General features: G+C 39.4%; 1 protein-coding gene across 6 annotated transcripts; it reads left to right on the top strand.

Annotated features, from left to right (window-relative positions):
• The first annotated feature begins 55,842 nt into the window (after window positions 1-55,842).
• On the top strand, window positions 55,843-122,058 carry APC (APC regulator of Wnt signaling pathway). 6 transcript variants are annotated; one of them, XM_086478942.1, is made up of 16 exons: window positions 55,843-55,977; window positions 64,366-64,383; window positions 74,045-74,159; window positions 74,601-74,802; window positions 80,733-80,841; window positions 83,395-83,508; window positions 88,559-88,642; window positions 99,768-99,872; window positions 103,612-103,710; window positions 106,367-106,745; window positions 107,945-108,040; window positions 108,907-109,046; window positions 110,476-110,553; window positions 113,158-113,274; window positions 113,968-114,182; window positions 114,601-122,058. In XM_086478942.1, the coding sequence occupies exons 1-16, from the start codon at window positions 55,843-55,845 to the stop codon at window positions 121,163-121,165; spliced, it is 8,571 nt and encodes a 2,856-aa protein (XP_086335068.1). In that variant the 3' UTR covers window positions 121,166-122,058. The 6 variants fall into 6 exon arrangements, with proteins under 6 accessions (XP_086335068.1, XP_086335072.1, XP_086335070.1 ...); XM_086478946.1 differs by lacking the exon at window positions 64,366-64,383 and having other exon boundaries at window positions 74,075-74,159; window positions 106,670-106,745; XM_086478944.1 differs by lacking the exon at window positions 64,366-64,383 and having other exon boundaries at window positions 74,075-74,159.
• The last annotated feature ends 6,134 nt before the right edge of the window (window positions 122,059-128,192 follow it).

Raw genomic sequence — 128,192 nt, 5'->3', positions numbered from 1 at the left:
CTTAACTCTCCAGACTCATCTAGTCAAAGTCAAGAGGGTGACGCTGAGCACCTCACCTGATGTTGCAAAGCAGGTGTGTAAAACAAGTGGGTCTGAATACATTCCTTACAATTCTTTTCCAGTGCTCCTTCTTTGGAAGAGGAAAGTGGAAAAAGGGGGCTATAGATAAAACCAGAGGGGACTGGACTGACTAAACCAGTCCACTTCCATTCCTTTTTCGTTTCTATTTCCTTTATAAGCAAAGGTTGCTACACTATACTTGCTTAACACCACAAAGGGTTAAAGAAATTCCTTAGATTGCAGAGGCATTGCCAATTGTCATTATGAAGGATTCAAGACAAAGATCTTATGGCAGGTAATTCCATTCACAATCCTCTGCTTACTAATGCAAGGTGTGACGAGCAAAAGTTTCTGTACAATCACCCTCACTGCAGTTGTATAGTGATATTAGTTTGAATGCTTTCTGTTAATGCTAATATTTGAAAGTGATGCGGAGTTGCGTATTCATGCTTATTAGAGTCATGCAGCACGTTAGGAGGTGTTCAGAAACTTGAAAATGTAAGGGGCAATGCATAAGGCGATATTTTCTTTGTAAAACTTGTATAGATGGGGAGCCATTACAAAAGGACTGAATGGCAACACAGAATAAGCAGGAGGTGTGTACTTGAGGAAAAACTGTCAGGCAATATGCACATGTCCACGCTGTACGGGCACAGTAATCAGCAACATGCCAGAAAGTATCACTATGCTGCTGGTGATTCTCTCAAAACCGAGTCCCTCCCCTAAGGCAATGTAATATACTCGAAAACAAGATTGATGCAACCTACATGATGATCATGGGAAATTAAAGCACCAGTTCCCTTTGTTAGAAAAAAGCAACCTGCTTTTCAGAGGAATTGCCATATACCAAGCCCCCCCTTCATTATTTGCATATTATGTTGCCTAAACCCCACTGGTATTTGGGAACAAAACAGTAGTTGATACTGTAACTGGAATATGGCAGAAACACAATTCTCTGTGTTGTGCGGCCTCCACAGTCCTCTTGGTTTAGCTTAGCACTGTCAGCACCCCCATTTGTGTGTAAAATCCACCCTTTCTCATGACCTCCAGCTTGAACTGCCTCAGACTAGTGCTCAGACTGATGTGGTAAATTCATTGTAATATGTACTGGTAGGAATGTCGATGAAATTGCTTGTGAATAACTGATGACGATCTAATTGCAGCCCAAAAGGTTAAAAGAGACCAGTGACTATGTGACAACTACAATTTCTATTCTGTTTCACATTCTTTAGCAGCATTAGTTACTGCACAGAAGCACCTGGTGATGGCTATTTATAGAAGAGAAACAGATAATACATAGAAATGGAGTTGTTGTAGCCTGTTCCTTTCCATTTAATACAAAAAAAACCCAACCCAAAAACCACGAATAAACAGGAAAGAAGGAAAAATATGACACTCATATTCTCTACATTTTACCCATTATTTTGAGACAGCAACGAAATAATTAATTCCAAATAATTTTGAGATTCCAGATAGACAGGCCAAAATTGAAACTACTCATATGGGGAGAGCAGTCTTATGTTTTTATAGTTAAGCTTAGCCTTTTTTATTAGCTTAACTGACATTACCATTTCCTTCCTGTACAGAAACATTTCTAGCATTTTCGGTTTATATTTTAAAAATGCAATCAAAAATATTCTACATTGTTTATTACCAAAATATTTACTAAACTAAATTAACCTCCAGAAATTACTGTACAACGCCAGTGTGTAGGCGGTGGAGAGATGCAGCTGAAGGAGTGATTTCCAAAGTGTAGGTTTTTACGTTTGGAAACAGAGATACCTATTGTCATTAATGATTAGCTCCACCAGAAATCATGCTGATATGACAGTAAGACTGTACTTCAGACAGAAATCTGTGTGTTAACCCAGCCTCTGCTGTAAACTTAACGTCAATACAGAGATGTGTGTTGCTAATCTGTAAAAAGTGGAGCAAGCTGATATCACATGGACAGAGGAAAAGTTAACCTTGAATAAAAAAAATTAACACAAAGCAAATTAAAAAGAAATGTAATCATACATGTAAGCTTGGAGTTAGAAATCTTCACAAACATCTGAACCAAAGTCAACAGGGGCAACTGATGTTTCATTCCGATGATATACTATTCAATTTTACAAGGAGAGAAAATGAAGATAGGTTCTGTCTTTCTTTTTTTTTTTTCTTTAATCCACAAGAATATACAATACTAGATTAGACAATAGTATAAGGTGTGAGGTCTTGTGATAGTGTGCAGTGAAATATTGCATGTTATTCAAACCACAAGGAGCTGAAGAAAGGTGTGTGTATTGTACCTCTTAGCAGACAGGAGAAGCATCACTTTCTTCCAAATAGCGTCTCATTTCTGAAACAGAAAACATGCTTGTTAGAATATAAACACAGAAACACCTGTATTTTTTTTTATTTACTAGATGGCTCATCTATTGTTCTAAAATGACTTTACAGGGCATTAGTCAGTAAGTTTCCATTTGAAAATGTGTATTTATTTTCCACAACTTATCTGTTCCTCCTTTTTTTTCCTTACACAATACTGTGTGACACAACAGCCCCTCATTAGAGGTAGGCATACTTTTACAGCCTTAAAAACATCAGTTTATCTCTCAAAGTAAATATGAATGAACTGCTTTAGTATGAAGGGGGATTTGCTTACACTGAACTCAAAACAAAATATTACTATTCCTCTTAGGTAGCATATTGTTCCTGACTGGGAAAGCATTGCATGTTCAGGAGCTAGTGATCCACAAAACAGCTAACCCCAGTAGGCAGGGGGCTGTGTCGCACTGTGCTGCCCTAAGCTGCACATAGGGTTTGGCCTTCAGAGCTGTGTGCTGTACACACTCCCTGGCTGCAGGACAAACGCACCCATCTCACTGGAATGGAGGAGCCCACAGGCAGCCCACACTGGGTACTGGCGATTGCACCACCTGCCTGGCCTTGCCTGTATCTAACAGTGCATTACAGCATTCTTTAGGAACCGAGTTGTTTTCTTGTAAGGAAAATATAACAGCTCACAGTACCAAAAGAGAGAGCTTCTCTCCACAGACAGGATCTGCTCTGTGCAGTGTGCCATGGGAAAATCCATCCAGGCTCCATCCCATGCTGCACAAATGCAGGGTGCCCAGCAACTGAAGGGACATAAGATTTACTCACTACCTATATTACTCTTCTTATTCTGTCTAACTAAAGTAACTATCTTATTAAGCCATTCATTGTCAAGCCTTTCTTACTGATCTAGAAAAAGCCCTACACCATGTCTTTCTCACTTCGATCCTCATCTTCCACCTCAGTACAGAACAGGCAGGTACCTGGCACGAGGAGGCAGGTATGCTTGCACAGCTTATATTTGCATTTTATCTTTTTAAAATTCTTGTCTGTACAGGATACTTTGTACATATTTGCCATCTTCAGCAATAGTTTCAAGTTCAGGTCTCAGAAGAATGAAATAAATGAATCCTATTGATTCTTCTGTGCAAATTTCTAATCTATAATCCATAGGCTGCAATCATGGAAATGTTTATGTAAACCCATGATCCTGCACAGCATTATTCCTTCAATGAAAGAGACTTAAGTAAATGCTCAAATGTTTCCATGACTGAGGTCTGAATTTCTCACAGTACCGTGTATCTGATGGTCGAATTAAGGCAAACCTGTTAACCTCTCTTTCTTGTATCCCTGTTTTCTTACTTATAGTACCAGCTGAGCAGAGTAGATTTCTGTAAAGCATGGTAAGTAATCAGAGAAAATCAGAAAGACATTAGGGAATAACTGAGACAAAAGAAGGAGATGGTGGAGACATTAGTAACATGAATGTCTTTGTATGCAGGAACTACTTTAAACCCACACTTCTCTTAGCAAAAGAAAATGCTGTAAATATTTCTTCTTTAATATGATGAGAACATAAAGGTGTGATTATCGAACAGTTATTTATGAATCAACCTGATTTGCAAAAAGTAAGCTTGCAGCCAAATATTTTCAAGGTCTCAAAATAAGGTCTTCTCACAGACCTACTTCTAATTATTTATCATTATTTGTTAATGTTACTAATTTTTTGTTCATTGTTTTAATTTAATGTACTGTCTTGAGAATACAGGAATTTAGGCTGCTTTTAATGAAGTTGTATATTATGAGACAGTTTGAATAATATATGATAATGGATTCATTTCAGGAACTGGCGGAATTCCTAACATAATCATATTAAGCTTTATTGAATACTATTTCCAGAAATTATAAAAATTTTGAAAATTCTGAAAGTATAAAACATTAGATGTGAATTTCCAGACTGCTAGATGCACATTTTTTCATAACTGTTAAATTAAGTTACCAGATTAGGTTTCACTTATGTCACAAATGAGGCCATAATTACTTGCCCACTCTTCAAATAGGTAATATACAATCCATATATTCTGGTTATTTATTTTAGTGTCCTATAATAGCTACACACCTACAGGTAAGAAGATGGGCAAAATTGACCTCCTGTACAATTCTGTCCTTCCTTATTTTCTCTAGCTAATGAACTGCTTAAGAAGCAAAGCACAGTTTTTTTCATAGGGTATTTATAGTTCAGCCAGTTAGATTATTTCATGAAATGGCATCCAGGACAGAATGTGTATGGGAGACAACCTCTCTATTAAGATGCAGACTCTTCATTGAAAGTATTTAAGAATAATGTAGCAGCTGTGACAGTGCCAGAGGTAATTAAACTGAGGTTCTAAAAATAAAAAAAAAGTGCATGTTGATGCATCCCATATTTGATTTTTCTTCCAGCTGCTAATTATGCAAATTTATCCTGATAATTGTTACTTAGACTGGAATCTTCCTATTACATATTCATACCAATAACAAAGATTGTCAACCAACCTGTGTTTTGCTTCTGCCAAGGTTTTCATATACAGTTAAGCTTCTGACAACAAGAGCTTCAGCTTCTGTACTGGTTTTATAATGGTGTTGCAAACTAGATAATGCCAAGGATGTCAACAACCAGTAACTCAGGGAGGAGGAGAAGTCAGTTCTCCTGCTCATGTTACCTCTGTATGTTGATAGCCTCTTGATTTCTATTTTTTCATTTTTACATATTCGAAATCTTCATTTAAGATAGGGGACACTGTGCTTGCCCTGTAGTTTTTAGTTTGCAGGCAACCTGAACACACAGAGGTATAGGCATGTGTCAATACTTTGGAGCTACTTCTCATAGGATTTTTAAGCTATAATCACAGATAGCTGTAAAACTTTACCAAAATACTTTCACAGTGAATACACTTTATGCTTCACTTGTCAATAACATTCCTAATGTTGTTAATTCCAACTCCTTACATTTTCTCTTTCTTTGTTCTTCCTTAAAGATTTGTATATTATCTTCTGCATCTCAAAACACACATGCTTCATACTAGTCCAGTGGTGTTTTTACCTAACTTTACAGAAAACTTCAGAAAAATATTGAAACTATGATTACGCAGATTTTGTGCCTAATTAACTAAAATTGACCAGGAATAGAAATGTTAGATTAGTATTACCTAGAAAATTAGACTGTGATGTAAATATTAAGCCATGTTTATGCAAAGTTGTTTTAGGACTCTAAAAGTCACAAACATTTAAATTCAGCAGTTTCATACAAGGACATTCAACTTTGTCAAATGGACTTGATGTATATACCTACTAATTGTGTCCTATTGCACTACCAAATAAGTATGCAGAAGTGTAACTTTTACAATATTCCTTAACAGGAACTTACTAACATGCAATTATACTTGCTCTATCAAGTCCTGCAAGGTTTGGCACCATCACCTTCTTAGATTTCACAAACCTTTAGCATTTTTTTCTCTTCTGATGACAATATTCTTGGAAAGAAAATAAACAATCCTTTTTATATTTTCTGATGGAAGTTTCCCTATAATGTTATTTATTTTTAACATAATACAGTGGATATATGAAAGACAATGAATACTTTCAGAGAGGTAACCAATCCTTTTTCAAATTATCAGTGATTTTATCAGCTTAACCATATCTTTACTTCATCACAAGGGTATTGCTCAATACATTACATGATTCATTTGTACCTAACTTGCTAGAAACGTCAACATATGTTGAACTTGTCTGTAAGAATCAAGCTTTTTTAATTACAAAAGAGGACAAGGAGGACAGGAATGCAAACATTCCCGCGCAGGCAATGTGTCTGAGAACCTGCCTTAAATCCAAGTGTTAGTAGACCCCATTAAGGAGAAAAACAAATGGAACAGTATCAGATCACCAGGACACAATGACATTCACCCAATGGCTCTAAAGAAACTGAAGGGCTATTGCTGAGTGACTGATTGCACAACCTCTTTTCAATAGGCTCAAGCATCAGAGGACTGCAAAATGGTCAGTACGACACTGACTTTTAAAAAGCTTCCAAAGGAGATTTAGAAGAGGAACTACAGAGCAGTAAACCTGACTTCTGCATTGGGTAAGCTGGTGGAAGTTGTCCAAAAAAAAAAAAAATAATGTGAGTGTGGATAAATGCTTTCAACTGGGGAAGGATCAGTAGGGGTATTGTATTGCTTCTCTTTACACACGGATCCAATGGCATTCTTTGAAGGAACCAGTAATCATACGCGTTAGAAATCCTATATTCTTCTGACATAGTCTACTTCAATTTCCAAAGCATTTCACTGTGTACGCCTGCATTTGGAAGGTTAGGCACAGTCATAGTGCCTCTGTTTCAAAATGTAGAGTAAAACTCAAAGGGGTACACAGATGGGTGTAAAAGGCTTGGTACGCCTTTCAAGTCAGGACTGATTAGCACAAATAGGACTGTTCATTCTGGGAAAAAGGATGACTGAGAAGGCATTTCATATAAGAGAGGACTAATAGAGAAGAACTGCTTGCTATCTCTCTGAACACGTGAACTAAGGGGCTTCAAATAAAACTAGCACTACCCCCATTCAGAACAAACAGAACAGGGTGTTCTTCACAGAAAGCATAATTAAGCCACACCATATTCTTACATTTTTAGTAAACGTGGTTCACTGACTGATTCTTGATTCCTATGGAAAAGACACCGTGAATTTATGAGCAAGCATTGCTTCATAGTATACATATGCAAAAGAAACCAATGAAGATTGTACAGGCAATCTTCAGATTTCTTAACGTTTAAGTGCTTGTCTTTACAAATAATCCTTTTTAAGGTCATATGCACATTGTACCTAACAGCTCTACCACCCACTGACCCAGAAATTACTGCAAATGACAGCATTCTAATGCATAAGAAGCATACATCTATCTCCAATACTCCTGCAGCATGCCACTGCAGTTTGCATCAGTTTCAGAATCGATCTGCATTTGTGACTTTCATTCTGCATGAAAGCTTCTGTCAGCTGTGTTGCTGCTGGAATTTATGAGTTGATCAGCACTATTTGTGACCAAGCAGGGCCTCAAAAATATCTATATTGTAGTAACACCTTTGCATGTGGAAATACAGTCTCCACTTCATGATCTAGACTGTCAGAACAGCTTTGTTTTTCTGGTAACAAATAGAGTAGCTACTTAGTAGTATTTACTTCTGAATCATGACTAAAACTCCTGCAGTTTATCTTCCATAAAAACATGAAATACATGAGAGGAGGACACTAGAAATCTTAGTTGAGCTGAAATACCCTGCCTCTGGAGTATAAGAATATATATGGTTGTCCTGGTTTGATCAAGAACAGAACTAATTCTGTTCAGTGATTTTACTTTTCAGTTAAGTCTTTTCTAAGTAACTGCACTTTCTGAAATCAACAGCACATTTTTCCAGACAGTGTCCTCTTCTAGCAGTGATAAGACTTGATGTTTATAGTTAATGCTAAGGAATGGCGTGCAGAAAGGCTCTTGCTTATACTTGCTCCAGTAGCAATCAAGGTCACTGTCAAATCTTGTATCCCGTGTTGGGGTGCTGGGAGTGAAAAGGGTGGCAAGCACATAAAAAGGTTGCACCTGCAGGGAGGAACGAACCGGACAGGGGATCCAAAACCGACCAGCTGAGTATTCCATCTCATATATGTCATATTCAATACAAAGCCAAGGGACCACTCAGTCTGAGGAGGACTCTGTCTGTTCTTCCATCTTCTAACCCAATCCATGCAGCCCTGAATCCAGTGCCTGAGTCCAGCTCCTGCACCCAGTACCCATCTGCTGCCGAGTCCAGCCTGTGATTGCCCCAGTGCCAGCCCTGCAGCATCAGTGGTGACTTATCGTCATCAGGGGACATTTGGTTTGGTATTGGTTTTGTGTATCTTTGTATATAATCATTTTCTTATTAGTATTTTTGCCTTTTATTGTTACTGTTCCATTAAAGCTGTTTCAGTTTTCTTTTCCAACCCGTCAGTCTCTCTCCCTTATTCTCTCTCTCTTCCCCTCCTCGGGGGGCGAGGGGTTCATGCAGAGCTGCTGTCAGTCCGTAGTGGCCAGCCCAGCCCCAAACCCTGACACAGGTTTACTTCTAAAATAAGATTATGATGTATAGTTCTAGTAACACACCAGGAATTTTGAAAGTGGTCACAGATGTGACCTTTTGCAAGGTCTCTCCCATAATAATCAATTCAGTAATATCAGTATCTGTAGTCTACATCTAGCAAAAGTTATCTCTTATTTTTTTCTTAGGAAGTTGCTAAACTCAGATGGTTTCTATTGCACAAGAACTGTGATTAAGGTGTGGTTCACTACCTAGGTGTTGTCAGAATTGTTGGGGCACGGCCTAATGTAAAACTATTTTTTCCCCTCATTTTTTCCTAAATTCCTACCATTTCTCATTTCATAACACATGCCTGTAAGAACCCAGAGAGCTCCTGACCAGGGCTCCAAAGGAACATTGGATAATACATTCCAGCCAGTGACTTTGGGGTGAAGGTCTCAGGCAGGCCTGAACTCTGTCCTGTGGGAGCCGCTTTTGGCTGAGGCTCTGCTGCTCAGCCCCAGCTCCTGCCTGTGCCTGGCCACGTGCCACATTCACCTGGCCCTGGTCCCTGACCCCCAGCTGGCTTCTGGACGGATCTCAGCACTGCCTTGTCACTGCTAACCTGCCCACCAGTCACAGGGCTGTGACTGATGCTGGTTCCCCTCACGGTGCCTGATCCTGACCCCACCCCTAGGTTAATGTCCTAGCTCACCCTTGACCCACCCCTGTCCCTACAGATGTGCCTGATGCTCCAGGCTAGCCCCTTGGCCCACCCTGCTCCCTGCCTATGGGTGGTGGGATGGGCCTTGGCTGGTGATGCCCCAGCCCCACTGGTCCAGGGGACTCCTTCAACCCCCACGGGGTGGCTGACCCCACCAGTGCCCTGACTACATCAGGTGTTTCAGCTGCTATATGAACTGTAGCAGGTCAGCATTTCTCTTTCAGAATTTCAAACTGTACTGCGATACAATGATCAAACCAATGGTAATTTGATAGACTCTGCTTCCTAATACACTCCCCCATGATACATGTCCCCTGTAAATTACTGATTGGTATGAACTTCAGTAAATGAAACATGTAAATGAAGGAAGCTTTGATACTACACAAAATCAAGATTTCACGAAGCTTTCAAAGAAGAATCTTGACTTTCTAACCATTTTTTCTCAAAATTTGCCACTTGTATCAGTGATATAGTCATATTCATAAGCTTTTCATTTAGGCAGCCTTCAAGATTTTTCCAGATTACTGTGTGGACAGGGAGACTACGGTTATCTTGAACTTTACACAAGCATTACAAATACTGTTGCTATCAGTGAACTATGATTATAGACTTTCATAAAGAACAAATACTTAGTGTAGAGATGGTCATGAGTGTAGCCATTTGATCTCACTGATACTGACGTGTTAGTTTAAATTGAGTTATATTTGACCTAGATCTGATAATTCAGGCCCCAGAGGGTTTTTTTCAGAGAAACAGCAGCAGTATCTCAGATAAAGATCACATGCCTTAAGAATAGACTAATGACAGTAACAATCAGAAATGTCAGAACTTCAAATTTCAGAATTGACATCTGCTACGGAAAATAATATATGCGTGTTGATTCCTACATAGCTTGCTAAAAGAGCATTATTTGCATTAATTTATTGGATTATTGAATTGTATCTTGTTATGTACTGATATATGAGACAAGATTCATACGTTTTCATTTGAGAATGTAAGTGCTAGACATTTAAGTCTAAATTGGTCCCTCTAGACTCCATTTATAATCAGCAGACACAAACAGGTAACTCTGGCAGGTAATTTATCTTAAATGTCTAAAATAAGTTAGATTAATTGCCCCATATGGTCTCTTCAATGCAACTTCAGATGCCTGAGATGAATCTTACATATGGTGTCCAAAACCATGTCCTATCCAAACAGCACACTGTAGTATTTGCCATATTTACTCAAATTAAGGCTTAATATGGAAATAATTACTGTAGTATGTACTGGAGCACGAGCAGACTGAAACAAATCACAGAATCACAGAATCACAGAATCACAGAATCACAGAATGTTAGGCATCAGAAGGGACCTCTGGAGATCATTTAGTCCAACCCCCCTGCCAGAGCAGGTTCATCTAGAGCAGGTCACACAGGAATGCGTCCAGGTGTGTCCATCTCACCAGAGAAGGAGATTCCACAACCTCTCTGGGCAGCCTGTTCCAGTGCTCTGTGACCCTCAATGTAAAGAAGTTTTTCCTCATGTTGAGGCAGAACTTCCTGTGCTCCAGTTTGTGCCCATTGCCCCTTGCCCTGGCACTGAGCATCACTGAAAAGAGACTGGCCCCATCCTCTTGTCACCCACCATTTAGATATTTATTAAGCGTTGGTAAGGTCCCCTCTCAGTTTTCTCCAGGCTAAAGAGCCCCAGGTCTCTCAGCCTCTCCTTATAAGACAGATGCTCCACTTCCCTAAGCACCTTAGTAGCCCTCTGCTGGACTCCAGTAGTTCTCTGTCCCTCTTGAACTGGGAGGCCCAGAACTGGACACAGTACTCCAGATGTGGCCTCACTAGGGCAGAGTAGAGGGGGAGGAGAACCTCCCTCGACCTGCTGGCCACACTATTCTTAACGCACCTCAGGACACCATTGGCCTTCGTGGCCACAAGGCCACATGGCTGGCTCATGGGTAACTTGCTGCTCACCAGGACTCCCAGCTCCTTCTCTGCAGAGCTGCTCTCCAGCAGGTCAATCCCCAACCTGTACTGGTGCGTGGGGTTATTCCTCCCCAGGTGCAGGATCTTATACTTGCCCTGTTGAACTTCATCAGGTTCCTCTCTGCCCAGCTCTCCAGCCTGTCCAGGTCTCACTGAATGGCAGCACAGCCTTCTGGTCTATCAGCCACTCCTTCCAGTTTAGTATCATCAGCAAACTTGCTGAGGGTGCACTCTGTCCCTTCATCCAGATCGTCGATGAATATGTTGAATAGGACCAGACCCAGTACTGACCCCAGGGGAACACCACTAGTCACAGGCCTCCAACTAGACAGCACCACTGATCACAACTCTCTGAGCTCTGTCCTTCAGCCAGTCATTGATCCACCTCACTGTCCACTCATCTATCCCACACTTCCTAAGCTTTCCTATGAGGACGTGGTGGGAGACAGTGTCAAAAGCTTTGCTAAAGTTGCTGCTTTCCCCTCATCCACCCAGCCGGTCATGCCATCATAGGCGGCTATCAGGTTGGTCAGGCATGATTTCCCCTTGGTGAATCCATGCTGACTACTCCTGATAATCTTCTTTTTCTCCACCTGTTTAGAGACAACAGCCAGGATGAGCTGATCCATCACCTTTCCATCAATGGAGATGAGACTGGCTGGTCTGTAGTTCCCCAGATCCTCCCTTTTGCCCTTTTTGAAGACTGCAATGACATTGGCTTTCCTCCAGCCCTCGGGCACTTCTCCTTTCTATGGCATATTCTGGAGAACTCTGAAGTGTACTGCCCCATTCTCCTCCTACAATTTCTAACTTTTTTCCTCCAAGAAAACTGCAAATGCAGGTACCAGCAGTGTTAGTTCATTTACCCTACATAACAACCAATTGAGAAGAAAAGTATGTTGAGCCCACAGTTTTGCATAGTTGCTTCCCTGATAAAGAACTCTGTCAGAAGTTGTATCTGATCAAGAGAAAAATTGGAGGAAGAGAACAGAGATTTTCTTCATTTACAAGAATCCTCAAAAAATTGTCCAGTAACAATGCTAATTCTATTGCATTTAGGGCTCATTTGAAATCCATATTATTCTTGCTATTTGCAGCAATGTTACTCCTATACAGAGAAGAATAGAGACAGATTTTAACATGGCTATATTTTTTCCATTTTTGGAAATGACCACATCAGCAAATTCATACATTTTTATTTTATGAGTTCAGTTTTAGTGTCTTCATTGTGTAAATTGTTTACCATTACTATTTGTTCTGTGCTGAAGTGTTAGCATGCAGATGACTGCCTGTCTTTACAAAAATACAGTTTTTGTTAATATGCTTATAGTAGCTTGGGGTACCATGTGTAATTCTTCTGTTGATCAGGGGCAAAATTTTAGGTGTGATGTTCAGATTCTGACTTCCCCAAAGGTTCTATCATTTCTGTCCTGACCTTTGGTAGCTACGGCAGACTTTTAACTAAAACTCTCCTTGTGAGCTTCCTTTGCCCATCTGTTAGGTACCAGCCTCTATTCTCTTTTCAAGCCTTTTGAGTACTCCAAAAGGAAACCTCTAACTCTGTCTCCTTGCCAATTGACTCCTCTAATTGTAAAGCAAGAACCATTTCAAAATCTTCTAGGCTTAATAGACTTCGGTAGGTAAAGCACATGAATTGAATTTGGCCTTTAGGATCTCTCTGTCCCTTCTATCTGTCAAGGGATTTAAAGACGTAGGCATCCGACTTTCACAAAAAAAAACCACCCTAATTTTAGAGAGCTGAAGATTTAGGGTGCAAGCCCAGACCTCTTCTGATGCCTGGATTTGAGCATAACTCAAAATTCTCTGGACTAAACTCAAAGCCATTTTTCATGAATATTCAGGACACTCATATTTCGTTTTCTTTCCCACTTCAATTCCAGCACAGGGAACTGACACACCAGAAGGCTGTGCTGACATTCAGAGAGACCTGGACAGGCTGGAGAGCTGGGTGGGGAGAAATTTAATGAAATACAACAAAGGCCAGTGTAGAGTCTTGCATCTGGGAAAGAACAACCCCATGTACCAGTCTAGGTTGGGGACTGACCTGTTGGAGAGTAGCGTAGGGGAAAGGGACCTGGGGGTCCTGGTGGACAGCAGGATGACCAGGAGCCAGCAAGGTGCCCTTGTGGCCAAGAAGGCCAATGGCATCCTGGGGTGTATTAGAAGGGGTGTGGTCAGTAGGTCAAGAGAGATTCTCCTCCTCTGCCCTGGTGAGACCACATCTGGAATAATGTGTCCAGTTCTGGGCCCCTCAGTTCAAGAAGGACAGGGAACTGCTGGAAAGAGTCCAGTGCAGAGCCACAGAGATGATTAAGGGGGTGGAACATCTCCCTTACGATGAAAGGCTGAGAGAGCTGGGTCTGTTTAGCTTGGAGAAGAGGAGAATGAGGGGTGACCTCATTCATGTTTACAAATACGTAAAGGGCAAGTGCCAGGAGGATGGAGCCGGGCTCTTCTTGGTGATGGCTGATGACAGGACAAGAGGCAGTGGGTGCAAGCTGGAGCATAGGAGGTTCCACGTTAACATAAGGAAAAACTTTTTCACTGTGAGGGTGACAAAGCCCTGGAACAGGCTGCCCAGAGAGGTTGTGGAGTCTCCTTCTGTGGAGACATTCAAAACCCGCCTGGATGCATTCCTGTGTGACCTACTCTAGGTGGTCCTGCTCTGGCAGGGGAGTTGGACTTGATGATCTTTCGAGGTCCCTTCCAACCCCTAACATTCTGTGATTCTGTGATATTCCATGCAACTACCAGTTTCCTTTAGACTGACATGATAAAATTACCTAAAATTACATGGCTTCAAGAGCCATCTCTATTTTTAATCCTGTAACCCTGAGATGGGATTTCTTTTCTGGCACTAGTATCTAGCAGTTTTTTCCTTTGCTTTCCTTTAGAAATGTGAACCTTAATGTGAACCAGATAACCCATGAATGATTCATAACATGTTCCATTGCTCCGAGTTCTCTGATCTAATTAATTGATGGATTGATACTTAACTACATAGAAAAAATTAAAAAAAAAAAATTTAACAGGCTTTACAGTTCTAACTATACCTTTAGGATTCTGGGGTTAGAGAATATGCAAGTTTAGGACTATTTCTCCCGAAAAGCATCTTTTTTTTTTTCCTTTGTTACACTTTGGATCCTTAGGCATAAAGTTTTGTTGATTCTTGCTTTCCCATTTCTTTCTGATGATTGCAGCTACTCCTGTCTCCTGTTGTCTAGCACAAGAGAAAGTACATTACTGAGTGACATTTTAATATTAAACTATTAATTGCTCAAACCAAACATAAGAAAGGGAAGTCATTCTTGTTAAAGGTCATTTGTTTTTGTGACTGGCAAGCCTTAAACAGAGAAGGGTAGTCCCTCAACAGCAGACATCTGTAAAACTACTATCTAAATGGTTCTTTCTATAGTTTTACCGACTGAAGGTCCTTTGGATTGGCCTTTGTCCTGAAAGGAAAATGTTGCCAAAATGGCTCCTACAAAACACTATTTAAACCCACAATGCTGTAAACTGCCAATTGTGAGAAATGCTTTTCTCTTCAGTGTGCAGAAAATATGTTTCTACTTAGTAATACAGTTAACATCATTGACAAATAATTTATTTTCCATGTATTTACTTAAAACTTAGGCCAACAGAAAAGGTTTTCACAGTGAGCTGTAGAAGTGCTCCTGTGAAAGCTGTTCTGAAAATGGTCCACCTGAAGATGTGGACCAATAGCTACGGAACTTTTCTTGGTGGGCGAATCTCCCTTAGAACAGGCTACAACTCTTCAGAATATATATTCAGTATGATCATCTTGTTCATTTGTGGAACTACCCAGTTAGAGCTGCTGTCATTTTACCCTGCCCAGTAGGTTTTTGAGTCTTTCTGGCATATGGTCTTATGTTTACTGATTGAGGGCAGAAATTGACTTGTGTACATGTGTCAAACATATAGTGCAACGGAATATTAGTCCGATAATCACCTGAATGTGCTCTGAAAAACTAAACTATAAATATCTTCAGATGAGTGACTGGACAGCAGGCTGAAAAGACAAGCAAGCAGATTCTTTAAAAGGCTGTGTTAAGAAAACATATTCTAGTCTGCTACTCTAGTCTGCTGCTTTTATGCTACCACTGTATACTATTCACTCTTACTCAGTGAACTCCCCAGCAGGCGCACAGGCAAATCCTGTGTGTAAGTCCAAATCGGGTAGTCACAACAGCACAAGGCACAATGGGAGGGAAAGGAGAGGTCATAGCTAGGGCGCATTCCTCCTGGTTTCTAATAGCATATGCTTCCTTATGCCACAATTTAGAGCGGCTACAGTCAGGGCTCTTGAGAATCATAACAAGTTATTGTTTTTCCACCTCACTTGTATCTCCTTATTCTGTACGAGTCAGATTAGCTCCAGAGTCTGATGCAATGACTTGCTCTACCTTTCACGGAGGCGGATGGTGTACAAGCCAATTTCTTTCTTTGCTAGCAGTGCAGCAGGTGTTCAGCCACAGGGGCCAGGGAGGAGCTATAGCTGCAAAAGCACTGCAGCTGCTGCTTGAAATGCTCTCTGCATACTTCTGAGCTGGTCAGGCTCACAATGCTAGGGCAGAAACTCTTCCTACTTTTTTCCTGTGGAGATAGTCCATTGCACCACTTCAGTACAAAGGTGCAGCTCATAGTCAAATGGATGTATTCACTTTAATACCTCAAGGAACCAAGGGTCTGCAAATTGTATATGACTACTGCTGCTGTTTCATTTTCTTAAAGTTGTTTGGATTTGGCTCATGTATCATTTCTTCAACAAAGATGCTTTAAGAAATACTGAGTAAGAAAATATAAACAAAGATTTGCTACCTCATATCTTCTGTTTTCAGCCTTTGTCAGTGAGATGCACTGTAAGATTAATTAGTTTTCAGCATTAGTTGCTTTTATTGCTACAACTCTCCACCTGACACACAAATGGATCAGAGAATCACAGAATGCTTTGGGTTGGAAGGCACCTTTAAAGATCATGTAGTCCAACCCCCCTGCCATAGGCAAGGACATTTTTCACTAGATCATGTTGCTGAAAGCTCCATCCAACTTGACTTCGAACACATCCAGGGGCGGGGCATCCAGAGCTTCTCTGGGCAACCTGTTCCGGTATCTCACCACTCTCATAATAAAAAATGTCTTCTTTATGTCCAATCTAAACCTACCCTCTTTCCATTTAAAATCGTTACCCCTTGTCCTGTCTCTCCAGGCCTTGGTAGAAACCCTCTCTACATCTTTCTTATAAACAAGCCCCCTTTTAAGTACTGACAGGCTGCAATAAGGTCTTTGCAGAGCCTTTTCCACGCTGAACAACCCAAACTCTCTCAGGCTGTCCCCATCGGACAAGTGTACCAGCCCTCTGACCATTTTCATGGTCTGGACTCACTCCAACAGGTCCATCTCTTTCCTGTGCTGAGGACTCCGGAGCTGGACACAACACTCCAGATGGGGTCTCACCAGAGCAGAGTAGAGGGGGAAAAATCCCCTCCCTTGACCTGCTGGCCATGCTTCTTTTTATGCAGCCTGGGATGCAATTGGCTTTCTGGGCGACGGGTGCACATTGCCGGCTCATGCCCAATTTTTCATCCATTAGTATGCCCAAGTTCTTCTCTGCTCTCAACCCCTTCATCCCCCAGTCTGTATTGACACTGGGGATTGCCCTGGCCCTGGTGCAGGACCTTGCACTTGGCCTTGTTGAACTTCATGAGGTTCACATGGGCTCACTCCTCAAGCCTGTCAAGGTCCCTCTGGATGGCCTTCTATTGCTCTTACAGTATCAACCGTGCTGCTCAGCTTGGTGTCATATGCAAACTTGCTTAGCGTGCATTCAATTCCATGGCCTATGTCACTGATGAAGATAATAGATAGTATTAGTCCCAGTACAGACCCCTGAGGGACCCCACTTATCACAAATCTTCATTTAGTCATTGAACTGTTGACCACTACCCTCTAGATGCAACCATCCAACCAATTCCTCACCCATTGAACAGGCCACCCATCAAACCCATACCTCTCCAACTCAGAGAGAAGGATGTTGCGGGGGACCATGTCAGAGGCCTTACAGAAGTCAAGGTAGATGACATCCATAGCTCTTCCCTTGTCCACTGACGCAGTTACTCCTTTGTAGAAGGCCACTAGGTTAGTCAGGAGGAAATTTATTTGAAGACAGACTCTCACAAATAAGATTAAATAAATTTTGAAGGTTTCTTTCTCTTCATGAAGAGGAAGGTTACTGCATATACCACAGAGGCATTTAAAATTGTTTTATTTAGACTGTCACACAGCTGGACACGCTTTGATTTAATTCAAACTCCTTAGAATATTAAAATATTATGATTCTCATCCTGCAGCTTTTAGGCAGTACTCCAGGGAAACTGAAGGTGACTGAATTTACAAAAATATTACCAAGAACAGCTGTCTTTCAAAAAGCCATAATCAATGTGATACATCATATGATTATGTAAAATATACAATTTGGCACAGATAATATTGGTTCACCATGCCCATTTTCATCATTTTGGTCAAACTTGTATCAGCTTGTATTCAGCTATTCATGATCACAGTTTGTAGGATACAGTTTTATGGCCCTTGAAATGGAACAGGGGATAATCATGACACAGCAACGACTGAAATCACCACTAAAAATTATATTCAAATCCCAGGAAAAATTAATTACTAAAATAAGCAGTACAAACTATATCAAAACATAAAATGCATAGACTCAGTATACACCGGGTTTCCTAAATGTCTGTTTAACAGTCACAAAAACTTGATTTAACAGCAGCTTGTAGCAGACTCTAGTATGATTTCTGTCCAAGGAGAGTGTGAGAGGGCTTGGTAGGGCAATTCGTTGATACTAATGAGGGGACAGAGCTTGTCTAGGCCTAAATGAGAAGAACATAAAGCTGTGAAACACTGCAGGTCAAATCTAAGCAGGAAATGAAGACGATTAAAAAAGAAATTGAAGAGCACCTTCCAAAGGATGCTCACATTGGTAGAAAAAAGGCCTTTACGTACATCAAAAGAGAGAAGGTGGTTACAAAAGTGGCGAGATCATGTAATGACAAAAGTCTAAAAAGGGAGGGGGGGGGTGTCCAAGGATGGCAAAGCTAGTACAGAGAAGCTCAGAGTTGTCTGCCCTAGGCTGCCGTTGGGGGTGCTGGGGATTTATAACCCCACACCTGCTTCACAACTGGGGAGGCCAGAGGAACTGTGTCAACTTTAAGTAACTTTGTAGGAAATTTGAACCTGAACAGGGAAGCGAAACACTGGGTGTGTAAGCCTGTCACCTGGAAGTTGAGAAAGTCACCTCAACCAGGTGACGTTCAGCCAAAAAGCGATGAAGTACCTTGGCTATCAACTGCAGAACTACTGGCTGCAGTGTACAACCCATCCTTACGGCTGGGAGCTGGCCACCAAAGCACCTCTGCCAACCCAGGGCATGCCAGGGCCCACCTTGAGAAGGAGAGACTGAGATTGACCTTTCTCACTGTGAAGCTGAACCATTCAAGGTAAAGCTCACTGAGCGCACAAACACAGGCTGACAGGAAAGACTTATCTTCTGTGAAGGGAAACTGCCGGACTGCTGGATGAAGGCCCCAACAAACACATAAAAAGGAGACAGATCCCATGTTTTCCTTCAGTGTCCATACTGGACTGCACGTGGGCACACGGAGCTCTCTGCCAGGGCGAGCGGCATTTCTAACCTGCCTGTCCTACACCCGACAGCACATTACTCTCCACAGGCGAGCCGGCCACCCCCCAGGAAGGACCTCTGTCTGGCTGCAACCACTCGAGCGCTGCTTCGGGCTCTCGCCCCGCCGGCGCAACGCAGCCCCATCCCATGCCGTCCACCTCCAGGCCTCTGTGAGAGGAAAGGACGGCGCCAACCGCAGCCGAGGCCTCGGAAGCGGCAGGCGGCCTCGGAAGCGGCAGGCGGCCTCGGAGGCGGCGGCCGACGGCTCCCGGACGCGCTGCCCGGCCGCAGCCCGCCCCCGCGGCAGGTGTGCGCCACGGGCAGCTCAGCGGGCGCGCACCCGCCTTCGCGCATGCGCGGCGCCGCCGCTGCGGCCGCGATTTCCTGGGCTGCGCCTGCGTGCTCTCCTCTCCCCTCGGGCAAGATGGCGGACAGGAGATCAGCCCGAGGAAGCGAGTGAGGGGGGCGGCTGGGGAGCCCGGCTGGCGGGGAGAGGGCCCCGGCGCCGCGGCTGAGGCGCGCCTGAGGGAGGCGGCTGTCCGGCAGGGGCTGGGCCCGCGCAGGAGCTGGGGAGGAGGCCGGGGCTGCCCCGCAGCCTGCCGCGGGGATGAGGAGCGGGAGAGACGGGGCAGGAACCGGCCCTCGCCCGTGAGGAGGGGGAGCGGCTGTCCCCGTATGCGCGCCCGTCGGCTGCCCCTTCACGCCGCCGAGGGGAGGAGGTGCACTCTCGGCTCCGCGGATCCGCGCCGGTGGCGGCAGCGGCGGGAGGCGTCGGAGGAGTCACGGCGGCGCTGCCGGGCGGGGAGAGGAAAGCAGACAGGTGAGTGCCCGTCGGCCGGAGCGGCGGCCCCGGTGGACCCTGCCCGCCTCACCGGTCCCTTCGCCCCCACCGTCTCGGGCAGCAGCCGCTAGTGGCAACCCCGGGCAGGCTTGAACCAGTCGTCCGTCTGGCTAAGGCTTGTCTGCGCTTCTCTCTGAAGGCGCCTGTCCCTACCCTTCGTCCTTGGCGGCCCAGCCGCCTGGCATTGGGGTCGCCGTGCCAGGGCAGGGCTGGGTCCCGTAGGTACTGCCCCCCTTGCGGAAGGAGCCTGATCCAGTGCGTGTTACTCAAAGGCAGGAGTGGAGTTTTTCTAGTGGTAGTATAATGCGATCTGACTTCATTTGATGGTTTTGTTCGTCAGATTCTGCTTGGAAGTATTCAAATATTCCATAGCTAAAATAACGCTGGAATACGAAGGCAATAGGGTCAAGGTCCAGCGACTAGGGCTTAGGAGGAGCTCAGCTGCTGTTTTCTATGAAAAGATATTTAAAGTCCTTGACCTGCAGAAACCTTCTTCTAACTGTTAGATGAGTCTTTAGCTTAAAAACTCAGTATTGGCAGGGCCTGTTTCTTCTGTTATGTGTCCTCTCTGACCTCTTGTAATGAGGGGTGGATCTGTACAGGTATTTGTGACTACAGCCTCAATTTCTGAAGTCATTCTAGCTTCAGTGACCATTCATAGCTTCAGAAGTGTTTGAATGTAAAGTAAAATAGTTCAGGTGTCTGTAAATGACAGCTTCATTGTGCAAGTGCAGAGTAATGGAGAAGTGAAGATGGAAGTGTACTAAACTGTATAACTGACATGTTTGCTGTTGCCTCACCCTCCCTCATAATAAACAATATGGTGGTAGTGCCCTGTAAAACTGGGAAGACAAGCCTTTTGGTAAAGCTGTCATAGAAACTTCTAACTTTCTGAAAAATAAAATAAGTTTTTGCAGAAACTGTTTTCATGTACTTGCTTCTACCAACTACTGATTGAAAAAGGGGAGATTTTTCTATGTACCAGTGTGGATCCAGAAGCACAGATTTGAAAGCTTTGCTTCAGGAGTACTGCTAAAGTTTTGGTAAGTTAAGGTTACAACAAGAGTTAAGTAAAATTAGATCACTAATTGAAATGCGGAGAAACTGAATGTTTTTCTTATTCAAGTGCTGTAATCTTGTACTTTTAAACTGGGTTTGAAAAATATTGTGTGCCAGATGGGTTCATGCAATCTTAAGCACTTGGTCTTAAAGCAAGTGTCGTGAGATTGTTTTTATGCTTCAGCTTCAACTTACTGAATATGTGGGTTTTTTCCTTTAGTTATGGTGAAGACTATTTGTAGAATAGTCCTGCCCAGTGAGAAAGACCTTGCAAGTACTTGCTGTCCTTGGTTGCTTTAGGTTTCAAAAAAAAAAATATTGTTTGGTAAAGGTGTTAGTGGTATAACGGGAAAAAAAAAAAACAGAACTGTGGAAATCCGAATGGTGATATAGTTGATGATGTGGTTTGTTTTTTTTTATTTCTAAATAATGCAATAGGAAACACTGTTGAGCATGAGAACATGGCTTGCTATGTCTCTGATTTCCATGCAATGAAGTGCATGCTTAAGTATGTCAAATCTTGATACCTAGGTATCTGTTGCACAAACTGTTTGTCGAGCAGCTAACATCACAACTGCAGTTTCTTTAGAATGTACAATGAATACCATCAACCAAGTGCTGTGCCACAAAGTGCAGAAAGTTTCTGATACTCTGTTTTGGTCTGTATTGGTGCTAAACTAATAGCTGTTGGCCCCACTGAGCACCTGCATTTTGTATTTGGAGTACCTTGTGTAAGCTTTCAAAAGAATGTATGTATTTGTGTGTATATGTATATATTTGCTTTCAGTAAAGACTCCTAGATTATTTCTAGAATCTTCTTTTCTCTAGAGTAAGGGAGTTATATCTCTCTGTGATTGTATGTAAAACTAAATAGCATAGTTAACAAGAAAACTTCTCTAATCTTCTAATGAATGAGAAGGAAAACTTTGATTTGGCTACCTCTATTTTGGCTAGACTCTGAAAATTCTATCTTTGAGTAAAAGCAAAATAGTTTGGTTTGGTTTATAGTAGTTGACTTTTTGCTTGTTTCAAGCAGCTCAGTAACAATAAAAAGAACTTTCACACAGGTATTATATGGTTTTGGAAATATATTATGGTAACAAGTTATTCTGAGACATCTTGAGTGGCAAGTGAAAGCATAGCACTGATTTAGGATAGTGTGCATCTTGTTTCTGCTTTCAAATTATGCCATAGAAGTTGTTTCATCACATTATACAGTAGAAGTCGATTAATTCTGTGATCTTCTCTTACACTGAAACTCAGTGTAAGAATACTTTTTTTGTTGTGATTGTGCCACATATATTCTCCTATGAATTGTCTCTGCTTAACGGGCGGAGTAGAAGGTGATGCATCTTTTTCTTTTCTTTGTATCAAGTTACCATGTTTTCCCAGTATGGTTTTTAGTAACTTGTAGGATAGTGATGGAATAAGTAATCGTTTAATGGACTGAAATTATGTAGGTAACCAGCTTGGTGAATAAAACATACACTGCTAGCTTTTTATATTTTAGTGAAGGTATCAATATTACAACTGCTAAAAGAAAAAAAAAAAGTGTGTCAAGATTATTTTGTGAGCTTAGCTTTCAGTGAGGTTTCCATTGTAAGTTTAAAAGTGCATGTGACTGTGCTAAGTGAACATGTATGGACTCACCTGAGAAGAGCAATTCAGTAATTGTAACTGATCTCTAAATGGATCTTCTACTTGTTTGCTGTTCAAGTTCATATTATTTTTGTTATCCATTTATTACCAGTATTAGGGAAGCTAAACCAGTTTTACTATGTAGTCTTAGCTTTGACTCCTCCAGATTCACATACCCAGCTCCTAATGTTCTGATACTTAATACTCCACACTGGTGGGATTTTGATCCTAATTAACTTGAATTATAACTACAAGCATGACTTTGTTAAAATAATGTTAAATAACCCGTGATAGTGATTTCAATGGCAAGTCATACTTTGCTTTTGTAGAACTTGGGTATGTTAGATGATTGCCGTTCGGTTTTACTTGAAAATTTGCATCTTGTTGCATCAGTTATAGCTGGATGATAAAGCTACTAGGCAGTAAACAAAGTATTTGCTCAAAGTATTTGCTCAAAGTATTGGAGGTCTATATTCAGTGGGGATGGTATGTTTCAGTAAAGGTTATGGGAGGGGTAGGGAGTTGGCAAAAGGGTTGAAAAGAATAATACTTGTTTTTGTTATCTCTGTGCTACTGTAACTGTACCTCTGATACTGCTTGCTGGTCATGGTCACAGGGCTGGTATATGCTAATTTGATTTGACTGCCAAAGATTAATTTGCTTCCATGAGTATATTCACTTGTGTTTTTATTAGAGGATGATTACTTTAGTGTTAGTCATCAGTAGTGGAAATGAGAAATTTTAAAAGCATTAATACTTTTTGAGGTCAGAGATAATTCATTTTGCCATTATTTCCATCTGGATTTTCAGAAGGTGAGAAATAAAATTCAGTAGATGAGAATATCTTTCAAATTAGTAAATACAGTTGTATTAGAGCCCAAGTAGTTTGATTTATCTATGGAAATGATAAAATAAAGCATTGAATTTTGAGGATCAATAGCATTTTGAGGTGTCATTCATAAGCATAGTTTAGTCAGGGTTGTATTTTAACCACAAATTGATAGAATATGAATCTCTAATGGAAGAAAAGACCTTATGTAAACTTTATAGTTCAAAGTAAAAAGAACTTAGGCTTGTGTGAAATAGTATAATGATGCCTCTCTTAATGCTGAATTTTTCCAAGATAAGAATTTTTTATTCTTGTCCTGTAATAGAACTCTGGTGACACAGTAAGGCACGACTTAAGGCTAAGCTTTTCACACGAAGATTCATAGAATCATAGAAACATACAGTGGTTTGGGTTGGAAGGGACCTCAAAGATCATCTAGTTCCAAGCCCCCTTGGACGCTTCAGGGATGGAGCATCCACAGCTTCCTTAGGCAACCTGTTCCAGTGTCTCACCACCCTCAGGGTGAAGAACTTCTTCCTTGTATCTAGTCTAAACCTGCCCTCTCCCAGCTTCCAACCATTACCCCTTGTCCTATCGCTACATAACCTTGTAAAAAGTCCCTCCCCAGCCTTCTTGTAGGCCCCCTCCAGGTACTGGAAGGCTGCTATAAGGTCTCCCTGAAGCCTTCTCTTTTCCAGGCTTTTCCAAGCCCATCTCTCTCAGTCTGTCCTCGTAGGAAAGGTGTTCCAGCCCTCAGACCATCTTGGTAGCCCTCCTCTGGACTCGCTCCAACAGCTCCATATATTTCTTGTATATCCAGAGCTGGATGCAGTACTCCAGGTGGGGTCTCACAAGGGCAGAGGGGGAGAATCACCTCCCTCGACCTGCTAGCCACACTTCTTTTGATGCAGCCCAGGATATAGTTGGCTTTCTGGGCTGCAAGCGCACACTGTTGGCTCACGTTCATCCTATCATCCACCAGCACACCCAAGTCCTTCTCCCCAGGACTGCTCTCAGTCCACTCATTGCCCAGCCTGTATCTGTGCTTGGGATTGCCCTGACCCAGGTGCAGGACCTTGCACTTGGCCTTGTTGAACTTCATGAGGTTTGCACAGGCCCACGTCTCCAGCCTGTCAAGGTCCCTCTGGATGGCCTCCCTTCCCTCCAGTGTGTTGACCTCGCCACCCAACTTGGTGTCGTCAGCAGGCTTGCTGAGGGTGCACTCAATGCCGCTGTCCATGTTGCCAACAAAGATGTTAAACAGCAGTGGTCCCAGTACTCATCCCTGAGGAACACTGCTTGTCACTGTTTTCCACTCAGACATTGAGCCATTGGTCGCAGCTCTTTGAGTGTGACCTTCCAGCCAATGTGTTATCCACTGAGTGTTCCATCTGTCAAATCCGTGTCTTTCCAATTTGGAGACTGGGATGTTGTGCAGGACAGCGTTGAAGGCTTTGCACAAGTCCAGACAGATGACATCAGTTGCTCTTCCCTTGGCAATTGATGCTCTAACTGCTTCATAAAAGCCCACCAGGTTGGTCAGGCAGGATTTTCCCTTGGTGAAGCCATGTTGGTTGCCACCAGTCACCTCCACATTTTCCATGTGCCATAGCAGAGCCTTCAGGAGGATCTGCTCCATGATCTTGCCAGGCACAGAGGTGAGACTGACCGGCCTGTAGTTACCTGGGTCTTCCTTTTTTCCCTTTTTGAAAATGGAGGTGATATTTCCCCTTTTCCAGTGAGCGGGCGCTTCACCAGACTGCCATGACTTCTCAGATATGATGGAAAGTGGCCTAGCAACTTGGTCTACTAGTTCTCGCTGGACCCTTGGATGGATCTCATCAGGTCCCATGGACTTGTACACCTTCAGGTTCTTTAGATAGTCACGAACCTGCTCTTCACTTACAGTGGGTGGATCTTCCTTCTCCCAGTCCCTGCCTTCAGCTGCTGCAGCTTGGACAGTGCAGCTAGAGCCCTTGCCGGTGAAGACTGAGGTGAAGAAGTCATTGAGAACCTCAGCCTTCTCCACATCCCTCATGACCAGTTCTCCTGTTTCCTTCCGGAGAGGGCCCACAGCTTCCCTAGCCTTCCTTTTATCACTGACATACCTATAAAGGTTTTTCATGTTACCTTTGATGTCCCTGGCCATATTTAATTCCATCTGGGCTTTAGCTTTCCTTACCCAATCCCTGGCTGCTCAGACAACTTCTTTGTATTCTTCCCAGTCCACCTGTCCTTTCTTCCACTTTCTGTAACTTGTCTTTTCGTCTTTAAGTGTGTCCAGGAGTTCCTTGTTCATCTACGCAGGCCTCCTGGCATTCTTGTCCGCCTTCCTCTTGTTTGGGACGCATTGCTCCTGGACTTGGAGGACGTGGTCCTTGAATATCAACCAGCTTTCTTGGGCCCCTTTCCCCTTCAGGCTTCGTCCCAGGGTACTCCACTAAGCAGATACCTGAAGAGGTCAAAGTGTGCTCTCCTGAAGTCCAGTGAGCTTGCTGCGCACTCTCCTTGTTACCCTGAGGGTCTTGAATTCTAACATTTCATGGTCACTGCAGCCAAGGTTTCCCTTGAGCTTCATGTTAGCCACCAGCCCCTCCTTGTTGGTGAGAACAAGGTCCAACATGGCACCCCTTCTCTTTGGTTCCTCTACCACCTGGAGAAGGAAATTGTCATCAATGCATTCCAGGAACCTCCTGGATTAAATTCTGTGAGTAAAAATTGTGTATTTTTTCTGAAAATCAGATATCGATAAAAAGCTTTCTTATTTTTGCAGTTAATGGTATCAGTGTTTGGTGCTTAAATAGATTATGAAAGGTGCTGAGTTTCACAAAACTGAATTTGGCTGTTAGTACATTGTCCTTTTTGTAGTAATTGGCATGTGGAGGGAACTGGAAGGAAACTAGGACTTCTCATTGTTGTGTGACAAAAGTGCAAAGAAATCATGAAAGCATAAATTGTGTGAGTTGGCTCTCCCTTATTAATGGAAAAAGGTTCTCAGGATCACATGAGCTTTTTCTCCTCTCTGAAACCACTGCCATGGAGATCCCACATTGCTGCTGTTCTTCCATTTAAAGGGCTTCAGCTAAGAATCTCTTTAGAGCTAAGCAATAATTTTTCGTATATAATAGTGTTAAAAATTCCGATTTAACACACGGGTTTTGTTCAGGAATTTAGTTCTATTACTCAAACATGCCTGCTTTGTCTCATTCTCGTTTGTGTTTCACTTTAAGCTAGTTGAATCATATGTTGGGTTTTATGACTTGGTGCAGTTTCTTGGAGTAAGATTTCAGCTTCTTTTTACATAGTGTAAATTGAAATTCAGTTGATCAATGAGAAGCATTTGCCTCAAGCCCCCTCAGGCTTGTTTTTATTACAGGCTCTACTGGAGTTTGTGTTTGATTTGCAAACTCCCTGTTTAGATAGTGGGGTGACTTATCCCTAATAAAATTATTTGAATGCCTGAGTAAGCTTATCAGGATAGAGCTTACAGCTGTCACTGTATATGCTGAAGTGGATTCCTGCTCCTTATTTTGGTTTGTCTCCTGATGTGTGACTTGTTTGGAGTTTGGGTTTTGGTTTTGATTTTGGGTTTGTTTTTTTTTTTATTATACAGGAGTATTTTTCATAACTGATTTTTGGGAATACGGGAAGGTAAGTATTAGTGTGAATGAAAATATGATGTAGACTGAGGCTCTGATTATATAAACAAGAAATGAGATTCAAACATAGTGGTGAAATTGAGAAATACTTTAATATTAAATGTATCTCTGTAGCTTTAATGGAGACTACTCATCAGATTGTCTTTGCAAGATTTTTTTTGGCCAAAAATCCTCTGAACATCTTTGGTCACAGACATTGTATTCAGGAATATACATCAGAACAGATCTGAATCCATGTTGCGGCTTGTGTTGTCCTTGGAGAAACAGAACAATCTTCAGGGTGATAGAGCAAAGCGTTACTGTGTCAGAATTATTGCAAGGAATTTGTCCAACCTAGTATTATATAATGTGGCTTTGTGTGGTAATTATTTCCTAGCAATTGAGGGGCGTTAATAAAAACAAAGAAATATGGCATGTAGTGTGCAGAGATTTTTGTTGTTGCCAAGAGAGTTTCTTGTTTTGTGTTTTTTGTAGTTAAAAGTTTTTCATATCTAGTCTTTGTAATAAATTTGTGGCCTTCTCTGCTGGGATAGAGTTGATAGAGTTCGTTCTTCTCTACAGTTCAATCACTATAATGGTAGTACTTCTGTTTGTTACAGGTAGCTGTTACTGCACTGTGGGTGTAAAGTTCTTGCTTACAATGTATTATCTTACAGTTGATCTCTGTTCTCAGAAATGGTCGATCTGCCAAGCTTGTGGAGTTTGATGTGAGTAATACTACTTTTCATGCCAATTGCGCTTGGATTTGGAGGAGAGTGTAAGAAAAGGTGTTGATGGTAGAAGAGTAGTTATGTGTTGTAATTAAGAGAAACAAAGGAGTGTGCTGCAGAGCACGTTATAATTGAGGAGAGTATATAGCTGTATCTGTATTTCAGTGCTTTTGTTTGGGGGGAGGAGCAGGGAAGATTTAGTTATTCATTGCGACATAGACCTGAAGATCAAACTTACACTCCATTAAGAAGCAGTAGTAGATGCTATAATAAGAGGACTACATACTGAAATGGCTCTTTTCACATGTATGAAAGTTCTTTGTAAGGAATAACATGGTCTTTTTTCATGTATTATGTGTACAAAGTACTTGCGTGCTAAACGTGTGTTCTAGGAAGTCCTGCTGTGTAGTTAACATTAATGTACCTTTCTCTGGGTGTGTTTGAGATATGAAGAATGTTGTGGGAAATAAATTTACAATGTTGATACCTACTTAGTAACATTGGAATTTAGTAGTTCAAAGATTAGATTCTTTTGGTTCCTAATTTTTTTAAGAAGTATTATTTCAGACATAGCGACAGTGCTGTCCTGGAATGTAGTAGAATTAAGCTTTTCATGAGGCTTTGGTATAAGAATTTGAGCAGATATGTTCATGTTCTACAGGAAGCAGTAACGCTACTTGCTACCCTAATAGATGCTTTAATGGTCAAGTCTTCTTCTAATAGTGTGATACAACAACAACTTTTATTTTTATTTCAGTGGTAATGTAAACATTGAAAACTTCAGTTATTATTGATAATTTAAACACTTTAAATATTTCTATATTTTTAAAAAATCTAGAGTAAAAAAATGTGTAATTTATTTTAGTAATGCAATCCATTCTTTGCTGGCTTGAACCATTTGAAAAAAAAGGATGTTAGAAGGCGCAACAGTTTTTGTTGTTCTTTTTTTTTTTTTTAAGTGCAGCAGTGTTAGTTGTCACTTCGGTCAACTGTTACCTCCATTGCTTTGTGTATATATAACATCCTTTGGAAGAGGCTAAAATTTGTCAAACTGTGAAACAAGGCATTCATTTTGAAAATGGAACAAAATAATTTGATCAAATAAGTTCATAATCTTACTAAGTTGTATTTTGTGTGTACATATCTGAATAAAAATAGTGGGTTCCTCAACTGTTCCTCTTGGATGCAGGTCATAGTAGGGCTGTCATTATAGATCTAAATTTAGATGTCAGTCTTGCAAAGAACCTCCACTTTGCCTCAAGTTGCTGAAATCTATTTGGCTTGGTTTGTGCTACTCAGATTAAATATCTTTTTTCTGTTGTTTCTTGTTTTCAAAACACCATCCCAGTATCAGACGCATTTTGAAAATATAATTGAAAATACTTTTTCTTGTTGCACGGTCTTTTGGTGCTCATATTAGTCTTGATGGTTGGTCATGTTGGTGTTTACTGTTCAGTAAAAGTTAAATGCAGTTTAGTTAAACTCTGAAATTGTAGAAGCTTGGTCTTAAGATCAGCAATTTAACATGCCTTCGTTTGTGAACTTTTTTGTGCAATTAGATGCTGACTTCTAGTTCCCAGAGCTTTGAAACATTGTCAGAAGTCTGCTTAATGCCTTGTAAAGGCCTAAGAAAGTATGTGACCTTCACACTGCTCTTGCCTATTTAGTAAAAAATACGTTTCCTGTAGCTGATCTAGTGCCTGGTTTGAAATTTTAGTGTTGTGTTGCAATGTGTACTTGTTTTGGTGAAAATGCTGCCCACTTTATCATTTAAAGACTTCAAATAGATAGGTAGGCACTTCATTTTTGTCACGAAAAGAAGTTGGCTTCCATTCTGAAAGTTTGTATTTTATCAGTACTGCTCTAGTGCCCTGCTGGTGCCCATAATGCTTGTCCCAAGGAAGGAGTGTCTCTTTTCCTTGTGTTTAGGAGTTCTTTGAGTAGAAGATTCCCATTTATGATGTGCAAAGAATAGGTCATAAAGGGCTGAGTAGCTGTGGTTCTTTTACTATAGAAGGGATACAAGACTGAGTTGGTTTGAACCCAGAACTTCTTTTTTTTGGTGGGTTTTGGTTTTTGGTGATTTTGGTTTTTGGTCATCCCTTTGTCTCACTGAGATAGTTTGCAACTTCTGTATTTTCTGCTTAGAAAGGTCCACGTTTGAGATGTCTGCTCTATCTAAGCTGTTTCCTACAGAACTTGTGATTCAACAGCTCGTATGAAGTCTCCTTGATTACTCTGTATTAGTCATTAAATGCTTGGATATGGAATGAAGTTTGGGTAAAATTGCTGGCTGTCAACAGGTGATATACACCAGGATCTAGACCAATCAAAAAAAAATCTGCTGATTATGTTAGAATTTGCTTATTTACTTTTGGCATCAAAAGCCTCATTGTCAGCAGTTTTTGGAGTAAAAGCTTCAGTGCCAGTGACCTTGACACTATAATTGGTACCTATTGCTGCTGCAAAGACAGCATCAGCAGGCAGTGCTTAGATACGTGAGAATCCAAGGTTAGCAGAATCTAATATATGACCATATTCCTTCTACATAGTTGCTTTTTAACACAAAGCTGAATTGATTTTTTTTTTCATGACACAACATAACAAAAATTTTGTTTACCGACTTTATCAATACCAGGATTAAGCACAACTCTGAATACTTCCCAATTCCCTTAGATATCTATTTCTTCAGTCTTTCTTGTTTCCAGTCTTCCTGTTCCCCTCTATTTCAGCAGAATGACTCTATTGGGATTTTGTTTCCTGCTATTCAAATTGTTCAACTACAAGCCTTTCATTGTATAGGACTCTAATTTTAGCCCAGTCTAGTGGAGTGGTGACTCAAACTTCTGTAAAATGTCTATTTCCACAAGAGCAGGAGAAATCCCCACAGAGTTCCTGTCATTTGCTCTAGCATTTTTCTACATTTTGTATTTTTTTCTTACTTCAGTGGCAACTGTAGATCTAAATTAGAAATATAAGTTGAAAAAGGGCATTAGCTAATGCAATTTTTGTCTTTGGTTCCAGAAATAGTTTGCTTGTTTATAAGTACTATTACATATGTTGATGACTTTTTAAAATTCTGTATACTGAATATGACGCAGGGTAGAAATGCCAACATAGAATAATGGTGCTTAATTCACATGTGTAAGTCACTAAATATGGTTCAGAATGAGCTCCAGAAAGGTTTAACAGGAGGACTCAGCTTGGAATCATTGAAACAGTTTTAATTTGATCAGATCTTTTTTTTGCTTCACTTGGATGTCATTAGAGTTGCATCAAGGCTACCAGGAGACACAGAGTATGGCTGAGTACAAGTTCATACATGAATGTGGTTATTATATTTTTGTCTTAGAGTATCCTTGCTAGTTTAATGTGTGTACACTGTAAATCTATGTTCTTGCTTTCAGTTAAACTCACTCACTGTGTTAATGCATGCCAGTGCAATCAAGTAACCAGAATATTATGAGACTTCTTGTTAGTTAATATAAGACTAATGGGATGTTTGAACTGGCATGGAATTAGGCCTCTGACAAAAGGTTTAGATGCCAGTCCAAGTGATGGCTTGCTAATTAAATGTCTAAATGTCATTGTTAAGACCTTGAGAACTAGACTTGATTCATAAAGCTTTTTCCAAAAAATGTTTCGAGTGCTGGAAGTTGAAAAGAATGAATTGAATGGAGAAAGAGAGCTTGTCTTCCTCTAAAACCAGTGGATTTGTGTATTGCTTTATTTGCATGAAAAAGTAGTTGTCTGTACATGGCTGTCTTTATAGTGTCCCAAATCTCTCTCTCAATTTTACTAGTGAGCAAGTTGTCTAGGTCTTTATTTTTTGCAAGTGAAATAGTGCCTTGAATATTGTAAAGGTACTGAAGAGTCCGTGTTGACAGTCTAGTGTGCATGCAGCAAGGAAAACCTGAAGCTAGTTGTAACGATAAAGCCTGATTGTGATTCAGTGTGTTATATTTTAGAAGGCTCAGGTGTTCTAGAATGTTTTAACTTGTTCAGAGAATAATGAGAAAATACCTACCTTCAACCTACTGGAGTTATCATGGCTAAGTTTTACATTTGCTTTCGGACAATACATTAATTCTTGCCTTTAAAGTCAACTGCTGTGAATATAGGTAGTGTAAGAATGTACAAATTTGTTATTCGCTCAATCAGTGTTTATCGCTTGAAAATTTTCTGACTTGTGGCTTATATGTGATGGAGTTCTTTACAAAGCCAAATAATTGTTCGTGTGGTCAGTTGGTCACCTAGTTTGCTGTTTGAAGGAGAATTGTCTATTTTATTCAATTCATGTTCTTTTAAATTTATTGCACCACATGTAAACATGGATGGATAGTGCTTTTTGTCATTCTTGGCCCTGTTCTGCATTTCCCAAGTTATTCTGTAATTATATTGCAGGAGTCTCTAGAAGCCCTGTAAGCATCAGAATTGCTTTGTGTTGGGCAAACCTCAAATCCGTAAAAAGGCACAATTCCTGTCCTGTAGCAGTTACACTGCTCATAGGCTGTGGTGTAGAACGTTACCAGGTGTTCGTACTGGGGAAGAAAGGTTTTCATGAGGGTCGCTACTGGCACTTGCCAGCATTTACTCTTTGGGAAAGCAAAGGTAATAAACAGTAAATAAAAGAACATCAGGAAAGTATCAGCCAGGTGTAGACTAGAAAGCCCCTGCTCTTGTAGCCCACTTGTTTTCAGTGAAGTCATGCTATGCAGCCTTTCATGGAAGTGCTTGAACTTAATGGAGTGGCCATGCTCTGTCACATGACTGAAGCATGCATCTGGGCACACAAGAACAGTTCCAGTCAAATCACTCATCCAGATGACTTTAGTCATATACATGTTTGATCACTGATAAATGAGTGCCGTGACATGAATGTCACATGAAATTTCCAAGTGAGAAGATGTGTCTGGTCACAAGATAGGGCAAAAAATTCAGGGAAAGGGGAAAAACAAAGAAGCAAGCCTGCGGAACAGTTAATCCATAATCTTAAGTAAGAAAATTTCAGGCAGGGAACTGCTGGAGGGCTGTGAAGAAGATTAGGGGACTGGAGCATCTCTCTTACGAGGAAGAGCTGAGAGACCTGGGTCTGTTTAGCCTGGAGAAGAGAAGACTGAGAGAGGACCTTACCAATGCCTATGAATAAGGGTGGATGTGACAAGGATGGGGACAGTCTCTTTTCAGTGGTGCCCAGCAACCAGACAAGGGGCAACAGGCACAAACTGGAGCACAGGAAGTTCCACTTGAACTTGATGAAAAACAACTTTACTCCGAGGGTGGCAGAGCACTGGAACAGGCTGCCCAGGGAGCTTGTGGAGTCTCCTACCCTGGAGATATTCAAAACCTGCCTGGACATGATCCTGTGCGACCTGCTGTAGGGGAATCTGCTTTAGTAGGGGTGTTGGACTAGATGATCTCAGAAGGTCTCCAACCACCGGTTAGAGGTCAAGCATTGGAACAGGCTGCCCAGAGAAGTGGTGGAGTCAGCCTCCATGGACGTGTTCAAAAAACCTGTAGATGTGGCACTTTGGAACATGGTTTAGTGGGCATGGTGGTGTTGGGTTGATGGTTGGACTTGATGATCTTAGAGGTCTTTCCCCACCTTCTGATTCTATGATTCATTCTGTAGTTCTATGACTCCATGACTGCCAGTCGTGTTTCTGGATAAGGCCTTTGGTTTTCTGTTCATGTGACAGATGATATTTGATCTATTGTTTCTTGTCAGAGCCTGCTTCCTTGTCAATACCTACTGTGAAGACTTCTTTCCCTTGCCACTTAGGGTAATTAGATTGCAAGATTTACCCCTTCAATGTTTTGGGAAATGCTTAAAATTCTTGGGATCTCAGCTTAGCTTGATTTGCAGGCACTAAGTTTGCCTGCAAGACTACTTCATTTAGGATTTTTGTTTGTGCAGAAACAATGTCTGATATTTGCCAGAGTTTACTCATGATCGCTCAGTGCCAGGCAAACTTTAAACTTGAATAGTTTGAGTTTTAACATTAAAACAATACAAATGATTTCTAGTAAGGGATTCAGTACTTGATTAAAAATACAGAGTTATAAAAGAGTAATGGATCAGTAAGATGCAAATCTGTGCTGAGGAGGAAGATTTGTGTCAAATATGGTTTCCCCTAAATCTTGGCTAGTTGGGGCTGGTGCTTTAGCTGACTTACCTTGCGGGTCTTTGAAAATACATCTTTTCATTTAAGATTGAAGTATTGGGATCATGTGTTAGGAGAAGAGAAGGAAAGTGTTCTAATACACTTAGCAATGGAGAGCTTTTCTAAATACAGTTGTGATTATTTAGAATTTTCCCTTCCCATGTCTGTAGGGATTGGAATCTGAGATGCAAAATGTATCTGTAATCAGTAAGATATTTTTCCTGTTGGTGATAGCTTTTTTTAAATTGTACTTCTAGCCTGAATGTTTCAAGAGAGTTGCAATGTTACGCACTTTCATCATGCAATTGTATCATCATAAGGTTGTAAGATTTAATGCATGCAACTTAAGTATTTTGATTGTCTAAGTTGAACAGCTGGTGGTCCTGGATCCAAGCTGGGGAAGGGAAGCTGTAGCTCAAATGGACACTCTATCTAGATCAAGGAATTTAAAACCACTCCTGGCTTCTCAGTTTCTGACGAACTTGAGTACATTTTGCTGATCTGTTATTCCGCTGATGCTTTATTTGTTCTGGGCATGGCTATCAGCCCTTTTCTTCTTCATTTTTTTTTTACCAGTACTTTCTTGAAGTAACTTGGGTAGTAATAGACATCTCAGATGGTGGTTTTGTTATTTTGCAGTTATACGTTGATTTCCAAGATGAAGAGTGGCACAAAGAAAGGCCAGCTTTCTGTGACTACTGAAAGTGTGGATCATAGAGTGCTGTTGCTACATGTATAGAGCTTGGTGCTGGAAGCAGCTTTCCTAGAGATGCAATGAATATTTCAATTTTGCATTCCTTTTCTACTGAATGGGTTGATTAATTTCAAAAAGTATTCATGCTGCTTGAATACTGACAGGGCAGCTTGTACTTGGATTTTTGTTCCTTACTGACTATTCAGTAAGCTGAGCCTTCATTATTAGGAGAAAATATCCTAAGATATTACAGACTCCTCAGACTTTTATAAAAGCAATCCCCACCCCAATGGAAGCAAAAAGGTTTTTTCAGCCTCACTGGTGTTTCAGAAATTAAGATTTGAAGATGCTGTTCACTTCAAAACCCCAGAAGAAAAACATAACTCCTAGCACCTACCCCCCCAACGCCATAAAACCCTGTATTTTGAAATGAGGATGTGGATTTTTAATTTTCAGTAAACCCACTAAACTGTGTGCCAAAAGAGGAGAAAAAAAATTTAGTATGCCACCAGCACCTAGAGGCTTGTGTTAACAGCAAATTCCTTAAGGGAGTCAGACCCAGATCATCCAAGGAAGCATTTTTATGGTGAATAAATAAGCTGAAGAAAGCAAGAGCATTTCCAAAAGAAAAGCTAACCCAAAAATCTGACATGAATCATTACACTTGATGATTAAGATGTCTGTGAGCAGAAAACCTGTGTGCTGGCCAGGTGTCTGTGGGGGTTGTGCTACCTGGGAGCACAAGTCTGTTCTCCAGGAGTGCTGCCTCCCACAGCAGCTCATCTCTGCATATGCAGAAATCAATTAATGGCGAAGTTCTACACTGGTCCTGAGAAAAGAGCTGGAGGACTTTCTTTCCTAATCTTAACAAGCAATCACCTAAATCTCAGTAGTGTCAGACTTGATTATAATTGGTGCAGCACATTATGCATGCATGCACATTGCGAGGAATTAAATTCTTGCAGGATCAAATGAATTGTGAACTTTCATGCATTTCAAGCTCAGAATGGAACCCAGCACTGTTTAGTATGACCCTTATATTAGAAGCTGCAGAATACTAGAAGTCAGTATTTTGTAAAGAAATATCATGTCTCACCTTGTGGCCTCAGTTTCTGCTAAGTTTTGTGACTTGATTAACCACAACAGTGTTAGGAAATTGAGTTCCAGTTTGTCTAATTTCCAGCTGATGAATCTCTTTAAACTTGTGACAAACTTGGAAATGTTTTCGGTAAAAACCAGCGAACTTTTTGCTGAACCAGCTAAGTTGTACTCCTTAAACCAGACAATGTAAATCTTCCTTAAACTGAGCTGGTTTTGGGGGTCTTTCCTTGAACTCCTTAGTAATTACTGTTATATATTGAAATGTGGAAATTTTAAAGTTTTTTAAGGAAGATATATGTATGCTCAGATTACTTTTTAACACGTTATCTTGTAAAGGACAGTTTTTCTAGATTGATTCAACATGATTGTCATATTCTAGCTAAGGGCCTCTGAGGCTCAGGCCTTAATTTATGTGTTTAAAAGGTTATGGTTATGGTGAGAGAACTCTCAACCACGACTTAACAAGATGTTCATGTTTCTAAATGTTGTCACAGACTTCCTTAATGAAGTGGACTTTAAGAAACTTGCCTATAGCTGAAACTTTTTTTCCTTAGCAGACTTGGAGAATGGTGATGGTTAGCATACTTTTATGTGAAAGGTCTTTGCTTACAGGATTCCACAAAAATTGACCTTCCCTCCTTTTCAGTATCCTGGGCAAAAAGCATATTGATGACCTTTAGCTAAATAGATTTTTTTTTTAACTGCTTTGTTACTACTAAAATGTCAAAATGCTTACAAGAAATCAATTCTTGCATTAAGAACATCTGGTTCAAACCAAATAAAGGGAAGACTGAAAAGATTGTGAAGAAAAAGGTAAATAATCCACTGAAGTGATAGAGCTTCCATTTGTCAGGGTGGTGTGGAGTTCTAGGATGCCCCTGGGTTCACCATAAAGCTTATATAACCGTGCAGCATCCATTTTTTTTAGCAGTGACCTTCGTCAACCACAGTGTAACAAGAAATTGAATCTGATTTTCCATTTTCACGTACAGTCATCCATTTGTCGTGCAGATGTGAATATGCAACTTATGGCTGATGCTAAATATTAAGAAGCGGCAAAATAGGGCTTTGTCTTGCAACTCAGGCCACTGCAAGTATATACTAGGTTCTTGCTAGGTTAGTGCTCAGTTTCTTCTGCTGACTCTGACCCTTAATCAGTCTCTGAGCAGCTGATGAACGCGCAGCCCTGGGTAAAAAGGTACATCAGAGCCAAGAGCTGTGCAGCAGCTGAGGACAAAGTAGTCTAAGATGAAGCTTTGATTACAGAAGATGGCTCTGGTGGAGACCAGGCAGATCCAGAGCCTGGCACGCTCCAAAACACACTGGTAAACATCAAATTATTCATCTTTCTCTAAACATTTAGTATTTTTCTACTCTATGGTACAGATGGGGAAAAGAGGTGAAAACTGTGTTAATGAACAAAGTCCTCTAGGAAGAGCTTTTTCGCTGAAAAAATTTCCCCAGAGGATCCCTGAGGTGTACTAGACAAGGGCCTTTATATGGAAGATGTTCAGCACTACAGATGTTCAGCCTTCAATACCGTTAACAGATTACTGAAACAGAATTAGAGGTGTGTTAGAAGGTGCAATTACATGTTTCCGAAAGTGCTGAATAAGCCTTTAGTTTGCTGGAGGTTTGGAACGAATGGGTAGGCACAAGCATGAATCAGTGCAGTAAACTAAACTGCACTTGACAGTCAACTTTCTGTTTATCTGGTCAATGTGAACTCACCTTCTGCACATTACAGGTAGATAGTAAGTTTTCTAGCTTACATCTTTAAAATCAGCCTTCCAAATTTCTGTAGAAGTCCACACCTTTAATGGATTGAATGAGCACCATCCATTTCTGTTTTCTGCCTTTTTAGCTTTTTTTTTTATATCTTCCTTTTACATTTTTGCAACAGAGGTTTTTTGGATAGGATTGGTTTTCCACTCAAAAACCAGAAAACTATGTGAAAATGAATGTACAACATTAATACTGGGTAAGATGAAGATAGCTGCAATTAGTTGGGGAAGGCGATAGCTGATGTAGGTATGTATTGACCTTCTCTGTTGCCTTTCATGTGAGGTACTGCACAACATTGCTCTAACTTGCTACCTCCTGATGTCCTACAGGTGGGGCCCAGATTAAGTAAAAACTCTGTTGATATTTGAGCAGAAATATTTCTGGTAAAGATTTGTACTGTAAATTAAAGTCCATTAGAAATGAGGCCTAACAACTGTCATGCTTTGCCATAGTATTAAGAGGAGGTGGGAAAAAAAGTCAGTAAAAGGAAGACTGAAAATACAATATGCAGTTAGTTAGAAGGGAAAGAGAACACAAGGCATGGCTGAAGTAAGAAGTGAAAATTACAGTACACAGATACGGTAAGCTGCCAAACATGCCTGAAAGAGCTGCAGCAGAGGAAACAAAGTGATCCAGTACTGGGATACTGTGATGCTCTTCATTAGAGGATGAGGAAACCATAGGTAATGTGACACAAAGTTGTGTCGGGTGGGGTTTATTATGCAGCTGAAATGGAAGAATGGGTAAATGAATGGTGAAGTTTACTGGATTAACTGTTTATTGTGCAAACTGTTTTTGTTATTGTATTGTTTTTAGAATGTATGTGACCAATATTACAGATGGGGCCGTGGCTCTGTACTGGATCTAACAGATGTGAGGAAGGAAGGAGTCCTTCTCCTTGAGTCTCCATTTCTTTGAGTCACAGCAAGAATGGAAAGTTGCGTGCAGATGGAAGAACTTACTGAGAGGGAAGAAAGAATGAGTGGGAGATGGCCCAGAGAGCACAGTGCCTCTGGACAAAGCAAAGGAATTGGCAAACAATAGAAAGCATTAGATAGTAAAGGATTTAAAGAGCAGGTAATAGCTTTCTGTACCTCTGACTTACATAAAAATGGATGCTGTTTAATTATTTCACAAGTATTTCTTACTTAGCTTGTGTTACATGACTTTTGCAGTAGTTAATTGACCCCCATGAAAGACGGATACTCTCATTGCTTGTGGAAAGATCTTCTCAAGTTCAGGAACTTGTAGCACAGCCTTCTGGGGGAAGAAATAAGTGGAATTTTAGTACATTAGTATAAAAGAAATCTTAAAAATCCAGCTTGATTTCTGATTCTCTATTCTCAATACAGAAATTTCCTGTTTGTTTTTGTAGGACTAGTGTCAGAAGAGTTGAGTGCATGTGTTCTGGATGATGTATTAGGAACAGCAACAGAGTTCTTTTCTCCATTCTTTCTGCATCTGCATGGGAAAGATAGACTTTTAGTTTCTTGATTCTCAGGAACCCTCTTTTTCCATGTTCTTTCTAATGCTCGTAGTTGGAGATCATCTGTATGGGGAAATAGTACGCAACATTTCTAAGAGAATCCTGACGGACAAAGTAGGAATACAACTTTTCATGGTCAAAACGCTGATACTAATGCTGATAGGAGCAGGTTATGAGTATTCCCAATGTGTGCACATACAAACTATCACTGATCCTAGTCACATGGTGAGGACAAGGCTCTGAGCGAACAATACACAGTCTGTGTGTGGTAGTGAGAGAGGTGAAAGCAACTTCCCGATTTCCAAGGAGATTAGAAGCAGAGAGCGTGTTCAGCTTCACTGATTTTTAAAATAAAATTGAAAGGCAGGAGACAATCTTTCATTATAGCGGCTGCTAAAATATTCTGTCAAGTCCTGTGTAAGGTGAAATTTGCATCTATGTAAAGTGGATGTGAAATGTTTTCAGTTTATTTTGTTAAGAAAATCTGCATATACCACCTTTCTAAAAGATGCAGCCTGATGTAAGTCAGTCTGTAGAACTTAAATTAGTAAGTGAAGTTCTGAATGCAAGATGCCTTCAGGTTGGCAACACTACATTTCACGTTTGTGAGTAATACCAACCACAGTGCCTGGCAACAGAGGGAGCATTTAACTCATTATCCAACCCACTCACTGCCCAAAGTCTCTGAGGTAGGTAGTACTGTGCATGTACAGTGACTAATAATGAAATATCAATCACTTTGAATGAGTTAAATAGCAAAAAGCTGCGAGGGAGAAGGATACTGCGGCAGAGGATGAGGTTGTGAAGGCACAGAGAACTGTCCCATTTACGAGCCAGTTATCTAAAACCAGAAAATCTCTTGCATTTTCTGTTGTAATAGTCTTGATTTTATGAAGGAAATAAATATTTTGGGGAATGGCCTTTGTGTTTTTAAAAATGTGGATATTCCTTAATCTGCTCAGAGCTTCTATTTGCACTGCTTAGTAGTGGGGGGAAAAAGGGTTATGACAACTTTATTTGGTGTCAAACTGGGTTTTATAAATGCAACAAGGAATTGGGAAATAGTCTGCATGCATTACATCAAATATTCTATGAAAAAATTGGCAGTTCCTTTTCTGGACCCAAATTCCCATTTGGCTGTTTGAGAATGCTGTGCTGGGTAGACTGCAGGGATCTTGTCCAAAATAATAGAAGTAGTTGTATTCTGACTACTGAAACTGAGTTGATACTTTTCAATATTAAAGTCTTGTGTCCTTTGGATTCGAGGGCTTACATGCAGAGATTTCATTCTTTTAATAGCGTCGTCTTTTTTTTCATGTAATACAGAGCAGGTGTTGCTAGATCTGTCTTGGTAATGGTATCTTTCAAAGAATGAAAAAGCCATCTTGTTTCTTCTGCCAGATGGAAAATAAATAACCCAAAATAAACTTAGTCTAAGCAAGACTTTTCTCTGTACCATTCCTTTCTCTGTATTATTTTTTCCCGAGAGCCTGACCTTCTTTATTCAAATACTATTTCATTGGTATCAGTTCTGTTATCAGAATCCGGTACTGCACGTAGAAAGGAGTTTTGAAAGAAAGTAAGAGTGTGTGTCACAATACCATTCACCTGTTTGGCTGTATGTCAGTCTTTTAACACCAGTGGAAGATATGGTTTGAGAATGGTCATCTTATTACTAATAACATGCTGTTTATTAAACTGAATTTCACTTAATCCTGCATTTTGCTTCAGAGGCAAGTGCATGTGACACAGACAAAAAACATAAGCTACCAGTTTTATGAAATCATAACAGAATGGGCATTACTATGAGCAAGGAAGGGAAAGCTTTCTGCCTCCCACTCAGCTGTCATCTTGGCAGAATGTATTAGAGAATTTGTGCTGCTGCTTATGCTCTGCTTGTTCTGTGAATAAATACAGGACTTCAGGCTATAGAGCAGTGAATCTAACATTGCTCAGCACTGAATTTACTCAGACTTATGCAGCTTGTGACTACCTCAGTCAGAAAGGACTAATGAGTACCAGGACTAACAAGAATGTTTTCACAGAGTGAGAACCGAGAACCATAGTTAGCTTTTCATAGTTAGCTGTATGATGTGTGTAAATGAATGGAGTACATTATGTAGCCGTTGATCTTTGATATTCCCATTTTGCATTCTAGAAGATTAACTACTTGCCAAGCTTAGTTTTTCACTTAGAAGTACACAATTTAGCTTTGAAGTATGTAGATACAGGTTTTCAGTTTCTCTGGCATTTTCTTTTGCATTGGTTCTCTGGTATTGTAGTCATTCCAGACTGCATTGCTTTTGCAACTTCTGAACGTGGTTTAAACCCATTACTGGACCAACCTGATTGGTATATAAGCCACAACTCATATTGCAACAACTTGCCAACTGATAACGTAGGTGTTGAGCTACGTCTATACTTATTTGAGTATGCACTTATGCTAATGTAAATAATTTCAGGATGGAGAGAGCTGCACTGTAACAACTGGGAGAATTTTGGTTTGCTCCTCTGATGGGAGGAACAGTGGTGTATCAGTAGTGTATCAGTAAGATGTAAAGTAAGATAGGTTTAGATCTAATGCCTAGCTAGGTTCTAAACTTTAAACCTGTTAAAAGTAATGTGATAATTTATTACAGCTGAGGGAGTATGAACTCAGTTTCTGTGAAACAGGGTGGATGAGAAACCAGAGGGATGTCAACAATTGCTGTAATGAATAGAAGCTTTGTAGCAAAAAATCGTATAGCCTGAAACACTTGCCCTTGAATACTGGCCTGCTTAACTTTTGTTTAAAATGGTTTACCCTAAGTGCTTAAGTGACGGGATCTCTGTAGTTAGCCATACCGATGAAGGCAAAGAGGATTTTGTGTAATACTATGCTGAAGGTAGCAGATGACATAATGTTACACATCTCCTCAATCATGAAGACAGTTGATTGAGGGTCATATGATCCAGAGTGTCTTTCCTGAGTGTGGAGTATGGCCTGGAAAAAGGAACCAGGAGAAAACAGCTGAATTTAAAGAAGAAGCATTTAAATATCTGTGGTGCAGTTGCTCACATGCATATGCAGGCCTGTAGTGCCTTTTATTTTGTCTGGTCCCAACCACGAGGTATTGTGAGCCTGCCTGTTTCATACAAATCAAAGAAATGGTGATGGGAAAAATGAAACTTCCTCAGGTATGTAAGGATATATGTTTTTAGTGAGCTACCTATCCTTATGTCCACTTGTATAAACATAAACTATTGAGTTAGATGTGAAGTGTTGCAGGGAAGGGCATTCATTTGCTCTAGCTGAGAAAAGGTTGCACTTTTTCAGATGTCTACCAACCATCATGCACTAATCTATGGAGATGGACTGCACTGTCCATAGATTTTTTTTTTCTGAATACTTCTTCTAGAGGATTAAAGAGACTTAATATTTTGCTCTTTCTACAGAGCTGCCTTTTATATTAGAACTGGATTTTTTTTTAACATCCCCATAGTACCTGTTATCTATACAGCCTATTTTTTTTAAAAAAAAAGTGAAAATAGAGACTGCAAACTCCCAACAGCTGAAGTATGGCTTAATTCCTGCTGTCTCTTGTATTCAGTGGTGTGCCTTTATGGGGTTTTAAGTCTTCATGAATACTTTGTTACATCCTTATACTTGGAGAGAGATCAGGTCTGGAAAGAGATCCTAAATAGTTTAATGAATTGATTTGTTTGTACATCTGTCTTTTGCAGGTTTTTTTTTTTTTTCAGCCCATCACTAAACTAGTACTTTACTGTTCTAATTTGGTATAGGTTCAATGTATACTTCCTTGATCTGTTACTGATCTGCCACGTAGTAGTGACAACTTCATATCTGAAAAGCACATGAAAACAGTATTTCGCTGAACCGCAAATGGGTCTGAGATCCCCTTGAAGGATATGCTTATGGTTGCCTTTTTAATAAGCAGTGTCTCTGTGTGTTTCTTTGAAAGTCAGAACTGTATTAGCTTTAATTCTAGTACATGCAGAACCTCGTTTCATTTTTATATAAAAGCAGAGTATTTTCCTTTATGTACATGCAAAAGACTGTAGTCCCGGTGTACTTGTGTTGAAACGAGAACGAACGATGACCATCACAACCGAAGTGATGCAGGTGCTGTGAGCTAATTCCTGCAGCGCGGGTTCAGGCTCGTGCCCGTGGCTGTGGAGGGCGCTGGTGCTGGGGTGCAGGACGGGGCCCGCTCCTGCCTGGGAAGGAACGTCCTGCCCGCCTCCCCCCGCCGGCAGAGCCTCCCCGACCGCTGGCGTTCGCCTGCCTGCGCCAACAGAAGCCGCACACTGTGGTACGTCACGGTGAGCGCCGGTGGGGACGGCCGCAGCGCTGTGCTGGGGGGAGGACGGCGCCCTCGCGGCGAGCTGCCTCCTTCCCAGTAGCTTCCCGGCGGAGGCGTGCCCCTCTTCCCGGCGCCCGGCCCCGGGCCGCGCCCGCCGCACTTGGCAGCGGGAGGGCGCTCGGCCCCTCCGGGCGGCGGTGGGGCGCGGGGCACCCGCCGCAGTGGCAGCCCCCGCCCCACCCGTGCGGGGCCCGGCGTACCAAGCCGCAGCTCCCGGCCGGGCCGCCGGCGCGGCTCCGCCTGCGGCAGCGGGGCGGGGCGAGGGCGCAGCTGTTCCCCGCGGAGGGGGCGGGCTCGTCCTCCGGGGCGCGCCGTCCCATTGGCTGCGACGCTGCGCCGGGCGCACGTGACTGGCGGGGCAGTGTTGGCCGCGGCGCTGGCGCAGCCGGTGGGCGCGGGCGGGGCCGGCCGGGCCGGGCGCTGGCGGCGGGATGGAGGCACTGCGGCCATGGGGTGAGTGCGGCGGCGATGGCTCCCCGGGGCCGCCGCACCCGGGCGGCAGCGGCGGGCGGGGCGGGGCGGCTCCCTGCGCCTGTGACAGGGAGGCGGCGGCGGCAGTGCCGCCGGGGAGGGAGAAGAAAGCGGCTTTTGTGGCTAAAAAAAAAAAGGCAACCGGGCTGCGAGAAAGGGCTGTCGGCGCGGAGGGGAGGAGAGCCCCGCGCCCGGGGAGACGGGCGGCCGCTACGGGCGGGGTGCCGCTGCGGGCGGGACCGAGCGCCAGCCCGCCCCGCCGGCGAGAGGCACAAAGCCGCTGCGGAGCCCTGGCGCGGCCGTGTGCCCCGCAGCGCGGGCTCTGGGGCTGGGAGGAGCGGGGGCGCTGCGGGCGGCGGGCGGGCGGCGGTGCCCTTCGGGGGCGGCGAGGCGCTGCCCGCGGGTGGCACCAGCCCGGCTTTGTTAGCGCCGGGCGCGGCGGTGCCTCCGCTGCCGCAGCGCGTCCGCGTCGCCGCGGAGGACGAGCCGCGGGGGGACGGGCGGGCGGGCGGCGGCCGGCCGCGCCGAGCGGGCCTGGCGGGGAGCGCTGCGGGGGAAGCTCTCTGGGGCGAGCGCGGCGCGGTCAGGGCGCCCTGGGATCCGCTGACTTCTTGCGGATTTATTTAACATCACAAAGAGGTGCTTGGGTCCGCGACTTAACCTGAATGCTGTGGGAAATCTTAATAAATTATGTATGAAGCAGTGGGTCCTTTCTTTCCCTTTGTCAGATACGCAGCTCTTATTCTAGTAATTAGGTCATTGCCAGCAGAACGCTCCCCGCTTTTGCAAAACCGTGTAGCAATTTTTGGAAGACACATATGCTGCCAGATTATTTCATCCTATTCGTTGTTTGGGTCAAGATTTTAAATTCTTCCTGTTTACTTACGTGGAGGACTCTGGATATGAGCTGTAAGGAGCATTTTTAATTTGATAGGATTTTCTTCAAGGGGTCAGTGGAGACTGGTTTTGACTCGGTTTGGATAGTCATACACTGAAAGATGCCTTTTAAAGGCGTAGCAAAAAGCATACAGCTTCAGTCAGTGTAGAAGTTTTTTCACTAAATTACTGTCTGTACATGAATAATAAAATATAGATCAATTTCAGTTTTTAGTACTTCCCCCCTCTGCTGTTTGTTCCGTTGAAAGTGCTCCTTAATGTTCTTTCTACTCTGTTTTTGCTACCTAGTTAATTTTTCTGTTACTTTTAATGCAGTTAATAGATTTATGAATATTTTTTCAAAGTTACAGTTCTTTGAAAATATACGTAAACATACATACTGAAAGTAGTTTCCTGGAACCAGACTCTCCTGTATTTTTAAGAGGACTCGAAATAACTGATAAAATATTTTCTTCTTCTCAGTTTTGTTAAATGAAATGGTGCACAAAAAGGATTTAATGAAGATGGGTCTTAACTTCCTGAGTTTAAATTTCTGCTTCATAGTAAACATGCCCTCAAAATGCTTTTTATATATACCATTATTTTTAGAATTGTAGATTTCCGGTCTACGAGTAAGAGGGGCTTTGGATGATGTTAAATCAGTTAAGGTCTTGCCGCTTGGAATAATTGGTTTCAAAAGGTAAACTGGTGATAGTAGGTGTTTCTCCTGTAATGTTTTGAATGTTTGTTACAGTTGCCTAAGTATTAGAAGACACAATAGATGCAGACATGTTTTGACCACTTTCTTCTGAAAGGAAACAGTGACAAAAGCACAGTACTGGTTATGATTATTATGGTGATGCTTCTTCCTGAACCTTCTTAAGTCTTCAAAAGAAACTGTTATTTTGTGTAATAAGCAAGGCACTTTCTGCAAGAAACTGTCGTCACACTCTTAAAAATGGCAGCTTGAAGAAAACATCACTTTTAAGTACAATACTTAAATTATTTATGAGTTCAGACCTCCCTGAACATCATCCCTCAAATGCTATCATGATACTTGCCAGAACATTTGTATGAAGTATTCATTTATGATAAACATTCTGATACATGTTGTAGTATGTCATCAGCGTAAGCTGGAAATACATATGGCTGAAATCGGTTCCTTTGGTGTCTGAATTCATATGTTGTATTTAAGTATGTGTCTTAATTCAGTTGGTAAAATGTTTATGTTGATGAAACTTGATTGATTATTTTTTCAGCAATGTAACCAAATCCTATTTAAATTAGGCTATACTACTAATGATATGCTGTGACAGTAAGTGACTGTCAGTGAAGACCGAGTCTCCACTGGTGGTTTTCCAAAGTTCGTGCAGGACCTGTGTGAACAGATACTGATACATTTCCTGCAAGAAAAATGGTCTTCTGTTCTCTACAAGTGCTGAAGGGAACCCTGAAGATGACCCTGATAGGTCATCCAATATGGGGAAATATTTTATTAGAAAATAATAGTTTTTATTTTTTTTTTTTAAATAAAAGGGGATTTATTTCATGTTAATGGTTTTGGGTTTCATTTGTGTTTTCGGTTAAAATAGGAAAATAAAGATCTGTGTCAGATTTCGTAATAGCTTAAACTTTCTTGAATTCAGTCCTTAAAGGATTATGAGAAATATAAAAGTAAACAACAGCGAGTCATATGCAGTAAGGGCATACACAGTTAGCCACGAATAGCAAAGATGATCATCATGAAGAATGAGTGTTCAGGCTTCTGAATCATCCTTGCTCCAATATAAGTTATGATTCAAATGATGTCTGGGCTGCTTTGTGTTCAGTATAGTATTTAAATGCAAATCATGTTTCGTGTTTTCGCAGTCGTATTCTGAATGCAGCATGACTAACCAGCTAAGGAACTTCCCAACCCAGAATTATAAAGGAAGAAGTGAGGCTTTTTTCTTGGCAGTGTAATAAAAGCTGAACTAGACTGTTCGTAGCCTGAAATGTATGACGTCTTGATTTCAGTCTTTTTTTGTATTAATAGGATTTTTTTTGGATTTTTAGCATTCTTCAGTAAAATTACAAATGTGGAGTCATTTCTGTTTCTCACACACACACAACACTTGAGCCCTGTCACACTTGACCTGTAACGAGGAACGCAAGCCAAGAGTTCAGACCGTCATCTTCTTTCCATCTCCTCCTGCTCTTTTAAGGAACGCAGAGAACATGGATCACTTATTATTTCATCAGCCAAGTTATGTTTTGGTTAGGAAGAACAGATGATGTCTCTGCTTACAGTTGGTGAGTACAGGCCAAGTATTGAACTTAAGGAAGTATCCCAAAATATAACAATGGATTGACAGCTCTTGCCAAGTTACAAATTCATTTATGGAAGAACAAAACCAAAAAACCTCTCTAACCTGCCCCCCCCTGGTTGAAAGGATTTGGGAGCATCAGGTGTGGTAACACTTCAGTTGTTTAGACTGCTGTCCACGAAGATAACCTTCATGCAGAAGTAGATAGAAACCTAAGAAGAAAATCCTCTCAATGCAGCTGAGGTTTAGAGAAAATTGTGTGGCCTCCTTTTAAAGGGACTAACCCTTTCATACATTGTATTAGCATAACTGATAATAGTAATGGCTCTTCATCTGGCCCTTGTTTTTTCTACATGGCTGAAAACCCTAGGCATTCAAAGGGTACCTAATCTAGAGATTATCGTTTGATATAATTTGTCATTTTTTTTGATGTCAGCTTTTTCAAATGTATTAAAAGGAGTAGTGTTACGTAACTTGCAATTCACTTTCTGATATCAAAGCCCCTGTTGCTAAAACAAGCTGACGAAGAGCAGTTTTCTGTAATGGCTGTTTTCTATTCCTTCCTTCATCTCTGATGACCTAGGCATGGTAATACAGGGCGAATGAGAACATGAACAGAAGGTACCAGATCTGCTGTTCCACTCATGGGCGATTCTGACTCTGTATGGAGTATTTTCTTGATTCTCTTTAACCACACGCAAAGGCTTACAGCATTTTTGGACTCCTCATTGTATTTGCATGCCCACATAGCCCAGGTGAGGAAAACCCAAACAAAATAGCTTCCCTTCTAGCTGCTACTGACTTGGAGGTTTTGGGTTTTGTTCTTAAATGCAGGTGGGGATAGGAGGATTAAATATGCTGGCAACAAAAGCCATTTTAATAAAGCATAGGCTGTCACCAGGTGGAAATAACATAGTTGTCCAGTGTGATTCTGGAGAAGGCAGAAATACAATTTTTCTGCTCTGTCTGGAAAGAATCGGGGTTAATGGGCTTTTACAATCTGAGACTGATGGAGTATTTTTCAGTGGATAGGAAAGGAGAGTATTAAACAATACCAATGAAGGAGAAACATTTTTAAATCAGGAAGCCTGGAAAGCATGCATCAGACTGAAATGGATAAGACAGTCCCTGGCCCACTGATACTAATTTGTCATAAGTTCTCAAACACAGCACTTAGAGCACTGATGTTTTGCCAGAGTTGAAAAAGGACAAGTAGAGGGATATTCATATAAACCATTTAACCCAAAGACAAGCTTCAAACAAAATAATGGAAAATCTGATACAGGATTCTCACAATCCCAGAATGTTAGGGGTTGGTCATCTAGCCCAACCGCCCTGCCAGAGCACGACCACCTACAGTAGGTCACACAGAAATGCATCCAAGCAGGTTTTGAATGTCTCCAGAGAAGGAGACTCCACAACCTCTCTGGGCAGCCTGTTCCAGGGCTCTGTCACCCTCACAGTGAAAAAGATTTTCCTTACGTTAATGTGGAACCTCCTGTGCTCCAGCTTGCACTCGCGGCCCCTTGTCCTGTTATTGGACATCACCGAGAAGAGCCCGGCTCCATCCTCCTGGCACTTGCCCTTTACGTATTTGTAAACATGAATGAGGTCACCCCTCATTCTCCTCTTCTCCAAGCTAGAGAGACGCAGCTCCCTCAGTCTTTCATCATAAGGGAGATGTTCCACCCCCTTCATCATCTCTGTGGCTCTGCACTGGACTCTTTCAAGCAGCTCGCTGTCCTTCTTGAACTGAGGGGCCCAGAACTGGACACGATATTCCAGGTGTGGTATCACCAGGGCAGAGTAGAGGGGGAGGAGAACCTCTCTCGACCTACTGACCACACCCCTTCTAATACACCCCAGGATGCCATTGGCCTTCTTGGCCACAAGGGCACCTTGCTGGCTCCTGGTCATCCTGCTGTCCACCAGGACCCCCAGGTCCCTTTCCCTTACGCCACTCTCTTAACAGCTCAGTCCCCAGCCTATACTGGTATTTGGTCAACAGAGAAATTGAATTGATGCAAATTGGAATGGTTTGATATGTTCAGAATAAGAATGACCAAAACTCACTCACTTCTCTTGAATATGTCGGTAAAGGTAAGTGTATGAAAATGGTCCTTTTAAGGCTGAAGTTAGTAAGTGGGACTGGCTTACCTTAGAACAGCTGTGCTGGATTTTTTGCCCCAGTGTGTCAGCCTCACCCCTCTTTTGGAAATAGCTGTGTAACAGCTGCTGAACCACTGTGGTTAATGGCCCAGCATAGTAAATTAAACCAAGACGTATTTCAGATTACCTTGGTAGTCTGTATTACAGGCAGTAATCTGTAGTGTTTTAGGCAGCTGCCACTTAAGCAGCTGAGCCCTTCTCTCTTCCCTGGGTGAGAACCTTGTGAAGATGGGTCGGGCAGACAGCTGGGGGCAGGCACTGGTGCAGCCAACCCAGCATTAGCACTAACTGCTTCCAAGTCAGAACTCTTAGACCTAGTGCTTCAAAAAATCCGTTTTTAAATGTATTTAAGGTAAACTAATTGGAAAAATCTCATGGCAGTATGACTATTTTTCCCTGAATTCAGTGTGGTATGCCCTTAAAGAAACAAATCCCCATTAGTTGCATGGTATGAATAAAAAAAATTGACAGAATGGTAAAGAATAATAATGACAAGATACTGGGCTCAGAACTGAAGATTGGGTAAAATTTATGGGTGTAGAAAGAAATCAGTTTGTGATCCTTTCCAGCTTTTACTAAATTGCAATCTAGATCTTCATGAGTTTAGTTACGATGATTACAAGTGGTTATATTGAGAAGATAAACTAGATTGTGAACAATCTTCAGTTACAGAGCACAGGAGTATATCTGCTTAGTGGTGGTGGTAGTAGACTGCTAAACTCTGCTTGCTTATTAGAGAGTTGAACATCTGATTTTACTACTCTCAACAAAGTTTGTAACCCTAATTCAATTACATAAACAGGAGTATTTGTTGACATTGGTGTTTTTTGAATTGGGCCTTACTGAAGGAAGCAGTTTTGCTTTTTTTCACCAATGTTGTTATCTGAAGTACCCGTGCAACTTATTTTCTAACAAAAAAATCACCCTCAGGCCGTTACTGTGGGTGACAGAATAATTATGCCACTGAAGATTGATAAAATTGAAACAAATAGATTGTAGTTATCTAAAAATGTTGTCTAGCTAGATTATGTAGTGTAAGGTCTCTGTCTCTTGTTGAAAAAACACATGGTAGGATTTTATATCCTAGGTTATTCTTAGACTCTGTTCTGAAAAGACTAAGACTGATTTGTTCTACAAAAGTTGCTTTATAAAAGTAGGATCCTCTGGTAAAAATGATAGCTTTTATGGGTGAAAAAGTAATAATGGGAGTCTGAAATATTTCTATAAGATTTAAGTAATGTATTACAAATTGAGTTCTTAGTTAGAACCTCTTTAGGGTGTGTTTACTATATATGCTTATTGATTTCATAGAAGAAGGCTCTGATTAATCAAAAATTATAAGTTTTCGGAGAATATTGTATTTTTTTTCCTGTCTCTTGAGATTTGAGACTAAAAAAGAATGCATCTAAATTCCTGATTTCTGGGCAGTTGTTCTTGGTATAGTTTTCTTCATGTAGAACAGTACATATCTAAATCTTACTAGTATGTTTGCATAAATTTGGGTTCTCATTTTTATATTAGTGTGCAAAAGTTATATCCATCTTGGAATTCTTTGATGTATATATTAGTGCAAAGTGCTGATTCAGTAAAGCATTAAATTTCTTGACATAATTTGACCTTATTTTGATAGGAGATGGAGAAGAAACTTCCTAATGATGAGAAATATGGTTCAGGGAAGTAGGAGAACTAGATTTTATGTGCTTTGTACAGCGAGGGAATTAAATTTCCAAGTTTCTTTATCCAAAAGGCTTATTTCTTGGAGTAAATCTAGAGAAAGGGGTATCTCTGTTCCTCCCTTTGAATGATGACCACTCTGTGAAGAACAAACACAGAGTGCAAAAAGGAGCTTGACTGAAGCATAATAGTGAACTTTGCAAAGGTGGGTTGTGTAGCATGCGTCATGTTTTTTCCCTTGGGCTGGGCAAAATGTGAAATGGATATTGGAGGCCAAGAATTCTTCCTCTTCCCTTCCCATCCACTCCCCCCTGCTGTAGTGGTTTCATACGGGGAGGAAGAAGAGTCATTTATTCTTGATTCAATGATTCTGGCCCCAATAATCTTCAATATGTTTTTGTGTGTATGTGCAGTGGTCCAGCTTCAGACTAGTGGGTCATGTGTAAACTATTCCTTGCTTTCCTTTAGACTGCTTGCTGGTTACTTCTGTTGTGAATGAGGTGATATGTGGCTGTGAACCCTGTCTGGCTGAGAGTATCCAGAGTTTGACTCTTTCCCCCAGGCAAGTGTTTTGACCACTGAGAAATTACAAGAAGGGGATGCGGTGGTACAGTCAGTTTGTACTGATGCCACTGATTCTGTGTTTAAAAATGTTTTTAAGTCATTTTTTTGAACTCAAAATTATTTGGAGCATATATCCAAGGATTGGTTTTGAGACCTGAATTCTAATCTGAAGTGTCTAGTTTGAGGTTATTGCTAAAAAAAGTATTTCCAGAAGAGAGACAGATTTTGAGGGTATTAGCTCAATATACATGGAATAGCTTGTGTGTAATGGAGCCTTGTGATTTCACTCTATAGAATAAGTGCCTGAGAGGTGTTGCAGTGTTCAGTGTCTGAAAGCCTAAGCTGCTTTGTGGTCATGCATTACCTGTGTCTGTTTTCCCCATTTTAAAATTAAATAATGGAGTCTTTTGTGAAATGCTTTGGCATTTCATCATTTCAGGAGAAAAAGGTACAGGTATCTCAGAGATTTTAAAATACAAACAATATTCTTCTGTATTGAATACAGGAATACGAGATTGGATTTCTGAACTGCTAAGTCCGGTTCCTTCCTGTGCAGGGAGCTAGGCAAGGGTGTTGCTGAATTTACAACTTCTAATGGATGTTGCCAGCCTATGTTGATAAATGACCAACTGACACCCATTTGTTCTGTGTCAATGTTGTGTTTTAACATAAATACTTTTCTCCCTCCTAAGTGTTTTCCCCTTCTTAATAACAAAGTATAGCTATGTCGTTGCAGCCTTTGTTGTGCTGAGGCAGGGAAGGCTTGCTTGTCAAGTCTCTTCTCATATGAGAGACGCCCTAGTCCCCTGTCTTACTCTCCACCCACTTAAATTCACTTTTCTTACCCATGTCTTTGTAAAATGACGTGATAACTCCAGGAATCATGTTTGCTCTTCTTGTGCCAGTCTTGTGTTGGTGGTGCCCAGGTATCCTGCAGGCTGGCTGCTGAGAGGCTCAATTGCTTCTTCCCACTTACTGCTTCCAGGTGACGAGATTCCTACATGAGTGACCTTACATTGTTATGCTATTTAATTCCACCCTGTTTCTACTGCTCCATTTCTCCATTGAATTCCTTGTGTATTACATGTAGTCCTCTGATCTCGTGAAGCCTCTTGAACTTATGGAAACAAGTTTTGATGCCACTTCTTGTGCCAAGGTCAATAATGAAACATTTAAAAATATCTGTTGCAGGGTAGTTTTGGGGGAACCTTGTTAACAGCCTGCCTCCAGCCCAACAATTTGGCTTTCAGTACTGCCCAGTGTCGCCTTGTCTTTGAGCTACTCCTTGCCCGTGTACAGTTTTCTTGCTCATCTCATCTTACATGTTGTAACTGTGGCTGGTTTTACATGTGGCGCTGTGTCACATGCCTCGGTGCAGTTGGGGTAGGTGAGATCCATTATTTCTAAAAAGTAGTTTACTCTTCTCCTCAAATACGTGATAGTCCTTCCTGTACAGGCAGGAAAAAGGAGAATTGTCTTGGAGGGCCAGGGACGTAGGTACACATCTGCATGTCCCCAAGAAGTTCAGATGCCTCAGCTGGTGGGGTGGCAGACGTCACTGGAAGCAGATGCCTAGGTGGCTCACAGTGTATGGCTAACGTAAGACTGGCTGCCTTCGTTCCAGTTTTCGGTGTGGATGTACTGACTGCAGGCACGCTTTGCCTAAACCTCACCTTGCTCCCAAAAGATACGGTGTATGCTTCTGCCCCCCACCGCCCAGGAGGTTCTCTGAAATTCTTGCCATATCCCGAGGTGCCAGTGTAAATGTCCTGGTAGCAGAGAGCAGCTGCCAGGCGTTGCTGCGAATCCTGCTGGTGCAGGCGCCCTTCTGGCAAACGGCTCCATGGCCAGGAGAGCTGCAGTTGGGCAGTGTGGCTCCTGCCGGGTGCCAAATGGGCAGGAGTGAGTTTCTGCCCATGGCAGTGTCGCTTATTGCCCATTTGGGCATCTGTTTAATGAAAAAAATAAGTTGTTTTGGATTACCCAGCTTGTGGTAATCAGCTAACTTGATTTTTGTTACCTGAAAACCCACGGAGTGAAGTTTGAGATTTGAATAAATCAGGAAGTGACTCATAGGCTGAGGCAGAGTGCTGTATCTTAGTGGTGTCCTACTTCCATGTTACAAAAATAAAATACACAAAAGGAAGCTTAGGAACTTAGATTATGAGGGAGAGAAGACAAACCAAACCTCCTCTTCAGAAACTGGATCCTCACTCATTTAACAGAAGTACATTTAAGCTTATTTTGCATTTAAAATATCAGAGCTATGCAGTTGCTGTCTTCTGTAGCTCCTCCCCTCATTCAGTTTTTTCCATTTTCTTTGTTGTGTGTATGCCTCTTGTTAATATGTCTAATTGTTTTAAATTCCAAATTTATGAATGAGAATTCCTTGGTGTGGACAGAAAATGGAAAAACTTGACATTTTTTATCATTACTTGTCCTTTCATACTACTTGTGAATTAAAATAATGTGAGAAAAAGATACACTAGCCAGAATCAAAGTGCATGTGAAATACATGGCACACAGCAGCTTCTGTAAATTACATGTAAAAGAATAAATGTGATATACTTGAGTTAAACCCAACAGATTCTATCAATATTACGATACAGTACTAATTTATGACAACTAATGTGAAAATGTTTCCATTTCTATTTACCTTTTCTTGGGCTTGTGCAGAATTGTCCATGGAGTGCATGTTCTGAAAAGAAATGTGAACTACAGCTGTTAGTTTTATTAATGGATGGAAACTTACTTCTTAAGTAAAAACATACATGAAATCATGAAATAGAACAGAAGCAGTCTGCCCCTTTTGATTTTTTAAAAATATTTTTTCTTTTTTGTTGTTGTTACAATTCTTTTTGACAGCTCTCCACCTTTTAAGTGAAACAGCCTGATGGTAAAAGCATAGAATTCAGGGAACAGAGTAGATGTTTCAGATTGCCTTCATTTATCTAAAAATGAGTTCTCCAGTAAAGCACGACAAAATTTTGAAAAAGAAATTTGTTAAGGGTTTTTTATCTTCAGCTTATTGGTAGTGTCATGGATATCACAATTCCTAAGTGACTGGGTTCTTCCTTCCCCCGTCTTTGATGGTGACAGGTGCTTAGGGCATGAAGACTTGCTTCTTGAAAAGGAAAAAAACTAATCATATCAAGTGCAGTAGAGCTTTTGTTATTGTTCCTGTCTTCAATGGTATATATTACTCTTTACGTTTTGTTGAGCTTAAATTTAGAAAGATTAAACACAGTTTTCGAGATTAGTATTGGGGAATTAAAACCTTGTTGAATAATTTTACCTATTTTTTAGAAGGCTGGATGTTTCAATTAAGGTTTGCCTGGAAGAGCAGAGTTGATTACATGAGGAGGAACACAAGCAGTAAGGTCAAAGGCTTAGTGGGAGGATACACAGAAAATGCTAAATAAGAGGTTTTGGTAGTTTCATCTTTTCCAAAGTACGGCAGTAACAATGAAAGGCAATGTTGTCCCCTAAGCTTTTTATATTCTTTTCCTTTGAGTTACAGGCTGCATACTTAGGAAGTTCCTGCCATGACATTGAAAGGATAACTTGTATGTGTATGAAGTGCTAGGCTTCCTTTTATTTTTTTGAATGGCTGATGAGTAAGAAATTGATAGCTTCAGCTGTAAAGATCTTCAAATGTGGTTAGCCATGTTTTAGTTAACTTTCATTGTTAGATGAACAACTTGATTTTTCCTTTGGAAAGTGGGAAACTATTTGAATTTTATAATTTAAATCGGAGTATTTGTTCTTTCTCCTTTGTAATGGCTGAATAATTGTGATTGTGTTCCAGGATTGTGTTATAATATTACCCAAATATAATATGGGGTATCTTGATATCAAGAATAGCCTTTTGTGTTTTCATTCTACTGTGCAATATGAGCACTTACTGTGTTGGAGTTTTGTAAGTATATTTGTTTTAATCTTTAGGCCTTGGAGGGTATTTTTACAAAAACTTGATTACTACTACATTTGATGCCTTTTTTTTTTTTTTTTTGTTAAAATTCGTCAATATTTACTGTTTGTTTTTCATACAACGTCTCCTTTAGTGTATGCTATTCCTAGGAATTTTTAACATCTGTGACTATCTTTCGTTTCATAAAGTAAGTAGGCAGTCAGCATCATTTAGATATGGCTGACGGTGCTTCTTGTCTATCCAAAAATGTTGAAATATGATCTATTATGTGCATAGTTTCTCAGTGTTAGAACTGAAATGCGAAAAGTGTATGATGCTATGATTTTCTTGCATGTATTCTGGCATCCCCTAAGACCTAATGCAATTGTTAATGAACTTCTTTTATTTGCTTAATCATGTATATCAAATGGAAGCCCACTGAAAAAAGTCTTTGAACTGGCGTTAGTTGTAGGCATTAATAGTTTGGTATAATGGATTTAAATTAAATGTTCAGAAGGTTAAGTGGTAAATGGGAGAGAGAGGTAGATAATTTTATGGTTAGATAATTTTTTATTTTTTTTTTCCTAAAATGCTTAAATACAGTATTTTCTCTTACTTTCTTTAGGGCTGAGGGTAGCCCAGGATGGCCGCAGCTTCATATGATCAGTTGTTAAAGCAAGTTGAGGCATTAAAGATGGAGAACTCCAGCCTTCGGCAAGAACTAGAGGATAACTCAAATCACCTAACAAAACTGGAAACTGAGGCATCTAATATGAAGGTATTGCAACCTCTGTGCATGTGTGCATCAGTGTTTCTGTTACTACCTTTTGTGTCGTGGACTGATAGTTGCTCAAGAAGTTCTGTGTGCTTTTAGATTCCTACAGAAGTAATTTTCCAGGCTGTGTGAGGGAGAACAAACAAATCTACTCAGTGAAGAATTATATTTTTTTTTAAAACTGAAAATTCAAATATTTCAAAACATTTTTTTAGAAGCAGCTTCCAGTTTTCATAGCTTGTTTTCTGGTGTGTCATGATAGGCACTACCATTGTAGCACTGCTGTACTTACCAGCAGGAAGTCCAGTCTGGTGAGACAGTTTGACAAAGGAAGTATTGTTCAGCTCTTGAAAACATGGGACAGACTGGAGGTTCTCAGTGTTTTAAGGTAAGGTTAAAAATTGTGGGATTTGCTACAATTACAATATTTAACATCCACCAAAAGGAAAAGTTGGTTTTAAAATAAACCCACAAGTTCTCTAGCCTGTCCCAAAGCCTAAATTCATATTTAATTTCACATAGATATGTCCATCTATTCTTTATGGGCTTGGTGTAGGCCTTCAGAGCCACCTATCCAAGAGGAAACACTAGGCTCAGATGGAATTTAGATGGATTTTGATCAGTAGGAAGATACGTACACAGCTGCATCTGTGCGATCCATGACAATGAACAAGGCAAATTTCACAAGCATTATAGCTGCATTAATGTAGCGCTCTTCCTAAGCTGACAAATCCTGCTGCTTTTTGGTAACAGCCAGCAAAACCAGACTGCTTTTGTCACCTCAGTTAATATGGCTCAGAAATTGTTGGTACCTCTGCATATACTGCTGTATAGGGTAGTCATATTCTAAATATGAAACAACATTTGTATGTCCATCTCATTGCTTTCCAAAGTTCATATCACTGACTTGCTGTTCCTTTATAACTAATCTTTATTTTTTTAAATATGGTAATCTGACGAATATAGCAATTAAAAATACTTTGAACTGAACTTTCTTTTCCTCCAGTATGTAGGCTGTGACCTGTATATTCACTGTAAAACTAAAAATTTTCTTGTGTTCTGAAGTACTGTCACTAGTTACAACACTTGAAAGAAGCACAAATTTTTCAGATACGTTTAATCCTTGCATTGCAGTGTAAAATGAAAATGTCTCTGCTACCTAAATTGAAATGAATTTGTAGTCCTTTACACTTTTTCTTGAAACAGTGCTTGGCATGAATATCTGTGGAAAAAAAATTGTTTGTTGGCTCAGTTATGTATCTGAAAGCTAGTTCTGTTATTTATACTGTTTTTCTTAATATTATAGCAAATTTGTCAGTAACTCGCCTCCTCTCCCTGACATTGCAGTCTGAAATAGGAGAGGGAAGAACAGGGGAGATGATCTTCCTCGTAGTTTTCTGCCCTTCTTTTTCCCCATACAGTTCTTTTTTTTTTTTTTTTTTTTTTAAGCTTTTGTCCAGATAATTAAATTTCCGCTGACTTAGAGACAGACCAGCTGTATAAGCTGGTCTCTAGGGCATTAATTTGGGACGTGGAACAGCTTTCTGTCCTTACTTCAAACCTGGCAGACCACCAAACAAAAAAGTGGCTCTATCACACTCCACAGAGGCGTATTTATGAACATATTCAGAGTAGATGTCACATTTTTTCTCTCCTGAAATGCCATTCTAGATCTAAGGAATTTACCTGAAAAAACCTGTAAATCAAATACCAAACTCAGTGCGTTTCTTCTGATTTTAGAGGATGGGTGGGGAGGAGATTGTTCAGATTAGGTTTGTTTTTTTTTTTTTAAATCCATATTCTATTAATAAATCCCCAACTGTATTCCTTAGGAGGGCTTGCTTGTGCATCTGAACCAAGAAGCTGTTTCTTTCCCTTGTTTGTTTCATATGTGTTTAGAAGGGGTTGAAAGCTAGCTTTGACTTGACTTGAACCTGAAGGATGGTATGGGAATGATCTTGGAGTCTGATTGGAGTCTGTGGCTGAAGTTTGACGAGGATCATTGCAGGATTCTCTTTAGTCAGGAGATAATTTTAATTTTGCAAGCTTTTGGAGAAAGCATGCGGTGGCTTTCTTCCACTGAAAGAAGCTGCGTGATTTGTGTGGTTTCAGTGCCATAATTAGGGACAATTGCAAGAAAAGTAATCCGAAGAACGAGAGCAGTGGAGATTGAAAGCCCTTTGGCTACCATATAAGCAGTTAAAACTCCAAATATTTTGGAAAAAACAATTCTTTGGGAGTATGTAAGTGTCGCAGAGCCCTAGCAGCCTCTTCTACCAAGTAAAATTCCAAATATTAGTGGGAGAAGAGGAGCGGCAGTGGGGGAGAAAAGCTGTGGTTCTTTGGCATATATAACTGGTTTTTCACCATGAGCTTCGATCTCTGCACTAGTGCAGAAATATCTCACTGTGATTCTTTGGAGTATTAATGTGCTTGCTTGTGTCTCTTTTGCCTTGTATTCTTTAATTGATTGTCAAATACAGTAGTTAGGAAGGGCATTTTAAAGACAATATTATATCTTTGAAGAAATTTATTTTGGAAGTAGTAGTGTTAAAATGTTGTGTAAGCATGCCTCATCTTTATAATCGCTCCATTTCAGAAATGTAAGGTAATCATACTGGAATTAAAAGCTTAACATGAGCTCATCTTGCACATGTATTTATTATAAACTACTACTGACCTATATAAGAACAGTGTCTGAATGCTTGATGTTTAAAGCTCAGTTTTATTTGTAAAAGTGAAAACTGTTAATTTGCTGGTCGGAAAACAACATGATCGGTAAACACACACATCACATAAAGATAAATTTGATAGTGGGGGTAACAAAATGGTTAGTAAAACACTGTCCACTTTGGTTTTTTAATTTGTGGTGTCCTAGGGATTAACTGTTCAAACAAAAGAAATCCCTCAGAGTATTATGACTAACTTGGGAAATTCAGTTGTTCCTATTGGCTTATCATCAGATGAAGTACAGCAGTTTGGTATGATAAAATGTTCTCTCTAAATCAACAAATACACTGTTTGATGGTCAATGAAATAATGATGTTGGCCCTTAAATGAAGAGTAGTTTCAGTGTCTCAATGTAGATAGGAACTGCATAAAAAAATATTTTTAGGAAAAAATTAACATAGCTTTATTTGAATTCAAAACCTGTGAAATTCATGAAGAGACAAAAAGCAGTCCAACATTGTCTACAGTACTGTGTGCATGTAAATGTAGGTTTTGTCAGACTGTCCTGCCTGGTTCTTGTAAAAGACAAGTTTTTGTGTTAAGGATGGCATAGATATTTTTTTTATGTCAAAGCTAATTGATATCAGCATGTTTCTCCATATAAAATCTGTGCAGAAATAGGTATATGTAACTTAACTTCAAGTACTCAAGTAGCAAAAGAATAACATCATGCTTGATTTCCATGCTCACTATCTGACTGCTTGGATGTTTGAGTAAATGAGTAATGCGTATTGTGTAAGACAGCCATCTTTGTTATACATGATGATCTGTGGACGAAACATTCTCTCTTTCATCTTCATATAGTACACTTAAAATTATATTCTACATACGATTTCCCAGCTTGTTTGATGTCCTCTGTTTTGTGTCCACACGTATCAGTAATAAAATAGGAAGACTGTCAGTGGAACTGATTCAGATTTCTTGAATTTTTTAAGAAACATTCTAAACATCAAAACATACACTGTAAAGAAACAAGGCAATGATTAAACTCTTGTTCTCAGAAAATCATGAGCTGCTTATTTATGATTTTTTTTTTTTTACAGTTTTTGTTTTGTGGAGGGTGTTTTTTGGGCAGATCCTTGTCCTCGTATAAAGGTTTTAGTTTTATTAATTTTCTGTGGGGTTTTTTGATTGTTGGTTGGTTTGTTTATTTTAAGGAATTCAGGTTTAAAAGACTAAGTCCTAGAGAGCTGGTTGCTACCATGTCCACTGAAGGTCCAAAGAGTGGTTTATTTTTGGCAGGGATGGTGTTAGTGAGTTTCTTCCAAGTAGACAGCAGGGTAATAAACCTTGTGATGCTATTATTAAGCATTATTGTTAAGCTAAGGTACTTTAGTGTGATTGTGAAAGAAATTTTAAGCCTATAGAATATAACATCCCAGATTGAAGTGTTTTGCCTACTTTATGAGGTTGATTAAGTAATACTCAAATTAGCAGAATTAAAGGTAAAAAGTGTGTTAAGGAAGATGCTATGGTGCCTGTTTTTAGTTTTGTTTCTGTTGTGATGGATTTGTGAGACTAAGAGAAAGCTTATATCTTGTTAGAACTGAGCGTGATTTTATAATTAAATATGATTATGTTGCATTTTGTTTTGTCTGCAAATATGTTTTCCTATGATATCTTCTTATGACTGCTTAAAGGGATGGATACAAATCCTTAGCAGGAATAGAAGACTGACTAGCAAGTTAGGGACTTAACAGTTGCAGTAGCTTGTTTGTTTCATTAAAAAGAGGGAATCTGAAAAATGTACTGCTTCCAGCTTGGAGTTTTTTAGTGTATGTTTGTTTATAAAAACAGAAGATTGGTGTTCAGAATGTTCCAGGAGCTAACTGACTTTCAACATTTTGACACTCTTGTTACAGTTTTTGGACATGAACTCTTAGTCAGCCTTGTATGGATGTAGTATTTTGTGATCTTTAAGTCATAAGACTTAAAAAAAAAAAGAGTGCTGATCCTTTACATCAGGTATACCAGTGGCTGAATCACATCCTTTTTTAGAAGTTTGCACTTGTAGGGACATAAAATATCAGATACTATTGGTACCCATTACACCCCTTGCCTAAATTTTAAGATTTGCTTTAAAACGGCTGCTGAGGGATTCTCTCTTTTGGAGTAACTGCTTTTGTAGTGTGTGTCTCCTTGAATAGATAAGCAGGTGATCACATTTTCTTTGAACTCACCAAACCCCATTTTATGGTCATCCAATCTTCTTCGCCACCATTTCTTGATATTTAGCATTGAAAACATACTTTATTCTGAGCAGCTGTCTCTTATCGTCAGTGTTTAATGATCCTCATTGTAAAGCACAGAAGGTGCTAGTAGGTGTTTTTGTAACTGGCCCAAGAATTTTTAGTTCAATGTATCATGGTAAGCCGTGTGCTTGCAAGTTAGAATTGGAACCCCAACATGTTCACAGGGGCCTCTGATACATACAACTTTACAATTTTGTCATGCGCTATATACATATGTAGTGTGTATGTATCTATTTGAATATGAGGTTCCTCAAGTAGCAAGTAGATGATAGATAAATACATGTAATGGGTACCCATGTTTGCAATCCCATCTTCAGAAATCTAACAATAGTTTTTCTTCTAAGGTACCAGAAATTATACATTTTGCTGGGCATACTTACTGTGCCAAATAACAGCACTTTCCCATCTCTTTCCAAAGGGAGAGTGTTTTTAGCTTCATCTAGCCTTTTCCCTTTTTCCTTTTATCTTCAGAGAAGGTATTTTTAATTGGCATTGCACACGGTGTAACATTTCACCAAGGCATATAGAAATAAAAAAGTAACTGAAAAATCAGTTTAAGCTATGAAAGCAGAGCTTCAGTGCCCAGAAGAGCAATTTAAAATAGATGTATTTGATCTAGAATTGATATTCGTGAATAAGCTACATGTAGTAAGAAAACTGTGATATAATTTGAGAAGTTTGTATTTGACTGTTGAATTTAAGTATCGTAGGCATTTCTTGGTGCATCCTGTTACACATTAGCATATTAGCATCATTTCCAGAACTGTCACTGGAAATCCGATTTCCAGGTGATCTGAGTTATCTGGTATGCTCTTATTTCTGCAAAGAGGTCAAGTCAGATATAACATAGTGGATTGTAGTTGCTTCATGAACCAAAACCAATGGTGTGATACCTCCACAGTAATTGCTTATATGAAGCTTAAGGATATTTCCCTACTATGCAGAGAACATCTCAGTGGTCCTTTCTCAAATTAAGTGTCAGCAATAAAACTTTTAGAACAAAGGGCTAGAACAGGTATAGTGAAATATTGGAAATAAATTATGTTCACCCAAGTATTTGAAAGCAACATGAGAATGAAATTGCTGAACTGTCAACTGTAAGGTATAACCTGTTCCACCCAGTCCTCTTCAGAGTCGGTAAGGGTGTGGTATGACCCCTTTGGCTTTAAAGAAGGAGCACACTACAGCCTAAGGAAGAGAAGTCATTTACTGGAGTGACCATGAGATCTGGATACTTAAAGTTGTAGTGATGCAAATTTTTTCCCTTCTGTCAAAAGTCTTCATCAGTTTGTCAGACAGTAATTTCTTGTTTGTTCATAGATCCTGAAGTTCCTCTGTGGTAGGTTTCTTCCTTGCAGCAATTCAGCAAATATGGTGTCTCAGTCAAAGCTGCTGTTCTGTATAGTCCACACTATGTCAACCTTATGGCTTAAGAGAGATCTTCCGTTAGTTAGGTAGCCCTTAGCCCCCGAGATTTTGTGCCAGCATGTTTCCAATTGCTTCCTTATATATCTTCCTTTATTTGTTGCCTGTTAAATGAAAAGATACACTGTCAAACTATAGAATTCAAAATTAAGAAAGTTCGGTAATCTTTTTTTTTCTTCTTCCAGCAGACAGACATCTGCATTGCTTACCAAATTTGTGTGTATCTATGTAATTTTCCTGCAAGATCCCTTGCATGTTTAAGTCCTTCTGGTTGTAACAAGCACTGGTGATTGTCGGACAAAGATCAAGATCTGTGTTTAAAATGGCTTCAGCATGCAAGTTACAGAAGGTGGCAGGTGTGTTGCCACTTTTTAAGAAAAAAGTTTAGGAAAAGCTGATGATTTACAGACCTGCAAGCTTGAGTTTGTAATGGACATGTTGTCAGAAGCCATAGTAAAGAACAGACTATTGGTGGGCAGAGAGTTAACATTTCTTCTTAAGGAGAAGTATAGCTCACAAATATGAGTTCTTTGAAAGAATCGTTGAGTGGGAGGTAAGCAATATTGGCACTGGTGAGTCTTCCTGGTTTTCTAAAATTAGTTTAGTGATGTCCCTCATCAAAGACTCCTGAAGAACCTAAGTTGATGGAGGAAGGTTCTTTGATTACTATCCAACTTAAAGGTAGAAAATGAAGAGCGGAATAAATAGTCAGGGTTTGGAGTTTTTATTTTACCAGCAGTGTCCTAGTGAGATTTCTGCCATGACCTGTGTTTTTTCAACATACTCATAAATTATCTGGAAAAAAAATAATGATATGAAAAAATTTGATCATTTTCAGTGTGGTAAAAATGAACATGGAGTGTGAGGAGCTACAGAATAATCTTATGGTATTGAGTGACTGAACTGAATACACAGCAAATAAAATTCAGTGCTCCAAAGCATAAAGCAGTCATGACGGAAAACGGCCTTAACTTTCTGTATATAATGAGGCGTTCTGAATTAGCAACAATGTAGAAAGAGTGACAGAAATACTATAAATACCTGAAAATGTCAGGTTTTTTTCATAAGTTGTCAAGTTAGCGCTTAGTTTGGATCCAAAATGTTGGTCTGATATTGGGAGTTACTGGGTGTAGATAGGGAAATAAAAATGCTGTAATTATGTCAGGATGGACATATGCTGCTGCATCCACAAGTTGAGTAATATGTCCTGTTCTGATTAACCTCCTCAGGAAGTATCTACTAAAATTAGTATAGGTGCAAAAAAAATAAGTGTTAGGAAAATCTTCCTTAAGTGGCACCTCTCCTATGAGGGCAGACTGAGAGAGTTGGGGTCGTTCAGCTTGGAGAAGAGAAGGCTTCAGGAGACCTTATTGCAGCCTTCCAGCACTTCAAGGGGGCCTACAGGAAAGATATGGAGGGAATCTTTATCAGGGACTGTAGTGATAGGACGAGGGGTAATGGCTTTAAACTGAAAGAGGGTAGATTTAGATTAGATATTAGGAAGAAATTCTTTTCTGTGAGGGTGGTGAGACACTGGAACAGGCTGCCTAGAGAGGTTGTGAGTGCCCCATCCCTGGCATGGGAGTTCAAGGCCAGGTTGGACAGGGCTTTGAGGAACGTGGTCTAGTGGAAGGTGTCCCTGCCTATGGTGGGGGGGTTGGAACTAGATGGTCTTTAAGGTCCCTTCCAACCCAAACGATTCTATGATTTCAGGTGGAGAGAGCAGGAAGACAGAGAGTGACAGAATGGGAAGAAGGTTGTTGAGGTCTGAAAGATCATAGCATAAGGAAGGTTAAAAGTGAATTATTAGTTTCCCTTAGTACCAGATCTAAGGGTCATTGAATAACATCAGATAGCAAGTGGAAAACAAACAAAACAAGATTCGATTTTCATTGTAAGTCTTTGCCGTGAGAACTTTTGAGTGCCAAAATAATTGGATCAGGAGGTAGTATCCCTGGAAAAGTGGTTTCAGGAAGTCTGCAAGTCCATGCTGGGATTCAGGGCTGGAAGCTGGGAAGAGGACATACAAGAGAAATAAACAGTAGGTTTGAGTTTGTTCATGTGTCCTCACTAGGTTCCTGCTGTTGGAAGTGGGATGTTGAGGTGGGCATTTGGTCTGTCTCAATGTGAAGGACAGCATTTGCTCTTGGTGCTGTTAGTTTTTTTCCCAGCTAGGTTATGCTCCCTTAAGGAGGGAGGAGGATGAGGAGGAATTGCATTCCTTTCTAGAGTTCCTGAGCATTGTGAAGGAGAGGGGCCTTCAGAGGTTGGGCATGGGGGGCTGGAGTGCGGCGAGGAGGGCAGGTGATAGCAGCAACCTGGGAGCCATGGCTGAAGAAGAAAACAAAAGAGCCTGTGGTAGAGTAGGAAATGGAGACCTCTGCCTAGGCAGTGATGGAGAGCCCTTTCTCGGATGGACCAGGTGGCACAGGAGGGGTGGTCGGGTTGTACTGAGACTCAAGGATAGCAATGGAAGTGACACTTCAAGTAACTTTTTTTTTTCATTCAAATGGTTAGTGTTTTTAATTAAAAGTTTGGCTAAGTATCCTGGTTTATACTTCAGCTTTTTGTCTTGTTTAAAAACTTTTCAGTCGTCTTTGCGAGCTCAACAGAAAGTGTTAATGAGAAGGTCTAAGCAGATCTGCCACAAAGTTCTGGCCACCTGAAAAATAGGATGGTCCCCCGTGCATTAGTTTATACGGTGCTGGAGTACAGTTTAGCAAATAATTTCAGGAAAGCACTTTTGGTGAAAGTTTGTACTTCTGTCAATTGGGACTAAAATGTGTGGTGATTTAACTTCAAAAATTCTATATGAGGTGGCACTAGGATAGCTGTGTCGCATTGGGAAGTGATGGGTTTTAGGTGGTGGGTTTTGGGGTGGTTTTTTTTTTTAGGAAACCAGAGTTATTAGGTTATTATATAAATGTCCAGAGGATTTTAATAAGTTACCAATATGATCCCACAGGTTTCTTACAGTTTATGAAGCAGTTGCAAAGAATTACGATCATCCTGTGATGTCAATACCGTGCTGCTATGAGACTGTGGACACATTACCATTTTTTACTGTATCCTTTGGTTCTGGCATTTGGGTTTTTTGCATCATCCTCATTCTGCCAGCTTGTTGGAGAAGAATCCTGTTTACGTGGATACAGATGGTAGTGAAAGAAACTTCTTTTTTGTACTTGCTACTAGCAGCAGTAGAACATAAATTTTCCCTCCTTAATTAGCCTGTGTGTCACCGGCTGACAAGAACCTTATAGCATGCTCTTCATTTGCTCGTTGCCATGCAAGTAGTGTACCTCATAAAGTGGTGCCTATGTTGAATCTGCCCTTGCCCTGGCACTATTTCCATGTATCTTCCAGCCAACTCTTAATGAGTCAACTTCATTTTGTCTCAGTGATTTTTTTTCAGCTTTCTGGCTGATGTGGCCAAAGTTAAAAGTGTTTTTTTATATACTTTGTACTCCTGGCTCTTAGGAATTATTTGTATTGTACTGTACGCTTTGCTGACTTAACAGAGTTTGTTTTTCTTCTCTAAACATCCATTTTTTAAAAGCTTGTTTTGATACATGCTCTGTGTGGCACACAGAAGAGGCTTTGTCTTGATTTCTTTGATACTTCACTGAATTTTGTTGTGGCCCAGCTTTAGGGGTGCCTGAAGCAGGAACATAAATTACAGCAGACAATGAAAGGAAGTGTAGAAGGATCTAGAAGTGTTTTGAAGAACAGCTCAAGGTGCAGTAGTAAATGAGGAGTTTGTGTGACAAGTTTCCTGCTTTTCAGATGGAAGCTATGGGAAGGAATCAATAGATGGAAAGCATAAATTAAAGACATTTCAGTGCAATTCTTGTTTGCATCAGTTTTCCATGGTGAGGATGTTGCAATGAATCTGACCCCCAGATCTGTTCTTCACTTGTAGCACTAACAAACCTTGTGACTGAAATAAACTATTAAAAAAGTAAATTAAACAATAGAGTTTATTTTTACTTTTTTTATTCCTCTTTGAATGAAAAAAATACCACCAAAAAAAAGACTTTAAGTTGCATTTTGTTTTGTATGGGTTTGCACATTCAAACATTAACAAAATGCCAGCTGTAAGGGAGATGATGCCACTCTGATTTGGTCAGCTGACTTGTACACCCTATGATACAATTTTACCTGTTTTACAAAGAAACCTTCCAAAGTTAGCATGCTCAGTGCTCACAGGATGAAAATAAACCCTTGTATAAAACAGTGTTATTTTCTAATTTACCTCTGCAAATGAAGTCTTTCAACACAGATTTTCACATGTATAATGCTCTGTAGAGTCATGTATTTCTTTTGAAAGTTGCTTCTTGACAGAAATGCAGTCTGCAGGAAAAAAATGGATTTTTTTTTTTCCAGAAAATATATTTTATTTAAAATACTTTTTTTTTTACACTATTAAAACTAAAGTAAAACTCTGTCCTTTTCTGTCAGCTGGATTTCCTAGCTAAACCATGTCTTCTTGAATGAGCTGTGATCTCACTATGAGTAGGTCGCTTATGTCATGGAAATGGCATGACTGCAGTCACCGTCAGAAACACTGTATGCAGACACCTAAGTTAGTAGGAGAGAATTCAGTGAGAATTGTGAGATACAGATCTCACGTAGTGCTGGGGCATCCTGGACAGGCAGTGCTCAAAATCCCATTACATTTAGTACAAGCTACTAAAATATTTTGATTCGATTTGATAATAATGTCTGCTTTGCTTTCAGTGTAACTGAATTATATTATGTATTCTGAAATAATATAAATTTAAAAATTTTACTACAAGCTAACTGTCTTTGCTGTGCACAGTAATGAATTGGCTAGTTGCAGAAATTTGACATTACACCTATTTAATAGGCGAGAACTTTGAAAATATAGTACCATAGGAACTGACATTTTGAAAGTCAGGTCCGCTTCCAAATGGTTGGCTGTGTAGGTGTTTGCACAGCAGATAGGCATATACCTGTGCTCTTGGTGAAAGCCTGTTTAGGTTTATATTCATCCCATTCTGCACAACAGGTGTGATAAAAAATGAATAGAATGTGGTGACACCTTGTTTTGTTCTTTGATTAGCCATACTATCTTTCTGCTTTTTTCTCAAGTCTTCATATTTGCTTTATTTAACTGCTAGGGTGAACAGTCTTACTGTCCATGATAATAGCTGGTTAGTCTAGTTTGAGAGGGAAATGAGCTGCATATAGTCTTACACACAAAGGCTGTTCATACAGAGAGTTAACTCTTAGGGGCAAGTTGGCAGAATACTAGCTACTGTCTTTTTGCTGCCAAGTAGTCTTGCATTGACATTGACAATGCCTGATTTGAGGCTAAATTTCTAAAGATTTTAGTTCCTACTCGTGAAAATAGTATTTTTCAATGTTTTTCAACAAATACATTGTTTGGTTAACAAGTAGAGAGAAAAAGCATTGATTCGGCAGTAACATTCTTTGCCTGTATAAATATTTGTTGAATCGGTGCTAAATTCTGAGCTTTTGTAACTTGTGCTATGTGAATTCATCCAGTAGTTTCTTTCCACTATATGCTTGGTTTCCATTTAATTTCAATACATCCTTTCCAAATGTGTAAGCACTTGAACTTTTGAAGTCTTTCAAGTCATGGTTACATAGGAAACATTATATGATTCCCCCCACCCCCCGGATCAGTAACTTGCATCTTTCTTCTCAAATTAATTTCTTTACTCTGTGTTGGATTTTGCATGTGCAGAATATTTTTGTGGTGCCCCATGCATGCATGCCTTTCAGGAGGGAAGAGGTGATGTCAGTCTTAAGGCACATAAATGAGCTATCATATCAGGATTGTGACTTGCGAGGAAGAATACTAGTAGTACAGTAGTACAGTTGTTATGCAAGCCAATGTGGAATGCTTAGATCCTTTAAAAATAAAAGTAATTTTGAAGAGATTAATGTGCATTGGTCATTTAATAAATTCTAATGTGTGATCGGAAGAAACTCCCATAAGCTGAACTGATTTTTCCAAATTGAATAAATTATGAATTCTGGAAAATGCTTCTCTTCAGTGACTGCACAACTAATGCAGTCAGACATTTGCAAATAACTCTTCTTAAGTTTATGAGAACTACAAATATGGTTATAAAAGTCATTTAGCATCTTACAAAACACAGACACTTATAATATCACTGAATTTATTTAAGCAGTAAAGAAGCAGTGGTGGCATTATATTGTGTTTGATTTCTGTCTTTTTAAGTTTGCTGGTACTATTTCACAATAAGTAATGCTTTTAGCATGATTTTTGCGATTCTAAAGATTCTACCAGAATCCAAATGGGTTGGAAAATTGAATAGAAGATTTTTATTTTTTTTTTAGAATTTAGAGGAAATTGTGCTGATGATACATATAGTTACTAACATTACTTCAGACAGCATTCTTTCTGAGCGTAAAATTTGTATAATGTTAGTTGATCTGGCAGTGAGCTTGCACTAAAAACTTAGTGCTGACTTCAGCATATGGATACAGCAAGTGACAGCTCCTGAGCATAGTAGCACCAAGTGAATATTTTTCTTTTAGAAAATGACATTGTTTGAAATTAAAATGAACAACTTCATTTCACATAACAAATGCTTTTCTCTTTCTGCAAGGTTAAAAGTTGAGTCGCTCCAGTGTTTCAGACCAGTCAGCAGTGCTGTCATCATTGCTGTTACCATTTGGACCTGGTTATAGGGTTGAGCAACCAGTGATTGCTTGGCACTTCAGGCAATTAGAAGGGCTCACACCAAGCTTAATTAAATGCCAAAATGTATGGGAGTAAAGGGCCTCTTCCATAGCTCACATTTGGCCCCTGTGAGTGTTGTACCATGTGGGATAGCATTAAGGCACTGTTGAGTTGTAGTTATGAAGGGTCATATAAGACCTCGAACTTAAGGTTATACTATCTATAAATGCATAGAAAATAGTATTCTGATGTCCATCCCAATAATTGAAACAATGTGCAACACTGGGTTGAACTTCAAAACTAATTTTCAGTTTTCAGCATATTGTGTTAAAAACATGAGTGCAAATGCTGTCAGAAATATTCTCATTTAAAAATACTGCTGATTTGGTTAAAAATAGTGGTTCTTAGTCATTCAGTATGCATATTCCTATCCTATATTGTGCTAAGATAATGTTCAATTACTGTGTGAAATTGTAAACACTTCCTATATTTGTGCAGTTAAACCTGCTTTTATACTCAAATGTTGTAAATGTAGTAGTAACCAAGGTAAGCATAACCTAAAAAATCTAAACTGAAGGATAACTCAGTTTGAGGTCTGTTTACAAACACTGAAAGAAACACACAGTGTAGCCTATGCGTGTGTATATATATGTAGATGACAGCTATGTCTTTTCGCAGAGGCCCAAGTATAGTTATTAGCTGAAAAGGAGGAACAGGTATGAAGAGTGTCTTACTAAAAATTGATTGATAGAATAGCTTTTGTTGGAAATCTTTTTAAATGTAGACTCATGCTTACCTTTAAAAGATCCAGTAAATTTCAAAACATCTTGTTGGCTTACTATTCCGTCTGACACTGACCTGTGAGTGTATCTGGCATACTGCTGCCAGATTTCACCTATTTAGTTTTCATGATGATTTTCCTACATTTTGGCATTCGCTGAATACACAAAGCTTTTAGAAAAGTGAATAAAAGTAATAAAGCTTATTCTATTTAAAAGGGGGGGAAGGGGGGCAAGTAGTGTTTGCAGAAGACCAGATGTATCTAATTTGTCTCAGTTGTCATCAGTGTGCCTTTTCCTGATAGAGAGTTGTGTATCTAAACCAGAATGTCTTTGTACAGCTACCATATTTTGAAATATTTCTAAATATTAATATTTGTACTTACAGGTCTCAAAAACTGGACGTCCTTTAAAATCCTAACTCGTTGGGTTTTGAAATCTGGCATTGTTAACGTTGTTCCTCTGTGATTCCTTTCTTTGTTACCAGCTGGAGTAAATTCACAGCCCTTGAGCAATTTTATTAACGCTTACCACTTAGCTAGATGCATGTACTGTTAAGGTGCTTTTCTTCTCAGTAGTTTTCCAGTTACTTGATGATGGGTCTGATCTTTTTTATTTAATTATCCATTAAGTAGTTGTAAGGTCAGGACTATATTCATAGAGTCAAAACAAACAAACAGAAAAAAAAAGACATTGTTTCTGGACTTCACAGTCCAGAGACTGTGAAGACAGAAACCTTTTTAAATGATGATGAGTCATGGGGCCAACTGCATTTCCAAAAGCATTCTTTTGTGCTTCTGCAGTAGGACAAGATAAACTAGGTTATATTTAAGTGATCATTAAAATAATTTGACTTACATTCTTTAAAAGAACAGAAAAAAACTTTTGCAGCTTTCCTTATAGATAAACATACGTTCATATATTTTTTCAGTAAGTCATTACTAAGTCAGTAAAGAATTTGCTTAGAATAATGCTATAAACCACTACTAATATATTTATTCAGATTTACATAACTAAACAGAATGTTAAATTAACTTTAGTTAAATTGATTCAGGTTTATTTGTGGAGAAGATTTTATACTTTAGCAGGCATTTTATCAAATGTAATAAAAAGTTATTGTGGAAAGCTACTGTTTCATGTATTAATCTTGGGGAAAAAATGGGAGAGCTGGACATAAACAGCGTTAGTGTTGAGTCCTGGAGTTATAATAAGTGAATAAATAAATATTCACATTATCACAGTATAGATAATTTGCTGTGTTTCCTCTAAATGGGTTACTGCAGAAAACTCCTCTGTTCCATTATTCAAGTAAAAATTGTAAATTCCCCAAATTGTCATTGTAGCACACTGCCTCATTTTCCACCAGTACCTGGCCCAGGGACTGAATTTCCGTCTCCAACCTTTTTTTGCTTTGTCAGCTTAGATTTCAGTGTCCTGTGATGGAGTTTGAAATTGATGTCATAGCCTCATAATTACATTCTTACTTTAGCAATGGTACTATAGAAAAGAGATGTAGAAAAACATAGAAAAGAATGCTTTACCTGCTAACTTGAAAAAAATGCATGTTCTGTTGGAAGAAAGGGGATCATTTAAAAACTAAAAGTTACAGCCTAAATTAATGAATTGTAGCAGAGAAAATTGAGAAAGGTGGTTCAGTGTGCTAATGTTTAACTGTTGCCAGTGTTCAGAAAGAGCGGTCCCTAGCTGCCTGGACACCTCAGTTGTGTAATTTGGTGGCACAGGAAAAGTGATACTATTTCCAATTAGCTGTTCATATTGGCTTTTGAAGCAGGAAGACTCATTATGTAGGAAAGTATCCTGAACGTATGGTTTCTGAAATAGCAGAACTGCCACACAGAGAAGTAAGAAAGAGGCTTCTAGGAAGGGAACGGGAGGAGGGGTTGAATGTTTGGGTGGGTTTTTTTTCCCTGCATCAAGGTGCTGTTCTCGGAGGAAAAGGATTCAGTATTTATCTCTAAATTTGTCTGAGTTGACAGGTCTTTCAGAAGTCTACAAAACTCCCAAGGCCACTCTGTGTATCCACATTGCCCTTTTAGGCTTTAAGCTAAGACTCCTGTCTGCAAATGTTATTTGCCCTTACATCAGATATTGTAGGAGTCCTTCTTTGAAAAACACCAGATTACTTGTTTGTCTGACCTTTCTGACAAGACAGTTGTTATGTGTAAAGATGGCTGGGCCATATGGCTAATGAGGATGCCCTTGAATGTACTTAAAAGCACAAGCACAGTCCAGATGTCTTTCCAAGAGTAGTGATTTTATCACACCAGGCTTGATCCTAAAGGCTATGCCAGCAGTAACAGGTAGTGCAGTAAGCAGATCTGTAGATGACGTATGTTGAGGACCCAGCATGCATACTATCTGTATTTTGGGGGATTTTGGTTTTGGACTAACTGCAGCCTGGCCTGTGGGGTGAATGCTTGTTAAGAGGCTAACTAGGAGTATAACTGCTGGTGTGGTTTGATCGGAAAGGAATTCGGTTCTTGCTCCGAAATCACCCTGCAAAGTGAACTGAAGCGGGGCAGATGGGTGTCTGGTGTCAGACTAATCCAACCTAAACTGTGGATGCAGACACATACCTTGACTCCATCAGTCAGGCAACAGGTAAATTGGGAAATTTGGCCTCAACTCCACCTGCAAAATTATTTCCACGAAACAGTATAAACATAATAATGTGTCTGTACTCTAGAATTCCTCTTCCTACAGTACCAGCATCTAATTACATGGTGGGTGGCTGCAGTGACTGTGCTGCTACCGTTTGCTCTGAGTCTAGTGCTTGGAGATTATTTCCCCAGAACCCTGTGCAGTTCTTTATTGAAAATCCTTTTACTTTTTCCTTTTTTTAATTGGTACAAGGAGCAACACTTTGAATATAGAAAAGCTCAGTGGTGTGTCTGTTAAGAGTATCTTGACTTCTTGTAGATGTCATTTTTTTTCTTTTGAAACAAAATTGAGCAAAATTAATTCAAAAGGTCCCTTCTGTACAAGTTTCGAGAACCATTGAAGTTGACAGTAAGGCATGCTAGGCTTGTAGGAAAGCAAAACAGTGATGTGGAGATCTTTGAAGTTGTCTAAAATTCATTAGTTTTCAGGTTTGAACAGACCCAGAATACTGAGTGTAGAGACTGTCTATGAAAAGTGTGGAGTCCCTTTTGTTATTCAGAATTGTTTTCCTTTTCTGACTATTGCTGCTTTTAAAAATATTTTCAATGCCACAGTATGAAAAATGGTATTTTAAATTCCAGTAGGGACTTTTTTGTCTCATGGCCAGTCTTTTCAATTTATTTTTGCTATTGGTGTATTCACCATTATGTTATAGAAAAGGCACTCAGTAACTAGCATTTGATTTTCTACCTGAATTTAGGCCACTGAGCATTAGGGACCTTGGGGCTTCCAGGCACCTTTTAGTGTAGTAGTCATTGTATACTGTGCATTAGAAGTATGTTCCTTCAGCTGTGTAATTTTATCATACATAGTTTCAATAGCAGATGGCAATATTCTTTGCTTTGAAGTTTCAGCTGTATGAAGGAGTCCTAAATATCTTTCTTGTAGGCATTGTAGCGGTGGTAGTAGTAGTAATAGCCAAATAATACGACACCGTGAAGGAATCATAAGTTTTCCTCATAGGTGTGGTGGTGGTAGCATTTGCTCTGTAGTAGAAGTAGTAGTAGTAAGAATAATATGGCCCTCCTTCCTGGTTTACAGTGGTGCTAAGGCCTCACAGAAAATAAATCCTGGGGATTACTCTGCTCTGATATCTTTGAGGTTTAAGAAGTGTGGTATTCAAAATACTGTAATAACTTGTAGTTATGTATCCAGATTTTATTTTTACAAGACTAAGTTTAGGTGCACAGATGGAGAAATTTAACTACTTTCTCTGTGCTTCCATTTTTCCATCTGTAAATTTGAGTTGACTAGTATTCACTTCAAGAAGAACTTTTAAATAAACTGATAGATTAGACTACCAGAGAGGATGAGTTATTCAGGATATACTTTACATCATGACAGTGCTTGGGGAAATACTGTAGAATATATTTGATGGCAATTAAAGTTATGACACTTGATCACTGCTCACATGAAATAGTTTACATCAGTGTCTCAGTAGCTGTTACACAAATGTGTGCTTGAGGGCAGGATAAGATGTTTACCTTGTGGTTTATTATTATAAGGAATTTCTAATTAATCTTAATTTCTTACAGGAGGTGCTGAAACAGCTACAGGGAAGTATTGAGGATGAGGCAATGGCATCTTCTGGGCAAATTGACTTACTGGAACGACTTAAAGGTAAATCTAGAATGATGTTTTAAGTAGGTTGGTTTGTTTCTCGGTTGTTTTTTCTTTGGGATAAAGTTTCCTATCTCAGCTGCATCTTCTTTCCAGTGCTGACTTTGATGATTAGGCATCATCTCAGTGCCTGTTATTTTTGCTAAGCATTTTAAGACAACGTTCTCCAAAAAAACACATTCCTATGCTGCTTTTACCTCTGTGATACTGTTAGCTAGGGCTTCATATGAATTCCTTTTGATGTAACTTGCATTTCATTCATTCCTCAGAAAAAATTCTCGGTTGATTTTCTTTGTATGTTCTTCTGTGGATTTCCATGCAAAATGTTTCCATCAAAAAATCATGAATTTGTTCAGGAAGTAAAAAATTAAGATAGAAATGATCTTTTAAATTTGTGCTGCTGAACTTCGACTTTGAAAATGCTTGCTCTTTATTATCCAGAACTGAACTTGGAAAGTACCAACTTCCCTGGAGTGAAGTTAAGGCCAAAGGTGTCTGTGCGTTCATACGGGAGCCGAGAAGGATCTGTGTCAAGCCGTTCAGGAGAGTGCAGTCCTGTTCCCATGGGATCATTTCCAAGAAGAGGATTTATGAATGGAAGCAGAGAAAGCACTGGTTATTTAGAAGAGTTAGAAAAAGAGAGGTAAATTTCTATGTTTATTCATCCAGTACAGATTGACTTCTGATTTTAACGTGAAAGTTTACTGACACACTTAACATTCAGCTATCATGCATATGGTTTTGATCACTGGTATATTTATCTCAACAGGTAAGAAAACCAGGAATCTACGTTGTGTTTAGATGCACGTTTAAAAAATACTAAAAACCTTAAAACGCATCGTGCAGTTTCTACTGCTTTCTTATATATGCACTTCATTGTTGCTCTTTGTTGGTGAAAGTTATTTTATTTTGATCAGCAGATTGTCAGCATCTGAAATATATTTAGAGAGATGGGGTGGAGCGACCGGAACACCTCTGTGTCTCCTCCTCACTGTTGTTAAGTGCTGAATCTGTAAAAATATGATGGTGCAATCTCTCTCTTTCTTGAAAATCATTATGCCTACCATAGCTGGTTGATCAGTTATTTGCGATTTGCAGACATTTAGCTAGTGATTCTTCTCTCTCAGCAAAAATGTCAGCTAAACAAAAATACTTACTGTTATCTTCAAGATACTGTTCCCTTGTGATGTTTTGTATTGACAAAATCATGGAATTTTTTTTCTTGGAAAGTAGTGCTATCCGCTTAATAGGAAGAACATACTTTCAGAGCATGATACAGATTTGTAGCAGTTATCAGTCACTTACAAATGCAAAGTAAGAGACAGGCAGCTGTTTCCACTGAAGACTCTATCTTAGAATAAAAGTGACTGAAATCCCAGGTGTTTTCAGAGGCCTGTCTGGTCATTGACAGCTGCTTAATGGATGGGATGTCAAGCTCTGGGCTGCAAAACCAAATAAGCAGCACTAGTATTTTTATGCCTAGTAGTTGTTAACAAGCAAAAACTCCACTTTGGAGTCATAATACAAAAGTTTGGTGGGTAGTAAGTGGTTTGTGGGCATCCTTCAGAAACCCCTCCTCTAAAGGGCATTTCCTGGTGTTCAGTAAAATTTTTGCAGTCAAGTGCTGAAAGGGCTACACTTTTTCTCCAAGGTAGTATGTCTAGATCCCTTTCTTTTGGTCCTATCAGTAGAATGAAAGTGATTTCCCATGGGTCTGTATTAAGCCTCTTCTAGTAGCCATTCTATTTCTTTGTTTTCCTAGTCAGGATCACTAAGCATATTTATTCTGTTGCATAAAGTCTAGATTCCTGAGGAGCTATATAAGAATATTTAGGAATTTGAGAATCTCTTCCCACTTGCTCATTCCAGTCTTCTAGAATCTAATGTGTCTATCATTTTCCATCTTAACAAAACAGTGTATTTGTATTCTTCCAGTGCTGTTTTTTACTGCGTGTGATACTAAAATCTTAAAGTGTAGTTAAGACTTTCAGTTATGATTCAGGTGAACTCCAAGTCACTTGGAACAAGGAGTATTAATTTATAGTAGCTGGAGTTCTTCAGGGTGGTAGCACATCTGATTTATGATCTGTGATCCTTTCTCACTTGCATGGATTCTAAGGTGATAGTTCTTTGGACATTTTTCTTGGCGATAAAGACAGCTTAGGCAGTGAACTGGTCTTTGCTCCAAATAACGCTGAAAAAAAGGGATAAGGATTATTTCAGATGTGCTTAGGCAATGTTACTGTCACAGCTTATGGGGTAAAGATTTGTGCTGGGGAGAAGATGATCTGTAGAGTCATGGCCAGATCACATCTGGATTCATTATTAGTGAAATGATGGATAATCCAAACTCACCTATTCTTTGTGATGTTTCAGGGGACATGTAGGAATGTGTAGGGCATTGATGTGGACCATAGGTAGCCAAATTAATCAGAGCTTGGAGGGGGGTGGGTCAATGCATCTGAAATCACTACAATTTCTGAAAGAAAATCAACGACTTGTTTTCCTGTGCTTTGTCTCTGAACATGTTTGGCATACTTACTAAGTTTCTGTGATTCTAAACGTATGTATTAACACATGTTGTTTGCTAATAGAATGGTTTTTTAGCACTTGAACTGACTTTCAGAGAACACAGGGAACTTGACAAGCCTTAAAATATTAAAATGATTTAGAAAAAAATAACGTTTTTTGGAAACCTGCAGCCAGGGAACTTATCCACTTACATAACACATTGACACAATATATCCCGCTCATGGGCAACAGTGTTTGGGCAAGGACTAAATCGTGTGTTAACTGTGTATTAACTTGGCAAATTCATGAGATGTTTATTAATAAATTAATTCACTAGATGTTTATTAATGTGAACAATTAAGAAACAAGAAAAACTTGCTATAAGTTGGTTTGTATTGAAAAGATTATTTAGCTTGGCTAAAAGTGATCTTTCTAAGGGGGAGAAAATCAATCGATTCACTTACCAGAATGAAGATGAAATTGCCTGCTTCTCATTTACTTAGCTCACCTCTAATGTCAAAGTTAAAAAAAGAAGAGAAAAAATGGGGCGGTATGGTTTTAGGTTGCCAATTTAGAATATACTATTCATTAAATATCTCCTGCTTTCTCTCTGGCTATTTGGTCTATTGGTATTCTCGGTGTATGGGTAAGACACTTTATCAACAATGAAACTTAAAGAGTACACTGCAGTTTACTTTCTGTGTTGGTTTGCCTTTTGCAATTTAGTAAATTTAATAATCTCACCTTTGTAAATTCCATCATTTACCACTAAAGACGATAATCTTATGATGGATTTTTTATGAAAAGGGTTGTATGCCTTGTTTGTTCATTCTGGTTTATGCCACTCCTTTTTTTATTTTCTTAATGTTGATTTTGAACATTTTCTCTGTCTCATGTCTTATTTCTCCCACTGCTTTTATCTCCCTTTGGCTGACTGTACAACTTACCTGTCTTTACAGCATCTATCAGCAGTGTTTACTTTTCAAGATTTTATTTTATCACCTACTAAGTGAAGTGAAAGTATTAAATATAATTATAATTTACGTAATGCAAGTAGAGTAGCATATAGTTTGTTCCCCTTCTCCGTTTAAGCTGGTATTACCATTGGCATAATTATGTAGAAAAGATTTCCAAAAGAAGAAACCAGTTTTCTGGATTCATTGAGCTTCTTATATTGTTGGGAGCTTCGAAAATGGCACAGAGAAGCCTTTTGAAATACCCACCCTTCAGAAAAGCAGTTCAGATTGGAAAATTTTTGTTAACTCACAGAAATAGTGTAAAGTTCCAAAAGCTTGCTTCATTTGCCTTGCTGCATTCTCACTGAATTTGACAGGGTATGATAGAGAACAGAATTTTCTCTGATACTGTGAAAATCCTGATGTAAACAATTTTGGGGTGTAAAAAGATGGAATAACTGCGCTGGGTTTTTCCATAATTTTTTTTTCCATGATCAGTGACAGCTCTTCTACCTTAAATGCTCTCCTAACCTCAAGAAGTTCCAGAAGGCTGAGAGGGACCTATACGTCTGGTTGGTGTAGTATGTGATAGTAGTGCAAGTATGTGCAGGGAGCAGCTTATCAGACACATCTACAGAGACTTGCTGCTTGTTTTCAAGGAAATTGAAGTGCAACCTGCTGTAGTTGTACCAGCCCTTCAAGATTTGTGCTGAGAGACCTTAAAGACATTTTTAAAACCTGAATTCTTGTGGAGCAGTGATACCAAACTAGTAATCCCAAATAAAGCATTACTCAAAAGCAAAAATGACACTATTAAATTAAAAGACTTGCCTTCAGGTCACGCATTATGTTGTTTACGGAGCACTGGTGGTTCCTAAGTTCTTTTCTTGCTTCTAGCATCCATCATGCTTGTCAAAACAGATTGAATGACACAGTGTCTAACAAACTGAATACCCTACATTTTACAAGAGGAACTTAATCACATGTTCACTTAGCTGAAAGTAATCCCTCTAGTTTCTTCTACCAGTTCTTTGACATCCAGAGGCAGAATTAGTCAGTCCTTGCACATTTGCAAATCCTTATATGGTAGAAATACTTTTCTTAAGGATTGCATTAATTATACTTTTTCAAATTTGATTTCACAACTAGACACAACTGGTACATGGACACCCAAGGTGGTAAAAAGGGAAGTCATGCAGAATGCTTGCATGTGCAGAGATCAGGCACCCAGGGTGTGTGTTAAGACGAAGGGCAAGTGGGAGACCAAGAAAATTACTTTCCTCACAGACCTTCTCTATTAGCTAGTTTTTCCTTCAGTCTGTCTAAAGGACTTAAGGAATTACTACCAGCCCCATCCTTGTGGCTGATGAATTACTGTTTTCCTGTAAACCTGCTACAGTTACCTGCAATGGTATGGTAATTGTTGTTTGTTGCATCTTTTCCCTGATTTTGATTGTAAACCTGTCTGGTGTAAAAGCTGCCCCAGTAAATGTTTTAGTATGAACTCTTGACATTCTTAAAACATTTTTGTTTCAGTGTAACTGTTGAATCAAATCGAGAAATTTATGTCATTCTGTCCATGTTTAAGAACATTGAGCACTCTTAGATGTGTGCAGTTTTTCACTCTTGCAGTTGAAGTGAGGCGTGCTGTCAGTTTTAATTTCCCATTTCAACACTGGTCATGTCACTCAATTGGGTATGGAGTATAAATGTTAAATCATCAAAACTAGTTTGAAACATTTTTAAAGCAGGAGCTAAGTTGAACAGATCCTTTAAAATACATATTTTTACGTTCTTTCTTTTACATTAAGTTCTGTCATGTGGAAGTTTGATTATCTCCATCTCAAATCATGACTGGGATGTATTGTCGAAGTACTCAGGAGAAGCTTGTATTTTTGTTGTGTGCTGTGGTTTTGTTCCTTAGCGACTTACAGTAATGATCCATAATGTGTTTGTGTGCTTTATAAAGGTTCATATGCCTCTTGCTCAGACCACAACCTGAGTTTAGAGAGGAATGCAGAAGTTAAGGGATGGGAACCAATACTGGGCAAACTTGTATTCAGCTTTCTGCCTTCTGGCTAAGTGTTCGTTTTAGCATTTCTGTTAATGTTAATGAGCAATATTAAAATGTCAGAAGGAAGAAGAGTGCTCACAGAAGGCGTTTGTAAGGAACTAATAAACTTGTATTTAACACCCCCCCCCCCCCCCCCCAAAAAATCACAAAAAGCCCCAAGAGTGGCTTTTCTGTATGCTCCTATTAGCCAGTTGGCCTGAAGATTTTAATACATATTTTGAAAAGTGTTGTAACAATGAACACTGTATAACCATAGTGATAAAATCTACAAATATGTATAAATGTAGTTTATGAAGGATTGATAAAATAGTGTGTAAAATTTCTAACAGATTTTTTTCTTGGTAGTCTGCATATATTAATCTTCTTATCTTTCTGATTCACTACTTAGGTATGCAGTAGGTTTGATACCCATTTATAATGTTTTAAACAGCTGCAAATGTATCCGGTCTATAACATTTGATCGAAAATACTATTTTAAAATATTTTTGATACTCATAGAAATAGCTTTATTTTGTCTGCTGTACCCGTAGTTTTGGTATGGGTGACAGAATTAGTAAGGAGACACTGCAAAGGCAGATGAGATAATTTAATTCAGTAATGTGATCCAAGGAGGTATATGCTTCTGTAACATCCAGGCCTTTTCTTAAACATGTTTTGATGCATTGTACAAAGCATATTGTCTAAAAGAAGCAGGATACAATTAACCAACAACTAATAACTGGGTTTTCCTTTCACAAAATGCCTCTTAGCTTTAGATTTCAAAGTGGTTTTGTAGAGAAATGTAAGTATTTTCCTCTTTTGTAGATGCAGACCTGATGTACAAGAAGCTAGTGACTTACTTAGCACAGGGGAGTGGACAGGTTGTTTAACTTGGGCCAGGGAACTGAACCTACCTTCTCAAATGTCTTCTCAGTGCCTCTTCAAACTTTGTTTCTCATTTAACCTTTTGTATGGGTATCAATGCTATTTCTGTACCTACGTATGGTAATGAGGTCTTAACAGTGAGATATTTCCTACTTCTGTTTTTAATAGATCTCTTTTGCTTGCGGAGCTTGAGAAGGAAGAGAAAGAGAAGGACTGGTACTACGCCCAGCTTCAGAACCTGACTAAAAGGATTGATAGTCTCCCCCTTACTGAAAATGTAAGTACCTTCAGTATGCTTGGTAATGGATCTGGTGCTATGATCTCTGTTTAGATGCTGTGTGTATTTTATGAATTTAGTGACATTCTCTACTATCAATTTAAAACATTTTTTATTTACTATGTAAAGCTAATGTAAACTAAATAGTGCATTTTTTAATCTATAGTTTTACGAATTAAAATTCATGCCTATCAGTATAAATGTCAGTGATAGAGATGAGCACTGAAAAGTCATTGAATTACAAGTCAGTATGCTTGTTCTTTAACTCCTTCCCCCAAAGGTCTTTTCTCTAGACATTCTGGTTAGTGGGTTCTTTTAGTTTGAGGGCAATATTGGCCTAAGAGACAATTTACACAGGGGCTCTTAAATCATAACAGCAAGTAAAATGGTGCTATAGCCTATGCAGGTATTGTTGCTCCAGGTTTTTATCTTGGCATCTCCAAACTCTTTACAAGTCACCGTTGTCTGGGATAGTGAAGATGTCTGATATCTAGATAATACAGGTTTTCCTGTTGTCATACCTCAGCAGCTTGGATATATTTACAGTGCATTTCTTGACACATACGATGTTGGGAAGACCTGGTTGCCCATCTGTACAGAGTCACACCTGATCAGGAATCAGTCAGCCTCCTGGAAATGGAAACAGACAATGGAAACAGTGCTGTGACTGGGGTGAAGCAGCTGAACTTCAGCAAACCTATCACTGAGTCTTATTCAACATGTTCATCAATGACCTGGATGAAGGGACAGAGTGCACCCTCAGCAAGTTTGCTGATGACACAAAACTGGGACTAGTGGCTGACACACCAGAAGGCTGTGCTGCCATTCAGCAAGATCTGGACAGGCTGGAGAGCTGGGCAGAGAGGAATATAATGAGGTTCAACAAGGGCAAGTGCAGGGTCCTGCACCTGGGGAGGAATAACCCCACGCACCAGTACAGGTTGGGGGTTGACCTGCTGGCAAGCAGCTCTGGGGTGAAGGACCTGGGAGTTCTGGTGCACAGCAAGTTACCCATGAGCCAGCCATGTGGCCTTGTGGCCAAGAAGGCCAATGATATCCTGGGGTGTATCAAGAAGAGTGTGGCCAGCAGGTTGAGGGAGGTTCTCCTCCCCCTCTACTCTGCCCTAGTGAGGCCACATCTGGAGTGCTGTGTTCAGTTCTGGGCCCCCCCAGTTCAAGAAGGAGAGGGAGCTACTGGAGAGAGTCCAGCAGAGGGCTACTAAGATGCTTAGGGAAGTGGAGCATCTCTCTTATAAGGAGAGGCTGAGAGACCTGGGGCTCTTAAGCCTGGAGAAGACTGAGAGGGGACCTTACCAACGCTTAATAAATATCTAAATGGTGGGTGCCAAGAGGATGGGGCCAGTCTCTTTTCAGTGATGCTCAGTGCCAGGGCAAGGGGCAATGGGCACAAACTGGAGCACAGGAAGTTCTGCCTCAACATGAGGAAAAACTTTTTCACTCTGAGGATGAAACAGCCCTGGAACAGGCTGCCCAGGGAGGTTGTGGAGTCTCCTTCTCTGGAGATATTCAAAACCCACCTGGATGTGTTCCTGTGCGACCTGCTCTAAGTGTACTTGCTCTGGCAGGGGAGTTGGACTAGATGATCTCCAGAGGTCCTTTCCAACCCCTACCATTCTGTGAGTCATGGCTGAGCTTACCAGAGCACCAGAAGCGAAGGGAGAAGTTCTGAAAATGATTTTGAGGAAGTGCAACGCATTCCCAAAGTCACTGTCGGCTGTATCTACATCACTGCACTATAGGTTTTAAGGTTGTCTCCCCAGTTTCAGAGGTAGTGAGTTAACTTAGCTCTTCTTAGGATTAGACTGTCTTACTTAACAGCTATACTAAATCTCTTTTGTGATAATTTATATCCATTTCTACTTATTCCAGCCACAACAGAATGACAGATCACATTATTTTTAGTAGCATTTTATGTATTTGTAGATGATTGTCTGGTTTTGACTCTCTGAATTGACCTTGGTGAAGTCTTCTGGGAGGACTGCTCTTGGAGACTAATTTTTTGCAAACTGAGCAATTGTCTGAAACCTGTGAGCTGCTTTACTCCTGCCTTGAAAAATCTACTGTCACAGTGTCTTCCCTTAAGCTGTGTTGTTCCTGAATTGAACATTGTGGGTTTTTTCGCAGGATAGTTAAAAATAGGGTAGATAGCAGTAGTACGGATACCATCACTACGTGCAGTAGTTTGATGCCTCTGTAGTTCTGCAAGTGCTGATTCAGACAGCACGCATAGCAATTCTGTTGGTCTGCTGACACATGTTAGTAGCCAGATGATTCAGGCTTGTCATGAATGGTGCTGTTTCTGTGTTTGTCTATTACATTTAGTCATTTGACAAAACTTGTAGGTAGTCTGTTGGTTGAATAGCATTATGTGTCCTTGTTTTTTATAATGCAGTTATATTTTAAGGATCTATTATGTTTTGTTTGTTTATGAAGTTCAGTGTGGAAAAGTAATTGTTCTGATTTTGTTCAGAAAAATACATAGTTTACATAAACATTATGTATTAAAATGCCTCTTCTGTGTTTCAATTTCAGTTCTCCTTGCAAACAGATATGACCAGAAGGCAGTTGGAGTATGAGGCAAGGCAAATCAGAGCTGCAATGGAAGAACAACTAGGTACTTGTCAGGACATGGAGAAGCGAGCACAGGTAGTTTGTCTTTCATTATTTGAAGGAATGGAAAAAGCGTCGCTGCATTTTTATTAACTTATTGGTAGTTGTATCTTTAAACTGTATGTCAGCACAGTGGTACCTTAGAGAATTTAGTTAGCCTTTCAAATACGAAAATAGGAATCAGAATATAGGAAATAACTGCTCAGCAAAAAGTACCCTCCCTCTGCCTGTTCAAAAGAAGACTTGTGAGTAGGAAGAAGTAGACAGTTTCTTCAAAAGAAAGTATGATTGTTTGCTTATAATTTATAATTTATTACCATTTTAGCTTCAAACAAATATGCGTTTGCAACTGCTTTATCTTGCATCTGTCATGCTGGTTTTTTTCATGCTTTTAAGTTTAGAATAAAATCCAGCTACTATTGTTCTGTTTCCTTAACCAGAAACTATGTATCAAGGACTAATCTTTGAAAACAAGTTATTCAGGTAAAATGTAATTCACATACATGCCTGGGAGTTGTTTGGTCTCACCAAGAGTTGTTTTGCATTCTTGATGAGGACATGTACAATTCCATATGCAAGTCGTGTTACACATATTTGGAAGTATAACTCAGAATATAATTGTGTGGAAGCTGTAAATGGCATAATCAGTTGCTTGCTGGTTATAAAAGGTATTCCTCCCCAGTAGCAGAGCGACAATTTGAATTATTTATTAACATTTATTTCCAAAGATGTTAAATAACAATGTTAGTAAGATAATCTGTTTTTTTTTGTGGTGAATGTTACAAAATAAGTCCTTTCAATAAAAATAGTCTCTTTAGGCTCTATTTTTCTTGGTAGTTTACTTAATACAAAATTTTGCTACATAAGAAACATTTATAATTAATTTTGTTTGTGGTTAGAAAAGCTGCTTTAAATTTTAAGAAGAGTAGTTTAGTAGGACTTTTTAGAAAATTCATATGGTTATAAGTATTTAGCAAAACAGATAACCTGCAATTGTCAGATATGTACATGAAGGCTGTGGGATAGGGATTTGTCTATATAGACGTCCTCAGACAGACTTGAGTGTAATCTGCCTGGAAAATAACTGACTGTGATCTGGAAGCTGCGTGGCTGTGTTGTTGAGGTTTATAAGCAGTGGTGATGCCCTGCATGAATCCAGCTGTGTGGCTTGTGTCAGTCAGTCCTGAGTGAAGGCAAAGCAGACTCAGGTTTGTCTGCAGCTGTCTGGTTAGCCCTGTTGCAGGAGAAAGTGTTACAGCATTGACACTAGAAATTCTGGGATAGTTCTCTTGCTGCTGACAAGCTTAAGCTAGAGTAAGGTGGATTAAGCTAAATAGGTAGAGTAGGCTGCTTGTGAAATTCTAAGTGCAGCCAGGGAGAGAATAAGTGAACTTTTCAGAGAAACAATTTGACTGTAGTTTTGACCACACCATACCTGGAAGAGTTCAAGGCCAGGCTGGATGGGGCTTTGAGCAACCTGGTCTAGTGGAAGGTGTCCCTGCCCATGGCAAGGGGGTTGGAACTAGATGGTCTTTAAGGTCCCTTCCAACCCAAACTATTCTATGATTCTGTGACATCAGTATGAAAGTAATTAAGTTATCCCTGAAGTGTCTTCTTCACTGCTGGTTCTTTTTTAATTATTGTGGGGGAAAAAATGCTACCAAGAAGATGTTGAAATACTTTATGATTTTCTGAATTAATGTTTGCCCATGGGTTTATCACGACTGTTTTTGCTCTCTATGTATGTATACATTTAACACTTACATACTTAAAGAAATTACAGTGTCTGTTGTGATTATTATAAAGGTTATAAAATAGGGAGTAACTACTTCTGCATGTGCTTCTTGTGAATTTGACTGGTAATTCCCCTTGGTTTCATTTTACTGAGAACAGGTGCCAAAACTGTGTGGAAGCTCACTGGTATACAAATAGATAAAAGCAAATTCTGGATTATTGCACTGTGATGTTTAAATGTGCGATCTGAAACATTCATATTTGGCAAGTATAGTGAACTGGCTAGTGTTACAGCTTTCTTTCTGCTTCGTGTTTTCCTTCCGCCCTAACTGATTGTGACACACAAAATGCAGATTGAAGGGAGAGAATGGCTCAGTTGTATAAAGGCTGGCATTGCAGACATCTCTGTATTAAGAGTCCCAAAGATTATTCTGTGAGAGCGCTGATAACCTGCTGTTGCCCAAGTAACTGATGAGTAGCCACCCTTTCTCGTTTTCCTTAAAATAATGGCCTTCTCCCTTTTTCATCTGTCACGATTGGGCTTTGTTTTCTTTAACCTCCTCTTTCTGAAGCAAGTTAGCTCACAGCAACTCACTGTTGATGTTATCTTCTATGAAGATTGTATACAAGCACATGCCCAACAGTTATTCAGAAAGATGCATTAGAAGACTGTTAGTAATTTAGCTTGTTTAATTGTTTACACTAACTTGTACTATTCCCTGAAGTTTATAATTTCGCATAGTTGTCCTTACTTGAAAAAACAAAAAGCATACTTACCTATGTTTTATTTTGACTATTCAAATCTTGTAGCCTATATACTTGGTAATAAGTAGAAGCAAACTTAATTTTTGTAAAATATAAAAAAAAAAAACCAACTAAAAAAAATTCCAATTTGAAGACTGAAATCACATTCACGTAGCATTTATTTTCCATTCAGACCAAGAAGGCTTTCAACTTTTTTAGGTTTAGAGTTCCTTAAAACCTTACAAGAAACCATCATGCTCATAAGGATTTATTGCAAGATCCTTAAAAGTTTGCTAAAACAGCAGACCACTAAAGATACAAGAAAATTTGGATTCTGGAGTCTTGCACAGGTGAAGATTTCAGCACTGTTAGATTCATACAGTGGTCTTGTTTGTAAATGTAGAGCAACCCATTAATAATTTTGTCAATTATATATCTTTATTTTGAAAAAAAAAATCGACCTTTTTAAAACAAAATAATATTCCTTTTTTTTACTTTCTAGAAAGTGGCTATTTTCTATCACTGTGAATATGGAGGATTTTCATTTGTTAGAAGTCTTACTGGACAGTGAAATCCAAATAATTTGTAACTTGAAATGCTAAGTTATTTTGTCCAACAATTTTATGTTAGTAAAGGTGATGAGTAAATATAACAGTGAATGGAAATACACTATGAACAAATAGGAATAAAACATGGTGTTTCTTGTATAGGTTCTAAAGTTAAAACCATTCCTGGTGCTTGTTTCATTGTCTACCTCTGTTTTTTGTGTGTTTGCCATTAGACTGTACCGCTTTGTGGCCAGAAATGCATTTTTTTTTCCTGCTTGTACAGTGTTTGGTACAAAATATCCCATGTTAATGGAACTCCTCAATTTTCCTGTAATAAAAATAACGAATTAGCAGAAAGCAGAATGGTCTGATGTTTAAATCTTTGGGCTAAAATTGGGAAGGGTGAATTTAATTCCAGTCCTTTTTGAGGACTCAGTCAGTGATATTGGGCAGATCATGCAATATTTAATTTTTTTTTATCTGCACAAAATTGTTTAGGTGTGTATATACAGATGTTCAGGTTCTCTTGATGCCCTTTATGGAAAAAATTGCTGGTTACACAGAAAGAAACTCAATTTAGAGGAAATTCAAGTCGTATTTAAAGACAATGAGAGACATACTCTGTCAGTCATGCATCACGTCACCAATGCACACTTATTTCCAGGAATATATTTTCATTATCTTTCTAATACTTAACAATTTTTTCATCCAGAAGCAAAGGGGAGGTGAATTATGTGTTTGCCTCATGTTGTGCTGAAGCTTCTGTGTGTGCAGCTTTCAAATTTTTACTGGCATTTTTTCTGATACTTTACTTTACAAATTAAATCAAATTGAATGTTTGTAGCTTTGCATCTCTACTAAATGTTGATGCTTATGATGCTTTTCCTGTAGCTTTTTATGATGCATATTTCAGGAATTCATTGTACTTTGTGATTATATCTTCTTCCATATTTTGAAAATTTCATTGTGTTTCTCTTCCACGTGCATCTTTTGGCATTAGCACCTTTTAAACATTCATCTTATTTCCGTTTTCCTTGGAGTGACCACTAGGTGCACAAAGCCCTTTCTTTTTTAGTGTAGCATTGTAAATGTTAATCAGGTAAAAGAATGAGGATTTTTCTTTCACTGTGTGTCCATTTTAGTCATCTGTCCATCACACAAAAAATACTATTTAATGATTTCAGAGTTCTGTTTATATCCTGCTACTGTTGGGCTAACTATTTTCTGCCCACTTTTAAAGTCAAATAATGTCAATTTATTAAATTACCAGGCTCATAGATGGATATATAACTTTATACAGTTACTGTTTCATGGAATTGTAAGGCATCCTGTGCTTCACAGTACAACTTGTATGGAGTATATGTATCCTGTAACGTTTGGCGGTTTTTAACACTCCCTTTACTAACCACAGAATGGTTGCAGTCGGGAATGAGTAGCAATACAGCTGTAAAAGACTCTGATTCAGAGATACCTATAAAATCCCAGACAAACCAAAGAAGTAGTATGTAGTTTTCTTTGTACGTAGCCTATTAAATTCTTTGGGATTTGTAGGAGCAGAAAATATTCAGAGGCTGTGCATAATAAGCAAGACTCCCACATTATTATAGTAACTAAATGTAATCGAAGTTATTCAGGATTTCATACCTTCAAGACACTCTGCAAGTATAAATCTCTGTCAAATCTGTGTCAGGCAAGTATAATTGTAACATTTGAGATGGAAGTCAAATAGTTGACTAAAGATCTGCACAATATGTCAGTTTCAGAAACAGGAAGATGATGCATGTTAACTGGAGCATTTTTTTATACCTGAATGTGTACTGTGTGATGACCTGTTATATCCAAATGAATATCACTTTTATTGAAAACCCAAATACTCACTATGTTTTGAATATTTGAAGTCATGCCTGTGTTTTATTATGAACATTTGAATTACCACAGGAACGAAATCATTTTGTTTTGTAGTCAACTGTATTTGCAAAGAACTCTTCATGCTGTCATTCTATACACTAAGTAAAAGGAGGTTTTAAACAAAGTCAAACATGAAAATGTATTCATTTCAGGCAAGGGTGGCGAGAATTCAACAAATAGAGAAGGACATTCTTCGTATACGACAGCTCCTGCAATCACAAGCAGCTGAAGCAGAGGTTAGTGAGCAATTACTTGCCTTTTTCTGACTATGATATGTGTCTTTTTCTAAAAAAAACTGAATTATTTGAACAAAGTGGTAAGCAGGATTATTGCCATGAGCTAGTGATATCACAGTTAATCAACTAGTCAATATACGTAGGCTGTTAATTGCTCTCTTACCAGTGAACTGAGGGTGGAATACTTGGATTAGTCTTCACAGAATCACAGAGTGTTAGGGGTTGGAAGGGACCTCGAAAGATCATCTAGTCCAACCCCCCTGCCAGAGCACGACCACCTAGAGTAGGTCACACAGGAACGCGTCCGGAGGGGGTTTGAATGTCTCCAGAGAAGGAGACTCCACAACCTCTCTGGGCAGCCTGTTCCAGGGCTCTGTCACCCTCACAGTGAAAAAGTTTTTCCTTATGTTAACATGGAACTTCCTATGCTCCAGCTTGCACCCGTTGGCCCTTGTCCTGTCATTGGCCATCACCGAGAAGAGCCCGGCTCCATCCTCCTGACATTCGCCCTTTACGTATTTATAAACATTGATGAGGTCACCCCTCAGTCTCCTCTTCTCCAAGCTAAAGAGACCCAGCTCCCTCAGCCTTTCATCATAAGGGAGATGTTCCACCCCCTTAATCACCTTTGTGGCTCTGCACTGGACTCTTTCCAGCAGCTCCCTGTCCTTCTTGAACTGAGGGGCCCAGAACTGGACACATTATTCCAGAGGTGGTCTCACCAGGGCAGAGTAGAGGGGGAGGAGAACCTCTCTCGACCTACTGACCACACCTCTTCTGATACACCCCAGGATGCCATTGGCATTCTTGGGCAGGAAGGGCACCTTGCTGGCTCCTGGTCATCCTGCTGTCCACCAGGACCCCCAGGTCCCTTTCCCCTACGCTACTCCCCAACAGGTCAGTCCCCAACCTAGACTGGTACATGGGGTTGTTCTTTCTCAGCTGCAAGACTCTACACTTGCCTTTGTTGTATTTCAGTAAGTTTCTCCCCACCCAGCTCTCCAGCCTGTCCAGGTCTCACTGAATGGCAGCACAGCCTTCTGGTGTGTCAGCCACTCCTCCCAGTTTTGTTTCATCAGCAAACTTGCTGACAATGCACTCTGTTCCCTTGTCCAGGTCATTGATGAACATATTGAATAGTACTGGTCCCAGTACTGACCCCTGAGGGACTCCACTAGATACAGGCCTCCAACTAGACTCTGTCCCATCGACCACAATTCTCTGACTTCTTTCCTTCAACCAATTCACAATCCACCTCACTACCTGATCATCCAGTTGCTCAGTTTAGCTGCGAGGATGCTGTGGGAGACGGTGTCAAATGCTTTACTGAAATCAAGATAAACCACATCCACTGCACTACCATCATCTATCCACCTGGTTATGTCTTCGTAAAAGGCTATCAGCTTGATCAAATATGACTTCCCCTTGGTGAAGCCATGTTGACTGCTCCTAATGACCCTCTTATCCCTGATATGCCAAGACACAGTGCTGAGGATAAGTTGTTCCATCACTCTTCCAGGGGCGGAGGTGAGGCTAACCAGTCTGTAGTTACCCAGGTCCTCCTTCTTGCCCTTTTTGAAGACTGGAGTGACATCTGCTTTCCTCCAGTCCTCAGGCACCTCTTCTGTTCCCCACAACTTACCAAAGATGATGGAGAGTGGTCTAGCAATGACTCCCACCAGCTCCCTCAGCACCCATGGGTGCATCCCATCAGGGCCCATGGATTTATGTGTGTCCAGCTTGCTTAATTGATCCCTAACTCAGTCCTCATCAACCAAGTCAAACTCCTCCTTTATCCTGACTTCCTCTGGGGCCTCAGGAGTCTGGGGCTCCTGAGGACAGTCTCCAGCAGTATAGATGGAGGCAAAGAAGGCATTCAGTAACTCTTCCTTCATTGTATCCTCTGTCACCCGGGCACCCACCTCATTCAACAGTGGGCCTACATGGCCTCTGGTGTTAGTTTTGTCTGTAATGTATTTGAAGAAGCCCTTTCTGTTGTCCTTGTCTTCCCTTGCGAGGGTGAACTGCAAGAAGCCCTTAGCTTTCCTAATTGCCTCCCTACATCCTCTGACAACAGTCTTTTATTCCTCCCAAGTGGCCATCCTCTCCTTCCGAGATCTATAGACTCTCTTCTTCCACTTGAGTTTGCCCATCAGTTCCCTGTTTAACCATGCAGGTCCCCTGGCTCCCTTTCTTGATTTCCTACCCACTGGGATGCTCCAATCTTGAGCTTGGAAAAAGTGGTCCTTGAATATAAACCAACTCTCTTGGGCCCCTTTACCTTCTAGTACCCTGTCCCATGGGATTTCCCCTAGCTTGAAAAGGCCAAAGTTGGCCCTGTTGAAATCCAAGGTTGTGATCCTGCTCAGTGTTCTGTTCCTACCACACAAGATCCTGAACTCCACCATCTCATGATCACTGCAGCCAAGGCTGCCCTCAACCTTCGCTGCTTCAGCCAGACCCTGCTTGTTAGTGAGTATAAGATCCAGCAGTGTTCTTCTCCTAGTGGGTTCATCCACCATTTGCATCAAGAAGTTATCATTGATGCACTGGAGGAACCTCCTGGACTGCGAATGGCTAGCTGTATACACCTTGCAGCAAATATCTGGGCAGTTAAAATCCCCCATGAGTACCAGGGCCTGTGATTGCGAGGCCTCATCCTGATCAGGTGGCCTGTAATAGACACCCGCAACAGCAGTATCTCCCATGCTAGCCTGCCCCTTAATTCTCACCACAGACTCTCAACCCACTCCTCATCCACCCCTGGACAGAACTCCATACATTCTAGTTGCTCTCTCACGTAGAGACCAACTCCACCTCCTCACCTTGTTGGCCTGTCTTTCCTGAAAAGGACACAGCCATCTCTGTAATTGCCACCAGATCATAATCCCTTGACCACACACAGATTTCTAAGTCCTCCTGTTTATTCCCCATAAGAATAAGAAGTCTTCATGCTACTATTGAACTTTAATTGCTAATGGTGTATCAGTTAAAAGTTTAACTTGACATTTCAGTAAAATTGCCAAAGTGCAATGTATTCTAAAGGCTGAGTCTTAGCTTTAGCAAATAATTACAACAATTAGTCGTACATGCCTTTCTAAATACAAATCTCTGATAAGCACCTTCATGGTTTGCTTATCTTCCGAGGGAGATAAGATTAAAAAAAGGGTGAATACAGCTTCTATCAGACTTCATTATAGAAGCCTGGCATATTCTAGTGTTTACGTATTGGGTTCTATATTAAGAAATACAAGATAATGTTTCCTGTAAATTACGAAGTCCAGAGTAGTAATTGCCATTAGCAAAAACTGCTTTCATAGTGGAAATTCACTTACAAGGTCAACTCCATTTCTTGTACTGGTAAATTAAATATAAATTGTGTGTTGGACCTGAATATTTTATGGTTTATCTTCACCCAGAATAACTACTGTGAAAGCTCAAAGCAGCGTTTGGATTGAGAGATACGTATTTTTCCATTTTGAAAAACAATGGTTTCATAATTCTAGGATTTGGGGGGAAATCTGATTTTGTAAGTGAAGCAGACAGTAGTGTGTATCATCAAAGCCGCCTGGTCTTTTGACTTATTAGCCAATCCAGGTGCTTATACACATTGATGAGATTCTCCTGAGTCTTCTTCATGCTGTATAGTCCCAGCTCTCAGACTCTCTGCATATGAGAGATGCTCTGGTCCCTTAAGCACCATTGTGCCCCTGCACAGGACTTGCTCCAGTAAGTCCGAATCTTTTTTGTACTGGGGAGACTGAAATGGGACACAGTACTCCAGATGTAGCCTCACCAGCTGAGTAGAGAGGAAGGATCACCTCCCTCGACCTGCTGGCAACACACTTCTTAATGCACACCAGGATACTGTTGGACTTTTTGCCACAAGGGTCCATTGCTGGCAGGTTCAGCTTGTCCACCAGGACCTCCAGGTCCTGTTCTGCCAAGCTGCTTTCAAGGCATGTACTGGTGCCTGGGACTGGTCCCTCCCAGGTGCAGGACTTTGCACTTCGCCTTGCTGAACTTCATGTTCCTGTCAGCCCATTTCTCAGCTGTCTGAAAGGCAGCTGAACCATCTGGTATATCAGCTTCTTCCCCCAGTTTTCTCTCATCTGCAAGCTTGGTGAGGGTGCACTGTGTCACAGCATCCAGGTCATTCATGAAGATGTTGAACGGTACTGGTCCCAGCATTGACCTGTGCGGTACATCACTAGTGACTTTACTCCATGCTACTGATCACAACCGTCTCATGCCCAGCTGTTCCACCAGTTTTCAGTCTAGATCACTGTCCACTTATCTAATCCCATACATTGTCATACTTGTCTAAAGTCTTACTGAAGTTGATGTAAATAACATCAACTGCTTTTCACTCACCCACCAAGCTAGTCAGCTCATTGTAGAAGGGTCAAGCACGACTTCCCCTTTGTAAAACCCTGCTAACTGCTCCCAGTCATTTTTCATATGTTTGGGAATGCTTTCCAGGAGGATTTCCTCCGTCACCTTCGGTCGCCAGGGACTGAGGTGAGGCTGACTAGCCTGCACTTCCCTTGGTCTTCCTTCTCTCTGTTCTTGAAGATAGTGACATTTGCTCTCCTCCAGTCTTAAGGAACCTCTCCCTGCTGCCATGACCATTCAAGAGTGGCTTCACAAATAACATCATCCCTCTGCCTTAGCGCTTGTGAGTGCAACCCATGAGGCCATTAGGACTTAACGTATGTCCAGTTTGTTTAAGCTGTCCTCCCCACCATGGGTAAGTCTTCTTGCTCCAGACTTTCCTTCTGGTCTCAGGGACCTGGATTCCTGAAGGGTGGTTTTACTGGTAAAGACTGAGGCAAAGAAGGCATTGAGTATCTTGGCCTTTTCTGTGTCTTATGTCACCAGGTCCCCATGCCCATTCAGCAGAAGGCCCCCATTTTCCATAGTCTTCCTTTTGCTGCTTATGTACTTGTAGGGTCCTCTCTTGTTCCCCTTCACATCCCTGCATGATTGGACAGCAAGTCTTTACTCCTGGGCCACCTGTCACACTTTTGCCTCTTGTAGTCTTCCTTTTAAGGCCCAAGTTCGGTTAGGAGCTGCTTGCTCATCCACACAAGCCTTCTGCTGCCCTTGCTTTGTTTCCTGCTTGTTGGGATAGACCCTTCTTGAGTTTGGAGGAGGTGATCCTTGAATATCAGACAGCTGTCCTCGACACCTCTTCTCTGCAGGGCTATATCCCATGGAATTCTTCCAAGTGGAAACCCGAAGCGGTTGAAATCAGCTCTCCTGCAATGTAGTCTGTGGTCCTGGTTTTTGCCCTACTCCATCCTGTAAGGATCCTGGACCCTACCATTTCACGGTCGCTGCAGCCAAGGCTGCTTCTAACTTGGACATCCTTGACCAGTTTTTCCTTTTCTGTAAGTATCAGGTCCAGCACAGTACCTCTCCTTGTTTACTCTTCGATCACCTGTGTCAGGAACTTGGCATCAGAGCGCTCAAGAAATCTCCTAGAACATTTCATCCTGCTGTTGCACCTCCAGGAGATATGAGGGTGGTTGAAGTTCCCCCTGAAGGCCAGGGCCTGTACACATGAGGTGTCCTCCAGTTGTTTGGAAAAAGTCTCATCTGTTTCTTTTTCCTGATCAGGAAGTCTTTAGCAGATGTGCACTACAGCAGCACCCATGTCAGTCTGCCTGCTAATCTTCAACCATAAGCTCTTGACTGACTCATGACCAATCCCCAGGCACAGCTCTATGCACTCTAGCTGCTCCCTCACATAAAGCACAACTCCCTGTCCTCACCTTAGAATCATAGAATCATTTAGGGTGGAAAAGATCTTTAATATCATCGGGTCCAGCCATAAACCTAACACTGTGAAGTCTGACTAAACCCTGAGTGCCACATGTACACATCTTTTACATACCAACAGGGACGGTGACTCCATCACTTCCCTGGGCAGACCATTTCAATGCTTGACAACCCTTTTGTTGAAGGATTTTTTCCTGATATTCAATCTAAACCTCCCCTGGTACAACTTGAGGCCATTTCCTCTTGTCCTGTCACTTGTTACTTGGGAGAAGAGACTGACCCCAACCTTACTACAACCTCCTTTCAGGCAGTTGTAGAGAGCGGTAAGGTCTCCCCTGAGCCTTCCCAGCCTGTCTTTCCTAAATTGTCTGTATTCCTTATTTGCAGCCTTCCAGGCATATGAGCTGTCCCACCATGTCTCCGTGCTCCCAATGAGGTCGTAGCCCTATGACTGCACACACTTCAGCTCCTCCTGTTTGTTCCCCATGCAGTGTGCATTAGTGTAGAGGCAGAGGCACCCAAGTGTGCCAATTCCCCAGCACAGGCTTGAGAGCTTTACTCACAAGGCTGTTCTGCAGCACCTCTCCTTACATGCCTATGCTCAAGGGGATGCCACTTCATCTCAGTTGTATGGTTTGAGCTCATGTTCCTGTCAGCCAGCGCCCTTGCCTTGCCTGCCCTATCTGCCATTTCCTTGTTTGTTGGGGAATCAGTCTGTCCCCCATCATTTCTAGTTTAAAGCTCTCCCTGCATGGTTGGCCGGCCTCTCAGCAGCTACTTTTGCCCCATTTAGTCAGATAGATCCTGACCCAGAGTGTTTATCTCTCACTCTGGTAAAAAAAACCACTGTATTTTGGACTCACTTAAGCTCAAGGACTCAAACAGCATTGAGATACAACTACAGAATTAAAGACGTTTTTGCCTTAGTTCTTCACTGGGCTGCTGAATACATGGAAATTCTAATATATCGAAATTTTGTTGTGGTGTGTCTTCTCTGTAACGTGGCTGGATGGCTGGATGTATAGTTACATGTTATAGGACAGGGTTACCAGGGTGCTGGTAGTAAAGGAGGCAGTCACTACACACTTAGTAATACTTTATAGTGTGTTAATCATTTGCCAAGGATGGACATCTGCTATGGAAGACAGCTGGATCTAATTCTGAAATTGCCTGGTAGCAAGGAGGGAAGGTAGCAGCAGCCAAACTGCAGAGTCCATATAACTGAAAAATATAAACTTTAGACTGTGCCTGATACAATGATACCAAAATTGAATGTTCTCCTTATGTTTATAAATTTAGTAACAACAATAATAAATACCATAGCTTGTCTATTGATACATTTGACCCCTGTGATGATGCCAATCTTTGTGGAATCCAAGTGCAGTATACCTTGTACAATAAGACCAAACATAATACTGCACTGTAAAAGTACGTTTTGTAAATCAGTGAGCAGAGCAAGTTTTGGCTCACATTTTAGCACATTTTTAAGGTTTGGCAAATTACTAAGTGTTGTAAATGCTACTAGAAAAAGTTGAAGTAGTTTACCTGCAAGTGATGGTATCTTCACATTTTGTAAGACTGCTGCTAGATGTTTTGCAAGATTTTTATAGTAAGGTTTGAAATCCACTGTAGACTTAGACCCCTGCAAAGAGAATTTTTGGCTATCAGGTACAAATCTGAAATTATTTAAAAGAAAAGAAAGCAAAATCTTGGCATGTGCTTAATACGGGATTTTCAATTTGTTATGGTAGTACAGGCCTTTCTTTCATAGTATCTGTCGTTTGAAATATTTGAAGTATTTCAGTTGGGCAGTGTTGCTGTAGATAAAATGTAAAGGATTTATTCTGTACAGAGATCATGCTCGGCAAGCTTTGAACTGCTTAAACTGTGATGGACAGTTTTTTCAAGGATTTGACATTTTTCTTTGACTCAACTGTAGCAAAATTATTTCAGTCTTACACTTTCTTATTTTTGTTTGTTGCATTGGTCTTTGTCTTACTTTCTTACTTATACCTGTACACGTATTGTGTTTAATATGAAGTAATGGCAAAATAAGCATTTTCTGGTATCTAGAAAATGACAGTGTATCTGTAGTTTTGAATACACAGACAATAATAGGTTAGTTGAATATCGGAGGAAAAAACTGGTTTATAGACAGAAAAGTCTTCTGTCCTAAAAAATACACAACTCATGTTGACAAAGTGTTAGGTAAAATTGTTTGTAGTTGGTTGTCTTAGCAAAAAGGCTAAGGCCTTATCAAGGCCTACTATGCTTGCAAATGTCGTAAAATAGCTAGAGACTTACCATTTTTCTACTAGTAAATATGGGGAAATTAATAATTGACAAGTGACAGCGATTGTTGACTTCAGAAGCACTTAGAAAACGGTGGCAAGCAGGACGGAGGGAGTAGCTTTGTCTTCCTGTAGTAGACACGTGTGGTCTTCAGCCATTTTGCTGCAAGAGCATACAAGCATACTCCATTAAGGTGGCTTTTGTAGTGTGGTGCTAGAATTCAGAAATGGCAGAGGGATATAAACCCAGCTTACACCGCTGCAGCAATCATGCTTCAGAATAGGTGGTGCTGTTTAACCTGAGGGACCTGTGAGCTGTTCTCTAGCTGCTGTACCTCGTGTAGATGTTACAGAGTCTGCTGCTGTTTATGTGCTCTAGTTCTTTGCTGATGTGGTTGGTAGTTTATATATTTTCGTCGATGGGTCCTACGTTCAGTGTTAAAAGGTAATGCAAAGAGGGGGCATACTTGCAGTGGTTATACTGTCTTTACAACCACTAATCCACAGTCTATCAGATGATTAATTTATTTATGGTAATGCTATATCTATACAAAAATATATTTAATATGTTGGTACTTATATTAAATATATATTCATACATCTACAGTAATACCTATTTATATTTATATAAATAACTCATTTTCAATAAATACTTGCTATCTGCTGCCTGTGTTATTGTTAACTCCTTCAGGCTGGTCTGCATGAAGAGAAACCTTCTCCCTTCAGAGTAATTCAGTAGCTGAAGTGGTAAAAACTCTTTGCTGTGAACTTGCAGATTTGACATTCAAAACCAGCTGGGACTCATGTGACAGTAATGTGTGTGCATGTTGCGAATGCATACTGCCTTTAAAGTTAGACAAGCCCTGCTAGGAACTGTTAAAAATTGCCTTATTATTATAGATTAATTTGGGTGCTATGTTCACTACTTTTTGTAGTGGCATATTTTTGAGAGTGCTGGGGGGGAATGGGAAAGCGATCTCATTCATAAATGGCACGTAGCAAACAAAATGTATATGAACGTGAGGACAAGGACAGAGTGCAGAGGAGAGCAGAAACTTTTCTTGTCAGGGAATGGAATATCTCTGTGTTTGTTCTCTAGACGCATCAAAACGATTCAATAGATACACCATCATCACCATCCCAAAAAAATTGCTCCAAACCCAGGAGTGTTCTTGGAAGAGTAGTATTATTCCCCGTCAGGTGATCCAGTGGGTCAGAGTCCAGCTAATGAACAGTTCAGCTTTTCACCTCTAGGTACATTGAATACTAATTTCTTCATGGGATTGAAAATTACTGTCACCCAATGACTCGAGAATTCTGTCCTGAGTTATACTGGAGGCTTAGATCTAGATTTTGTCAAACTCATCGTTAGACTTTGTTCAAGATTGAAAGTACTGTGAGATGGGGATTCAGCATATAATACATTACACTGTGTTCAACACGTAGTACAGCAAGGCCTGATCTTGGCTGGGGCCTCATTCTTGTGTTGGGAACCAAAATTTCTTTAGTCATTGTATGAGCATCAGTAACAGTGTCATTTCATACCCAATGACAGAGATAGTGAGTTTTAAAATTACTGATCAGATTTGAAAGAATAGTGTCTCCTAAAATATTTTGTGAGTTACTTATTTTCCGTAAATGAATATATAATGTTAAGAAAAATGTTACCCGTCATCATTTTCAATTTCTTATGTTATTACTTTGTCTAATATTACTGTGTTCTTTGATGTATCTTATTCCTTCAGTTAAACTGTATAAATTTAGTTTTTAAGTTTATCCCTAAATTATCACTTTACATTATTTAGTTAGTTACTGGTTTCTGAAATTTTGTTCAACATAAATATTTTCTGGGTCTGAACCTCTGATGTCTTTATATGAACAAAATAGAGTTAGTATGCCAGTGATGCTGTATGAGTTTGATCACCAGGTAAGTAAAGAAGTTTCAATGTATGTATTGAAGAGAAGTATGTTTCTGCTAAAAATTAAAGAGAAATTTACATAAAGCGAGATGAGGCAGTCTATGCTATCATAGGCTGTTCTGCTCAAGGACATTGCAGAGCTGCATAGAAACTGAATTTAATATACCAAGTGTAGTTCAACAAACCGAGGATGCAAGAGTGTTGTCTGTGAAGATAGTAGCATCTGTGTCTGAAAAAAATGAGGTTTGGCATCCAACTAATACTTTGAGAGTAATCGTGCTTTGGAGGTGGTACCTTTTCAACTCCAGACTTCAAGCCAGTTCCATGGACAGGATTATTTATGTCTTTCTGAAAATCTGAAATATCTTAAACACTTTAATAGATAATGTTGGATAATTCACACATTTCATAATAGCTCAATTATACTGTGTGCTTTATTAAGAAACTGTATTTAAAGGCCTGATTTATGTTGATCTCATGGTCCCTGTCAGTACCACTTCAGTTTTCGCCTAGATGTATAAAAAATTTGGTCTCCTGAGGGAACTGAAACATGTCTGTACCAGCTTACCAGATCAGTTGAATTTATTTTGATAAAATATTAGATGGACCACTATCATGTTACAGTATTATGTTTGTTTGCATCAAAGTGCTTATTCCTGCACTGTTTGCCCCTAAAATTTAGAATTCTCCCTAGAGTGCATATATCCTTCTGTTCACACAGAAATTACGTCTTTGAATGCGAAGCTTAATTGAACTATGCTAGCCGTAATCTCCAGTAAATGCACGGATCACGTGACAGTGCAGAGAAGACAGTTGTTTGCTCCAATTCTGTTACATTTCTGATAGCAATGTGAGCACAGCTGGTGGAAAATGGTGTTTCTATGAGTCTTGGCAAATCCTTTGTCTTGCAGGGCTGTAATCCTCAGAGGGCATGCTTCACTTTCATCTTGCAGTTTTTCGAAGACACTCAGTCTCAGCTGTTAATTTTTGAGGCTAAGGGTTATGAAATACAAAGTACCATTCAGTGGCTTTGTGAGGATGCAGTATCGATGCATTCACAGTCTAGAAAGCTTTGAATGGTAAAGTGTATTTAATTTCTGTATGTAATTTCCTAAACTCTTACATTAACAGAGGGCACCTCAAAGCAAGCATGATGCAGGTTCGCATGATACAGAGAGGCAGAGTGAAGGTCAAGGAGCAGCAGAAATCAGCGTGGCAACTAGCAGTACTGGTCAGGTAAATTAGTTATGTTGTTTGTTGATCGTATAGTTAAATACTCGAAATGTACAATACTTACATATTGGTATGTATACCTTATGGTGTTTGTATGCCTGCTCATTTTAAAAAGATGTGTGTTTTTCTTCTTTCCATCTATTAAGTGAGAAATTTCTTGTATTTATTGGAACGAAATATGTTAATAAGATGAAGTATAAATATTCAATAATGCGGGGAGCATTTTTCTTTTGTTTAAATTATTGATGAGCTTAATGCTATGAAGGCGATAACAGGAACGACACATCAGAAAATGTATTTTATTGTAGATGAACTGTAATATTAGAAGTATGATCTGATTATGGAAAATTGTTCAAATTTTCACTTTAGAAATTATCGCTGAAATATCGGTGGTTTTTAAAAAGAGGAGAAGCAAATGACAGGTTTATCATTAATGTTTCTTTAATACTGTTTTAGGTAAAGCTTTGAAACAGTATTATCAATGAGGTAATCTCCTGGAAGTGTGCTGAAGGGCTATTTAAAATAATCTTTCATTGCTGTTTTATCGATGAAATGTATTAGTGGAATATTTTGAGGGGTACATTAAATTCTTGTCTTTTTAAAACAAATCTTTTTCAAAAATTACAACTTCTCTCTTTGGCTAATAATACTTTGATTTATTTACCGTGTGCTAATGATCCTTCCCTTCATGATTTCCAACTGTAGCTGAGACATTCCCCCTAGTAATTTGGGTTCTTAAAACTTCACACTACGAATTTAGTAGTTGATTTTGTATGTAAAATATTTTTGCTACTCTAGGGAAGTAGAATTATTTAAATACTTCTGAAAATGTCTTGTACAAGAAGATTTGTCAAAAAGAATTGTGGTTTGGCTAGAATATTTCACTTGATTAAATATTACTCACAGCCCATAATTTTGCTTTTGGAATACGTTTGATCACCATTTGGAATTAAGTTCTATCAGCCATATCTGAGCAATTGCTTGAGGCTCTGACTCTAATTCTTACGACAGCTTTATTGTTTGGGAAGAAAATAGTCCAGTGCTGCTTTGGGGCTGAAAGCATAATGTAATTAAATAATTGATGCATTGTGGATGTATCATCCATCTTCAGTGTATGAATCAGGAGTTTTTCTGGACAACATTATTTTACAGGGAAGGAAGGAAGGGATTGTCGTGTCTTGGCAGACTTATGCAAGTAGGAGATTCATTCATACTTCATTTGAGGTCTTATGTTGAGGATTTGTGCAATTTTGAACTTTCCCTCATAAAGATGTTTAAAACATGCATTTTCTTTCCTCCTGGAGGTGGATAGAGCTGGGGCGCCGAATCTGTATTAGAACAGACATCTGGGGATTATTTACTTTCAGTGCAAGTCCAGACAGAGGAGGTTTAATGGATTGGGCATAACATTTATTTCTGATAAACCAGCTCAATATACTTTGAGAAATCACTATTCAGTGGAGTGCGAAAAAAACAAATAATTTGATTCTAATTGGTTTTGCAGTCATATAATTAATGTTAATTGAAACACTGCCAATGGAATCCAGGATTTTTCAGGAATCAGTTATGTCCTTTTTGCACCATCTTTCAGCTGTCTTCTCTTTTCCATTATGCTCACTGTCCTGCTGCTGAAATAAAATTTTTTTCATACCTTTGTTTTGCAAGTTTTATAAAGGAATTCAATGAGATTGTCTACTTTCTTAAAAAAATGTACCAGAAAATAGGGAAATTACCTAATTGACAGCGTAAATAGCAAGTGTAGTGAAACAATGAGTGAAAGACGGTGAAGTATAAAAGGAGAAAACAAGATGAAGTAGACAGATAGGAGAAGATTTTGAAAAAGCAGGTTCTACACAAGAAGAGTCCACGTGACACCTCCTTGTCATTTCCCATTCTCTCAGATGAATGGCTACATACCTTACACTAGTTCTTCATGTCAGTCTTTAGCAGCCGGTAAGAAATGTAGTCGCACTTCATTTGGGCATCTTGGCCTCTTCAAAGTAACAAGGCTACATGATGGCTCTGAAGGAAATAGTAATCTGAATCAAAGTTGATAAAGTTTGGGGAAACCAATAAGAAAACTATGCTATTTCTGTCTACACTGTGGTGGATTTTAATACGTAGTGCTCCAAACTTAGGTCTTTTACCTTCTTGGATAAAATGATCATACTGAACTTAATAATGGAGAATTCTGGCACATGCATTATGTTGAACCTGTAATCCTCTGAATGTAGTTCGAGGACAAGATGATATGAAGGGATTGCTGGATATAAAAATCTGGGAATTCATTCCCATATTCCTAGCACTGCAGATTATTTAAGTGAATAATTGAGAAAGTCCAATATGATTTTCATTCTAAGCTTTAAGATTTTGAATTTTTCCTATAGTCAACAGACAAAATAAGGGCTTGTTTACATAGTAAGTATATATAGGAATAAATTGTGTGAATTCAAATCATTCTAGTTATACTCTTTCAGCATAATACTTATTCTGGAACTTGCCTGAAATGTTCTGGATTCAAATGGGAGAGTGAAATGAGTATAATAATGAGTGTGTCAATATTCCAGTATAACTAGAATTTTTTTTCTGTCTAGAAAAACACTACATGAAGTTATTCCTACCTGTGACTTTCAACTTCAAATTTAAGATGTTGAACTGTATGAACAGCAAATACTCAGAGAGGAATATTCTTCTTCTTTCTTTATGGTGCTCCTAGAAAAAACATAGAAATTATTTCAGGGTGTATTTCATACAGTTTTCTTCAGTGTGTTGTATATTTTTATTGAAAAAAGGTTGATACTTATTGATCCAGATAGCTTGAAAATGTTGTTTTGCAAATTAGGCTAATAATTTGATGAACAGATTTTCGCTTTTGTAGAGAATCAACGAAAGACTGGTGACTGCCTCAGTAAAACAGTGTTCTGATACTAAAAGTGTTTGCAGTCAAATGTATTTTTAAGTTCCCCAAAGTGAATGGGAAGGGAGGGACACAGAGAAACTTCACAGATAGGAAGCAGAGAAAAAGAAAGAAAACAACAGCAAAAGAAAACAAACAAAAAAGGCAAAGGCAGTGAGTGGATAAAAGGTAGTACGAAAAGAAAAAATGTAAATACACAAAATTAATTAAAAGAGGACAAAGACGCTAATAACTGAGTCTTGCTACTACAGGGAGGAGCATGCTATTTACAATAATTTCTAGGGAAATTACGGCAAATAGCTTCATCATTACTTATAGCTTTTCATTAAAAAATGAAGTAGATTCATCCACTTGTAATTTGCTTTTGGTATGGACAATTTCAAATAGGGTTACTGCTTGTCCAGATGAATCTCTCTTTACTTCTCAGTTTTTGCATACTGGTTTCGTTGTGAGGAAGTACAGATTTATTCCTCTGCACTACATAATCTGACATAAAAGTTGAGGCTGGTTTTTTCCTCTCTGTAAAAATTATTATTTGTTTTGTTGCAAAATCCACTTCTTCTTGGTGAAAACAGTAATCATGAAATAATTGCATTGAAAATACAACTCTGTTGAGACTTAATTTCCAGAAAAGTGGTTAATAAACCCAGTTATAAGTGACCTGAGTTGTGGCAGGGCGGAGACGACCCAATTTAACAAGAGTAAGTTGACAGTTCATTACTTATCAATATGATTTCATGACCCAGTGCTGAAACTGAATTAGGCAGTAGTTGTTTTTTTTCACTCAGACTTTGTTTTATACTGAATTGTTGTTTAAACTTGTAGGGTTCTGCTGCTCGAATGGATCACGAGACAGCCAGTGTTATGAGCTCCAGTAGTAACTATTCTGTTCCTCGCAGACTGACAAGTCATCTGGGTACCAAGGTAACCGAAGATTACAAACCACAGGTCGCTAATGCTACATTTTTACTAATACAATAACCTCATTGTTTCTGCCAATAGTACTAATACTAGCTGAACGATCTATCCACGCATAGTAATTTTATGGAGTTAAAATTTTAGAATTTTTTTTCAACTTTTAAAATATATGCACAGAAATCCTTTTTTTTTTTACTTGTTGATGATCAGTTAAGAGTTGTTACAGTAAGGAAAAAAGGGTTGCTAGAAATTACTAGACTATCTAAAAAGCTTGTGATGTTGATTTATAATCCATGATGGAAATTAACCCTTTTAAGAGCTGTTCCTCAAATACTTTTCCAGAGTGCAAATCCACAAAACAGATGCAGTTGCTAAGAAATGAAATGGGGGGAAAAAAAAAAGAAAAAAAGAAAAAAATGGTGAAAATTATGTAAGCCCTTGACGGTGATAAATGTCCATTCACAAAAGACTGTGCTCAAAGTATATGTGCAGCATGAAGAGAGAGGGGAAGAAAAGGGCAAACCTGTAACACAACTGAGTTCATGAACCACTGGAGTTTATATTACAGTATAGATACTATCGGTGGTATGCTGAGCACAGTCTTCTGGGAAGCAGGGCCTATTAGCTTGACATAGTATTAATTACTTTGGGCCTTAAAACAGTGTTATAATTTTGTAATTTCAGTCCTGCACTATATATGCATGTACCAAATGGAGGTGACATCAGTTAGTCTGTCTGCGAGTTTTCATTGCAAATTGCGAAATTCCCAAAAGCTGCAAACAACGGGAGAGCCCTGAAGGCAGGGAAAGGGACTGAGTGTGGAAGGATACAGGCAAAGAAACGGATTGAACTGAGTGTGCTGTGGGGTAGGAAAAGATTAATGTTAATGCCTGAGAAGAGGGGAAGTGGTAGAGATTCTAAATAGGGGAATACATTTACAGATGCAGAAGAGGGTGTGTCTGTGATCAGTGTGCATATACAGAGAGAGACAGATGGACAGGGGTTTTTTGGTTGGTTTTTTTTGGGGGGTTTTTTTTTTTCAGTTTTTCCTATACTGTATTTGCCACAACCTGGACACCAGATTTTGGCTTCTTCAGCTTTATTCTCTGACAAAATCTTTACCTTATAACACCGAAATAAAGCTGCCACTTGAAATATCCGTCAAGAGGCATGCATAAAACATTAAATTCACTCTCCCTTAAGAATCCAAGTGGTTTGTTTTAATACTATATTTGACATTTCCCACACCAAGAAGACAGGATCTCCAAACTGAGATGCTAGGCTATCATGAAATTGGCTTCAGGACTATTTCAGTGGATTTTACATGTGATCATACAGTTTCACAGATACTAAGATCTCTACTGCTTCTGCAATCCTGTAGTATCTAGAGAAGTACGTGTTAACAGACTTGCTGCTTAGCCTACCCACTGCTGTCCAGTTTTTTTATAACTTGGTATTTGTACTCCAGGCACATTTGAATTGTCTCTGTAGAAACCAAATAAAATCATTCCTTGGCCTTGTAACCAGTGCAAATACCTAGTTATTAGTAGAAAACATTATCTAACATTATAAAGTCTCATTTCTTCCTTAATTGCTATATTCTAAAGAAGCACACACACTGCTACTTTACAGTTCCCTTTGATAGTTTCTTTATGTTATGCTTTGAGTTTGAATGTTCCTGTTCATCTTGACTGTAGGAGTTTGGAGTTTCTAGGTGGCATATAAAATCATCCTCTACATCCTGTTATTCTACTAAAAGTTCACTAGAAGAACCAAATGCATTTCTTGATCTATTCTGGAAGGAAACAAAATGAGAAAGACAAACCAAATAGTGCATCGATCGCTGTATTACGTGACAGCCAAGAGAATCCCTCAAAAATTGCTATTTTTTAATGAGAAATTTGCTTACTCCAAGTTAAATGTGTAATGCTGGGTTTTCATGGCTTGATTTAATTTGACAAATACTCAGTATTTTATATATATTAAATGAGCATTTATCTTTTGCTGGTTTTATCCCTGTCAAGTTTAAAAAGTGTTAATTTAACTCTTCAGTTTTGCACTTGCTGTAAATAATCTGGTCCACATGCGAGTCATCATAACAAAAAATTATTAGTTAATTTGATGTAGTTTTAAAGGAAAACTTCAAAATGCACATCAGATTTTTTTAGCACAGGGTAAGCTAAAAATGCATGTAATCATTCTTATCCTTTGTCTAGAGTAATTGTATTTAATACCGCATAAGAAATAGTTTTTCACTGAAGAACATCTTTACATGCAAGTGTGATTCATACAGCACATTTTTTGAGAAAGAAGTTATTTTAGATATATTTTAGGTTTCTCAAACTTAAACACTTTGATTAGTGTGTTTATTTAATCTTTTTATACAATGGAAATCTAGAAGTCTTTGTTATTGGTCTTGTAGATAGATACCTATACATAGAGCTACTGCCCACCACTTCTAGCCATTTAACCACTAAGTGAAATTTATTAAGATTGTGAACGCTGAAGTAGTAATAGTACTTAATTATCTCCAAATAGCACAAATTTTTGTGCCATTAAATACATTTTTTTTGCTCATGTGTACCATTCAAAAGTCATTTTAATTTAATTTAATGTGTATTTTTAAAATGTAACTGTATTTTTAAAATCATTTGACCTGCAGGTGGAAATGGTGTATTCATTGTTATCAATGCTTGGTACTCATGATAAAGATGACATGTCAAGAACATTGCTAGCAATGTCTAGCTCCCAAGACAGCTGCATAGCCATGCGTCAGTCTGGATGTCTTCCCCTCCTCATCCAGCTTTTACATGGCAACGATAAAGACTCTGTCTTGTTAGGAAACTCTCGTGGTAGTAAAGAGGCCCGTGCCAGAGCCAGCGCAGCACTGCATAACATCATTCACTCCCAGCCTGATGATAAGCGAGGCAGACGGGAAATCCGTGTGCTCCATCTTTTGGAGCAGATCCGTGCTTACTGTGAAACGTGTTGGGAATGGCAGGAAGCACATGAACAAGGCATGGACCAAGACAAAAACCCAAGTAGGTTCTGCAAGCCGTATAAAAATGTTTCAAGGATATATTGAAAACAGTGACTTTACAGAAAGTACAACTTCAGTCTGACTTCTTGTTGAATATGTGTGAGTTTTCTTACGTGTGTGTGTGTATTTTTTTTTTTTTTAAGTTGAGGTAGTGTTAGCAAATAGTATCTGTTACAGACATGATACCCTACTTACAAACTTGTTACTTAAATCATAGTCCTTGGTGTGCTTTCCAGTAATAATTCTAGTATTTTATATTTATAATCTGTAAATTAGTATTGTATATGTGTTCATTATATTATCCACATTTTAATAGATATTGAAACATATCTACATAAATAATGCCAAGTTGCTTTTCATGCAGATGTATTCAGGGGATAGCACATTTCGTTTAGGAGGGACAGAGAGCACAAATTAAACCATCTCAATTTATTCAATACAATATGAATTGTTATTTTTGTAATGTTGCATGTAAGAAATATTTCAGTATTACCATTTGAAAGAGGTGACAATGTAAGTGAATCAGAAGTTTTCTCAGGGTACAGTTAGAAAAAAGATTTAACCTGGATTGCTTAGCTGCTTTTCTCAATTGAGAGCATTTTGTAAGTATAGTCTGTAGGTGTCCTTGACAGACGTGCTACTGAAATCACTGGGCTCCATCATGGATGCTGGAGTTTGCTACAAGAGACGTTTAGCACAAGCAGGGCTCTGACAAGATGTTCCAATACGATTTGTGCAATAGCCAAATATAGCTTACAAAAATATGAACTTAAAAACTTTTCAGTTATGAAACAAAGAGTGTCATTAACCATTGATAAGTCATAACACCCAAAGAAACAGCTTCACATTAGGTGGCGTATTATTTAATGCCACCAGAATATTTAAATTTATTGATTCATTTCACTAAGATTATTAATTTTTAAAATTAATAACAAATCTTTACGTACTGGGAGTCATATTTTTTGCTTAATACATACATTCAGGATTTTCCCTGATTTATTTTTTAGCATCAAATATATTTCTCGTACGCACATTTCTTAGTAACATTCTTAACTAATAGTGTGTTTGTGGATTACTGGGAAGATCGACCCTGAACAAAACTGCAGTCAATTTATTTTAAGATTAGATTTGCTTTGGAAAACTTATGATCTAGACAAAAATCACCTAGAAAATACTGATTGTTACCTGTTTCTGGATCAGTGCCTGCTCCAGTGGATCATCAAATCTGTCCTGCAGTGTGTGTTTTGATGAAACTTTCATTTGATGAAGAACACAGGCATGCAATGAATGAGCTCGGTAAGAGCAAATGTCTTTTCTGACTTTCTTTGAGAAGCTTGCTGGAAATGCTGACGCTCCTTGTGTACCTCACTGGATATATGACTTTTTTTCCTACTAGTTTAAACAGATCATCAGTTCATCGGTGTCAGTTCTTGCCCTCTAAGTGATAAATGCTGTTTAGATTAACCAGGCCATTCCCCAGTGGATAAATTACTATGTCAGTTACTCTTTTTTTCTGGCATGAATTGTGAATTTTGGAGGAGTGTTATTATTACGGAAACATGCACAATTTTAGAAGTATTGGACTTACAATGGAGACTGCTTTTCAGAGTGGGAGTTTTTTTGTTGGGTTTCTTTTTGTCTTGAGTTGGTTCCTGTTTAACAGCCTGAATTTTTTTAGTCCCTGCTTAGTAAATTCTGAGCATGCAATTTTCCTTAATTTAGCACTTTTCATTATCAATGAAAGTAGTCTTTGTATTTTTCTCAGAAGGTATCATTCAGTGATAATAATTAAATCGGTAATTTTCAGGTCTACTAAATAGCCTTTTATGTAACTGGTGCGAGTTCATCAGTCAAACATTATTTTGCCTGTGTTGAATTAAAAGACGAGGGTCCTTCTTCCTTCCTCGTAATTCTTCCTGTTGCCATTTTCCCCTGAAATCTCGATGTCATGCTGTCATACCTTTTGGTTGCTACTAAGCACAGGATTCAGGATCCAGAATCAGTATTTAAGAATTTATTTACCTTTCTGAGCCTTTTAGTTTTCATATGTTTGAGATTTCTTCTGTACATAGAAATGCAATATGTTCCTTAGTATATATATAATATACTAGTGGTATTACAGTACAGATATCATTTATTTTCTTATTTGTTTGCTTTTAAAGGAGGCTTGCAGGCCATTGCTGAACTGTTGCAAGTGGATTGTGAAATGTATGGACTTACAAATGATCACTATAGTGTTACCTTAAGGAGGTATGCTGGAATGGCTCTGACAAACTTGACTTTTGGAGATGTGGCAAACAAGGTAAGAGTAGAGTTTTAAACACAAGGTAATTTCAGTTCATAGCTATGTTTGAATTGTAATTCTCAAGACAGGTTATGAAAATCTCCAGGATAGGATATTGAGTTTGAGTTCAAGACAGCAGATCAAAATACCTCTATCATTTCACTGTGTTCCTGACAGCACCACAAACTGGCTGTTGTTTCATGCGAGTATAGTACCAACTCTCAAATTAAATCACTTAATTTGTCACTGAAAATAAGAATTTTACCTATTGGCTTAATTTTTTTATAAGCAATAGATTGGTATAGCACATAATTATTATGGACCAATGATTATGGATAGTGACTGATTTTTCTGAGGATGTTGAACTAAAACTGCTAATTGAGTCAAATTTTGTAAAGTTGCCAGTTATTTAACAATACTATTACTGTCTGACAAAATTTTGCAAACTTCTTCAGGCTAGAGCTTGCTTTTAAGTATTTGGAGCATATCTGGGCTCATAATGGGCACTACTTCAAATTATTGTTGGAAAAAATACATTCCCTGATTTCTGACAAGGACTTTGCTTTCAAAACATAGGAAGGTTCAATGATTTTGTGCCCGAGTTTGCCAAGCTATGGATCTTAAAATAATTTTGTACTGAGAAGACTTATCTTTCTACTCTAGAGGAAGACATTTCAGGAGTGATGGAAATAACAGGCTTCATATAACTTGGTTTTTGTTCCAACTTTTAAATGATATTAAAGTGTAAATCCTCACTGAAAATGAACTGCTTCACAAAATACCATCTCTTTCCATCTTCCAATCAGTAACCACTACAGGACTGCAGTCACTGGGTTTATAGCATAAACTACTCAAAGATGTAAATGTACATGCTGTCCAGCTGATGAGTAGTACAGTACTAACGCATACTTTATTTTTGAATAATTTTAAATTGTGCTTTGTCACAAAGTATTTCCAACATAAGCCTTACAGTTTTTCAGTTGCTATTGTATTCTTAAAACGTTCTTATTCAAATGTCAGAAATGTTGTTATATTTGTGTCAGTTTTAAATAGTCATATTATTTTTCATACTATGTTTATTTGAAAGAAAAGAGTACAGTCATGAGACCGAATAGACAGTAGGTAGCAACACATTGTCAGCTCACAGGTGGTTTTTATCTGCCTCGTAGTAAAGAAGGCTTCCAAGGTAGTAATGTTCCAGATCATGTCCTAGACCTTCTGTAAAAATTACAAAATTTAGCACAATTACCACTTGGGTATTGTCCAGAATAGAAACTAATAGTTATGCTTAACTTTTTAGTTGTAAACCAAATTTTTATTGTTGCCAACGTATTTTATTGATCTTCAGATATGATTAGCTTAAAATATCAAAATGTTGAGCAAGAGCAGGCCACCTAACCCTTCATTTAATACTATTCACTTTCTTTTTAATTCTGTTTCCTAACAGGCTACATTATGTTCTATGAAGGGGTGCATGAGAGCTCTTGTAGCCCAACTGAAATCTGAAAGTGAAGACTTACAGCAGGTACTGACCTTTTGAGATTAAATACTTCTTTAGCTTGGACATTTCCATTACTTTGTATCCCATGAATTTCATTGCATTGTATTAAATATTGTATTTCTGCTCTCCTTTCCTAATATTTACCTTCCTTCTACTCATTTGGCCTCGCCAGCAATTATTTTTATACTTGAATTCTCTCATCTTCATGAAGTTTCTAGTGTGCTGTCCACAGTACACTTTTTTTAATTAGGTGCTCTCTTTGAAATACGCTTCATTCATCCCAGCCCGATTGGTTTTTTTTTCTCTTTTTTGGTAATTGTTGTTCTTACATCGTCTTGTGTGCCTTAACTTTGGTGTTTGTACTTGTACTTGTTCCACAACTTAGAAAGTACAACTTTCTTCTTGTAAAAATGCTTATCTGTGAGTCATATTTTGTTTTTTTTTTTTACCAGAGTACTTATAACACATGGGCTGTAAAACTCACTTTTATGACCCTGATCTGTTAGTGAAAGTCTAATTTTAAAGATAAGTTTGATCAATCTTAGATTCTATAATTTAGTTTACTAGTGATGGTGCTAATGGACTGGAGTTACCCAGAGGGTTAATAGAGTATTGTGGCTCCTCCTGCAGTTGCAACAAGTAAATAATAGGGGAATAATAGTAGAGGAAGCTGTGTTTCAAAAGAGAATCTGCATTTGACTTGACGAGTCATATGTAACTACTCTTGACACCAGCACCTCCCAAAGAAGCTTTCTAAGTATGAGCAAAGTGTTCAGTGTGCCACCTGACTGTATCTTCCAATGGCTCCTGCTGTGTTCAGAAAACAGCCTGAAAATAAACTCTTTAGGAAGTGCTTAGAGTTGAGAGCACAGAACTGTTCTTCATTGGTATGGACCTTGTTTAAAATTGTTAAATATTAAATTATAGTCCATTTTAATTAATATATACTGCAAACAAACTGGAAAAGCTTTTGGAAAGGAAAACCCTGTTTTCCTTGCAGTTTGACTGAATCATCAGATAAAGAACAATTTTAAGTAAAATTGACTTTTATCTCTTAAAACACTGTTCACAAAAAAATTTTCTAGCTAGCACTAGTTATGATTAAGAAAATAATTAGAATTATAATAGAGGTTATTGGGTAAACTCTCTGATTTGGTGTTAGGGCAGATATTAAGTATATTTAATATTCTTGAAAAGGAAGTCACGGACACATGGGCCCTCTGGTGTGCCTCCAGCCACTGGCATGTAGACCCCCGTACACACACACACAGAGACAGAGCAGGAAGTCCCTCACTCAGGAAAAGTTAGAAACGGGATTTAGTAAGAATATAGGACAGACTGCTCATCAGGCAAAGGGCATGGCTATACAAGCATATCAGCGAGACGACTGTTTAGATGCAACTGTGCCTTTCTGTCCCCTTATGCCTGTGGTTTCTCATGCTTGTACCTCCCTGAATCACCTAGATACATCCTTTTTCCTGCCTTTGGAACCTCTGGGTCCTCCCATCCCATAGTAAGTCTTCTACAGTCCCAGAATGCTCTTCCCATGGATCCCATGAAGTGTCCCACATCCCTAGGCGAGGACTTCTGGACTGACCTGCCTCAGTCCAGAAGGTGCAGAGGGCTGCTCCCATTGACTTCCCTGAATGGCTGTCACGCATGGGCCATGGTGCTGCAGGTCTCCTGGGAGAGCCCTGGGAAGAGCCTGGACAGGGTGCCCCCTCCTCTGAGCCCTTCGTTTGGGTTCCCACCTGCCTTTGAGCACCTGCGCGCCTCTGGGTGTGTAGAGACGGGCCTCTGACAGGCTGATGGCTCCTGTGGTGGGCCTGGGAGCAGCCAGAGCAGGGTATTACTGGTCTCTGCCATCTGCCCCCCCACCCCGTGCTCTTTTGTGGGTGTGGGAGTGAGCGTTCATCACATAATCTAACAAGCTTATGCACTTCTGTCACAATGAGAACATCCATAGGTAAAAGTTTTCTATCAGGTATATTTCATAAGGGATACGCATGCTTATTGGAGCCCATAAATGGATGGAGTTTAATATGTAATGACTGTCCACTATAGTGACAGTCTGTCTCAGTCTGGCTGCTGCCAAGGAAAAGGACATAGGCTGAATGGCTACTTATCTTCTGTAGGTGACTATCTGATTGTAAAAGGCACAGTGTATTCTTAAAAAAGCTTTATAAACATTAATCAAAGTAATCATACCACCTGCGAGACAGACAAGTGTTCTTGTTCTCGTTTACAAGCAGAACAGTTGAGAAAAAGATTATAGAAATCTCTCCTGAGATTACGTAACTATAGTGCAGACATCAGAGTAGAGCACAAATCTGAATTTCTGGACCAATTTTTCAACCAGTGTGGAAAGCAGGGAATCTGATTTCAAACCTTTGTTTTAGGTATCCACACACAAAAGGCAGTATCCTTTGATCCAACTTCATACTGAAATGTTAGAACAGTCTAGCAGACAACACAACAAAAAGCAGTTTTCAGCAAATTTTAGGTCAGTAGCGGAACATGACCACTGTTAATTAATCCATAACCTTCCAGAAATCCAGGAGGAAAGTCTGATAACCTGCTAAAGAAGTAGCTATATTGAGATACATTCTTTTCTTTCACATTTTGCAGGTCATTGCAAGTGTGTTGAGGAACTTGTCCTGGCGAGCAGATGTAAACAGTAAAAAGACTCTAAGAGAAGTTGGAAGTGTGAAAGCACTGATGGAATGTGCTTTAGAAGTTAAGAAGGTATGCTGTATAAATGATAGAGATAAATTTTGGAGAGATTGCATTTATTTTACCCAAAACAGAAATATTGTTGTCCTTTTTGTTAAAAGCAGTTGATCAGAATTTGGGGTGGCTTAGGTAACTTGCTTTGAAGAAGAGAGTTGCTTCAAGTTAACACAGCAGCAGACCACAATGTAGCAATGATATCTCAAAACTATAGTGTTTCTGTAACTTTATTTATGAAGGGTGACAGCTTTTGCCCTTCAGTTTCATGAGCCGTGCTGTTGAAATAGCCTTTTTTATAATTTTGCAATTCAATAATACCTCTTTTGAATTAGTGAACAGATAACTACCACTTCTGTAATTTTCTAGATATATTTTTGGTATCCAGACAGGATTATATTCCTGTCTTCTATATTCCATAGTCTTCTGCCAGCTAGTCTTCAGGACATTTTTACCTTTCTGGCAGCTAACAAGTATTGTGGCACATATTTCTGAAAACTTTGGGGCAAGCAATACCAAATCCATAGCTGAAAGAAGGAGAGAAGTGAACAAAAGTACTTGTGTGTGCACTGCTTCCTGCATATATCTTACTAGCCCAGAAAACAGAAATTGAAACATACATAACTCCTTGAAGCTAACTTAAGCATTTCTGAGAGCTTGTGATCAATAGTTGAAAACTTCTCTCATTCTGTCATTTTGTTATTTTCCTAGGAATCCACCCTAAAAAGTGTTCTGAGTGCCTTGTGGAATTTGTCAGCACACTGTACTGAGAACAAAGCTGATATATGTGCTGTTGATGGTGCTCTTGCATTTCTAGTCGGCACACTGACATACCGGAGCCAAACAAACACTTTAGCCATCATAGAAAGTGGAGGAGGAATATTAAGAAATGTTTCCAGTTTAATTGCTACTAATGAGGACCATAGGTGGGTATACTTTTTCTGAAAAACTTTAGCAGTTCCACATGTGTATTTACTAAACGGTTTCTATGACTGAGCCTTAATAAAGTCATGTATTAAGTGCAGAATTAAGTACAGTTACTTCTAATGCATTTGATAAGGCAAGTATTTCACTTACATAACAGGAATATGCAAACAGATTAATACCTGCTGGTTGTAAATGATGAACTGTATTAAAAGCTAACTGTTCATATTTGTAATAGGATTTGATTAGCATCCAGATGAAAGCTAGAGGAAATATTAGATAAATTTGCACTGGAGAATTTGTGATTATCCTTTCTAAGGGCAAAACTTGCCTCTAGCGTAATAGGTTTTTGGTTTGCTTTGTCTCTTATCCTTGTGAAATGCCACTTACTGATGTTTGTTTTCAATTACTCAACACCAGGCAAATCTTGCGGGAAAACAGCTGCTTACAGACCTTATTACAACACTTGAAGTCACACAGTTTGACAATAGTCAGTAATGCATGTGGGACCCTGTGGAATCTTTCTGCACGAAATGCAAAGGATCAGGAGGCACTGTGGGACATGGGAGCAGTCAGCATGCTGAAAAACCTCATTCACTCAAAACACAAGATGATAGCCATGGGTAGCGCTGCTGCTCTAAGAAACCTCATGGCAAACAGGCCAGCAAAATACAAGGATGCCAACATTATGTCTCCAGGATCAAGCTTACCATCTCTTCATGTCAGAAAACAAAAGGCACTGGAAGCAGAATTGGATGCACAGCATTTATCAGAGACTTTTGACAACATTGATAATTTAAGCCCAAAAGCATCTCACCGTAATAAGCAGAGACATAAGCAAAATATATACAGTGAGTATGTCTTGGACTCCAGTCGGCATGATGATGGTATATGCAGATCAGAGAGTTTTAATGCTGGTAATATGACGGTACTTTCACCATATTTAAATACCACAGTATTGCCTGGCTCCTCCTCTTCCACCAGAGGAAACATAGAAAATTCTCGATCTGAGAAAGACAGAAGTCTTGATAGAGATCGAGCAGTGGGTTTAAATACCTATCATCCAGCTGCAGAGAATACTGGGAGCTCCTCTAAGAGAATAGGAATGCAGATTTCAACTGCTGCAGCTCAGATTGCCAAAGTTATGGAAGAAGTAACAAGCATGCATATTCCACAGGAAGACAGAAGTTCTGGTTCCACTTCTGAAATGCACTGTTTGACAGAAGACAGAAATGCCCCGAGGAGATCAGCCACTGCCCATACTCACTCAAATACATACTTCCCTAAACCTGAGAATTCAAACAGGACATGTCCTGTGCCTTATGCAAAAATGGAATACAAGAGAGCTTCAAATGATAGTTTAAATAGTGTCAGCAGCAATGATGGCTATGGTAAAAGAGGCCAAATGAAACCTTCCATTGAATCTTACTCCGAAGACGATGAAAGTAAATTTTGTAGTTATGGTCAATATCCAGCTGATTTGGCACATAAAATTCATAGTGCAAATCATATGGATGACAATGATGGTGAGCTAGACACTCCTATTAATTATAGTCTTAAATACTCAGATGAACAGTTAAATTCTGGAAGGCAAAGTCCCTCTCAGAATGAAAGATGGGCAAGGCCTAAGCATATAATAGATGATGAAATGAAACAAAATGAACAAAGGCAGTCAAGAAGCCAAAATGCAACCTACCCCATGTACACTGAAAGTGGAGATGATAAACACATGAAATATCAGTCACCTTTTGGACAGCAAGAGTGCGTTTCTTCCTTTAGATCAAGAGGATCCAGTGGTTCAGATCAGAACAGAGTAGGCTCAACTCTTGGAATGAATCAGAAAGTAAACCAGTCCTTGTGTCACGTTGATGATTATGATGATGATAAGCCAACCAACTACAGTGAACGTTACTCTGAGGAGGAACAACATGAAGAGGAAGACAGACCAACTAATTATAGCATGAAGTACAATGAAGAGGAACATCATGTCGATCAGCCTATTGATTATAGTTTAAAATACTCAACAGAAGTTCCTCCTTCTTCTCAGAAGCCATCTTTTACTTTTCCAAAGACTTCTTCAGTGCAAAGCACTAAAACCGACCATATTTCCTCAAGCAGTGGGAGCACATCAGCCCCCTCAGCTGGTTCAAAGAGACAGAATCAGCTTCACCCAAATTCTGCACAGAGCAGAGGTGGTCATGCGCAAAAGACTGCCTCCTGTAAAACTCCTTCTATTAATCAGGAAACTATACAAACTTACTGTGTGGAAGATACCCCGATATGTTTTTCAAGGTGTAGCTCTTTGTCATCTTTGTCATCAGCTGAAGATGAAATAGGACGTGATCAATCTACACGTGTGACAGATGCTAATAACACACTACAGATAGCAGAACTAAAGGAAAACAGTGGGGCTCTGTCTACAGAAGGTGCAGTAAATGAAATCACATCAGCATCACAACACATCAGAACAAAATCCAGTAGACTTCAGGCTTCTAGTTTGTCTCCTTCGGATTCCTCTAGGCACAAAGCTGTTGAATTTTCTTCAGGTGCCAAATCTCCCTCAAAGAGTGGTGCACAGACTCCTAAAAGCCCACCAGAACATTATGTGCAGGAAACACCACTCATGTTCAGCAGGTGTACTTCTGTAAGTTCCCTGGATAGTTTTGAAAGCCGTTCAATTGCTAGTTCAGTTCAAAGTGAGCCTTGCAGTGGAATGGTAAGTGGTATTATAAGTCCCAGTGACCTTCCAGACAGCCCTGGACAAACAATGCCTCCAAGCAGAAGTAAAACACCACCCCCTGCTCAAGGAGTTCAAGTAAAAAGAGATGTGGGTAAAGGTAAAGTACCTAGTGCAGAAAAGAGAGAGCCTGGTCCTAGACAGGCAGCTGTAAATGCAGCGGTTCAAAGAGTTCAGGTACTGCCAGATGCTGATACGCTATTACATTTTGCCACAGAAAGCACACCGGATGGGTTTTCTTGCTCTTCTAGTCTGAGTGCCCTGAGTCTTGATGAGCCGTTTATACAGAAGGATGTAGAGTTAAGAATAATGCCTCCAGTTCATGAAAATGAACATGGAAATGAAGCAGAACCTGAACAGTCAGGTGATAGAAAGGATAACCCAGAGGAGAAAGCAGAGAAGCCTACTGAAGCAGAAAAAGACATTCTGGATGATTCTGATGATGAAGATGATATTGAAATACTGGAAGCATGTATTATTTCTGCAATGCCAACAAAGTCTTCACGTAAAGCCAAAAAGCCTTCTCAAGTATCTGCTCCAAAAATACCTCCTCCTGTAGCCAGAAAGCCCAGCCAGTTGCCAGTTTACAAACTTTTGCCTTCACAAAGCAGACTGCAATCCCAAAAGCATGTGAGTTTTACACCGGGAGATGATATGCCACGGGTATATTGCGTTGAGGGTACACCAATAAATTTTTCAACAGCTACATCTCTGAGTGATCTCACAATTGAATCACCCCCGAGTGAGTTGGCCAATGTAGACAGTGTGGGAATTGGAGCAGAGTCAGGGGAATTTGAAAAGCGAGATACCATTCCTACAGAAGGTAGAAGTACTGATGACTCTCAGAGAGCAAAAAGCTCAACTGTGACTCCCCCAGGCCTGGATGATGATAAAACAGAAGAGGGTGATATTCTGGCTGAGTGCATTAACTCAGCTATGCCAAAAGGAAAAAGTCACAAACCTTTCAGAGTGAAGAAGATAATGGATCAAATTCAACAAGCCTCTTCATCTCTAAGTCATAAAAAACTACCAGAAGGTGAGAAAAAGAAGCCAACATCACCAGTAAAGCCTGTTCCCCAAAATAATGAATACAGAGCACGTATAAGAAAAACCACAGAGCCTAAAAGCAATATTAATAATGAAAGAAGCTATCCAGAGAACAGAGATGCAAAGAAACAGAATCTTAAAAATAATTCAAGAGATTTTAATGATAAATTGCCAAATAACGAAGAGCGTGTAAGAGGAAGCTTTGCGTTTGATTCCCCTCATCATTACACACCTATTGAGGGAACTCCTTACTGTTTTTCACGGAATGATTCCCTAAGTTCTTTAGATTTTGATGATGATGATGTTGACCTTTCAAGGGAGAAGGCAGAATTAAGAAAAGGAAAAGAAGGAAAGGAAACAGAAACTAAAGACTGCACTAATCCAGAACAGTCTTCAAATCAGCAGCCAAGTAACAGGGCACAAGTTTGTCAAAAACACCCAACAGGCAGAAGCCAGCCTAAAACGTTCTCTCAGTCAGCTAAGGATATTCCAGACAGAGGAGCAGCTGCAGATGAGAAAATGCAGAGTTTTGCTATTGAAAACACACCTGTTTGTTTTTCTTGCAATTCATCTCTTAGTTCCCTCAGTGATACTGATCAAGAAAACAATAACAACAAAGAAGGGGAACCTGCAAAACGTACTGAGGCTCCTGATTCACAGATGGAATCAAACAGACCACAGACTTCTGGTTATGCACCTAAATCATTTCATGTTGAAGACACTCCTGTATGCTTCTCTAGAAATAGCTCTCTGAGTTCTCTTAGTATTGACTCAGAAGATGATCTTTTGCAGGAATGCATTAGTTCTGCTATGCCTAAAAAGAAAAAACCCTCAAGAATAAAGAGCGAAAGTGAAAAAAATAATTCTAGAAATACAGGTGGTATATTGGCAGAAGATTTAACACTGGATTTGAGAGAGATACAGAGGCCAGATTCAGAACACGGGTTCTCACCTGATTCAGAGAACTTTGATTGGAAAGCTATACAAGAAGGTGCAAATTCTATAGTTAGTAGCTTGCATCAAGCTGCGGCTGCTGCATCGCTTTCTAGACAAGCTTCATCAGACTCTGATTCTATCCTTTCATTAAAATCTAGTATTTCTCTAGGGTCACCATTTCATCTTACCCCAGACCAAGAAGAAAAACCTTTCACTAGTAATAAAGGTCCACGAATTCTTAAGCCAGGAGAGAAGAGTACACTGGAGTCTAAAAAAGTAGAATCTGAAAGCAGGGTGATCAAAGGAGGGAAGAAAGTGTATAAAAGTATAATTACAGGAAAAGGTCGCTCCAGTTCAGAAGTTTCAAACCAGTTGAAGCAACCACAACAGACAACTGTGCCTTCGATTTCACGTGGTAGGACAATGATCCATATTCCAGGAGTTCGAAATAGTTCTTCCAGTACTAGCCCTGTTTCCAAAAAAGGTCCCCCACTCAAAAACACAAACTCCAAGAGTCCCAGTGAAGGCCAAAGTTTGACTAGTTCTCCAAGAGGAGTCAAGTCATCAGTGAAACCTGAGCCAGCTCCTGTAACTAGGCAACCATCAGGGCTGAACCAGAGTGGATCAAGTAAAGGACCTTCTAGATCTAGAGACTCCACTCCTTCTAGACCTCAACAGCAGCCATTAAGTAGGCCTCTGCAATCTCCTGGCCGAAACTCAATTTCCCCAGGAAGAAATGGTATAAGTCCTCCCAACAAACTGTCTCAGTTGCCAAGGACATCATCTCCTAGCACAGCTTCAACTAAATCTTCAAGTTCAGGTAGAATGTCATATACATCACCAGGCAGGCAGATGAGCCAGCAAAACCTTACAAAGCAAACTGCCTTACCTAAGAGTACCAGTAGCATTCCACGAAGTGAGTCTGCTTCAAAAGGGTTAAACCAAGCTCTCAGCAGTGGTGGATCAAACAAAAAGACTGAACTATCCAGAATGTCATCCACAAAATCTAGTGGAAGTGAATCTGACAGATCCGAGAGACCTGTTCTTGTTCGTCAGTCAACTTTTATTAAAGAAGCTCCGAGCCCAACTCTAAGACGGAAATTAGAAGAGTCAGCTTCATTTGAATCTCTGTCTCCTTCCAGGCCGGATTCTCCCACAAGGTCCCAACTACAGACCCCAGTTTTAAGTCCATCTCTTCCTGATATGTCTTTATCCACTCATTCAACTGCCCAGACTAGTGGTTGGCGAAAATTACCCCCTAATCTGAGCCCTTCTGTAGAATATGATGGGAGACCAGCAAAACGTCATGATATAGCTCGTTCTCATTCTGAGAGTCCATCTAGATTGCTGATCAATAGATCAGGAACATGGAAGCGTGAGCACAGTAAGCATTCCTCATCACTTCCTCGTGTAAGCACTTGGCGAAGAACTGGAAGTTCCTCCTCAATTCTGTCAGCTTCTTCAGAATCCAGTGAAAAGGCAAAAAGTGAAGATGAAAAGCAACATGGAAGTTCTCTTTCCGGACACAAGCAAAGTAAAGAAAGCCAAGCACCAGCAAAAGGTACTTGGAGAAAAATAAAAGAAAATGAAATTTCTCAGATAATGAATGATCCTCAGCATTCTTCCTCAGGTGCCACAAATGGCTCCGATTCCAAAACTCTCATCTACCAGATGGCACCAGCTGTCTCTAAGACAGAGGACGTGTGGGTGAGGATAGAGGACTGCCCAATTAACAATCCTCGATCTGGAAGGTCCCCAACTGGAAATACTCCCCCTGTTATTGACAGCATTTCAGAGAAAGGGGGTGTGAATGGTAAAGATTGTAAAGAAATTCAAGAAAAACAAACCCCAGGGAATGAAGGTGTTGCTGTTCGTACCATTGGTTTAGAAAACCGTCTGAACTCTTTCTTTCAGATAGACAGTCCAGACAAGAAAGGCACTGAAACAAAGTCTCTGCAGAATAATCCTGTTCCTGCACCAGAAAATAATGAAGGTACTGTCAGTGAGCGTACACCATTCAGTTCCAGTAGCTCAAGCAAACATAGCTCCCCCATCGGTGCTGTTGCAGCAAGAGTGACTCCGTTCAACTACAATCCAAGCCGCAGGAAGAGTAGCGTGGACAATAGTTCTGCTCGGCCATCACAGATACCGACTCCAGTAAACAACAGCACGAAGAAACGTGACTCCAAGTCTGAAAATCCAGACTCCAGTGGAACTCAGAGTCCTAAACGTCACTCTGGCTCTTACCTGGTAACTTCTGTTTAAGTGCAACAAAAAATAAATAAAACTGATGTATTATATACAGCAGCTATTTAGAAATTTTGTTTCAAATGAAACTAAAAGATTGGGGATTGACTTTTTGTTGTTTTTATTTGTTGTAAATAGGTTTGATTCTTGTTAGAGTGTCCTTGTTCTGGAAGCCATATTTGATAGTATACTTTGTCTTCACTGGTAATATTTTGGAGGAATACCCGATTGACAGTTTGGAATAAAATTGCTAACGCAAGTATATTTGTACAGTATGTTTAACATATATTTAATTAGCATCCCATCCCATAATCCTTTAAATATTGCTTGTCATTGCAATCATGGAACATTGCAAATAGAGATGATACCATCATATTGCTTTATCAATCATTTCTAGATTACAGACTGACTAAACGACATCAGGGAAGAATTGGTATTATTTATGCAAAAAATATACTCGGTTTTAGTATTTGTGAGTCCATCTAACCCAATAATTAATCATGTAGCTGTGAAATTCACAGTAATATGGTTTCTGCTGAACAAGCTTTCCCAGCCTGCTTTTCTGCATGAATGGAACTGATGGTTCATTTTCTGAAGTAATGATTAACATTTCTGTGGTCACATAATGTGCATAGATAGTTATGGTGTAACAAGTTACACTTTCTTTGTGGTCTGCAAAAATGAGGAAAAAAAAAAAAAAAAAGAACTGTGTTAACTGTAAACTTGAACAAAATTATTTTACCTGAATTAGGTTTTATCTTAAAGTAGGTAGAATTTTTTTGCTATGCTGTAACTTGTTGTATATTCTGGTATTTGAGGTGAGATGGCTGCTCTTTTATTAATGAGACATGGGTGATGTCTCAACAGAGACTAAAATGAACATTTCAGAATAAATTATTACTATATGTAAATTGTGTGTGTTACTTCTGCATTACATAAAAGTACAGTATTTTATTTTGAGATGTCACCGTATAACATGTTGTATAATGCACTTACACTTAAGGCCTGATCCAACTGAATCTTGCACCTCCAATATTAGTTCTTCCTTATCACTGACAAATGGCTGTGGTAGGATGCTTATAGCAGTTGCAGGATCAGGCCCTAGGTCTTCTATAATATATTTGTAATTGAGACAGTTTCACACATCTCAGGTGCGTAACAAGGCTAAAAGCAGGGTATTTCCAGTAGCCAAGCAGTATAATTGTTTTCATGACTGCAAGCCTGAAACAATATTGTATCTATAAAAATAGTATTTGTAAAACAAAACATTTTTTTAATTGGGGAAAATAATGTAGAATGTGAAATAATGACCATAAGATGAAATTTTAATTCTATTTGAAAACTTCATGCATTTTTCTTAATTTATTTTTTAAAAAAGGGGATAATATTGCAAGAATCACATGGCAGCAAGACATTTCTTATCATAGTAGAAAAACAGTTTTATACACAAACCAGGACATTGGCTGCCTCAAGCCTTTTTGATGGGGATATGGTTTGTGTTAGAACAGTGCCAAAAAGACAGATTTGTGCTTTAAAAATATAAATGCAGTTTGAATTTATATGAGAATTGGTTTAAAGTAGAAACATGAGAGAACAGAATGTTAGCCATTCTGTGCGTGATTGAACAAACGATGAAATGCTATGTCAGTTTTGTTGTATCTCTGCTGGGCTGTTCTAAAGTTAGCATCCTAAATAATTGATATTCAGGATTCAAATGCCCTGATTTCAGGAAGCCCTGAAATAGAGCAATTTACCTTTATGGCAACTTTATCACAGTTGCAGAGCGTATCACATCTGTGGCTTTTGTACTTCATCTGGTACTGAAATGAATCAATTTTTATCTTGAATTCACCATAAGACATGCACTGTGTATGAACAGAATTGAGATACTATCAGCAGACAGAAGTCAATTTAGATCAAGTTAAAAGCCAATACCAAAAATACCTGTTTGGCAGAAGTGGTATCTTGTTTGCTCTTTTATTCTTTGGTTCCTGTCAGATTTTCTTAGAGACATGCCATGTTTCTGTATCATCTGGTGAGTCTGTTGACAAGCAGCGGTCCTCGTGTTAGCATTTGAAATATTTTGCATATAGTATCTTCACAAATATGAATATGAATATTAGTGTCCTTCTAAACATGAAATAGAGACAGATTATGTGGTGTGTTCAAAGTCCTGACTTCCTATTGGAGTAGAACACAGAACTCTTGTTGTTGAGTTTAAAATGCAAGACCACTTTTCTTATAAATGATGTGATGCTTTTTTTGTGCTGGGCTTTTAACTACTAATATGAAGATACACCATGTAATCAGGATAGCTGTTTAACACCAGCTTTACATCTGTGTCCTGTCTATTTAAGAATGTAAAGGAAAACTCAATCTTAATAAAGAAATTCTGATTGCAGTTTTGTGACTGAGGGAATCAGAAGATGAAGTGAAACAATAAATAATTGTATGCGTTTCGAACACCAGAATGTCTTTAAAAATTGTAGTGGCTTCTCTAGATCGTCTTGGAGGTACTTCTTGATCATTATAATTGGGAAGATTCTCTTAATATCCTTATAAGTAACCTATATTTGTAGCAAAGACAGATGAGAGAAACTTTCCAGCTATAAGGGTAGTCGTACACTAAAATGTGCTTCCCATGGGAGTTGTTAAATTTCCATTATAGAAGTTTTAAGAAGAGGTTTATGAAACATCTCATAGGGATGGATATAGTATATTTCATATTGCCTGTGTGCAGAGATGGGCTTAGGTGATCTTTTGAAATCCCTTCCAGATCTACATTTCTCTGATTCTTTATTTGAAATACTTATTATCCACTAAGAGCCTTTTAGAATATTTGAGGACACCCACAATGTTTGATTTATGTTAGTGATGAAGATACAAAGCTACATTATAAGCCTAACTATGAAAACAGATCCCAGAAATAGAAAATTAAAAAAAAAAAAGAAAAAAAAAAAAGAAAAATGGCTGCAATAAGTATATTTGGTCTTGGATTTTGTTAGTGATGTCTAGATTCATGATAGTCAGATTTGATTTATGCTGCTAAAGATTTACTCTTGTTCCTTGGTTTTATTTTTTTTTAAGTTGCCACAGCAGGTGAGAATGACATTATTTATGTCAAGGCAAAACAGAAGAGCAAGAAGCTAGGGAAACCAAGACTCATTTTACTGTTCTTCTGGGATGCACAGCCTTTCTTTCTACAGATTTTGGTAGAACTTTTGTGACTTATGCTCAGACCTTTAGTTGTCCTTGAATTAGCTTACCATATCCAGAACATATCAAACTTGTGCTTAAAAATCAGTTTATACTGAAAATGCACTCATAAAGCTCATTTGAGACTTAGTTAAAGTTTTGTCCTCTTAATGTGAAAAGCAGAAATGTGACCTCCCTACAAATTGTAATTAGTTCACTTTTTAAAATGTACATTCAGTTTAGTTTCTTGCAGTGTGCCACAGTTAAGGTTATTGCTCAATTTCTGTGAAAGCTCTTCTGACTAAATATTGCAAACTTTAAAGGGGAACTAATCTATTTCTATTTTTCATGTGCAGTTCTCTGTTAGAGTATTTACCCCTGAAAGCTTAAAGATAATTCTCAAAACTCTGTCAGACATGACAGCTTAAAAATTTAAAGCCTTGCCAGGATTTCCTGATGAGACTGGAATATTGTTTCAAGTAGGATTTGGCTGCAGAATACAGTATTCTGTATCATTTATGGTGTAATTATATAGTATAGTATAGTTTATGCCTTAAACTTCAGTAAGCAACAGTATTCTTCAACATAGACTAGTATCTTTTATGGCTTTGGGAAGTCAGTTGCTGTGTCTTGGGTAAAGGGGGAGGAAAAGAGAAAAGACAATTTTGGAGACTCTCGGCCATATTGTCCCAGGGAGGTACTTTCATATCTTCCCCAGTAAATTGCATAAGCTGCACAGGAGAGAGAACATTTTGTCCACAAAATACTGAAGTTTTATTTTGAAAATATACCAATAGACCATGAAACCACAAAACTTTTGTGTGATAATCCAACAGATGAATTTTTTGATGGTTGCTATGGAATACTTCCTAACTGTCGTCCCCCCATCCCCCTTAACAGAAATTGAGGCTACCGAGAAGATAACAGTGTATTAGCTTCCTCATGCTTCTTAAGGAGAAAGATCCATATTATTTGTAGAATTGAAGAAATGGCACACAGTTGAAAGAAGTTTTCTTCTCCCTTCTGTGCTCCTGGCTGTGAATCCTGGCTCTCGACTGACCTTTCAGTGGACTAGCTCCCCTCTCGCCTAGCAGAACTGGTGCAGGGAGTAGGATTAGTGCTGCATTTAGTATGCTGAATTTGCTTAGTGCAGAGTTGGACAAGAGCTGCCTGAGCCAGCATAAAAGAAAAACAGACAGTAGGAAGAGGTTGGGATAGTTTCCTTTATGGGTGGTCAGTGGGTTGGATCAAGCCATTACAGGCTCTTTGAAGCCAATATGCCAAGTTTCAGATCTATTCTTTACCCCTTTGGAGACAGCAAAGGCAAATTAAATTTGGATTGGTTTTTTTTTACTGTGACCCTCTGCCTAATGGCTGCTAGTGCTTTGCATTTAAATATATGATGTTTGGGTAAGTCCTTTATCCTGGAAATTCTGACAACTAACTTCAGAAGTATTACATCAGCCTACAGTTTGTGCTTGTGGAAAAGAAGTATTTTTTCATCAAAAATACCCAAAGAACAAAGTCTCCTACCATATGTAAACTTCTAGGTGACAATTTTTAAATTTGCGGTATTAAATTGAATGCAGTAAAATCCTTCCAGTAAGAAGATCTATTGCAACTAGTTGTTTTCTGGAAGAGGCTTGAAGAAGGACAGAACATCTCCCTTCCCTACTGAAGACAGTACTACTTGTAGGGATGACATGGAAAATATTTAGGTGGACTCTTGCAAGCTCTTCTATTCTCTTGGTACTAGATGCCTCCCAAACTGACTTCTCTCGTCTAGTTTTCATTAAATAGTGTGAACGGCCGTAAGAATGTCGCTAACAATCGCGTGTAGACTTCCACCTAAACGTAACTTCATGTATCTACTGTAATGCCTTGCGAAGTCATATCCATCTGTCTCGACAGCTTTGTCCTTGAGGAGATGCGTGATTTGGATGAAGCTGTGAATCAGAAGTGAAATATCAGTTAATACGAAGCATGACTTCCTCTACATGCTTAAAACTTTGAGGACCTTCTTAATACCAAATTACCCAAATGTATTCACTCTGTGGTTCCACAGCCATCTCCTTTGCACTTTTCCATTTAACCAGAAGAGATGCCCACACTTCCATTTTCATTTGAAATCTTATGTAGAAATGTGATTCCTGCTTCATAGTTTCTTGTATGCAGAATAACATTGTATCTGTAAATGTATTTATAGAGAATGTTACCTAGTTAAGGTTCAGTTTTTAGTCAGAATGGTAAGTTAACTGGTTACGTGTTGTGTTTGGTTACATATTGGAAGTGCAAGGGAATTTGGTGTGGTGCGGAAGAGCTTAAGAGTTCACAACAGTACTTAATGTAGGTGTCAATTAATTTTTGATGCCAAGATGAATATAAAGTATGTAATTAACACATAGGTTTTCAGCTGTCAACTTTCAGTTTACCAGATGTGCTGTTTACTTACTCTAAGACTGGGTAATGCCTCCCTAGCATAGTTTTGCAAAATGCCTTTCTTAGGAAATTTCCACAAAGAGGCTTATGTATTTATGAATTTCTGCCACTTCAAGATGTCAGGAAATCAGAATAATTTTGCTGTTTGTGAAAGCATCCATTGCTTGAGTGGCTGTGGAATTGCAAGTAGAATATCAGGAAGATGTAAGGGGAGCTTGTTACTCAGTAAAATGCACTTCTGTCCAGTTCTCAAGCCATACATACAGACAGTATTTCTAATGCCCTACTTTTTGGTGGGATTTAACATGTATAAAGCTTGTGCTGGTTCTCTGCAAGTAATTAAACTGTCATCCTCTGAGATCAGATGCATTTTCCCACCTGTAAATGTTGTTTCTCTTGAACAAACTCGGCCCACAATTATCTTTCCTTCAGTTTTGTTGTTTGCTTCTGCCTGAGATGCATTACTGTTTATATCCTAACTCTGTAATTCTTTCTTCAACTACTCTAATGTATTTTGTTTCACAGTATACTTATTCTGAATTTAGTCTTGCTATGCATAATTTATTTATTACTTGCAGTGTTATATAAAATTTCCTCCTGATTGCACCTTGTCAGAGTGGAATTGTTTTCTTGGCTACTACTGAAAGTTAGGTGTCTGTTTGCTGTGCTACAAATATGATTTCATTTTAAAAGGAAGTGAGACACTTCAGCAATGATATCAGAACAAATACTTTTAAAAAACATGCAGTTTGTTTTGGTGGTGGTCACGTGTCAGATAAATAAATGGAAAATTAAGCTCAGAGACTTGGGGTTCACCAGCAGACCTCTCTGTTGTCTTCCATGTTTCATTTTAGAACAAACTGCACAAAACAAAATCTTGTTCGAACATAATGTAATACCATCATCTCTCTGTTGATTATGAGGTTTGCAAGAAGGCTTACTTCATTATGACTCATAAGCACAGCAGAGATTAACTCCAAAGTCTTTCTTTTCCATAATGAATGCATTCTTTAGTCTCTGATTGGAAACTATTAAGGGACCTAGATTGATTAATTCCCAACACACACACACAAACATGTATTTATATATGCATGCTTATTTTGCACTCTTACATTCAGTTTAGGCTTTGACATAGTTAGGAGCATTTGAACTAAAAAAAAAGGCACCGTTGCTGAGTTACTAAGATCCTTTCTTTTCTAATATTTGTAGCACTCTGTTTCGTAGCTGAGTTCTAACTTCAGGACTGATTAGCTGGTACCTTGGTTTTGTCCTAGAGAAAGATGCACCTTAAGTTTGATTTATATGCAGAAAATGAAATTTCCTTGCTAGTAATTTAAACATTTTTATTCAGAATAAGGAAAAAGCATTATTACTAACACCTGCAGTTTAAAGTCAGTAGGAATCATGAAAA

The sequence above is a fragment of the Leptosomus discolor genome, chromosome Z (assembly GCF_034619465.1).
Source record: "Leptosomus discolor isolate bLepDis1 chromosome Z, bLepDis1.hap2, whole genome shotgun sequence".
Classification (NCBI taxonomy): domain Eukaryota; kingdom Metazoa; phylum Chordata; class Aves; order Leptosomiformes; family Leptosomidae; genus Leptosomus; species Leptosomus discolor.
The sequence above is the reverse complement of the archived record's forward strand: the minus strand, read 5'-3'. Positions and strand labels throughout refer to the sequence as shown.

Coding starts and splice junctions, on each gene's coding strand:
- APC (XM_086478942.1), top strand. CDS start 55,843: ATGGCCGCAGCTTCATATGATCAGTTGTTAAAGCAAGTTGAGGCATTA. Junction 74,160..74,600: donor CTTACTGGAACGACTTAAAG/GTAAATCTAGAA, acceptor TTTATTATCCAG/AACTGAACTTGGAAAGTACC. Junction 108,041..108,906: donor GCATGCAATGAATGAGCTCG/GTAAGAGCAAAT, acceptor TTGCTTTTAAAG/GAGGCTTGCAGGCCATTGCT.